The sequence below is a fragment of the Pagrus pagrus genome, assembly GCF_965226575.1.
Source record: "Pagrus pagrus genome assembly, chromosome: 12".
Classification (NCBI taxonomy): domain Eukaryota; kingdom Metazoa; phylum Chordata; class Actinopteri; order Spariformes; family Sparidae; genus Pagrus; species Pagrus pagrus.
Window position 1 is genome coordinate 17438787 of NC_140196.1, and position 144179 is coordinate 17582965.

General features: G+C 40.8%; 3 protein-coding genes across 5 annotated transcripts in view; 1 reads left to right on the forward strand and 2 right to left on the reverse strand.

The window, feature by feature from the left end:
• Positions 1 to 422: 422 nt before the first annotated feature.
• pigk (phosphatidylinositol glycan anchor biosynthesis, class K) lies at positions 423 to 33672 on the forward strand. 2 transcript variants are annotated; one of them, XM_084368339.1, is made up of 11 exons: positions 423 to 535; positions 728 to 781; positions 939 to 1030; positions 2215 to 2350; positions 3106 to 3217; positions 4595 to 4691; positions 6836 to 6953; positions 8287 to 8397; positions 10945 to 11117; positions 19782 to 19857; positions 32277 to 33672. In XM_084368339.1, exons 1-11 carry the CDS (start codon positions 470 to 472, stop codon positions 32391 to 32393), a joined length of 1152 nt encoding a protein of 383 aa, XP_084224465.1. In that variant the 5' UTR covers positions 423 to 469; the 3' UTR covers positions 32394 to 33672. The 2 variants fall into 2 exon arrangements, with proteins under 2 accessions (XP_084224465.1, XP_084224466.1); XM_084368340.1 differs by having other exon boundaries at positions 32286 to 33672.
• Positions 33673 to 36876: 3204 nt separating this feature from the next.
• st6galnac5a (ST6 (alpha-N-acetyl-neuraminyl-2,3-beta-galactosyl-1,3)-N-acetylgalactosaminide alpha-2,6-sialyltransferase 5a) lies at positions 36877 to 95068 on the reverse strand. Of its 2 annotated transcripts, XM_084370095.1 has the most exons (5): positions 94926 to 95068; positions 93926 to 94135; positions 60108 to 60520; positions 45788 to 45895; positions 36877 to 40707 (listed from the first exon to the last, which is right to left on the reverse strand). In XM_084370095.1, the coding sequence occupies exons 1-5, from the start codon at positions 94938 to 94940 to the stop codon at positions 40449 to 40451; spliced, it is 1005 nt and encodes a 334-aa protein (XP_084226221.1). In that variant the 5' UTR covers positions 94941 to 95068; the 3' UTR covers positions 36877 to 40448. The 2 variants fall into 2 exon arrangements, with proteins under 2 accessions (XP_084226221.1, XP_084226222.1); XM_084370096.1 differs by lacking the exon at positions 45788 to 45895.
• A 22126-nt stretch (positions 95069 to 117194) lies between these two features.
• Positions 117195 to 144179, reverse strand: part of st6galnac3 (ST6 (alpha-N-acetyl-neuraminyl-2,3-beta-galactosyl-1,3)-N-acetylgalactosaminide alpha-2,6-sialyltransferase 3) — an 80688-nt gene continuing 53703 nt past the window's right edge. The window contains exons 4-5 of the mRNA XM_084370079.1: positions 126333 to 126440; positions 117195 to 123529 (exon numbers count right to left, since the gene is read on the reverse strand). Of these exons, the coding sequence (XP_084226205.1) occupies positions 123340 to 123529; positions 126333 to 126440 (298 nt within the window). The 3' untranslated portion in view covers positions 117195 to 123339. The remainder of the gene's footprint in view (positions 123530 to 126332; positions 126441 to 144179) is intronic.

Consider the following 144179-nt stretch of genomic DNA (forward strand, 5'->3'; position numbering starts at 1 on the left):
TTATTATTTTGCTTTCTTTTTTTACTGGCACCTAGCATGTATGCATTGTGTTTGTGTTTGTATATACGTACGTGTATCTGTGACATGTCTGTTTTTAATACTAAAGCCATGAGTTACAGCTACACAGGCACATTATATGTATTTGGTACAATCATTTACACCAGGAGACCAAAATCAAATATTCTCTTGACCCATATTTCATGTTATTTTAAGTTGGAAAACAATGAATAATTAATCAGAAAAGGAAAAACGAACCATGTTTTATGATCAGTGACATCTGTAAATACAGATGATTTAGCTGCTTGTTTTTAAGCCATTTTAACAGTTAAAAATGTAGTTGTTTTTTTTAATTACATCAACATTTTCCTTACCGAAGCTTTTATTCTGAAATGTCTCCTAGCGGAAGCACTTGCTGGGCGGAGTCGCCGGTTTTCACTTCCTTGTTGCTGACAGCTAACAGTGCTGCACAATGAAAATACTCACGTTATGGAGCTTATTTTCAACATACCTATTAGCGAGCAGCCTTAACATCGAGGTGAGTGTACATTTTAATCCCGCACAGCCATGAATATCATACCAATTTATTTTTTATATTGAATTTTACCTGAAATGTCGTTCCCATGTTAGCCTCTGGTGCTGTCATGCTAGCTGTTTTGGTGATGGCTCGGGCTGCTTGTACGAGCCGAAACAGATTTAAAAATACATTTATTCGTTTTTCTCCACTCAGGATAATGCAGGACAGTTCTTCAGCAGTGGCCATACCAACAACTGGGCTGTTCTGGTGAGGCTTCATTGATGTTTCATTTATTCAACAGGCTAAATACATGCTAATTCATTGTCTGTATTAACTGATGGGAGCTGCAGAAACATGCTTATGGCTGACAAACCTTTCACAGACAACTTTTGTCTCATTTGCATGTTATTTATTTGATACACAGGTGTGTACATCCAGATTCTGGTTCAACTATCGTCATGTGGCCAATACTCTGTCCGTCTACAGAAGTGTTAAGAGGCTGGGCATTCCTGACAGGTAACTGATCAAATGTCAATTCAGGATTTTGATGTTTTTAACCAGTCATGGTTTCCACTACTGATATGTTGGAGGTAACTAAACATTAGAACATGCACTGTATGGCTGATTTAGACGAGTCACCTGACTTTAGCTTTATTGTATCAAGAGAGAAACCCAGTTTTTCCTCTTTTGTAATTCTGTTCGCACATTTGTACACATCGTGAGGTGCGAGCTCTTCTGCAATATGCTTCTTTAATTTGCCCAAACATTTCTGGCTGCTCTGCCTTAAACATAGTGGAGCTGCAGAGGGCAACGGGACAAATGGAGAGTGAGAGACAAGTGGATTAAAATCCCCTGAACTGGGGATGTTGAGGATACAGTACATGGGAGGCTCCTGTTGGGAGTGTCCTTAGCTAGAAGTATGTATATGCTCTTATCAGCCTCAACATTAAAACCACCTGCTTGATATTGTGTGAGTTCTCCTTGTAAAGCAAAACAGCTTTGACCTGTCAAGGCGTGGTCATAATACCTCTCGGGGTGTCCTTAGGTGTCTGGCACTGGGACGTTTGTAGTGGATTCTTTAAGTCCTGTATGTGATCAGATCTGGGGAATTAGGATGCCCGTTCAACACCTTGATCTCTTGGTCATGTCCCTCGAGCTGTTCCTGAGGAGTTTTTGTGTCATGGCAGGGTGCATTGTCCTGCTGGGCGGGTCATTTCTATTAGGGAGTGCCGGGGTGTACTTGGTTCACAACATTGGATGGGTGTCTGTGTCAAGTGGTAATCAACATAGATGCCAGGACCGAGGGTTCTCAGTGGAACGCTGCTGTAGCGAGATCATCAATGTTATTTGCGTCACATGTCAGTGGTTTTCATGTTGTGGCTTATTGTGTTTATGTTTTTGATCAAACACTTTATTATAATTTCACAAATCATTACGTCCTGAAAGACATGAAACTTGATATAAACTTGAAATGTTTAGATTTTTAAATAAAGCTAATACAGCAGAATTTAATACCATCGATAAGTAAATGTACAATGATAACTGTCAACTTTCATACCACGGTATACTCGGTAATGGTAAACTGCTGCCACCCTCGTCTGCAACAATACCGCTGGGTTACATCTTGGTGGGATCATGTTTTCTTTTTTGCTTCTAATGTCCTCATTTTAAATGTCCTCTGTCATTTTCTGTTTTTCCAGCCACATAGTGCTCATGCTGGCTGACGACATGGCTTGTAACCACAGAAACCCAAAACCTGCCACAGTGTTCAGCCACAAGAACATGGAGCTGAATGTGTACGGAGACGATGTGGAGGTGGACTACCGAGGATATGAGGTCGGTTCACTTTACACTCAGACAGTAATACTCACAACTGTAGAAATGTGTTTCTTTATTTTGACTGTGAGACTGACTTTTAGACAACTTTTTTTTAAAAGTCAGGAAAATTAGTTTCTGGGAACATCCCTATTCCCATGTAGTGTTAAACTGCTTTATAAAACCTGAGTACTATATAACATCACTTATGTAGACAGGTATTTCACAGGTGGAGTAGAGAACTGGAGGGGGCTTTGATCGTCACTGTTTTTCCAGTGTTTGCTCAGTCTATTGAGCAGGAAATATATATGCATTCTCAAATAGAGGAGCACCCAAGTGTTTTGTTTATTATGGCATGAAGAGCCCCTCTTGTGTATCCGCTCCTTATCACTGTTTGTTTAAGATTATTTACTTTGCTTTGTGCCGGCTTTCTTAATTTGAATCAACTCTGCGCTGCTAATTCATGTTTGTTGTCAAACTATAATTATGTGCAAGAATAGCTGATAAAGGTAAGGAGGAGAAATGGAAGAAAAAATACCACAAGTAATTGATTTCACTGTTTCATTAAAAGATAAGTGAGGCAGTTACCGTAATCTCCCGACACCACTTTTTGAAATGAGTCAGTGTTTTAACTGGTGAGATTATGTTCTCTTTTTTTGACAGTCCCAATCTGCTCTGTCTCTGTGCATTGAATTACAAATTGTGCATTGCATAATATCTCACTTCAAATCCATGTTAGTTTTTAATGACCTTTTCGTATTCTGTCCATGTTTCAGGTGACGGTGGAGAACTTCCTGCGTGTTTTGACTGGAAGGCTGCCACCCAGCACTCCGCGCTCCAAACGCCTCCTCTCTGATGACCGCAGCAACATCCTCATATACCTGACCGGTACAGCACGAATGCACAAACACTCCACTTAAACTCTTTCTCTCTATTTAGAGTGGAAACAGACAACTTTCCCCACCGAGTGGTTCCAAGTGGTATTATCGTTGGTGCCGTGTTTTTGCGACAGTGGCTTTCCACAGACTGCAACCACCAACAACACAGGACAAAACACGAGTTTATTCATTCATTTGGTCTATAATGGAGACGTGAAAGCAGATAGAAATGGTGCCAGGCTTCCAGTCTGACTGGAACGCCAGTCAGTCTTCATTTCCCAGGAGATTTCGTGTCCGGTGGCAGACAAAACTGCATCACTGAAGTAAGGTTTAGGGTGATGTGACGTTGATGGCATCATTTTTCTATAGGCATTACATCGTAAAATCATAATTTTCCTATTTTCTTAACTTATTTTGGTAGGAACTATTCCAATTTGAAGCATTTATTTTCTCTGTACTTATTTTTCCTACAGTGTCCACACCTCTGCTTAAGTGAAAGACTTTAATTTCAATTACCCACAGAGATGAGACTCAAGCACACTCTATCGCTTTCAATTATACATGCAGGTGAAGAGAGCAAGATCGTAGGAAGTTTCATTTTGTCTTGTCATCAATCATGTCATCAGTTCAGTTAATAGATGGTGGTCTGAACAATAGCTGCAGTCATTTCCCTAAAAGTTAATGTTTAATTAATTAAAGTTAAAGTAGAGTCAGTCTTTGTTCAAGGTGTGGTATCCCACCTCCTCCATAAGACACTACACTCAAAACTCTACAAAGTAAGAGCATGAGGTTTCCTTGTTGAGAAAATGTGACAGTTGTATGGCATTTCTCAGACAGAAGTCTGTAACTTGTTTTGCGGCAAAAAGCTGTCTTTGTCTTTGTCTTTGTCGATTTTGAAGCTGCATTGAAAATATAGTATCTTATCGTGTTTGGTTAGCCCTGTATGGGAATGAGAAACATCCGTACAGAACAATTATGTTGGTCCAGAAGTTAAGCTCATACAAAAATTGACAGAATTATTGACCGAACTGCCACAACAAGGGAGCCGTATTGATTATCTTCAACACTGTCCATTATATACCACATGTTCATTAGTATTTTACATTGTGTCTTGCAAGTTAAGTCTGTTTTTACCCTCTAGTGATGTATTTCAAAGACGTATAGTTGAAAAAGTGTGTTTTTATCAAACCTTTTCTTCATCTCATGCATCTGTGGCAGAATGTACTGTCCTCTGCTGTAACTGAGTTTCAGTCATTTCTCCCACACAGTACCCTCTGCTGCACTACCCTTTTCATGTTTTCATCTTGTTATTTTCCTTTCTATCTCATTTTTTTGCATTATGAATCAGAGAAGAATGAATTATTCATGATATGTGTTTGTTCAACAGGCCACGGTGGGAATGGCTTTCTAAAGTTCCAGGACTCTGAGGAGATTAGTAATGTGGAACTTGCCGACGCTTTTGAGCAGATGTGGCAGAAAAGGAGGTAAATAAACTGGAAATATACATAGAAGTGGGATTGAAATGGTCCTCGTGACGTAACATCAAATACTGTGTTTCTCCAACTGAAGTCCACTTCACTTCTTTCCCCTGAGGGCCAATTAGCTGTGCAGCATCATGTCAACAACAATTTGAGGGCATGAAACTTAGCAACCTATGAATATGAGCAGCTTCTCCAGAAGCTTCTGTGGAAAATGTTCATGTAATGCAGTCCTTTAGGGAATTAAGATATAGACCGTTTTGTTAGCTTGTACTGGCGTTGTGCACGACTGCACAGTGTTTGTCCATTCTCTCATTTACAACGCGTGGTTGCAACAGCGCTTTGATGCTGAAAGGTGGAGTTTCAAGAAGTAATTTAAGACTTTCTAAAAATATTGTCTTTGCTTACCTCCAGTGGTCGAAATTCTGTTATTGCTGCAGTGATGTAGAATTGTACTTACTTCACACTTTGATTTGACTTCAAGTGCAACAGAGCACACGTCATTATCACTGTTGTTTCAACCTGTATTTACACACTGAGCATCACCAAGGAGCTCTGTTGCACTTGTAACATTACCCAACATGATAGGCCTCATTTGGCCTTTGCAGTGCTTTTTTCTGGAATGTGCAAAAAGTGTTACGCATGTCCATGTGTTGAGAGCTGAAATGCTCCAAGGAGCTGAGGGAACTACAGAAACTGGGGATATTTATCTGTGGGTTCATCACCATGAAGGAGCCCTTTTTAAAATTAGCAATTCAATCCATTGCTGAAGGAAAATTTCACCCAAAAATGAAAATTCAGTCATTATCTACTCATCTCCATGCCGATGGAAACTTGGGTGAAGTTTTGTAGTCCACAAAACATTTCTGGAGCCTCTGGAGCGTTGCAGTGTTCTCCTAAACAACCAAGCAGATTGGAACGTAAATAACTTCATCCATACAGGTCATCCAGTGTAATCCAAGTCTCCAGAAGTCCAGAGATCCCAAATTGATTTGAAAAGACGTTATTTATACCATTTCTAAGGCTCAATCTTCACCGTACGTGCTAAGCTAAGTAGAGTAAGCTACTCAGTCTGGAGTAGGTGCAGAGATCGACCGCAGGTCAATGGTATATCTTTTCAAATCAATTTGGACTCTCTGGGATTGCTGAGACTTGGATTGTGCCACACGAGCTGTATGGAGCCAATTGTAAGTTTTTATTGGTTGTTTTAAAACAAGTCCCCAGCTTCTTCAGTTGTTTAGTTGTTCTGCAGTGCTGTTTTGCTGTGAAGCTCCAGAAATGTTTTGTGGACTTTCCATCGAAATGGGGGCGAGTACATGCTGAGTGAATTTTCATTTTTTGGGTAACTTTTCCTTGAATATATAAGACGCCGGTTTTATCAGCTTTTCGAAACTTTATTTGACAAAATTCTGTCGGTTGTTTAAACTACCTTGTTTCCCTTATCAAACTAATCTGACACATCTTCTACTGCCACAATAGCAAAGAAATTACAGTTATACATATATTTACACAACCTCTTGTTAAGGAGAGATGGCCTCTTTCTGTAAATGGATCGGTTGCTTTTTCAGGTGCTTCATTGTTCAATTGGTGAATAGCGAGACACCAAATGAGCAAAAAACAGCTTTAAGCTCTCAGCACCTCTATTGTCCTCCAATACCATCAATAGAGAGTGTCTGGGTTACAGTCAGTTACCCCAGGCTGCTAGATAAAAGCTTAGTGACGCCAGCTTTGATGCTGATGTGATAATTGCAGGCTTGAACTGCCAAATTACAGTCACCATAGAGACTTGGCCACCTTCCTCCATCATTCCCAAACCACCTCAGTTCAGTCAACTGGATATAAAAGTGTCATCATGCATCATGCCTAAACAAGGGGAAGAAGTTAAAGCGAAATGTCTCCTTATTAGAGGGAGAAAGGGAGGAAGGGAGGGAGAAGCTGAGTGCGTGGGTGTGTTAGAGGGACTGAATGAAGCTGTTCTTGGTCACCATGGCAACTGCAGTATGAAAAATGGTTGGAAGGTTTGTGTGACACCAGGATTTATTGGAACAAATACACGAGTGATATGCCAGCTGTGCCTTTTGTCATTAGTCTGGTTAGAAAATGTAGGTATATTATCCCGTGTGTGTTTATGTGTGTGTCTGTGTGTCCAGGTACAATGAGCTGCTCTTCATCATTGACACCTGTCAGGGCGCCTCCATGTATGAGAGGTTCTACTCTCCAAACCTCATGGCTCTGGCCAGCAGTCAAGTCGGAGAGGACTCCCTGTCGGTGAGTTACCTGCCCACAGATGAAGGAGATGCATTAAAAATCATCAATCAGTCTGTCAGGTTGTCTAATAAGCAGTGTGGTTTGATCGCACATTGCATCTGAAGACAAAGCTGTGTTCACACATACTCCCACCATAGTACACATTCTCCTACTCTAAACATTTAATCTCACATTTCTGCACTTTTCTTTTCCTGTTTAATGGATTTTGGGGAAGTTTAAACTTAAGCAACCCCAGTCAGCGTTACCTAAGATGTTTTTTTCTCATTACATTAGTTCCCTTCCTGAAATCTTCTTCTCTTGAAACAATAAACCTGAAGACATACTCACTAATGAAAGCTAAGCAACCAGGCAGCATTATGTTTGAACCAAATAACAGGGACAGTCATGTAGCTTTAGTCTCAGTGTTTTAGCTGAATATCATGGATGTAGCCACCAAGTGCTCATGAAGGATCTAGTTTATTTTCGTGTAGCTTAATTTATGTAAGAAAGTGAGCTGAACAGCTAGTTTTCATCAGCAGTACCTTCAGCTGATGTTAATGGGAATCCTAGAAAAAATACAAATAATATAACATATACAATAGTTAAAAACATACTACATTGTGATAAAAAAAACAAATGTAATACAGTTAAATAACATGAGAGGGCAGAATCGATTATCAGATACACAGGTGGATAAAAATAGCATCAGATTAACTTGCATTCCTGTATACACACACCTCAAGACTGAAACTGAAACGTGATGTGCTCTTGACATCAGGATCCTCTCCACATTACAGAATGACACCAGTGTCACTTGTCATTACACACTTTGCCACACTGATTATGTGTGAGGCAAAACTGGCATAGTTTGAAGACGAGTTGTCAAAATACTTTTTCTTCCAATGTCATTACCCAACATTTAGTGTTGGTGCTGTTGATTCCATCGGGACACAATCTCTGAATACAAAAGCAGCTCAGCTCTTCAACCCGTGTCTGCAAAGCACGAGACATTAAAACCTCTGTACAGCTTATGGTGATGGCAGTTACTCATTATGGCACCCTCACTGATTTAATTCCTCCCACACATTAAAAACAAGCGCGGTCACAATGCTTGGAATGTTTGTTTGATCGGCAGCTTGAGGTTGGCCTATGTGTATTAATTTGTGTGTCAGTCACAATGTCAGAATTCACAGGAAGTCTTCTTGAGTGATGACACACAAGAAGAAAACACAAGAAAAATAATTTGTCTAAAAAACTAGTTCTGAATGAAAAAAATACCCCAAAAGCACCTGTGAGTTCTGCTGGATATTGAATATTTGTATTCTTGTATTTCTGTCCTCTTGTGCTTTTGTAGCACCAGCCAGATTTGGCCATAGGAGTCCATTTGATGGATCGTTACACCTTCTACCTTCTGGAGTTCCTGGAGGACATCCATCCTGCAAGCAAAACCAACATGAATGACCTGGTGAGGACGTTCATGCCCTTTACCCAACATCAGAGAGTGCATGTGTATGGTAGAGCAGCACCTGACATTTATTTTCATTAGCAATATGTTTTTTTTTTCTATTGTTAAGTCTCTAAAATGTAAGAAAATGGTGAAAAATACTCACTTATTTCCCAAATCCCAAGGTGAGGTGATGTCTTCCAATTTTTTGTTATATAAACATTTTTGCTTGATAAATAACGAGTGACAGTTTGAATAGAATAATCAGCACTGGACCACACTGGCCACACTATGTGGCTTTGAGTATTTACTGCTTAATACAACGGTGGTGAAACAATTACTTGATTAAATGATTAGTGCAATGACTAAACTAAATCACAACCCTTCTGATAATAATATTACTCATTTATATATATATGTTTTACGTTTCTTTTACTTTTATTGGTTTACACAAATTATACAAATTAGTATACACAAGGAGAGGTGCAAAAAACCCGCAGAGGGGCTTGATGTGGACTCTACAATTGAAAGGCTATTTTAGTCCTTTAGTCTAAAAGAAAGAAAAAGATAAAATTATTGGATTATTAAAGATGGGAAAGAAAGAAAAACAGGGAAGAGGAAACATTAGACTCCACACACTTGCAGATATACATATATGTAAGTGCATGAAGCAATTTAAATTGTAAAATTATAATGAGTGGATGGTTTACAAAGATAATCCATGCGCATAACATTATGGAGATAAAAACAAACCTTTTACCGGTGTCTTAAATTGCACAGGTGCTAAATTTAAAAAATGAGATGGCAGAGTGTTCCCGATCCCTGACCCTCTGTAAATTAAACCCAACCGTAATCAAGATGTTCTGCAGATAGGAGGCCTGATGTTACAGTTATTTTGAGTGATTTAATTTCTTAGCAAACGTCAGATGTGTGATTCTTATGGGTTTAATTCATAGGGTTCTGAGAAATTGTTGATGGGCCTTTTTCTTGCTGAAGATTTATTAAGTAACCCAAAAAATATTGTTTGATTTATTGTTGTAAAATAGTTAAAAAAAGAGCAGATATTAATGCTGTGGCAGAGTGACTCAGTTCCTGTGAAACCTTTTGGGGTTTGGTACCTGCAGTAGTGAGATAGTATCTGTCCTACACTGTTCTCCTCTGTCTAGTGTCAAGTCTAAAGTTTCTGGCCAGATGAAAGTCACACAGGGCTCAGAGCACTTGAAGCAGAATGTCTGATACTGTGTTAAGGTTCTGGGCCTTTGACACATGACGGTGGTGAGTACATGCTGCTCCAGGCCACGGCTCGATCTCAGCAGCACCTCCTTTTTCATCTTTTACACTCCTGCAGAGATCCACTGGCCCCAGGAGAGCACTCGTCATCCCCACCACCTACCCTACCCCGCCTCACCCAGAGTTAGAATCAAAATACTTGAAATCCTGCCTGTGGCACTCAGCCTGAACTCAATCAATGCACTGTGACTAAAGCTTATTATCCTTTCCAATTTTCCTGTTTCTGAAGATGCAATCTTTGTTCTTGTACCATTTTGTGGAATTAAGGATCAATACTATGGATTCCCCTGATGAGCCCACCAAGTTTTCTTTCTTTTTTTTAAAATCCAGTCTACAAAGTCTTTCCCTTTTGTTGAAACAGAAATTGCCTCACCTCCCCAATAAAATCCCCCACCAGTCCTGTGGTTTTTTTTAAAGTCCTGTTTGGCTGATAGAGATAACGTTCTTTTCAGTTTAATGATTTTATTTTCCTTTCAAACAGAGAGCCACACTGGTGAATCACACCCTTAAGAGGATTAACCCACAAGTGGTAACACACCAGGCTCTGAAAGATTTGTAATTGACGACGACATGCACAAATGTCAGGCTCCATGCCGCTAATCTCCTCCACACACTGTCACATATTTTAACACCTCCCACTGCAGCCTGAGCGATGTTTGATTACAGCTGGCTACAAGCTGCAGTTTGCTATCTGTGGAATGGAAAGCAGGAGACACAAACTCTTAAACACTGTCTGAGTATTAACTCCTCTGTCACATGGCAAAGTGACCTACGACACGTAATTAATGCTTTAAGCATTTAATTTAATATTTTAGTTTTGTTGCTTGAGTGGCTCTAACAGGAATAGAGGTTCTTTGGCTGTGAATGGCTGCAATAATTCACCGATTTGCTGTCAACTATTAAATTAATTACTAGTTATTTTGATAATTGAATAATAGGTTTGTGCAATTTAAGAAAAAAAAACAAAGTCACAATTCTGATTAAAGCTTCTTACATGTGAGTCTTTGCTACTCTATGACAGTAAACTGGATACTGTGGTTTCCAAAACCTAAACAAGACTTTTGAGGACATCGTCTTTGGCTTTGGGAAACACTGATTGACATTTTTCACCACTTTCTGATCATTTATAGACCAAACAATTGATGAATTAATCAAGAAACTAATCAACAGATTAATTGACAATGAAAATAATTGTTAGTCGCGGCCCTAGTATGTGCTGTGTATTGCTCTGTGTCACGTGTTTCTAATACACTGCTTTTGTTTTGTCTGCTTCCGCAGTTCAAAGTATGTCCCAAGAGTCAGTGTGTGTCCACTCCAGGCCACCGTACTGACCTTTTCCTGAGGGATCCAGGAAGTGTACTCATCACAGATTTCTTTGGTAGCGTGCGCAAAGTGGAGATCACCATGGAAACCATTAACTTGACCGACCCCATTGAGCAGGTGGAGCAGAGGTAAGCTGAGTTTGTTTGTTTGTTTTCTAGCTTCTAACGTGACCGTATGGCAGCAGTTGCACATGTTGATGCAGCGGCCGGTAGCTTCTTCGATTTTCAGAGTAGCAATGACCACCAACACAGTACAAAACTTTAGTTTATTCATTCATTTAGTCTATAATGGTTGACATGAAAGCAGATATAAATGGTGCAAGGCAGCCGTCTTCATTTTCTCGGGGAGATTTTGTGAAAGGAAAGTTTATAGGAAATCCAGTTACTTCATAAGTTAAACAAAAAACTTAAACTCAAAAGCTCAAATGGTAGCTAGGATAGTTTTCAACATGAGAAATGTGGAAAAACACACTTTGATAAGCTGATTATTATATTAAACCCTGACTGAAGGTAGATCGACCTATTCATTGCAATAGTCTTCTATTCTCATCAAAACTTGACAAATCGGTGTTTACCTTGAAAGTCTTTTACAAGCCTTCTCTTTCAGTGAATGTTTTACTTGATTCCTCTTTATATCATTTAATAACTTTGTCAAAGGCCAAATACGTGATATTCTATATCAGAGAGGAACTGAAAATAACACAATGATATTATAACGCTCTCATTACAGTGCAAATAATACCAGTAATCCTGGTAATTTAGCTGTACAGTGCAGTAGTGTTTGCGGTGGATTAGTGACAACCTGGACGTAAAAGCCTTAATCAAGGTTTGTTTTAACTGAAGTGCTGTGGGCGAAACTCATCGTCTGTTTGGTTCCCAACTAACTAGACTTCGATTTCTTTTTAGAACTCGTCACATTAGTGATATTGATTTCTCCATTAATGATGTGTTGAGTGGCCTGTTTCAGGGAGAGTAGACCACACAGTGGATGTTGCTATGGCTACCCTGTAAGGCTGACCAATAAATGATTATTTAAGGTGACAATAAAGCTCATTTAGATAGTGTTCCTTGTTTTTTAATCAGTAACAGCACTCAGTGCTCAATTTCACAGCAAAATAAAGATCTTAATTGATCCTCGTCTGGCCTCAGGCTGTAATTGAGTAATTCCTCATGAGGGGCATCGAGTAAGCAGCAGTGTGTCTGATGGATTATCTGTGGCACCACCCTGTGGTAAACTAGACAAATGCATCCAAGTTATATTTAGTACATTCCTTCATTGCATCAGGTTGACACATGCTGTGATAAATACATTTGGTCACTAGATGGCTGCAGAGAGCCGTCAAACTACTACAAATCATCCGCTCCGCATCCTCTGTAACTGGGGACATATTGTTTGCTTTCTCATATTGGCCTGCTCACAGACACACTAATCCCATAATAAGGACAATCACCAGGAGTTTCAGGAAACACACAGATGAAGCGCCACAATGCAAACAGCCGTCCATATTGACTCAGATTGTGTTGCTGTACAAACAGATGTGATGGAAATTAAAACTTTATTCACGATAACGCTCCCACTACTTCTATTAATTTCATTAAGCTGGGATTTAATTGTGCCATTGGGAGGTATTATAGTTGAAGAATCTTATGTGGTTGCCTGCTAATTAGTAATTAGAGGTAATTGCCACACCGATTTTACTCTTTGGCTGTTTTGGCCTCAGGCTACTTAAGTCATTTCACACAACTTCCCCTATTACTTTATTATTGATTAGGCCCAACACATTAGGCCTACTGATCCCAAATGCAACAGAGAAACACAGCCCCGGTGATATTGAGCGGCTGCTGGCCTAAATCAGTCCTAGAGAGAGTCGTTTTATCTCCAATTCTGATGTAACAAACCAGCAACCCCCTGATTCATGTGATGTTTAATGGAGCCAAGTTTATTCCTGGAGCACAAGTGGCATCTTTTTCTTTTTAAGAATGATCAATAACGATATTGTGAATGTTCAAAGATATTAGAGAGGCTAACTACACTTTCAGTAGTTTTGTATGTTCACTACTAATATGAAAGGTAGGCTTTGTATGCAAGGACATTCTGCAGAGAAACCAAGGCTGTTGTCATGCTCTTCAAATAATTGAATTTAATATTATTATGTGGTGTCAGAAGAATGAAAGAACTGGTGTTTTCAAGGTGACTGTGTTACCAGTGTTAAATATGTGCAGTTTACTACACATAATGGTAGTTAGGCAGGGTCCGCTGTGAAGTGAAATTAAAGTAGACCATTTGATAGTCCTCCAAGATCCTCCTCTGCAGGTTCTTTTTCTCTCATCATAGAAATTGACTGAATGTTGTTGTCAACAAGCTTGCATCTGTCCTCTTCTTCAGCTGTTGCACAGAAGTGAAACTCTGTGCTGAGCTGATGAAATACAGTGACAGAAGAATCCAGTTTTATGCACAAAAATGTGTGTCTCTGTGGACTTAAACTACGCAAAGACCAGCAACCAGCTAGAAAATATGTAAGTAAATGGGGCTGCAGTTATGACTGAAATGTGGGAAGTGAGCAGTGAAAGTAGCAGTGAAATACTTAGACGATAAATCGATTCATCAATCCATAGACAATGGTCTTCCAATCGGTTAATCAGTGGGTTGCTTTTCAAGAATAAACTCTAAAACACTTCCAAAAATGGGAGGATTTGCTGCTCAGTTTGTCATAGTTAACTGAATATCTTATACGAGCAGTTTCAAATTTGACACCTCAGGCTCTAATTATAACTGGCTTTTCTCCACTTGATCTTTTTTTTGTTTTTTGCGATCAGTTAATTGGGAGAATAATCTTCCAATTATCAGTAATGAAAATAACTGTTGTTTGCATCCCACTCACAGTAATCATCCCACCTCCCTTAAAGAAATAAATGTAGGATTTTATGTGCAAATTCAGATCTAAACTTGGTTAAACCCCAGGCCAACTTATCTGGATCTTTAAAAACACAATCACTAAGAAATGACAGAAGCTGGATCTTTATGAGACCCCTGTCCGGACACCGCTGGTATAACTTTACCAGCGCTATTATTTAACTCGATAATAGCGTTTCATAAGACCTGAAAAATGGGTTGTAGTGAGCTCTGTGAGTTCCCGCAGAGAAGAGATCACAGATGTCCTCTGAAACAAGCTGTTATTTAATATAGTGCTGCTTTAATCCACTTTTGTCAGCTCGTTCGACCACTCAGACAAGTGGAGGAGGATATTTAGAGAAGATGGGGATATATGTGTTCTAGTGTGTGCCTGTCTCTTTCTCATTCTCTTTCTTGCTTTCCCCCCGTCGCTCTCGTGCCTCTCTTATTCTCTCTCCTCCTCTCACCCATTTGTAAAAGGCCGTTTTTTCCTCAGAACAGGCTCTTCCATTAAGTGAATTGCACTTGATGGAGAGGACGTTTTAATGGACCCCCTCAATCCTCTTCATTATACATAGGCTTAACAGTGTAATGACATTGTCTGGTTACTCACTTCCAGCCATAGGTGCTTGTTGACCAAGAAGGGACGTCCTGTGGGTTACAAGGCTCCCAGTATAATAACAGCTATCAAATTAAAGCTGAATTCATATCCCATCAAGTTGTGCAGTAAATTGAATCTAATTTGTGACCTGCAGCGCTGTGTAGAACCTACAAAAACTATGGGCCATTAGTAGAGCAGATGTTAAAAGGAAATTTGTTTGACCTAAAGATGGCAGCTGGAGACAGCAGTGATACCAGAGCCGGAGGTGGGGAATGTGGGGAGGGGCAGTCACATCCATTAGAATCAGCTAAGTGGATTGAAAAATCCTCTCCAAAAAAATCTCTTCATGGAAAATAAAGTGGAAAGTGGTTTGAATTGAATTAGAGCTCATCTCTTGTGCTAAGTGAAAAGAGGGGGAATCGGCGGTGAGACGTCGCTGCTCTCACTGACATGTTTCCAGCGGCAGAAAGAGCTGGGAGCACACACAGGGCTCAGCGGGAGATCGTCTCCAGGCCTGTTTTCTTCTGTCTCTGTTCCAGTCCGTCAGAGCATCTTCTGCCCTCCCGCACAGACGTGGTGAGAAGAGGGAAGGGGCAGAGAAATGGAGTTGAATGGAAAGGGATAAAGACAGGAAAATAAAGAAGGGAGGGCAAGAGAGTGAAAGCCCCGGAGAAAGATTCGATGTAGCTCAGAGAGAAGAAAGAGACAGGAAGAAAAAGGAGAACAGGTTGCTTCACACAGTGAGTGGTTGGAGGAGAGCCATGGTGGTTCACTGGAGGATATATGGCCCCAGTTTGTCAGCTGCTGTCTGACCTGAACTTTCTTTGATTAGCTGAAGACAGCCACTCAGTTGAGCCTCCTCTCAACAGTGAACTTTAGCTGAGACTCCTCAATCAGATTGTGATGTTGATGACATTCAGCCTTTCAGAAAACATTATACTGTGTGTATATATATATAGAGAGGAGCATAAAATGATTTCAAAACTACCTGTGGAAACTGTCGCGTTTAGGTGGATTCAAATAGTTGTAACAGGATTGACAGGTTTTTGAACTGGTGTCACTGCATTTTTGACAGTTTGATTTTCCTGCTTTCGTCTCTCTTTTTATTAAAGTTCTGTTAGTGTTCACAAAGTTGACACTCTTTCCCATAAGGACACAGAATGAGGGATGCAGCAATTACCTGATTTCACGATCAATAGTGGTCTAAAATGTCAGTTATATAACTGTGGCGACTTAACTACATCGAGTGTTTATGTTCTCGCTCCCAAAAAGGGACATTATGGCAGAGTACATTATTTTTCTATGAATAACTGGTGTACAGCGAGGAAAATTACACAAACCAAAGCAGCTGCCAGCCCAAATGGCCGACTGCAGGTGTAACAAAGAAACGTGGTGCAGCAGCTTATGTCACGCAGCAACAAGTTCTGGCAAATTACACATGCTGTCACAGTCTAACACCTACGCCAGAGATGTTTTCAATTTCTTTCATTTTTAGCCTACAAAAGCTGCATCTTTGATCTGAGATTAAGTGTATTTATTTTTACTGTTTCTTAGTTACGGTATTTTTGTCCCAAAAGGCAGCAACTGTTAATGACAAAAGTCAAAACATGCTCTTTGTGATAATATGCATCCATAATGTTGTGAAATACGTTAATGTATTATAATCGTGAAACCGTGATTTCTCCTTTAGAAAAAAATCTATAATTATTGCTTTCCTGGATATAATGTGATAAACCTGCAGGGACACTCAGACAAATGAAAGGAAAAGCCAACATAAAGCGTCTTACTAAGGTGTTTGGCCACCATGTCCTTCCTGTCCCACCATGTCCTGACATTTATTCTGCAAGTCTCTGGAACACTTCTGGATGAAAGATATTCCCTCATTTCTGTTTTGACGATGGTGGTGAAGATCGAATTACACAGAACCATCTGGGATGTCGCCCTGAGAAACTGTTCAGAAAACGAGCAGGTACTTTTCTAGAAAAACTTGGCAGTTGATTGGACAAACCATGTGTCTATCGCTGTCTATCACAGGCGAATGTCAATCGATCAGATCAACATTAAGAGATGCATATGCGCATAACACATATCAGTCCAAAGTGTCCCATAGGTGTTCAGTTGGGTTGAGATCTGGTGACTGCAGAGGCCATAGCTTATACAATAATTTTCATACTTCTCAAACTATTCACTGACCCCTTGTTCCCTGTGAATGAGGGCATTGCCATAGAAGAGACCAATCCCATTAGCATAGAAATGTGTCATCAGAGGATAGACGTGATCATCACTCAGAACAGCTATATATGGATTTGCAGTGACCCTTCCCTCTAAGGGGATGAGTAGACCCAAACCATGCCAGCAAAATATCCCACACAGCATAACAATGCCACTGTTTGCTATTTTTCTCCACCCATTTATTCAGGGCTTTCCTTTCATTTATCACCCGTCTTTCGGTAACATAGTTAGGAGCGTACAAGGTTGGAAAACAAAACAAAGCAAATCAAAAGAAAAACACATAAATTACATAATATCTGGACCGTTCCTCTAAGAGCTATCAGGCAGCAGAGCTATCATACACTTATCATTGTAATAGGTATGGAGTTGTTCCAGAAAAGCCATTAATTCTTTCCAAACTCCTCAAGTTTGTCTTTCAGAGCAAATTCTATTTTTCTTAGGTGGATGGTGGTCATTAAACTAATAGTGCACTGAAGGTGGCTTCTTTTGTTCTTCAGTGTTGGAGTTGTAATTCATCACTTATTTGTACTTACACTGAAGAAGAGAGTCATGCTATAATCAAGTAAATCAGCCAGTCGTAGCCAGAATGGGAGATATTTCTGGACTTTACTTCTTATGTGAAAACCCTATTTATGATTTATGCTGACGAGAGAAACCTTGACAATATAGCTTCAAAGGATACATCCGTCTATATTTGTTTTACTCCCAACATATACCAATGTACGACCAAATCAGCAATGGTCTTGTTGGCTTCTGAATACTTTCTGACTTTTAGGCTGTCTGTCGCTCTCATCCTCACGCCCATTCATTTAATTTTTAAACAGTAATTAAGGCTGAAACAGCTGAACACTGCAGTGTTTAGCAAAATAAAACTGGAATAAATTGGCTGTTTGTTTGGGATACTATTTTCAGATGCAGATTTAGTGGTCTGGTGAGTATTTACAGCAGAAGGATGGTGTTTGTGGGATAGACTCAAAATGAGCCACAGTGTGTCTCATTAATGCTTATTAGATTAGTTGTTGGATATCACTGGGAGAAGGAGAGCCCTGTGTGTTCTGTATCAGAAAGGTCACAGGTTTAATACATTCTGCCTCACATTAACTAACGTCTATCTATCAGCTGCCATGTGACGACCTTTTTCACTGTCCTTAAGCAAGACACTTAACCTCAGCGTACTCCATTAATATAAAGTTGCTGTAGCTAAGAGCATTACTTCAGTAATTCAAATCTAAATTGATTTATTCCTAACACACAACTCGCATGTTTTGTGGCCAGCTTTCCTGAAGTAATGAAAGGCCCAGAACAGTCCGTCTTTTACTTTGAAAACTAAGCAGTGTTTTTGTTACATCAGGTTATTCTTCTTTGTATACAGGCCTCAGATACAAGGATACATAAACACACACACACACACACACACACACGCACACACACACACGCACGCACGCACGCACACACACACACACACACACACACACACACACACACACACACACACACACACACACACACACACACACACACACACACACACACACACAGTTTTCCAGCTTTTTAAAGGATGCCTCTGCAGCACACAGTCTGGTGCAAAATGTTTATAAAACTTTTTGTGTCTCAAGCTTAGTGAAGTCTGATTTAAAGAAATGCCTCCTGTGATATCACTTGAGTCAGGGCTGGTTTTAAGTGTGCTGACCAGATCTCCTCCGGGGCTTGGGATGAAGGGCACCTGGTCATCCTAGAGACAATGGAACATTTGTTTTGGACAGAGATCTGAGACTAGACTGAGTCGCATTGTTTAAATTTCAATAACATCTGGGTAGAAAACCCTGGCATCATGCCTTAGTTTACATATAATTTAATAGTCTTTTTTCATTATGTTATTTCAAAGTGTATACATCTCATTCATCTAAAGTGCATGTTTGATGCTTTCATGTCTCATTAATAACAACATTTTCACTAACCAACACATTTAACTGCCAGTTTTGTATCCGGAAGTGGTTTAGACTATAGCTTACAGTTTAGAGAACTAAGAGAGCTAACAGCTAATGAAGCTAAAAACACAGCAGGATTGAGAGTTTCTGTCCAGAGGAACATGAAGACTTCTTTTAACATAACACATCAAAAGCAATCAAAAGTAGCTGCCTGTCCAAGCGTTTTTGGCTCTTTGTCATTGAGCGCCAGCGTCTGTGTAAATAGCGAGTACATTAAAGTCTCTCACTTCTCTGCATGCTTCTCTGACTGACCCTCCGTGAAAGCCTTTTCTGTAGTTTTTGTGGATTCAGCTAATTCTGTGCCTCACTGCTCATGCCACACTAAAAGCTGAACCAGAATTTTGTATTTATTTTAACTGGCAAAGAGCTGCCAACTCATAGTAAATCAGAGAAATCTTAGAGGATGAGACACCAGGGAGAACTGATGTTTGCTGTGTAGCATCAACAACAAACATTGGCTGTATTTGCTTGTTTACCTGTTCAACAGATATTACACCAACCCCGTGTGAATACTTAAGTTGACTGTGAAGCTCACTCTTGCTGCACTGGTTAGTTTTTCTAAAATCCAAATGAATGTTAAAGTGCACTGTGGGAAGTTAAGGGAGCCTGGAAGTTTAGAGGTCTACTAACACGTCTAAAATAGTAATAATCTGGTTGGTAGGTTGCCTAAAAGGTAGACTTTACGTGTAGTGTCACTCCATTTGTCTTTTCCTGAAGACTTTTGTGATATACACAATATCCATTCTGCTCACATCCATTATTGTCGAGATAATTTTGACTCTTATGGTTCCACAGATGATTATTTTTTCATTTATCAAGAGGAAAAAAGTGGATTCATTTGCATCAATTTGCGCTGCATATCATTGACTCCACTCTGAAATGTTCTGTCAATCACACACACCTCGGCTACACACTCACTGCCAACAGAAACACTGGAGTCTGTTCCTCTTCCTGACAGCTTCTCTTCATCACTGAATAATGGCGGCCCACATAACAAAAGCTCAGTGTTTCCAAAGTGCAGTTTACGTGGTACAGGTAAATGCCAATAAGTTCTGTTTTGTGTGCGATTTGTCTTTCAGTCCTGTGAATGGAGAGCTGCAGAAGGAGAAGAACTCGTATGTGGACCAGCTGCCAGTATCTGAGATCATCCATCAGGTAAGAGACAAACAGGAGGGTCTGTTGGGGATACTGGAAACACATAAACAGGCCGGTGCTGATATAACCCAGACATTCTTAGCATCCATTTTATGAGCGATTAAATGCCGAATATTCGCATTTGCCATCTTTGTACCTTTTGCGTAGGCAGCCATTTATTAGTGCTCCCGTGTTTCTGTAATTTCAAGTGTGTCCACGCTTGTCCTTAATTTGGACGCGGAACAGAAAGTTATGTGCAACATCCACCAACTGATTCTTTGTGTCGTTTCCATGGTGACCGCTCTAAGTGTGAAATGTAAGTGCCTCCTGGTCTCAGTGTGGAGGGGCCACCGTGAAATTCAGCAGAATGGATAGGCAGGATTGTGGCGAGAAATTGTGCATTCACCTCATTCCCAAATGGATTGTGGCTTTCAGCCGGGCCGACCTTCACAAATGAACACCTATTCCTCCTCATTGCACCTTTAGTACATGTGCTCTGCATTCAAAACAGACATTCTCGGGTCCTGTGTCGCTCTTGTAAGATTTTCCATTATGAACCTATTAAAAATACCATTTCTATGCTTCCTCTTCAACTTGTGAATCAGAAAAGTAAAGCAGTAACATTAATCTTTGCCACAGGCAGGAGCAGACATGAGTGTTGCTTACATTTGGGGTTCAGGGTTGAGAAAAATACTTCAAGATTAATTTAATGTGGACATGACCATTTACACAGTATTATACACTGCAATATACCTTGAATGCTGCAATGATTTAGTCAATCAATAGAAGATTAATCACCAACTATTTTGACAATCAGTTAATTGTTTCAGTCATTTTTCATGCAGAAATGTAAAGATTTGCTGCTTTTCTTTAAAACTATGACAGTAAATGAAGAGTATCAGGATGTTGGAATATAGGTTGGAAAAAAGAAACAGTTTGAAAATGTAATTTTTCATTTTTTTCGCTATTTAATAGAGTAAAACATTTAACTGTGCTAAAAATAATCAGCAGGACAAAAATGAACAAAGAAAATAATTGTTAGTTTGTGAACGTTTAAGCTGCACTTGTATTGGATCTCACTTTGACAGTTTCAACAAAAACAATCACATTTAAGGCCAAATATAGGCAGTATTTATTGCAGAGCTTTTTAATGGATTGCTTTTTATTGCATAAGCGTTTCTGTTTTTGTGTTTGGCCACTGCTTAAATTCACAGGGTACTAATCATAAATTTTGCATGTACCAAACCACAATACAAGCATCAACCAAAGTGAAAACTATTTTGTGTATTGCAAATGAAATCAACCAACATATGATCCTTATTTTTTATATACAAATCATTATTTGTATATAAAAAGTGGTCAGTCATACAGATCTACATTTCCCAAGTTGTTTTGTGTTGTAGTGTCTTTCAGCTCTTTTTTTGTTTGTTTTTTAGCAACTTTTATGTATCGATTCCCTCTCAGCGCTCTAATCAGTGTTGTTTTCAGCAGTAGCAGGCAGCTGTTCTAGTAAACCATCTGCTCAGCACAAAGCAGTAGATCAACAAAGTTAGCCACTAGCTGGTGAATATCATTAGCAGATAAAGAGCCACGTATTTCCTACAGGAGTTGTCAGAGATAAGAATCAAGCAAAGGTGGACAAAAACACAAGTCCAAATGAATGACATTGTTCCATGTCTGTTTGATGTGCTGACTGCCAACATATTAGTCATAACCACTTTATATGGATGGTAGGTGATGCAAGTTTAAGCATGGTTATTTAAGATTATGTTGTTTTTCTTGAAATGCTGTCATGCTCACAACAGATGTGAAGATGTATTCAACGTTTTACTGTTTTAAGCCCAGAAAAGGAGTATTTGTTCTACAGAGCTGATTCTTCACTTAACTCTTGGACAGCTGTGTTCCAGAGATGTTCTATCCATATTCAACGTCAGTGGGTATCTACCATTATACCTTGTAGTACAATCTGAGCACCCTGTCAGCAAATACAACCTTTTTTTTTTTTTTTTTCAGTAGTTCAGAAGTTACATCTTCCACAAAGGGAGTCTTGGCCATAAGCATGCTGTCTAAATTTCATGGCATGTCATCTTGCAATTACAGATATTCAGATTTTTTCCTTCCTGATACAGATTCTGATACCTGAACTTTGCACACCAATCTGATACCAATGGGTTAAAAATAGTATATATATTATTCTCATTTTTAAAAGCTGTATACTACAAACTGTATCAGTGTTATGTTATGGGATGGAACATAACACTGATACAGCTGCCATTTTTTTCAAATAACATGGTATCAAATTGCTGCATAGAGTCTTGAACTCGCAGATACCCAATTCAGCATTTAGGCAGTACCAGAGTCGTTTCCCGTACTGGTATCGGTATGTGAACAGCCCTACATACAGTGCTAGCAGACAATTTGATATGATGTTTTCGCTGTGGAAAACGTGACCATTGAGCTAGTTTGTCTCACTTAAAATGCTTAATCACACGTGTCAAACCAAAGTAGTTGAGCAGACATGTGGATTTCCAGTTCGATGGCCACCACTTCTCTAAAAAGAGGTAAAATAATATCTTGGCTGTTTTTGATTAGTATGCGTGAAAAGATTTTATCATTTGTTGAGGAGAGCTACATCTGAAAGACTCCTGGTTCAGATTTCCGTGACCACAGAAGAGTTTGATTTGCTGGCCTTTGATTTGACAATAATGTCCGTCTCCACTATGAAGACAGATACTCTACTATTGGTGTTGATGCCAAAGGTCAGATCCAGACCGAGCCAGCAGTAACAAAAAACAATGTGAATTCTGAAAACAAAAAAAAACACAGTCCTGCTGCTGGATGCATCACTGGCTGACATTGAAATTGGTGTGAACAAAGGAGTCACAGTCAGTTGGCCCAGAGAAATGAAGCTGACCACAGGCCCGCGCTCGGTCAGACGCTTATTGAGTATTGTGATGGGAAATGGGAGGGGTGTCCACACCCAGCGGCACTCTGGGAAATTGATCGCCGAGGACTGCCTCAAAAGCCTGGCAAACACTGGCCAGTTTTAGATCTGATGCCCGCTGTTCACATAAGAGTGCCCGTAAAGTGTGTCTGTAATTTTCAATACACTAAAGCAATCGCACTTTTGAAAGCTCACTCGCTCGCTCACATACAAACACACCCCATTAGGCCTACACCGTCTGCCACTTGGCTTCATATCTTGGCTTACTCTGTCTTTTGTCTCTTTTCCCCCTCCTGTCTATTTATCTTTCCATCTTTTTCTATTTTTCTGTCTACCCCCCTACTCTTTTTAAATGCACCCACACGTACAACACACAAACACACTCGTCAACCTGATGACCCCTGCCAGAGATTTCGATTATCGGCTCGCACTCCTGCTGGGTTGAAGATGGGAGTCCTGACAGACTGACTCATCTCTCTCCCCCTCACCATAATCCATCTGCACTGCAGCAGAATGACCAATGTCCATAAAGCCTATTGACAGCTCTCCTCTTTTTGATTAGCTGTCATATTGTGCGCACAACTCTCTGAGATATCTTCATGCCGCCGTGGCAGCGCCTTTTGTTGTTCGCTGATCAGATGCACTCATCTGAAGAACTAGATGTGATTGAATCTCATAAGATCTGATGTCTAAAATATTCCCAAGTGGTCTGTGGCTGGTTTCAGTTCTGCCACCAGCAAAAAACAAATCTTCTCTCTGTGTTTATCTTCTAAGAAAAACATTTTTCCATTTGCCAGCAGGCCAGGCGACAGCTTGTAAATAGAAAAGTCATCAGAGTGACTGACAGTGTGTATATATAAGGCTACGCTGTATGCCGTCTGTACACAAACTTCCCCTCATTGTGTACATGGGTGTGTGTATGTGAGGAGTTGATTAATGCCCTGTCTGTCACCGTTGGCAGTTGTCTTGCTAGTGGTGACAGGGTGACTCCCCTCTTCCCGCCACCTTCTCCTCCCAGCCTCACACATCTCATCACGTTGCCAACGCCTAATCACAATATGTTCAGTTCTGGAAATAACTAGAAGGAGCTCCTCTTTTCCCCGTTCTCTTGTGTATTCTGCTTTTTTTTCCTATCTCGCTGCTCTGAGTCCTAGTCTCTGGCGTCAAATTGTTATTTGTTCCTTTGCCAGCTTGACGCCACACCATATGGCTCTGGAGAATTGAAAATGGATGCACTGAAAATTAATGCTTTACCTCCTTCCCGTCACTCGCCAAATCCCCCTTTCCTCACTCAGCCTGCAACACTGACACTTTTCAAAAGTGGATGTCGGAGTTGTGAGGCCAAACCGTCTCAGACAAGCTCCTTCATTAAATCAAAAATCATTTAGATCATGCTAAGTGATTACAAATAACATCGTCTCAAAAAGCAAATCATGCTTTATGAGAGAATAATGCACCCTGAACAGTGATTGCCCCAGAGCGCTCGCCGAGGGCTTAAATGTCCAGGCAATACAGTGGAGTGTCCTGGCAGTGCACAATGGCTGCTGTTCTGTCGCGCAGCTTCGCACAACATAAATTTGCAGCAGTTTTGACCTTGGAGTGCTGGTGTTTGGCAGGGCGTCTCAGACCTCCCTCAACGACCATTAGCATCCTGCGTGGCCATATTAATTAGCTCCAATCAATCAGGTGGGTAGCCGTTAATTGATTTTACTTGTGAATTGAATTCGCAACACAAAGCGTGCGTAATGGAGGCCGGCTGCTTCAGTCCCCGTCCTTGGCAGTAGGATGTGAATGTTTCTGTCAGTGAAGGTCAGCGAACACTCGCTTCTTCCCTGCTCCTTGCTCTCGTTTCTGTGCATATATTTTTTTTTCCCTTTCCCTCCCTCGTGTCTGTTTTTCTTTTTTTTTGAAGAAGCTGCATTCTTTTCATTTTATCTAAGAAGTCAAAAACTCTGAAATTTAGATAATCAAAGTAGTTAATTAATTCATGACTGTCTCAATTAGTCCTTTTAAGCATTGAGCTAACAGATGAAAAATTAACTCTTTTGATAATGGATTATTTGTTTAAGTCATTTATCAAGCAGAAAGACCAAATGCTTCACAAATGTGAGGATTTCCTGGTTTTCTCTATTGCTTTAGTGTTTGCAAATTGAATGTATTTGGGTTTCAGTCGACTGGTCAGACAAAAGAATCAATCTGAAGGAGTCACCTTTGTCTGTGGAAACTTGTCATGGAGACTTTTCACAATCTTTCTTTCTTTTTATATTTTATATATTTCGCCTGTTCAGAATACTTTTTTAAAATGTAGTTTTATCATTATCATAAAACAAAAAGGAAACTTTGACAGAACAGCACTAGATTGTGTCTTACATAAGCAGCCAGTCTGGCAAATTCATAGATCAAGCAGACAAACTAACGTAATATTATAATTATATATACATATTATTATATGCTATAATAATATATAACAATCCCATCTGATGAAAAAGGAAAAACAAAGGAATTTCTTTCACATTTTTCACTAGAGCTAGACCAGTATATGAGCTGATTTTATCCTATTGCGAAATATGGGCATCAATGTATTTTTAGGTCTATCATTTTCAAAAGATATGTTTGATGACAGAAAAATGTGGCCTGCTCAGTACATACACTCAGTGGCCACTATATTTAATAAACCTGTAAAAACACAGCTCATCCATGAATTCTACATTTACCTTTACTTTTCATTGATTCTATCAGAGCTGTTTTATATAAACTGCGTTTATTATTGAGCTTGGAATTTGCAGTGGTGTTGAACCTCTACTGCATCATATTGAGAGCACTTTCCAATGTTTTACCCACCACATTTAAAAGCATGATGGCGTGCAGAAACACATTTCAGTATAATGCAGCCCAGTAAAACACGACCACCACTCACAACCTCAGCTCTAAGCATATTGCTGAACTTTGGGATGGCTGTGGCTCAGGAGGTGGAGAGGGCCGTCTACTAATCGTAAGGTCAAAGGTTTGATCCCTGGCTTAGGCTGCATGTCGAAGTGTCCCCGGGCAAGATATTGTAACCGAAATTGCTCCAAATGTTCCATCAGTGTGTGTGAGCAGAGAAATATTATGAGATATAAGACCGATACATATTGTTACTGTTTTATAGCCCAGGCCTTGTATGTTTTTCACAAAACTTTAACTAGAAGAGAACTTAGTAGAGGGCATACCTCCGCCAAGACTCAACTCTCCCCTTTTGTACTAGATAGCCTAGATATGTGTTTTTTCCATCAAGATCCATGCATTTATTCTGAGAAATTCACAAACATTTTGAAAAATCTCAACGTTAAAGAGTGATGAAAATAAAATTCTGGATCCGTCCCTTCATGAGCCGAGACCCATCCTCCATCCGAGTTTGGTGAAAATCTGTGCAGTGGTTATTGTGTAATCCCGCTGACAAATAAACCAACCAACCAACAAACAGACACTGACGAAAACATCACCTCCTTGTGAGAGGTAATAACGAAATTTAAGGGATCCTCATCAATAAGATGTGTTTACAAAATGTACAATCTATACAGTCAACAAATGACTATTTATAAAAAAAATACAATAACTGACGGATTACAGTATTTGATACTTATAATACTCATAAGTTGTTTAATTAACTAGGTTATCGCCCTTTTCCTCTGATTTTATGGTGCCTACTCCTATTGTCTCTCTCTCTCTTCCCCCTCTTGACATATGCTTCTCGATCTGCCGGCTGTGCTGACGTGGCTTCCTGTCACAGTCAATCCATCTCTCTCTGCTCTACCTTACCCAAGGGGTTTGCACTTTCTCACACACACAAACACACACACACACACACACACACACACACACACACACACACACACACACACACACACACACACACACACACACACACACACACACACACACACACACACACAGTTTTATACATGTGTCTGCCTACAATTGTCACAGAGGTCAACTGCCCCCAATGGCCACATGCTCCCGGTCGTCTCTTGTGAATCAGCACAGCTTCGTCCTCTAGGTGTTTAACCCTCAGCTCCTCTGCTTGTCTTCCTGTCGGCCACTTTGTCACCAAGGCTGTGGCTGAAAAGATCCCCACTTAGATTTTGTTATGCAAGACTGATCTGATGCATGTAGAGTTGTGAAAGCAGGGAATAAAACCACATTGAAGATATGATTCGGAGCACATTTGTGCTGTCTGAAATCAGTGGCTGTGTGATGGCAGTCCGAGCTGTCAGCTCAGTATTCATCTGATTATGTCAGCGTCTCAGTGGGACAGATCACTGTTGTCATGCCTCTGTGTGCGCTTGACCGGATAACATGGAGGACAGCAACTCAAGCATGCTGGCAAATTTAATTGGGATTTGGGGAGATGCCTCTGTTTTAGCTAAACTAGAACAGACGGGTCAAAATCGACCAGCGTAGCAAACTGTGACAGGATTCAGCTAACTGTGTCAGGGAAAAATTAAAGCCAATCTGCATCTGTGGCTACACAATGTGCTTCTTACAGTGAGCATAACCATGATTTGGGTAATTTATATTTTTACCATTCATCTCAGGATGGAGGACTGTGTCGGACTGGCCTGTTGAGTTATTGCGGTATTCACAGTTACAGTTCCAGCAGTTTTCACAAAGTTACTGTTGCACATATACAGAAACTAATTTAAAGGCAAAACTGTTCGCTAGCCTAACGCAGGTTATCTCAGAGCTAAGTCTTTTTTGCTTGTTGCCAACTTTGTTAAAACTTGTGTCTGCCATTTCTTTCTGAATAGACCTTTGTGATATATTTTGTTGAGTTGTGTACTTTTAGTTTTACTTTTGTTTTGATTGTTGTTGTTAAGTTTAAAAATAGTCTCTTTAGAATGCAGACCAATGCTTATTTTGCCTCTTACCTGTAGTACTGTTTATTCATGTTGGTGGTTTTGGTGTGAGTTTCAACATAAAACCGCTTACAACAAGGTCTGTAGATAACTGGGTCAAGATTTCTGGAAAGAGACATTGCTGTTGAGTTTTTCAAGTGTATTTTTTATTTTTTTTGGGCTCTTTGAGCACCACAGGCCACACAGTGTCATTTAGTTCTGTTATATTCAAGAGAAAGCAGAAGGTTATACGGCCGATATCTCCAAACACAATCTAAATGAATAAAAACACCACAGGCAAGAGGAAAATAAATGTATTTCTGATTTTGGGGGGAACTGTCCCTTTAAGCAGAAAATAGTGTGTTCATGTTGGCTTCAAACATGATAAGAAGTTGATTGTGACAATAAGCCTTTGAGCTATTTTAGGACTGAACACATGCTTTGACTTCTGTTAGTCAGATGTCAGACAAAGACGACCAAAATCGGTCCCATCTGAGATGTTTCCTGTAGTTTCTCGCACTTTGTCACAAAAGCGGCATTGAATCAGACGCTGGAAACATTCCTGTATACTCTGAGCCTTATTGTCTCTGCCGCTGACTGAATGTCTGTTGAAGCTTTTCCCACCACCTGCAGCTTGGGCTCTGTCAGACATTTTCTACTGTAGATATAGTGTCTGTGGGAAAGGTGCCTGTAACCGACTGGAGGTTTCACAACATGATTGATGTGCCACAGTTCCTCTCCAGGCCTGAATTTGGCTTCAGTCTTCTTTTTTTTCTGTTTTTATTTCAAATGTGGTTATCGCTTCACATTGTTGGCCAATAAAAAGCAGAATATAAGCAGAAAAACTAGCTCCAGTAATATCAGCAGTGTGAATGCAGCTTCATATCAGGACCCAGGATCTCCAGCCCGGACTCTGTCCAACAACACGCCGGAGCTCCGAGTGCAAACGTCTCGCTGTCTCTGCTTTAACATTCTGGATGGCAGTGGAGCTCTATTGATTTGACTTGATTGAGCTGTTAAATAAATTTAGAGTCAGACGTAATCCAATTTTTCTGTTGTCCTCAGTCTTTACATGTTAGAAATTGAAAGCGTTGTCACGTAACCTGGAATTCAGATTGAAAAGGCAGCCTTGAGAAGATGGAGGCATGAGTACACAGCCGCACACAGTTACTGAAATTGACTTTTTGCCTCACTTACCAAGAATTATTAAACTAATAGGAAATTACAATAATGTTCACTGGCAGAAGTAATTAATATTCATTATTTTCAGGAACATGTAATCATGTCTGTTCTAAATGCTATTTCATGAATAGAATCGTGTGCAGTGTGTAACAGCGTGTGTTATGCAGCGGGTCAAGTTCATCATCAGCCCTTCTCCTACGAGCTGAGATAATTCTGCATTGTGAAGCGGCAGCATTACAGTCAGCCTTTGAGAAGCCTGTTTGAGACTTTGACCACCACATACTCTGTATCTATCAGTCATTAAAATCAGAGAGGGGGAGAGTTTGACAAACAGGAAAAACTGAATATAGCTGAGGTGTTTAAATGTCAAGGTCTCAGCCGGCGTTCAGGATTTTAGCTGCCAAAGATGCATTTTACTGGCAATGTGAGCTTGTGGGTGGTAACTTCAGACTCTGCACATATTTAACACACTCTGCAGTGTGTGCCAGTCTCTTACTTGTTCTGCAAAGGAGTCCACTGGTACATATGCCCAGACAGCAGTTCTCATTAAAAAAGGAAATACAGCAAAATATGAAAAAATTATATGCCTGCTTGAGTTCTATAGCATCAATTTACATATCAATCGCAAGGCAGTTAGACAGTTTTAACACTGAATGCCACCAGTCATTAAGATTATAGTGTTAAATATATTATATTAGTTATATAGGGCCCACAGTACCAAACAGTTCCTCCCCTCTAAAGTTTTCTTCCAGCTTTCTATGATTTTCTGAAACAACTGAACTGTGCTGAAGTTTTGGATATTTTTGTCTAGTATCATAAACTGTATTAATTCATGTTTAGCCACTTCAGGGTAGAAAAACCTGTGAACAAACGTTGGCAAATTGCTTTCTAATCATACAGTCTCTGCTTCTGTCACCCAGCAGACACAGAGTTATGAATTATTCTTCACAAGTGAGGAAAGAGCTTGCCACAAACCGGAAGAAAGACAAATAAAAAAACAAAAAACGCAGAACTTCTTGACATTAAAGGTGCAACATGTAAGAGTTTTAGTTTGAAACACAACAGAATGTGAAGAAATAGCGATTTTGACATGTCAAAGATGTCTATGTACTGTGTTATAGAGATATTTATTGAAGTTAGCAAGCTAACCAGCTAGCGGCTATCCATTTTGTACCTCAAGTGTTGATAGTCTAGTCTAGTAAACAAAACCAACACACTCCACTGCTTCAAGCTTCCAGTCCGGGCAGAGTTAGCTATGACCACTAACTGCATAGTAAACTGTAATTCATAGAAAACGGCAGCTACAGTTGGCAGCAGTTAGCAGGTACTCTGGTGATATGCTGTCCCCTATTTGTATGTAGTATGAATTGCATCTTTTAATTTCCTTTTTTTTTTTAATTTTTTTTTTACTTTGCCTGCATCACCATCTGACTGAATAATACCTCTGGACAGAGGACTGCTTTTGTTTTTATCTTTTGTTTCTATTTTTAAAAATACTTTACTTTGAGGAATATGGCGTATAAGGGCCATTCCATGTAAAAAAAATAAATAATTATGCTGCCAGGGGAAAGGGGTAATATCTCTGGAAAATCATGTTTTATATTGAAGTGGTAGATTTTTAAGCAAAAGCAATTGAACATTTTCTGGCAATATTAAACATAAATTGGCAGGAAAAAAAAGATTTTTTAGATTAAAGTGGTAAATTTACCAAAGGAAAAAAAAATCAAACATCCTCTGAGATTTCTTAATAATACATTTGCAAGAAAAAACCTTAGTACATTTAACCAATGAAATGGAACCTCTTAAGTTTTACAAGTTTTGCCTGAGATTGGCAAAACTTGGATTTGAATTGAAACTGAAAGAATAAGTGAAGCACAAATGTGTCTAGACATCAGATGTCAACTTGACAGTTTTTATACCGCTACTGACACATGATTGATTGATCATTAGGATTTTCAGAGTAGCTGCTTCGAGTGTGCAAGATGCTACACTATGTCCACCAACAGTGAGACGGTATTATATAGTAAATGTGTTTAAAAGCAGAATAACAACTATAAAAAAAGCATAGAAACCTGTAGAACCAAATTTAGTGCTATGAAAAGGCAGAGTAAAACACCCAGTTTTACTAATATGTCAGCAGGTTTTGTTACCAACTGATCTTTTAGAAAGAATGAGGGCATTTTGAACGTCTCATGTCTCCATCAGCTGGGTTCTTTGAGTTTTCAGTTATTCCAGTTGTTCCACCGTTACCTGGGGTTAGCGAGTTTATAGTTGAGTTTATGGGGAACCAATCTATACACTGATAGTGTAATTTTCCTACAGCCATTAAACTGTTCAGTCAGTATTAACTGCAGAGCGATGAGTTAAAGCAAAAAAGTTGTCTATTGCCATTTAAAATGTTAATTCTCCATTAAAATAACTCTGAGCATCACATTTCACATTGTTACTGTGTTTTGTTTAGCACAGGTTTAATTGATCCACATGTTGTAAGACTGTAATTTATCTGGTCTTATGGCCATAGTCAGAGTTCAGGGACAATACTGACCCTGGACCGAGCTTTCACAGCGTCTAATCCTCCAGGATCCGTCAGTCTGCTGTCAGCCCGGCTCCAACTCCTACTGCAGTGTGTGAGTGAGTGTGTGTGTGTGTGTTAAGCCGATATGGATGTTATTCAGAAAGTGTAAATGTACATTGGCTACTGTTGCTAGAGAAACACAGATCTTGTTAGTATTTGTGTAGCTTTACTACGCTGAGCGTCATCCTTACGTTGTGTGTACAGTTTGTGAGGCAGACTCAAGTGCGCACTGTGTGTTCATCGTCTTTGCCAAGTCTTGGGGTTTGGGCTTTGGGGGACGCCTTTTCTGACTGGTGATTTCTTGACTGGATAATGGCAGCTTGTGTAGCGAGGGATAACAGAAATCTCTTAAGTGCGTCTTCACAGCCTATCTATAGCTTTGTCGCCAGCGGAGGAGTTAGGAAGATTTTTTAGAGGTTAAATCTCATCTCTCCGCAGAATATTGCCAGCGCATTAGCATATAAATGTGCTCCTTGTGAGATGCATGTTTAATATGGGAGAGATTTAAAAGTATAATCATACACAAAGTGATGATGTGGCAGTGAATGGGACAAACACAAGACAGGGGAGGTGTACTGATGAGCTTTACCACCCGCTTTTTGTGTGAACCTTTGTGTTTGTGTGTGTGAGACAGCAGATAGTGTGCATAAAGTGTGCGTAGAGATAAAGTGAGTGTATATGTGATTCTACGCTCGCCTGCTTGTGTGAATGACAGAACAATCAGCGGTGGCCTCAACAGGAGAAATATACACACTATTACTAACCTGCAATCTTCCCCCTGCTTTCCTCCCCTTCATCCCCACCTCACCTCACCTTACCTCGCATCACCCCCCCCCCCCCCCCCCCCCCCCTTTTCTCTACTTAGAAACCAAAGCAGAAAGACTGGCATCCTCCTGATGGCTTCATCCTGGGCCTGTGGACTCTAATCCTCCTGGTGTTTTTCAAGACGTACGGCATGAAGCACCTCAAACACATCTTCTGAGGCCTCACACCCTGGATGTCTGAGGACATGAAGCTGCAGACGGGGAGCTTTCACTGACGGGATATTAGAGGGAAGGTGCAGCTTGTGACAGGCTTATTTTCCTGAAAAGGGAAAGAAGATGTATGGCACCACACCTGCTGGGCCAGAAACTGTGTGATGCAATTGGTGCCTTTTAGATTCTTTTGAATGATTGTGTATTACCCCAGATGTGATGTGAGAAGGGACAAATACGCAAGTAATGCATCAGATATGTGAAGGCTGTTTTTTAAACCATTTTGTTTTTTTTGACAAGGACTTATATTTATCGCTTTTAGTGTCAAAAGTTGTGTTTTTGTCAAGCCATTCCATAATTGTGTTGATTTGGTTAAAAATGCACTGAATTGAGTCAGCAGATAAGAATTTAATTTATTTCCGAGAGCATGCCGCTCTGCATATTTTAGCAGCAGCTTTTTTTTTCTCGTTTAAGTGCTACTCAGAACGTCTGCTCGGTCACAAAGAGAAAATGTGGGACGAGGGCAGGCTGATTGTCTGTGAGTGGGCTGTAGAGAGATTACTATTTAATGTCTCCCTTGTCCATATACATTACAGCCCTTGACCGTCATATCACGCTTGTGAAGGATAACAATCACACATAATCCCATCCTGCATGATGGACCCATCCACTCTTCCCATTCACCAAATTGCCCTCCCTGTGGAAACATCCATTAGCTCTCCGGCCATGTACTCGGCTGATTGTATTCCAGGTGATGGACAGCTATTTCCCCGGCCATTCCACGTCTCGCACTACAGCGGCGATAAGTGAGTGATAACCTAGTAAGCCGCCGGCCGTCCCACATGAATCTCCTCTGTGCCGGGACGTGTTTTCTTCCTTTTTTCCGTCCCTTTCTCTCCATGTGTAAACCACTCTGCATTAGGCTCATTGTTGTGGGGGGAGTGACTGATGCTCAAAGCATATGGATTGAACCTGCGGTAGTTTATCTTTGCTCCGTGGCGCGAGGATCCGCCCATTGGGTGCCCGCTGACACACACCCTCGTGGCTGAAGGGGAAAATAGATGGAGTTGGAAATTGAACCATATGTATTGGGAAGGCAGCTGCTGCGTCAGCCACCAAGTACCTTTTCTTATACATTATTTATGCACCGCTTATTTCTTCTTCCTTTCTCCTCCCGGTGTCTTATTTCTTGTAATCTTATTCTTCTCTCAGAGAAAGCGAGCTCATTTTATTTCCTCAATTGGTCGGATTTTGATACCCTGAATAAAGATGAAACACTGGATCACAGAGGAATGTATCCGCCTGTTTTATTATCTTATATTGAGTTTCCTTAATTACTGTTTCAAACACAAGATCTCCTTTTTCTGTTACAAACCCTTGAAGATATGCCTGGCAGAGCTCAGGCTAAGCTTATTTTATTCCACAAAGACATCCTTGAAATCGGTGCAGCTTGAGTTGACTTACACATCTGCTCTGTTGTTTTCTTTCTGGAAACATTTCAAACAATCCAGGGAGGTTTTTAAATGTTGTTTTCTTTCTGTTCCAGTCTTGCTTTTCAAAAGACAGAACAGCCGTTGGATCCGAGCCTCCATATGCAGTACAATCGGCGTATACCAGGCTGGCAGCAGGTACAATAGAAATTAAAGCCACCCGATCTCAGGGGGATTTGTTTGTTCATAAACCCACTTCAAAATTGACTCTACCTCCTCCGTCCCTCTCGTTCCCACTTCAGCACTCGCAGATGGAATTGAATATACTCAGCCTTGCAGTGCGGTGATGTACTCTCCCGACTCCTCTGTCACTATGGTTTCCCTATGCTAATAAAGATCAGTGTCTGTCTTCCTTCACACCTGACTTGGTGGAGAGAAACCAGTGACAGGACAATATTAGAGCAGCCATCTCCACAGAGGCAGAGAGATTTCAGGCGGAGGAGTCGGGCAAGATGCTCTGAATGTGTCACACAGGTTGTTGAAACAACCAACAGCGACGGGATTCACCAGCGAGCGCACACATACGCTTGTTGTCTTTAGAAGTGGAACGACGTCGACGTTAGCCGCATGTGGCAGCCTGCTAAATTTAATGATTTAAGCAAAAACAAACACAAGCACACACATGCTGTTCCAGAGACCGTGTGTGTGCGCCTGACATGTTGTTCAATTTCCATGGAAACTCTAGATTTCCCACTGCTTGCCTGTCAGTGAGCCTTTGTAATGTCAATCATTCCCAGCTATGATAACAGTAATTTTAGCAGTCACAGATTTTTATTCTCATCTGGAACAAAAGCTTTGGCATAAAGCGTGCTCAGTGGTGTGCTCACTTACTGTGTTTCTACATTTCAAATGCAGCTTTTCCTTTAAGTTTGAGTAAGAAAACAAAAGACGAGGGAGACTGTCACACTCCGAGTGCTCACACAGACAGGAAGCCCTATAATATGAACAGCTTTCTCTTCCTTGTCCAGATTGCACTGTTTAAAATTCATGCACTTATGCAAAGTTATTTTAAATGAAGCATGAACTAAGAGAGCAAAGAATGTAAATGAAGTACTGCAGAAACAAATCATTTTGATATGTTGAACCACCTGATAAATATTAAAACTTAATTTTGGCCTTGGAGACAGTAGTACATCGTTTAATCAACGGCTGTTTCCAAGGTCGAGAATGGACTTTAAGGACTTCTTGTTGAGACTGAAAGTGCGTCGACAACCGGGCAATCTCAACAAAGAATCAGTTTGGACAGTAGAAGTGCAATTGTTATCATTCTATGAACAGAAAATGTGATGTTTTGCTAATGGATTTAGCAAAGTTAGTGTCAAGCAAACATTTTCTGGCTCTGTGTTAGGGTAAAATGGAAATCGTTGGGTTTTTAGACTTGATCTACCTAAACAAGATATTTTAAGACCTCACCTTGGTAAAAGGACTTTTTCACCAGTTTTCATTTTGAGTATCTGCAAAGGTAAAACAAAGCACTGATTTCAGCTTCTTTAACAAAAGTCCTTTATCTAAAAAATAAAAACTCCTGGACATGATTTACAAAAGTCTTAAAGAATAAGTTCACCCAAAAATAGAATATTTGTAGTATATATATAATAAAGATTTGTAGTCCACAAAACATTTATTGTTTATAACAATAAGATTACAGTATTCTCCTAAACGACTGAAGTAGACGGGGGACTTGTTTTGATTTGTTAGAAAACAGCCGACTAAAAACATGAAATGAAAAGACGTTATTTACACCTTCGACGTGCGGTCGAGCTTGCGCACCCGCTTCAGACAGGGTGCATAGCCAAGCAGCTAAAGTGAAGATTCCATCTTAAAAATGAACAATAAATAACATCTTTTCAAATCAAAATGACATCTCAGAGCTCCCAGAGTTGGATTATGCCTGACAAGTTTTATGGAGCCTTTTCATGTTTGTTTTTTAAAACAAGTCCCCATGTACTTCAGTTGTTAGCCACCATTCTGGTATGAATGAGAAAATTTTAAATTTTGGGTGCACTTATCCTTTAATTATTTCCATTAGCTATAAAATGTTTCTGTATCTGATTGCGAGTTGTCGGTGGACACCAATAAACTAAAGATGGGATTACTGTGACAGTGGTTTCTGCATTAAACACACAGGAGGCTGTTTAATCCTTGTGTGTGTAGTTTCAGTCAAAACCAGTGACTGTAGCAAACATTGTTACTACCAGGAAGCTCATTTGCTCATAATGGGCAAGATTTATTTTAGGATGGACTCCAATGAACTGAAAATTTTAAAAGTAGGTTAATCCATCTGTCCAGTTTTGCAGCTCTTAAAATTCAACTCGAATCAGAGACCTCGTTTCAAGACCAAATAATTCACAGATGAATAAAAAACCCTCATATTCAATAACGCTGGTTAGTTTCAGTCCTGGTATTGTGATATCTGTTGGTATTTTTGGCTTTATCAGGCGGGGGATGAAGAGAAAAACATTCAGTTGCCCTGTTCATAGTTTGACACTATAACTGACCATCAATCATCCTAAGTGCATGTTAAGTTATGCACATTTTTATTGAACTCACCTGTCTAATAATTGAAGTGTTCATGACACGCTGTGTTTTACTTGGTTTCCCCCTCATCATCCTTCAGTGTTGCCTTGATTTATGTGCTTTACCTTCAGGTGATGTAACAGTACTTCGTAGGCTCCACCACTCTGTTATGAATGCGGTCAGGGATCTGTTTTTTTGCTCTGGGGAGTAATGGCCTTGTAGCTCTGCCTGTCTTTCATGATTATTTCAGTATGACACAGCCTGTTGTCACAGCCAGACAGGAAGAAAAAGATTGAGAAGTAAAGATGGCAGCCGTCGTCAGTGGAGGGTGAAGGTGAGTCACCTGTCTCCCATCCTTCACAAAACCTGTTCCAGCTTCATTTCTAGGCGCTATATGTAGAAACTGTATTCAAAATATATTTCCTACATTTTTACCGTCTCGTTACCGTTACATACTGTACAGAAACTGCAGAATGCACAGCTACTTATAAAACGTAGTTTATTGAGTGGAATGATACATTTGCATTATGTGCAAAAGGAAAGAAAAAAAAAAATCAACATCAGAGCTGAAATGATGAGTCGATCAACGGAGAATTAAATGACAATAATTGATAGCTGATTAATCGTTTAAAGGAAAAGTTTGATAATTTTGGAAATGCATTTTTTTTTGCAGAGAATAAGATGTTCAGACTGATTCAGCTGTCATGTGGAAATTTCCTGGAATCAAGAAACAGTCCAACACACAACGCCTGTTCAAACACTGAATTTACATCTGTTTTCACATCACGCTAAGCTAACCAGATGCAGTGTAGCGTACTGTAGTGCACTGACATGATTGTGTATCTAAATATTTTGTCATCTTTTTTTCATATTTTATTCTCAATGTTCTATTTTGCTTCTCGACTTGCGGTACTTACTTTTTGTCTCTATCTTCTTTCTAATTTCTACATTAATTGTACAACAAACACCAAGGCGTATTCTTTGTATGTGAAAACCAACTTGGCAAAAGACCCGATTCTGATTCTCACCCTTCAAGAAAGGGATTAGTCACATTTCCCAAAATGTCAAACTGTTCCTTCAAGTCATTTATGAAGCAAACATTTCGAATTTCAACATTTCACCTTGTCAAATGTGATGATTTGCTGCCTTTCTCTGTTTTGTGTCACTGTAAATTGAATACCTTTAGGCTTTGGACTGTTCTTTTTACAAAATAAGCAATCTGAAAATGTCACCTTGGGCTCTGGGAAGTTGTGATTGGCAGTTCTTACTATTTTCTGACATTTTAAGGACCAAACAATTCATCAAACAAAAACGGTCTGTTCTTGCAGCCCTGAACAACATAGTATGATTCAGTTAATTAGGCAGAAAAACAAAGATATTCAAGTGCTTATCACTTTGCTAATACAGACCGTTGTGCACAACCACTGCAGATGAGTCAACATCTCAAGAAAAACAAACACACGTCTTCGTCTCTGCGTCAGTACAAAGTCAGCAGCAGGACTCGAAGCTGGACGACGGTAAAGGTTTATATGATATCGCCATGTTGGTGAATCATAAAGACCGTTGCTCCAGGACCAACAAAGTCTGCTTCAGACCACATGTTGTGACTGAATGTGTTCGGTCCAGGACTCTCAGACAAGAGACCAGGATTCGTATCACATTTGGAACATACTGTTATTCTGTTCACATTATTTTTACACTAAGTTATGTTCTTTCCAGTATTTTCTGTTGTCTGCTACTGTTTGGTTCAGGCAAAACAAAAATACTTGACTAGGTTTAAAACATGGTTTGACAGGTCTCCAGACAAACTCACTGGTTGCACTGGTGCGCCTAACTTGTAATTTAGGTGCATCCAATGATAATAATAATAGAATCTGACCTGCTAAATTTCAGGTGCACTGGTGCAGCCAATGAAAATGTTAACAGTTGCATCCTGGAGCCCTGTTTGGGATAAAATATACTCTTTTACACCATTAACCACATGTTACAAAAGGTTTTTGTTCTCCCATGTGATTATTTCTTGGTCTTTTTCCCGATTTGCAAAGCTATGCCATTAAAAGAACATCATTGGTCCTGGAGCAACATTAATTCTGATGTTCCAGGAACAACACCGACATGGTGATATCACCATCATCACGTTACAGTACAGTAGCTCCTCTCTGCAGCTGTTTGTGATGCATGAAAAGCAATCGTCTCATCTCCACTGAGGAAACATGATGTGCAACACATTCTCGAGGTTCGAGCACCTATGTATCTGACCCACAGCACCTCTCTACTCATTACTCACATTACAGAGATGAGGGCAAAATCAATAGGGACTTAGCACCAGGATGTATCATTAAGATAACCATCCGTCTCGTCGCTTTCTCCAACCTGACAACCTGATTCTTATTCATGGAGTAGGGAGAAGAGGGGAAAATAGAGGATCTGAGAGAGAGGAAGGGGCAGTCTACAAGTAGAATGTACTCTATCAATTGAGAGGAGAGTGCACATGAAACACAATCTGGAGCGAGAGAGGAGAAGAGTGACAGATCACATACTCATCAGTTCAACAAAAAAAAAGGTGCAATTCTCCCGTGAGGTGATTCAGGCTCACGGAAGCAGCGGCAGCAGCAGCAGAATATAGTAGGATGGATGCTGCTGCTGCATCCCTGCGCTCGATCTTAATCTCCCACTTGTCTTGTGTGACACAGCTGTGCATTTACATGGAAATCCAGCTTGTAGCTACATAAATCGCACTATTAACTGGTGACAGGAGCCGACAAAGCTTTATGATACATACGCACGGGGAGGTGCACACATAATGTTATACACTTGTCGTTCAGCCAGCAGGTGCTGCATTTCAAAGTTTGACACGGGTGACACTTAAGTGAGCTTATAATGCACACATCTGAAAGGCAGTGGAAACTAAAATCGGGGAAGGAATACCTGCTCTGAAGGAGTTTGAGCCTTGAGACGTGGGTCTAATGAATCTCATCCAACTTGACCTCTTCACTGAAAACAGCAGAATGATATTAAATATTTTAGCGACCTACAAGGAACTTCTAACTTTTAATCTCCATTTGCCTCTGTATGACTAGGGTGTGGTACTTGGACCTAACTATGGAACAGATACCGGTACTGAATTCAATTCTGTATTCTGTACTCTGACAAAAATGTCATTTCAGTTGTTAAAAAACAAGTCACCAGACATTGCTTCATAGTAGGAAGTTGTTTGAAGACCTAGAAGTAGCTTACGAACTGCCTGTCCTGTTGTTTCCGGTACCAACAAACATATTACAGTTATTGATCTAACACAGCCACAAATAGTTACATTGTTATCACCATGCATCCTGCAAACAGCTGTGCCTAAAAAAGAAAAAAAAAAAAAGATATGGTTTTAAAAATATCTTGCGCCTTTCTTTCATTTGCCGTCAAAACAAACGAGGTGGTGGTGATTATACCTCTTTTGTCCACAGGGGGCGCCAGAATCAACTGAAAATGAAAGTTCCTTGTAGCAGCTTTATCTCAAGCCAGAGTATTATTAGTATTCAGCGTACACCGTCTCCAGCACTACATTGTTAAAATGGGCATTGTAATGGCATTTTTCTTTCAGTGAACTGCGAGCAGCGAGTCCTGCACTGATCCATCATCCAACAGAGGCTTTGCGACGAGCCCAACCTCAAGTTTTGTATCCTCTGTGATCCCTCTGGTAAACGAATGCATACACACACTCACACACATGTTCACACAAAGACAAGGAGGATCCACAGTTAAGACACTGCATGCATGCATTGAGAGTGTGTCATGATGTCGCCCCCTTGTATGACCCTCACTTTTTAAAAACAACTTAAAAGTGGTTCACCTCCGTAAACAAAACACACTGCCAGAGCTGCAGTGGTGGAGCTGGAGAAATGTTCACCAACCCAGACTTCATCTGTGTTTACTATTTTCTGCCCTACTTCATGTTTTTTCACCTTTTTTTATAAGGGTCCAGTAGCCCTTAATGCAAATGTTCCCTATCCTCAGGCTTTCTGAGATGAATCTCTAAAGCAGTCTCTTCCCCTCGGACACCGGTCACGTCTTCTGAGGTACCAGGGGCGCCGCTGTGACCGCCCCCTCCAGCGTCCGGTTGGCTGGGAGCGGCGGGGGGCTCCAGTCCGGCTGGTAGAAGTGGATGTCAAAAGTCCGTGCCCAGTTGGCAAAGACCTTCTTCTCTGTGATGAAGCGGTGGTGGCTGCCCCGCCGCCCACGCTCGTGAGAAATGTACATGGCGCACTCGTCTGGCCCACGTGGCTCGTAGTAGTGGTAGGGGACGGAGTGGTGCTGAGGCTCCCTGCAGTGGTGGTGAGAGAGCAGACAGTTGACATTTAAAACGCTTTAATGAGTCACTTGAGTTTCATGTGACACCACAGAGAGTTTTTCCATTTTGAGGTGCAGGAGGGGGATTTGATCTGCATTCATTTATTTGCCTTTGGAGGGCTGACGGCGCTAAATTTAGCTTGTTTTAATAACATTCAAATGCCACCTGCAGCTGAACACAATGAAGAAGACAAATGAAGACGCAAAGTTTCAAAAAGTGGCTGAGTGATGTTTGAGCACGAATAATAAAAGTTCATAAAGAACTGGAGTTCAGGCAGGAATGGAAGCCATTTTATAGTTGCATGTTCCACACAATAATATACGTCCTCTCTTTCACAATGAAGGTGATCCATATTATAGCAGCATTATGTAGAAATTGGTATGTTGTGCAATGTGGCGCCCGCCTCAGTTTCTCAGTGTAACACCATTGTCGTAAATACAAATCCCAGGTCTGACGTAATGTAGGTGCTAACTACAAACAAAACTCATTACATTGAAAACTTGCATGTTGAAGTAAACATGTATGTAACGCTGTGATCCTACCCTCTCACTGAAGTTACATTATTGTAATGCTGCAGCACCAATATTACTCTAATGTCCAAGTCAAACGAATAGACTAGACTAAACTAAACTTATGCATAGAAACTGAATATGAAAAAAAACAAAACAAACTTATTGTTGCTGTGTCGCTGCTACACCACTGACTGAAAGTTGTGACATGCAGATACAGTATTACACATTATAAGAAATGTACTTAATTACCGAACACATCGCCGATCTTTCTTCTTTCCATTTGATTAAATGAAAGATTTATATGTAGTAACATTTTTTTACGGCCTCCCATAGAGTCATTCATCTTCGTATATTTTTAATTTCCCCATGTCTGTACATATTTCCACATCTGCTTTCATTAGTATAATCCTTCAGCCAGTTCTAGTTGTGTGGCCAGTCGGCAGAACCTCCAGACCTGGACTGTATGTGCTCCGGACTTAATTAAATGTTTTCCCATTATCTTACAAAATAATCCAGCTAAGAGAGTAAGTAATATTGTATTTTCTCTTCTCTTAAATTGCTTCAGAAGCAGATGAATGAATAAATGACAGTTAAATCATAGGAAAGGGGATATTTTTGTCTCAGGACAAGTGGTGTTCTCTCACATGCATGATTTTCTTTTAAATGCAGACTCGTGCCCTGTTTATTTATTGAAACCTTCAGAGACTTCATATTTCCTTGAAGACTTGGGCTCTACTTAATGTTGTGCTGCTTTTAAAATGACGAGCTCATATAGCAAGATCTTCCATTTGTCTCTTCGTCTAAACGTAATGCACGACAGCCCGAATTTTTCTGAAACTTTTGTGGTCTTAATTCCATATCAAGTCATAAAATGTCATGAAAATCTGACAGGGATTGCCTCACATCATTCCCAAGTCTCTCTGCACGTATTGGTAGTGAAATGAAGGCCAAAGAAGTGGCTAAAAATGAGCTTAAACTGGTTGAAATGATGCTTTACACCACTGTGTTCCAACATGTTCAAACTGCAGTGACTAAGGCTGTAGACACAGGGCCACTAAAAGGGAAATTACAGGTACAAAGAAGTGTCCTAGTGCCCTGTTAGAAGTCATTATGAACACAGTTTCCTTCATGAGTCGACGTGTTTTTCAAATGTGTTGCTCTGTAGAAAAAAGGGAAGGATAGTACTTTAAAAACCAGCAAGTAGCTTCACAAAATGAAGGAAGTACTGAAGGAGGTGAATTTAAAAAGAAGGAGAAAAGAGACTTCTCAGTTGGATCACATCCAGTAAAATCTACAGTCTTCACTCATCACCAGAACTAAAATGATTGCTGAGTATCGGCTCACGCCAAGTTGGTTCAAAGAGATGAAGCAGCGGTCCCTCTTCATTATCGTCAAGTTTGAATTTGTGCTTCAAACCCAAAATAAAAAAAATATTCAGTAAATCAGTCAGGACCAAGAGCAAAGATATACTGACAATTTTACAGTTTGTTCTTTTTATTGAGAAAATCTAATAAGATTTGTTCCTCGTCCAATAAACTCCTCCAATTAAAGTTCTGGCGGAGACGGATGAGACGTGCGTCGTAATTCAAATCATTAAATTCTGCTAATGAGGCCGGATGAGTTTGTTGCAAGGAAGCAAGACAGAGTCACAACTGGCTACGTAGCTCATAATTCTTTGCATTTCTGTGGCGTCTCTCTGCCATAACTCGGTGTAAAAGAATCTCAGCACCGCCGTCCACCTACAAAATGTGGATTCCTAAAGAGGGCAATGCTCAGCGAATATAGAGGGGAGAAGTCTTCAACGCAGGAACAAAAAAATCCTGTTTTCTTTTTGACTCAATTGCCATGGCAACAAGAAGTCAGTCTGACCTGGATGCTCTCTTCAGCATTTTGGTATTTCTTTTGTGGTTACACAAAGAGTTAGCGTCCCTTTGTGGGGAATTATTTGATGATTATTTGAAGTGTCATGTCAGTGTCAACCATAAAAGTCCCTGCGACTAATGAGGACTCTTGGAGAAACTTTATTTCAGTTATCACTGCTGCCAAGTAAAAAATGTATCTAAAAATTTAACAAGATCTTTTTTCCCAATAACAGAAGGATTAGATCATTAATGGGCTGAGAAAAAATGTCTTCTTGGGCTAAGAGGTAAAAATGTTGGTTCACTGTTCCTCTGTGTCATTAAATATCAGAACTAAATCGGCAACAAACGAATAAAGTTTTAACACTCATATAATCTGTGTCATCAGGTTTTTGCTGGTTTGGATTGATCAAGCAACTAGTCAACTGTATTGAGTCTGGACCATACTCTTTGATTACTTTATTTATAGAGACCCAACATTTCCCCCATGTGCAATCACTTGGCGACATTGGCGGGAAAAAAACTTAAAAGGCAGAACCGGACTCAATAGTGGGTGCTGATGGCCATCTGTCTCGACCGGAGTTAGACAGAAAGTTAGAAGTCAGACAGAAACTAGATGGAAATTAAAAAGCATCATCATCAAGCACAACCCAGTTGGGAGTTTTCTGGATATGTATTTAAAACTTGGTTGTTGGAAAATAGCAGAATATTACTATAATATTGGGGTAATTTTCAATAAATTTTGAGGTACTTATTGTGGTAATTGGAGGTAATTTCAAATAAATATGTTACTTGATAATCACCATCAACTTACCATGAAATTCGTTCATTAATATATATATATCTTTTACTTCATTCTCTGTGATTGAATGATGTTCGAGCGCTGCTTGAACAGAGACAGATGTAAAACTACTGACGTGCAAACGTCTGGGACTTGAACGTGTCGGAGCATCACGCCAGAAAGGGGATAAAAAATTAGCATCTAACATTCTTCCATCACTGCCGATCAGAGGTGGAGCTGAAAAATATCCATGACTACTGCAGATTGTACCATTTCTCACTGAAGACAAATGCCAGATGTTAGTGGGTGGTTTTTTTGTTATTTTTTATCTAGTGTGAAAGGGGTTAAAGAAAGAGTGAATCAGTCAAATATCAAATGCTGTCCTCAGCTTGGTAGAATGTATTGTGCTAATTTGGGTCCCAATCGATTGTCAAAATTTTCTCTGGGCCTTAAAAAACACTGAATTAACCGCTGAAAGCATCGTCATGCAGCTCAAAAAACAGAGCTAGATGTCTTGAAAAGTTGACATTTGAGACGCAAAGGAAAACATTTAGATTTTAGTTCCTTAGCTAATCAACATCAGTAATGTTCCCACTGCAAATATAACTAATACTGCAGCAATTAATTAGCAAAAACCATTTGTAGGGAGGAACAAACCTCTACATGTGGAACCTTTAGTATGACTACAATATAAGTTGCAATATGATGAAGTTCACTTTTACCTCCGCTTCATTTCACATCTTCATAACATTTCAGTATCTACTGTACTGTGATTTGACTGAAGACACTGATTGGTCCCTGAGCACCAACAGTGACATTCATTCCTGCAGCGAAACACACATTGTACTCTTGCAGCGATCTGACAACAGACAGATAAACTGCTTGTGATGTGATGGAACACCGACATAAAAAACAGTCAGTTAGGTGAAGGTGAAACAGACTGTCGTCTTTATCAAGTTTGTATTAGCTTTAGATTGCAAGTGTCAAGAGGAGTCGCTCCAGTAAAATAAGACCTGCCTTTGAGCTACACATGTGTTGTTATCCCTCATGTAAGTACACCTCTTTCACATAAGCTGTGTTCCAGTTCATGGGCTGGATCTTCAGAGGTCTGCATTTCCATACTGAATAATCCAGAGGGTGAACAAAGCCCGTCTTATCTGAAATTCATTCAAGAAATGCAGCTTTCTTCGGCCTGAACTTTAGAGAATAAAACTACTCAATTGTTAGATGTTGTTTGTCGGGTCTGCAGAGGATGAAGGACTGAAAAATCGGGCTGTGGGGATGCTGTAAGTGTGACAGACAAATTAATTTAATCAAACAAAAAAGGGTGGACGAGCCACGGAGAGCACGGAGGCAACTCTTAACAGTGTAGCAAGGGATCAGAGCAGGTGAGCTGATGTAAATTTGCCTCCCAGGCTCCTGCAAACAGAGGCCTTATCCAAACAGAATTTTTTTTCTCTCCATTTTAAAAAACTGGCCACACGACTTTTGTTTTGCAAAATATCTCTGTACAGATGAGAACGCATACAGGATTGAGAAGCATTTCAGGTCAGCAGGAGGCAATAAAGTCTACTTCAACGATACGTCGAACACCAGAGGTAAATAAAATGATCCAAAAAATAAGCCAAGTTAAAGGATAAGTTCACCCAAAAATTAAAATTCAGTCATTATCCTTTTACTGACTTATTTTCTTCTCATTTTCAGCCAATTTAAGCATTCCCCAAACATCTCCAGCCACACTGACATTTAATTTATCAGCTGCCTGAATATATTTACAGTTTTAATCTTTCTTATCAGGCGGCTGGGCTGCTTTTGTATACACTTGAAGCAGCTCCTCTTTCAGTGATGGTGCTTGCGGGTGAGCCAGCGATGATGTTTTACATTCAGCCTGACTGTCTCACCTGCAGAAGTCTGGGGCGACCATGCCGTAGACATTGATCCTATCGCACAGCTCCAGGGCGATGGTCATAGTGAACCAGCCGGTGCTCAGCCAGGAGTTTGAGATCCTCCTGCAGAGGAGAGAGAGAGAAGACAGCTGGGTGGATTTCATGCGTGGGAGATCATGAGGATGAAAAATGTTCCGTATTTGATTTTTCTGAATGTGATTAACTGGGAAGATAATCAGAAAATCTCACATCGGTGTATGATGGCTGAATAAAGATTTATCTTAATCCAGAGGTCGATTTTTCCTGACTGCGAGATCATTCAAGTTCCCTCACAGCTTCATTAAAATACAGATCCATCCTACGTATCGACCGATTCAAATGAACCCTGTCAAATAATCAAACCCCTAATCAGAAAGTCGCCCGGGTCTGCATGTGGTGCGGATAGTTAGAAATGACTCAAGCTTCAGCTGCTTTCGGATTGCAGTTTTTCAGTCATGCCCTCAAAGAAATGAGCACTAATCAGAGTTTTCAGAGATGCGCGGTTATGAAAGAAATATGAAATTAGATTTTCATTGCATTAGAAAATCTCTCTAAATCTAAACGTCTGTCAGCGCGCCGTCTCTCACAGGGTTTCTGTCAGATGAACAAACAGTCCAATCCAGACATCCATACATTTTTTAAAGAATTCCTTGTTGGTTTTAAATCGATTTAATGGGGCTCCAGAGTCATAAAACTTGCACCACTTCCAAAGGACCTTTAAAACTTTCAGTTTAAAGTGAAAATAGCTTTTAACTTAACAGAAATTAGTAAAGCTTTGATTCTGAGGGGTTTGACAATACAAAGAATAAATAAATTATTAAGACAGTCAACTGAAATACACCGTTCCTGGAACATATACTGTGTTTTATATCTCAAAGTCACATTGGAAGTTTTTTTTTAAATCTTCCAAAGGTTTTATGTGTTTTAGCCCTGTAGTGACAGACTTCACACGAGGAAAATTTGAGATACATGTAACTCAACAGATGCTTGTCATGGTCTTCAGATGATGACCTCTGTGACTTTGGTGATCGCTGACTTTTTCTCCAGTCACCACATGGTTCAAGTTTTGGTTTTAAAGCATCATCATAACTGTTTTACCTTAAAATAACAGCTCCAAAACCATCAGTGGTGTCCTGTCAGTCCCACCGTGCACCATGATCACTGTCATTTGGGGTCATTTGCACTAAATCACACACTACCAAGTTGGTCGGTACTTATGAACAAAATGTCCTCTGACTGCTTTGCTCAAACTCTTAGCCATTCACTGAGTTTCCCGATGGACACATAGCGTTACTTGTTGCTTAAGTAACCGTAAATTGCTGCTAACTGCAGCAGCTGTTAGCAAGTTAGTTCGTCTGAAACCTGGGATTTGCATTTACAACAATGTTGCACTTTAACTAAAGTATCTTTGCACCTATTGGATGGATTGCTGACATTGGACTATAGATATTCCCAAACTTTAAGTCCTGTAGTTTGCAGATGACATGACTGTCATTGGCTTGATCTGGGATAGTGATCATTCTGCATACAGATGTGAGGTTGAACAGCTGGCCCTCTGGTGCGATCAGAACAGCCAGGAGCTGAACGCTCTCTAAACTGTGTGGATGATAGTGGACTTGATCCTATCAACATATCCAACAGCATTGGGTCTGCTGTGGAAACCTGCAGATTTATGGTTTACGGACCTGTGAAATCCCATTCGGCACACAGACTTTACATTGTGATGACGTCAAAACCTCTATGGATCAACACTTCATAATAGAAAGAGTCATAATTGACCTTATATTGCAGTTTGAGGGGTTAACAGTCTGTCCTGTCAACAGTTTTACACACGTCTCTACGTTAAGTGTCCACTTGGGATAATTGGAAGTAAGGCTGAGCAGCGCCAAAGTATCTAGATTTAAATAAGACATTCCTGCTGTGCAATCAAAAGGCCGAACAGAGGATGTGCGTCCTGCGCCTGCTCAATAAGTTCGACCTGCCCCGGGATCTGCTGATCCAGTTCACCAGAATAATCCAGTCTGGTCTCTGCACATCCATCACTGTCCGTTTGGTTCGGCCACCGGACAGGACAATAACAGACTACAACACACAGTCAGGACTGCGGGGAAAAGCACCAGTGCCATCCTGCCCTCCGTTCAGGACTTATACATGTCCAGGATGAGCAAACAGGCAGGAAACATCAGTGCAAGACCCATCATACCCCGAACACATCCTGTTCTAACTTTCCTCCTCTGGTAGGAGCTTCAGAGCACTGTACAAACAACCAGACATAAGAAGTTTCTTCCCGCAGGCCATCACTCTGATGAACAGTCACACAGCGTGAATAACCCGCTAACACTGAAACATCCACTCACTCGCACACAGTCCACGTGGGTGGAAAGTGTTTCCGAGATGTTGAACTTTTGATGTGAATGTGCCGACCACATTATCATCACCATCTTGTTGCTGCTGTTTACAATCATCCTGACACAAATCCAAAAGACGCACTACGTGTTTATGTATGTTTGTATATAAATAACTGTATATGTATCCTTTAATTTATGCAGCATGAAGGACTCATTATGCAACCCTGTGTTGTGTAATGACGATTAAATTACCGTGTGCCTTGTATATATACTCATCTTTTTTTCATTTAGTACCATCATCAGGTCAAACTTTACTGTTAGCCAACACTTTGGTTTATGACCAGATACCTGCCAAACGTGTCCCATCAGCCTCAGCTGTACTTTGTTTGGTGGACATGTTAACTTAGATGGTTAACACTGTAAATATGAACAGCTCAACATAAACTTGATCGTCACTATGAACATGCTGTTGTTAACATTTAGCTCAAAGCACGGCTCTGCCAAAGTGCAGCCTCACAGAGCTAATGGAATGGCTGCTAGCTCTTGTTTTCACAACGCAGTAATGACAGAAAACTTCCTGATGTTGATCTCTGGCTCGTTGGCCTGTGGCCACGGCTGTAATCGCTGCCAAACACAGCCAAGCGGGAGGTTTAGCTGTTGTGGTCCAAAGCACTTTTGGAACAATCAGTATTCATCAAACCAATTTATAAATTAGTTTGAGTGAGAAAATGCATCAAAAATCCTCTTGTTCCCTCACTCAGTGTGAAAATATCCAAGTGTGAGCTGATGTAAAAAATTCAGCAGGGATAAATTTGAATCCTTCAGCTGAATCGGGCACAGCTGTGCATCTCGTCACGCTCCCCCTGGTGCACAGCTGAACCTCATCTTGACTGGGATTGTGACTGGTGACCAGTGGATGTAACCATGCATCATTTATCAGGTGTATTTTAAGATGGCCCCACTGGAAATATTTAAAACGGTGGTGAGGTTATAAGATATAAATAACCCCTGCAGACTTAATTATAATTCTTCCAACAGAGTCATTTCCCAAGTGCGACTGTAAAGTTGCAGTTCGCCAGCATCAAGCTGCTCACCATATGGGATTAAACTAAGAGTGAAGGAAGGAAACAAAATGAGTTTTACTTAAAGAACTGCGTTTACACCAAATTAACCTCTTCATTCAACAACATACAGTAGTGCCATCTCTGTCGTCAGTAAATCACTGCCGCATTAATTTTGATGCGTTAGTACAAAATTGGCCTACATGCTGCAGTTTATTTTTGGCCGATGAACAGATACATTTTGCAGAAAATGTGCTGAGACAAAAGGCACAAAGAGAATGAAGAGATTTTTGCTTTATGGAGCATAACAGTGATCCCAGTTCAGACAGAATGCGTCAAAACATTTCTGTGCTCTGTCAGTCGCTTTGACCTCAACGCCAACGCCCTCGTGACAACACGCTTACAATGCTGGTGTTGAGTAGATAGCCTAACCCAAACCCTTTTTAACATGATTGCCTTCTTAATTTAGATTTCTAACATTTGCTAATTACCAGTTAAATGTTTAATATGTTAAGTATGTGGTCACAAAAAAATATATTACATGAATCACTTTGGTAAGGCAAGGTAAGGTAAGGTAAGTCATCCTGAGGGGGTATCTGTGTGGAAAATTTGAGGATCCAACAATAGTTGAGGATTTCCCACAATATCACATATGTCACCCAAATATGTCTTGCAGACGTTGGTTAGAGTTACACTGAGAAGACGTAGTTTGGAGAGCGTTTGCTAATTGGGCAGATCTTGGAGAGACCAAATACTGACGTCTTACCCTTTGGCAAACGCTCTCCATACTACCTCTTTAGTCGTTTTGTGGTTTTTATAAAGTTTGATGTTAAAAATCCATCTTGTAAATCCACTGTTCTCACAGTGGTACGCAGAGGGACCCCAGAAATGTTTTAGCCTGCTACTGTATGTAGTCATGCTAATGCGAGTTGAACGTTAGCACGGTAAGTTACGAGCTGCATTCAAACTGTGATGGCGAGATAGAAAACACAGGTACAACTGAAGGTTAAAAAAACACTAGAAACGTGGCTCCAACAGGAACTATAAGGAAGAGAAGAGAGTAGCCCTGTTGAAACTAAGTTAACAACAGTGATCCGAGCTTTAGTAGCACCGCTGAAATGTCACCTGCTTACGTTGGCAGCAATATAGTTGAGATTTTAAATTAATATAAATGAAAAAAAATAAAATAATCTTGAAGACCTTGAGATATTTTATTGGATAAGTGAAAACTTTGGCCTGCTTGTGGCAGTTCCTCATCTTGGTACCATGAACAAAAACTTCATTGCAGTCCATCCAGTAGTTTTTGAGGTATCTCAATCTGAACCAAAGTAACAACAACTAACAGAACGACAAACCGTGTCTGTTGGCGGAAAAACAATTATTCACTTGAATTAGACTTAATAAACAACACTGAAAATGCAACAGAATAAGTCATAACCTGCGTTGGTTCTTGGGTACAACTCATCGGATCGTTAAAATGATGTGATTTGAAGAGGCAGAGGTTCAGACACTTGCTTAAGAGCAGTTTGACAGAATGAGTTCCTGATCTCTCGACCACCTCGTCACCCTGCTGCTTTCAGAAAGCTTGTTCTTGTCTGTTCCCACACATAAACACTAGCCTCCACAGCAGCTGAGGTTTTAACTCAGCAAGACAGAGAAACAAAGCCGCGGCCTGATAAGAACAGTCTTGACAAGAACAACCAGGCAGGCATCTCGACACCGTGCTCGCCTCTGGTTGATGAGGGTGACACATTTGAAGAGTGGAGGATTTACCTGGTTGTTTAGAAATGTGTTCAGAATTTCTCTCCTTTATTTTTCTCACAGAGAGAGCAGTGTAGGGGGGATACATGTCAGGCAAAAATCCTTGAATAAAAACCCTGTTTAGCATTTGTGTTTTGAACATTTCCCCTGCTATGGGATGCTGGAATAGAAGCACATCTACCTGGGAAGCTGTAGGGGAGTAAGGAAATGTTATAGACAGGACCACCAAGTGTAAAATGAGCTCTCTTGTCTTGGACTGACAAGGATTCATGTCCATGCCTCTGTTCATTTTTTAAATATGCTAGTAAAGTGCTGCAATGTTGGTTAGTCGGTCAGTCCAACACAGGCAGTCCTAGTCAGGAAACGACTACAGTTTGACTGTGAAAGCAGCTTATTACGACCCTTAGTTATGTTTCTTTCAGGGGGCGACGTCTAGTGTCCATAGTTGTCATTATTGAGGCAGCAAAGGAGGAAATTAGCCGAAGTAGTACAAAGAGCGACAAGTCTGTATAGAGAGAGGGTAGTGGACGGATGTTCGGGTAAACAAACAGGACTTGAGAGCGCTGTTCCTGTCCAATGTGAAGAGTCAGCGGTGAATTATTTTAACTTTCTGACGTTGTGAATTTACATAAATATCAGAGTTATTTCAAGCCAAACCATGATGTTTTCCTAAACCTGACCAAGTACTTTTAGTGCCTAAATCTAACCAAACTGTGACGCACGATGAAGGTCCTGTACACCTGTTGCTGGTACACTGCAAGGGTCAAGCTGTTTCAGAAACAGTGATACATGCCGTTCTGGATGTCACTGGCAATCGACCTATTCAGTCGTTCAGGTGTCAACTGTTAACCTGCTGAGTAAGCTAGGATGCTAACGTGTAGTTGGTGTAGATTGAGGCTGTGTCACTTCCTTGTTTTCTCGCACCACTTACATAATCTATGTATAATGTTTACTTTATAGCCAACAGTTATAAATCATAATTCTGTATGGGTTTAGAGTTGCACAAAATTATCACATCTATAAAAAGTGAAAAACGAGGAGTTGTTGAGGACACTAAATAGAGGACAGACTTTTCACTAAAATTCGGAGAAATAAAATGGCGGCCAGTGCAGTAGCTATAGCCACAAGTTTCCTGGGGAGGTCACTGGGGCAGTGATTGTGGATGATACATCCGGTGCTCAACAAAGTCCCTAAATCTTTCATTTCTAGCCATTCCTGTCGTGGATTAGCGTCCTGTTAGCATGGGAAATGGCAGTTCCAGTTGAGTGCCTGGACGTGCCAGAGGTTGCGGCAACAATTCGCAGAAGGTATCATGGAGGCTAGGAAAACGTTGGATCTAAAACGGAGAGTGATTTCAGACCAGGCCCTGGAGGGTGCCGCTTTCAACAAGAACTCTCCTCCTCAGTCCCTCCATTATTTCACCCCAGTCCGACCTTTAACACAACACTGTGTCGGCTGGAAAAATATGTCCACAAACAGTCATTTCCTGCTGTTTTACTGTCTGCAATAGCCGAGCGACAGCGTGACGAAGAGTGTCAAAGCACTTTCCTCCAACCATCATCTTTATCTTGGAGTCTGTCCATGCAACAAAAAAACAAAGTGATGTAATCGCAGCCGAAGCACAGACTTCTCATTTTCATTTAATTAAGACAGGACCCAGGTTGCCTGGAACATGTTGATTTGTTGTGATATGCAAACACAGCCTCTGCGCTCTTAATATGACAACAGCCTGCTACATCACACACACACAGACACACACACACACAACCACAGTCCCTTTCCAAATTAGAAAACTTTCAAAGTTCAAAGCAACAGCATTTTGTCACCGAGCAATCTGTGGTGGATGCGCGGAGGTCTTAGTCAAGAGGCATGCAACTAATCTCACTTAAGAAGTCTTGCTCATTTCCTTGTTTATGAACATGCTGATGAATAATGTGGTGTGAAATGTCAAGCTCTCAGCTTCAATGGCTGTCTTTAAAAGGACTGGAAGCAAGCTGTGAGTGGGAAGTCGGATTTATCCCTGTGAAGGAGAACACTGCCGTTCCTCATGTTTGCACAGTTTGGTGCTGCAAGCCTGGCAAAAGCACCCATGTAATGAGTGTCTTAATTGTTTGTTGATCCTTGAGTCTTAACATTTTATTTCTATTAATAAAAAAAAGTGAGATTATTTTCAAACAACTCATTTCCATAAAGGAGCCGACTGTTTTTGGATATAATGGCACTTGATACGACTGAGTTTACCTTGAAAAGGCATTATCTCACCTAGCAGGCAGAGTGCTCCAGTTTTCTTCTTTTTGATAAAAGTATCATCACAGATTCAGCGTTTGATCACACAAATCAAGACTTTACTGTAAAACAGGAGCTGATTAGAGAAGGAGAACTGTGCCGCTCAGGTTTTTGATGTTGTTTTGTATTGATTTCTAAAGAGCGGGTGTATTGACAATGAGCCTATTTTAATGACTGTTACGCGCAACTGCAGAGAGGTAAAGGCCGCAGGAGGGTCTGATGAGGAGTAATTAGTAAAAGCTCAAACACATGCTGAACGTCGTTACCAGCTCCTCTTGTGAGGACATGTCGCTGAGGCATATTAGTGAATCATTATTTGAAGTGAAGGTCCAGGTTTTTTTTTTTTCCCAAACGAGAAACACCAGCAGGCACGTACAGCGCAAGGTTATTTATAGCCGACACCTTCAACCTCAGTGACTACAGTGATTACAGGTTGTTTGATGTTAATTCCTTTTTAAAGGTATGTTACTTCCATCTGTATCTACAGCTCAGATTTCTGCCCTCCTAAGGCGTGAAAAAGGCAAAAATAAAGCCGACATTTTGTTTGCAGCCTCTTTCCATGCATGCTTTCTGCATAATTTCACCCCATTATGTCTTTTCTGATGTTCCTGTTTTCTCTTTGAGCAGCAGGGTTGGGTACCAAACTCTGTACTTTTAAGGGTACCGACTGAATTATGTCTGCTACTGAGTAGTGAGTCATAATAAGTCGATCGGCGCTAAATTACCTGAGAGCACATCTTCACAGTAACGTTACAGAGAGAAAGACAGTGCGAGACGTCTCCCCAAAAAGCAGCCACTGACTGCATCCAACATTCCTTAGCCTCATGCTGTTAAGATTAGATTAAATTATTAGATTAGATTAAATTAGTACGTTTTTTTTTTTAACAAGGAAATATTACAGCATGCTTTCTTTGATTCCCGAATCGCTTTTATATTACAAGCACCCAGCCCGCTAGCTCGATGCTAACACATAATGGGAATTCCCATTAATTAGCTTCGCTACCGTGGTAAAAGTATATTTACACGTGATACGTTTTAATTCACATACATACAATATGTGTGCTCATATTTAGAGCCATATACCGTATTGTACTGTATATGCGTTGGAAACAAAATTATAACTGCTGACTTCACATAATTGACTCAATCTGCTGCTGTAGCTTCGACACCGTGTCACTACAGCAAGCTAAAGGGATCAAAATGCAAACTCAAAATTCCCAATCAATTTAAAATACAGTTATCACTAGTGGAGACGTGGTGTGCCAGGAGAGGACAGCATCTTAAAGTTTTCTCTTATATTTATTCTTATAGCACTCGGTTGATGAGCAGGAACAGTTAATATATTTTTAATTTATATACAGTATATCAAGATGCCACTGAAATAAAATTTAGAGCGACTGACTGACATGTGTTGTGCATTGTTACTGGAAATAAGACTCACGATCAACTCTAGAAGTGAATGATTCAACTGGTTAGAACTGGAGTTACTTGTTTTGTTTTTACAGAGATTAAAGTACCGTAAAAAGGTACTGTTGGGGATCGAATTGATTCAAATGTGAGCGGTACCCAAAATTATTGAGCAGCACATTCTCTTTTCTGTCCTTTTTTCTTTTATTTGACAGTAGAAGGGCGAAGACATGCAGATATATATTTCTTACTCTGAACATGGTTGTTGACCATTTCTTACTCACTTCAAGCACGTAATCGCTGCAGGAGATACAAAAACAAGCAGGCTTTTGCTGTTGGATCCGAAAGGACAGGTGAAGCACATTTTGTTAAAAGCTCAGTTCCATCAAATGCCCCAGTAAACCTCGGCAGTGAGTCAGCATGCACAATACAAACTCGTCTACTTTTTATACAGCCAAGAGCGTCACTTTGTGTTGGAGTGCGGTGGGAATGTAAGGGCTCAAATGAAAAAACATTTTCAAATGGTCCTCAACATATGGACTATATGAAGCGTGCAAGGTCAGGGTTGATAATAAAACACTTATAATGTGCATAAAAAGAGCAGAGGCTCTACATAGTCAATATGAAAACGTTGACAATGCATTTAATTTCCGCTAAAATATCAGATCCTGCAATACAATATCCCGTCACAGTGACTGCAGCACGATGTCACTTTGTTATAGTTAATCACACCGAAGCTTTTCCTGCATTGACAAACCAAAATGTCTGCTGTGAAGGTGGTCTGTTGGCCAGTGCTATGTTTGCCCTGCACACCTCTGGTCCACCTACACAGGTGATTTCACTTTGGCTGATTGGGCCTGTTTTAAAGTCTGTGTGGGTGTTCACAGTCGAGTTTTCCGTCCACAAATTTTAACTGGATTTCTGTCAGGTGATTATGAGGAGTTGGTACAATCGAGATAAACAGCTGCCGGCATCGATTCTCCAGTCTGGTGCCATAAAGCTGTCGCAGAAATATGATGATGTACTTAAAAGAGCTCCAGTCAAACCTAAAATGATGGATAACAGGATGAAAATATGACACTTTTATTTAATTTAGTTATAAATTTGAGGAACGTTCTAGCTCCACTCAGTTCTGATGTTTGGTTTGCCACCATTTTTGTCTATTCAACGGATGCTTCATGCATGTACGTCATGATTTATTCTGTTTCCGTTGCACTTTGTCACATTTTCCTTTTTTATTTTTCCAGCTCAGCCAAAGTTTCTTAATTGTTTTTTTTTTTCAATCTGTGAAAAAGCTTGACATTTTTTTTTCTTTTCATGTGTGAAACCAAATGATTTTTTTCCCCAGGACACCATGTGTGGAACAGGATGAAAAAAAAAGTGTTTCAGGAGAGAATTTTGTGTAATCTGTCTCCCACCCAAACTTTCTTTTCCACTTTTTTCCTTCTTTCATCTCCTGAATTTTATTATTTTTTTCCCCCACCATTCTCCAAGCTCCTGTAGACTTCTCTTTGACTCTTTTTTTTTGTACCTGATAGGGCAGGAGAAAGTAAACCTCTTTGATTTTTATCAGTGTTATCAGTTGGAATTCGGTGACATCTTGTACGTCCCAGCAGAGATTTGACCTTGAAGCTGAGCAGCAGCCGAAATAACAATAACACATGCATGGGTGTGCATGGCCTTTAAAGGTTACTCTTACACTGTGCTGTAGGAATTAAGTTCTTGGTAAATGTGTCTTCACTTTTTGTGAAGTGTGTTTCTTAATTGGCCCTTCAGAGTATTCCTTTATGTCATTCTAGGAACAGATAAATAGAGGCTTGGGTCTGTATCTAATCCCTTCAGATCCATTTCAGGCTCCTGTTGTGGTCGCTCGTTCTCCGCTGCTGCAGCTGTTGCATCGCGCTCTGCTGCACAGTGGGCTTCTCTTCTCCTCATTTTGACCTTTTTCTACCCACAGAATAGTTTTCCAGACTTGAGCTGGCATTTTTCCTGCTTTTTTTTGTCAACAGCAGGTAGATTTGCTTTTAAAAAGGGATCAAACCTGTGATCTTTTGGTAACCGGATGATCTCTCACCTGCAACCCACACATTTTGTTCCAGCAAAGTACACCACTACTCAGCCCAAATGAATCCAGTATAATCCTGACAGTGCAACACAGCAGGGCTGTTAGTGGTTACAATAAAGCATTACAGGAACATAAAACACTGAATTGAAAAAAATGGTTATTTCAAAAGCTAATTTGCCTTTAATCACCGGTTGAGGCTCATTCTGGCTTAGCAATTTAACACAGAGGATGCAGAGGGACACCTGTTTTTTCATTGCTCCTCTGCTGGTGTTATTAAAATGGGTGGATGTGACAACGTCCCACACCATCTTAATTACCTTCACTGAAATGGCTTAACCCATAATCACAATTACAGGCTTGCAGGGTGGCCGATTGCACAGTTGATTACCCAGAAACTCTGCTGTTAATGGGGCTCACACAGGCTACCGATCCTCGAAGACAAGAGGATTCATTTAATAAAATAGGTACAAAATATTCACACTTTTTACATCGATCGCTCCCCTTTAAACTTTTCTTAAATATTAGATAGAACTTCCCGGCTTTCTTTCTCTTACCACGCTCCACAGGGCAGAAATGACCTCAAATAATCCTCACAGATATTAATGCCTACTGCTATAAAGGAGAACAGCATAACTCAAGCTGCTCGCTCACTGTTAACATTGACCATGATTGTCGGCACAGATCTGAAGGATGGATGTTTGACTGCAGGATACAGTAGATGTCAGGGGGGAATTGTCAACTTGAGGATTTGGTGAAAAGCTTAGTTTATACCGATGAGGGCTCAGACAAAAAGAGAGAGTGTGGTGTGTTTTCATTAAGCATTAATGGCCACAGGACTGAGAACTCAGCATGGACTCATTCAATTGGAGTCCTTTTATCACCGTTCAGCTTGAGAGAAGGCGCCGCAGAGAAAAACACTGTTTTCTAACCCATTTGCACATCACGTTTCCTTTCTGTTCGATATGTTCGCGTGGAGCTTTGACCACTTTGAAATATTTCTTTTGGTGATGCATTCAAACAGTTGCAGGAAACTGTAACATCTGGGACAGGAGTTAACTTACTGATGTCTGTCTGGCTTGATTTTCAAAGAGCAACACAGACTGTAAGAGGAACGCTGTTTTCGACAGCCAACCCTCATATCTTTGATTTTTGGGACTTCCCGAAAGCACTGAAAATACTATTTTAATAGCTGTTATGGCTGTGTTTCTGTGGAATAACATTTAACAAGAGACAAACTCCTACATGATTACAACTGCACATTGAAGTTAATTGGTTACCTTTTTTAACCTCTTTCTGCACAGCTAAGAAGTGTATTGTACAAGTAAGGATCTCAAAGTCATAAGCAACTTATCAGCTACAATTATGCAAAATTAGAAGGTTCTAAGTAGTGCTGAGCGATATATCCTTAAAATAATAGTGCAGTTTTTTTAGGCTATAAGACCGAATGCCTCAGTATTGATATTGCAACAATATTGTAGGGATGACTATTGGTACTTCACAAGATATTTATACAACAAGATGCTTGATCTTTCGTATTAGAACAAGTGGGACGGTCTGGTAAGTTAAAAAAAATTTAATCACTTTTGCTTTAATACAGCTTTTAAAGGTGCACTCTGTAGTTGAATTAGGTGGCCAATCCTCACATATTGCACCTTTAAAACCAGGAAAAGACAACAATCAAATCAAAAAGTTTAAGACGATGTTTGGTCTCATATCACGATGACAGTGTAATTTTTATATATTACCCTGCCCTTCAAGTGCTACTGTTGTTTTGTAATTAATAAAAGTACCCTCTCTCTTTTCTTAGTCAATAAAGAACAGTTAAGGGTTTTTAATCGTCTCTACGAGCTGATTTTCATAATGTTTTGAATGAGACAGCTACCTTTGTTGGTGCACTGTTGTAAAATACGGCTTTGTGTTGTCAGAGTCGGAGCTGGAATTGGATTCATAAAGCATTAGGGTGCATGAACCGTGCACAAGAATAATAATTTGAGGTGCAAATGGCTTATTTGTAGCACAAAACACCATTGTTTGGTTTACTGAATGCACTTTGAATATTGATGAATTGCATGTTGTTGTTCATGTTGAAGAAGCCATGAAGCTTTAACGAAAGAACGTATCGCCCGTGTTTCCCTGAAGGTCAGATGATGTCGACACAAACAACTGGCAGGAAATCTTTCTTCCCTTTCACAGTTCTGTGTTAGATGACCTGTTGCGCTTGTGTTTTCCATGTCCTTGAGCGCAAATAAAATGAATACACTGGAGATTGACCAGACAGCGTTTCATTCTATTTGCACAAATTCTCAAAAAGACCACTTAAAGAAATAGATTTTTGGAGCCCCAAGAAGAAATCTAAGCTCTTATCCACCAGGCCGAGCAAAGCTTCAATTGTTCCTCACGATTGCAGCTCATTTTTACTTCCTGTCTGAGCTTGTTTGGGACCAGGTGCATAGTTTGTCCAATCCTTAAAATAACTACATGTATGATTAAGTAAAGGTACTCACCAAAACAAAGCACGACTATAATATAATAACATCACCAGGGTAATTAAATACCAACTCACCTCGAACATCCCAGTTCATGTCATGGATTTTATTGAAAAAAATCATCTAAATTCATGGGACCTTGCTAAAGCCTTTATACTTTTCTTCAGTTATGAAGATTAAGTTTGGCCTTCAGAGCTAAATTTGATCATCTTTGAGATTCACTGTGTGGATTTTGTACACTTCACCAATTGCTTATTTTTGAGCAGCACAAATTCCAGCCCACATCAATGAAAAATAAGCCATTAGTGAGGCTTAGTGACACACAAAGAACTTAAAATATCATGAAATTCAGATCTGAGGGCCAAACTTAAAAAAAAAAACCCATAACTAAACCAGAATGACACTCAGAAGGCCTCATACCTCCACCTCAGCCCAACAGTCCTCTCTTGCACTCACTCATAGACACCAGCCAAAAACGCCTGATGGTTTTCATCAACATCCATGCATTATTCTGAGAAATTAACAAAGATGTTGAAAAACACCCTATTTCGCAATATTAAAAGAGACATATTATTCTCATTTCAAGGTTCATAATTTGATTTTGGTTATGACTAGAACAGGTTTACATGCTTTAATGGTTTAATGGCAGCTGTGCTTAATCAATTCCTACATGCCAAACTAGCCACAAGGCATAGATTATGCAAATGTGTGACTCACATAATGTGTTGACAATGATGTAAAACTGAATAAAAGCAGTAAATTCTCACATTTGAGATGTTTGGATTATATTACATATGAGTGCTGCTGGCCAAATATGCTGTCCTCACGTGACTTTGTATTCCTGTACATTGTGATCGTGACACCCTGCCATCATTCCCTCACCTGTCCTTTCCCGTCTCCTTCTTGAAGAGCTCGTCGAACTGCAGCATCTTCTGCCAGGAGATGATGTAGACTTTGAGTTTGGGCAGCACCTGATTCATCAGCCTCAGGTTGTTGTACACCAGGCCCTTCCCGTCGCGTCTCATGTAGCTGCTGGGGCCCCAGAAGATGAACACGGTGTCCTGGCTGGCGTTGAGCAGCTCGTGGCGACTCCGCAGGACCCTCTGCATGCTCGAGTGAGCGATGACGCGCAGGGAGGTGCGGCGGCCGACGTCGCGGGCGTAACCCCTGGCGGTCGGGGCATCGTTCATGCGGATGACGCACTCGGCCCGGTCGATCTCTTCACCCCGAGCGCCTCCGATGAGGTGACCCGAGCTGGTCACCAGGGCGCAGGTCTGGCAGTGCATCCTGAGAGGCTGATTGATGGAAGCAAAACAGAAAAAAAATATGAAGTAAACAGAGAAAAATAAACATTCTTGTACAAATATATGCTGTGCATCAAAACATTTGGCCTCCTCGCTCCCTGTGGAAGCACCTGCAGCACTGCGAGCAGAATTTTTATGGCATGTTGGTTTTGCAGCATATTTGTTATAAACTCTACAAAGTCTGCTTTTTAGAAGTCAGAGATGCTCTGAAAGTTCTGTTTAGCCCGGGTTTATACAGAAATATGCAGAGCAGACAGAAATGCACACCTAGGGGAACTTTGGTATAAAGCTTCACTGTGTGTTTGAGGCAGAAAATGCTTTGTTGACAAATGGGTAGCGACAGAGCCTCCTGGGGATATGTAGCTTGTCATATTGCTTTGCGATTGGTAGAAACCCCGGGGTCTTACAAAGGATTCACCTTAAATCTGTCTCCCACTCGCACTCAACAAAGGAACGTGTGTTTACCTCCAAAACAACAGTTCAGATGCAAAATATTCATATTGAATTCTAATCAAGTACGATTCTATAAAGTGTTTAGCACGTCATATATTTATTCTAGGAAAGATGCTACTGATAACTACATAATACACACGATGAAACCAATCTGTTGAGTGCTTTATCTTAACTTCATGAGAGCAAGCAAAGATGTTGTTGTTGTCGTTAGTTAGTTAGCTAGTTAGTTAGTGCATAAAAACACTAAAAAATCTTTGCCATATATTGTGTGATAAAACCCAGAAGAGATGTTAAAGTAAGTCAATCAAAGTTGAGCTAATATATTCTTTGTCAAATTTTAAGCAAAAATATACAAATTAAAACAAATAAAAATGTCTTGTTCCAAAGGTAGCTACAGAGGCAAATTAAATAAGGCCTACATTTATTTTCTATGTTATCATTTGTTGCATTTAATCGCATATTAACTTAACTAATTAACTCATTTATTTATGATTTTGGTAGTTTCAGTCGTCCACAGTAACCTTGAGTAAAATGACAGATTTCTCTGGCTTGAACATTGTTGAATACACTCTGGATAATGTAAGTAGATAACTCACAAAGGTCTCGTCCTTTTTAACATCTTAATGCGGAAATGTGACACATTATATCTTTAATCGAAAAAATAACTGACAGATTCATCAAATACTAAAACAGTAGTTGCAGCCTCAGACCTGTTCTGCCGCATACAACAAGCATTTTGTTTATTTTTTACTTCAATTACATATAGGCTGTAATTATAAAAAAATATATGAATTTTTACATAATTTTAATCCTGCTGTGTTTTTCTGAACATCGCTCAGGCGTCTCCTGTGGTTCTTAGAGATGCAGCCACTGTTTGAGACCCCGGTGTACATTCGAACATGTATAGTTCATTAAGTGTGAGGCCTCCTCCTCTGAACAACATGCTCATTTGAGGGTGTGCATGCACATAAATCATTGACATTGGACCTCTTTGTGTATGTTAGCCTGCTCTATATGTTGCTGGTGTGTGTGTCTGCCACACGTCTTCTTATGCATGCATGTGGGTTTGTCTTGGATTTTTCCTCGCTGCCACAGAGACCCCTGCACTGAAAATCAATGATATGCAAACCAGGCCTGCAGAGCCCTCTAATGTGCCCTGAAATATCTCCCCAGCAGAAATATGTTGGTTATTTACATTCTTATAGCCGTGACAAATTTGCATTTTCGTGGCATTAACGAGAACAAATGATTATAGCGGGATGTGTGTGTGTGTTTGTGGGGGGAGGAGATGTGTCATCATCATCCTCATCTGCTGACTTTGACTTAGCGGCAGATTACCGGCAGAGGAGACTCATCTAGTTAATGAGACCTCAAGGAGCAGTGGGAGACAGACAGAGAAGGAGAAAGAGGAGGAGACGGAGAGAAGAAAGTGTGAGAAAGTGGTTACAACAAGGGAGGAAGAAAAATGGTGAAAGAGAAAGAGATATATGGAGGCGGGGAGAGCCACCCCGGTGCCAAAGTGTTTGATGAAATGTAGAGCTAATGAGGTCCTGGCGGTCTACGCCATCAACAGCAACAGCATCCATTCCTCCCTTCTCCCCCTGCCCGACCCTCTCCCACCTGGCAGCGTCTTGACAGCCAATCTGGCAGTCGAGCTGCGGCACCAGTGGAGCAGGTCAGAAATCCCATTTTCACCCAGGGGCTTTTAAGTGGCTCCACAGACCCTATTCTCTCTCTTCCTCTGTCTCACGGAGAATTTAAGTGGGCCTTGCTGGCCAGAATTGGCCTCTTCAGGGAGCACGGTCAGGCTATTACCAAGAAATAGGCTGGATGGCCTGGACAAGGCTCTCCATTTCATCCGGAATTACGCGACCCATCCGACGTGGTGGTCGGGGCGATGAAGTCGAGGTAGTTTAGTCTCCCGCCTCCCAAAAAAACTGAACAATTCATTTAAAAATTGAATTTATCCCCCACAAAACTCCAGTGGAAATTGTGCTCCGCTCAATGATTCATAGAAATAAATGCTTCATAATTCAAAACACATCTATTTCTAATGTATTTGAAATCGCTGGCTTTGTTCTTTCTAACACAACAAAACATCTTTGATCATAATTAAAGGATTTACTGTGTCGTAACAGCGGGTGTTACGGTTCTTTAAAAGTGTATTCCATCAGTGTCCCTTTACGTCACCTGATCAAAGCTGCAGTCACTGATGTAACCCAAGTGAATATACAAACTAAATAATGCATTGTGATTACCATTAGGGCTTTTTTAGTCTTACTTGAGGCATAAAAAGAGACAAGAAAGGGGGAAAGTAACACATTTTAGGAAATGTTTTTTCAGTTTTTCACTGAAAAAAAACACCAATTTCTCTGCAGAGACACATTTTACTGTCACTATCAGGTGGCGCTTCACTACTTAAAAACACAGACTTTTCTGAGAAGCCACCCTGAGAAGACACTTTGAGAATACAAAACTATTCCTGGAATCTGTTCCATTGTTAAATTCACAATGAGGCAACGCGAGTCCCTGATTCTGTGAAGTCTGGTTACACATGAATTTGGAGCCATGTGCCGACTTTGGCAGGAGTCTGGTCCATTCTGCCAATTAAATAAGATACCACACTGAACAATGTGTGTGCGTGGTGTGCGTGCGTGTGCGTGCGTGTGTGTTGTACTGTGAAATGTGCAAGGTATTTGTCTGACACTTAAGTATTCAAATTTCATGCTACGTTGAACTTCTACAAGCTACTTTTCAAATGAGAGTTTATCAAAAAAAATATATAATGAGGTGTTAAAACAGAAAGTTTGTGTGGTTCCCTGCTTTCCCCCAGGCTTACTAGTGTTTATCTGATGTCAAACTTTTAATATGAAGTTGCTGCTGATGATTATCATCACCACCTTGTTGCTACCGTTTACATTCAGACGCAAAAAATGCCTTTACATATATGGATGCATAAAAATAACTGAATATGTTTGTGTAGCGTTGTGTATGCAACCCTGTGTTGTATAATGACAAATACATTACCTTGTCACTTTAAAAAGAAGCAAAGTCTAGTCGGGGCCCTGGACACATTTACATGTCTGCGAGAGCATTAAATTATCCAATATTTCACCGAAAAGTAAGGATAAGAGAAAAGTCCAAAAAATAAACACAAACAGAACTTTTTTTTCCTATTTCCTCTTCCATTAATCTTCAGGAAGACCCCTGTAGATTTATCATCTGATGGGAGAGGCCCGACACCTGGGTCAGGAACCACCAGACCAAAGAAACTGACTGTATATTATTATAATTAGTTAAACTCGTCCAGCTCAACCAGCTACAACAGTAAAATTCTGCTACATTAATGCATCAACACACTCCAACAGTGTCATATATAATCATATGTCAATTAGTGTAACATATATACACAACATATTTCTCATGCAAGACATGAACATGTGCACGCTTTGGAAACTATTTTCCCTCCATGGACAATAAAGACCAATCAATCTTTTATTTGACTATTATTGTAAATGAATCTGCCAGTTGTTTTCAAGGTTAGGTATGTGATATGATAAAAACAGAAGAGGTTTAGAAAACAGACAAAAGACATAAAAACATGTAATAAAACACAAGCAGAGTAAAACTGACTAAAATGATAGAAACACATTCAGTCACCAAAAACACATGTAGAATCGTTCGATCCATACACTGCTCCCTCAGAAATGAATGAAAATGTAGAAATAAGCCTGATCTCACAATGTTAAAGAAAGTGAAAAAAATCCTGGATCCATCCCTTTATCCGGATCAGAACCAAAGCTAAGACCCAACCCCTTGGGAGGTTCATGTAAATCTATTCAGTAGTTTTTGTGTAATCCTGCTGACAAACCAACCAACAAACAAACACGGGTGACAACATAACCTCGTTGATGGAGGTAAAAAAAAAATCCAAAGAGAAGAAAATTAACTAAAAGCCGTAAAAAACAAACACATAAAAAAACACAAGTAGCGTAAATGGACTAAAAATGCCATAAAAACAGATTTAATCACCAAAAAGCAATTTTAAAAAGTGGGTTTTAATGGAGATGACGGAGTTTGCAGCCCTGATCTCCTCAGGCGACTGTATTTTATGTATTAATCTGGACATTAAAAGAAGCAGTTGATTAATCTTTTGCTCTCTAAATATCTAAAAATAATGAAAATGCCCATCACAGTTTCTCAGAAAAAAAAAGCCCTTAAGCCAAAGAAATTCAATTCAATATCGAGAAAAGCAGCAAATCCTCACATCTGAGCGGCTGGACGCAGTAAGCTGACTATTTACTTACTTATTATCTCAAACGAAAAATCATTTTCTATTTCACAGTGTGATTTCCAGGGATGAAGGGTAACCTTGTCCCACTTGTGGAGCACACCTGGAGCCTGCCCTGCTTTCATTAAGCCCATCCATCCATCCACGGTGGCCTAGTAAAACTCCAAAAAACACCGACCTGCTGACAGACAACAGCCAGTCACATCTCTGCTGCGCCCGCAGGAGCCACAACCTAGACAGCGAGGGCCGCCCTCCTCTGTTTCCTCATTCTGTCAGCATCCGAACCATCCTCTGCTTCCAGCGAGCCCGTCCTTCACAGGGCTCTGTGAACCGTCACTGTCTGCCCAAACGCTCACCCTGCCTGACATCCTAACCCCTGGAAAACACGGCTGTCAGCGCTGCAGGGATTAACCTTGAGAGACCACTGGGGGAAGCGGTGAGTGAGTGTTTGGGTGAGGCATTGCTAGAGAGTGTCTGGGTGTTGATTCGAGCGTTATTCTCGACACTTAGAATATGTTTCCGGTGTTATTAAGGCTGATTTGGGCATCATGTGTGAGTCTGCAGTTATCGAGTGGCATTTTGAAGACAGAGTACAAGAGGGTGTGATTAGGGAACAGAGAGGAATGAAAGGCTCATTGAATCACACATTATTACTTTGCGATTGTAGCTGGAAAAGATGGTGCAGTTCGTCTGGCCTGATTGGCTTTGCAGTCGGCGCTCAGAGCCCTTCGCTGCCCATGGGTAACACAGGAAATAATTGGTGGTTAAAACTCACATGGGTCTTAAGGGGGCATGAAATCAGCTTTAATTTCTCACCCGACTCCCCCTCCTCCTCCCCGGTCCCTTGAGGAAAAGGCATACTTACACTGCAGCGAACCATTACGCTTGACGTATGCCATGCCCCCTCGGAGCGGAGAAATAGCATTCGAGTGTTGTTATTGATTTTATGAGGCTGAATGCAGGAGTGGAAGGGGGATCGAGCGAGGGGCTTAGCGAGGATGCCGGATCTTCAAGGATGCGAAGGATATGGCCGGTAAATGTGAGCGCTGAGAAGCGGCAATCATCCAACCCAGCAGGATGCTGTCTGGCTGTCTGGTATCGCCCGGAAATACCACAACGAAACGGAGCATTTTCAACCTCCTCCGGGCTGACCTTTAGGCTCGTCAAAGACGCCTTTGTTTTCTGTAGCGTCCTCAGGGAGAGGACTTCTACACACAGGCAGGCATTAATGGTGGCTCGAGGCAAATGTGCTCTTGAAAGTTCTCAGAAAATAAAAGAAGGGGGAATTCTGACCTTAATGTACACATAAATATCTTTGACTGCATGTCAGCACGATCACGTGTTGCTCACAGGGTCTGAATGCAGCGCTTGTCCTCCATATAACTTATGGTCACACAGTCCAGCATCATATGGGTGAGGGAAAACAAAGCAGCAAAGCACGTTTTGAACAGATAATAACCAAAGGCACTCCCTGCAGCAGCACAACATGTTCGCAACACACCACCAAAGAGCAGAAGCAAGATTAAAGCTGGATTTATGCTCGGGGAGGGGAAGTTAAAGCACACGATTTGATTTGATTCTGAGGGCGACGAGATTATAAAATGATTACTGATTACTTTCTATACATATTTTACAAACTCAGATTGTTATTACGTCCAGCAAGATTGTAGGTCAACAACAACACAGTGTGTGACTGTTTTGTGAGACTCGAGGACGGGCAATCCTCCAAGACGCATCGCACCATCTCTATGGTGAATATGAGTTGCTACCATCAGGACATTACCACCTTTGACAACTTCATGTGGCCAGAGATCCTTTACACCTTCCAGTACATCTCTGTGAAACAACCTGTGATATGAGGTGTGTCACTTGCATTGTGGTGCATTTATATTCCTTATTGTTGGTGACTTTGTGGTCAAACGTCTTTGACTGTAATTGTTGTAAAAGACACTAACTATTTCTTCTCACTGTGATAATTTGCTACTTTAAATGCATACAATACTCACACTGATCCATAATTAACATAAAGAACATTTACTTCCATTATTTAACATTTTCATGGTCAAATTTAAGGATTTTAAAGCTTTTTCAGCAGCATAATACAGGCGTAATACAACACTCTGCAATGTAAACCTGCATTTATTACAGAAATGAATGGCAGCGTGGGGCGGGGCCAGTCTGTCAGTTGCTTTTATTCACATTTTTATTTCTTTATCTAAAACTTGAACTACTCACTGACCTTGAACTACTACTTGCGATTTAATACAATTACAATTTCAAACAGTTTCAAGTACTTCATCAAAAATCCAAGCACTTTTCAGACCTTGAAAACACCACAGTGAGTGAGCCAGGATGGTGTCTGTGTAACACGCCTGTTGTGTTCCTGATGGAGAATCAGCTTCAAGCTATTTAAGAAACAGGCGCACAAAGCCTAGCGTAGAACATAAACATGAAACACGTTGCATGTTGGTTCAGCCCGGTCTTAAAAAATTGTTACGGGCATTAACAATGTCAAGAACTGAGTTTTAAAAATGATTGATAATTGACTTCTCTGCACCTTTACAGAGAGATCCGTGATGCGTCTGAGAATCAATTTTCCCACCCACTATTAATTTAGACTTGATGTGAGTGTTTAACAGGAGTCCCACCGTAGATACCAACAGCACAGTGTAGGTTTCCATTCATACATCACGACAGTGTGTATGTATTGTATGTAATCTGGCTCTATCCTGCTTTAATCACACTCCCACAGTAACTGTGTTGACATTTCAATTTACACAGGGATATGAGGGAGGGTGGAAAGGTCTGCCTTGTTTCATTACTGAATACGAGAATAATTCGAGTGGTCACTGTATTTACTATGAGCCATTCAAGGTTGGGGTTGTGGAGAGAAGAAAGTGAGCAGGAAATGGCTTTGAAAATGAGTGAATACCAGCCACACATTGTCATACTGTACAACTGTGATGGGCTCAGAGTAACCCCTTAAAGGGGAGTTCAGGTATATTTTCACATGGAGGTTATGTTTACAAATTTTCAAAGCTTCTGTCAAGTTTGAAGTGTGTTTTACAATGATACAATGATTGTTTCTTTATGAAGTTTGGTAGGTTTGGCGTGACAAAAAGGTCAGTCTCTGTAGAGATCCGTTCTGTGATGTTGTTTTCAGTGAGTTGCAAGTGAAGAAATTCTTTTTTCTTGTGATCAATTTTCTAAGCGTGACCTAAACCATCTTCTCTCATGTGTTTATGACTTGAGAACTGGTGAAAACAGTTTTGGCAAAATAGTCTTTAATATTTAATTAGTTCCTTAAATGTTTTTTTTTTTCATCTGCTGGATTTTCACAGATGAAAAAAACAACATTTCAGAATTGACATGATTTTTTTTTTCTCCTGAAAAATGTTTCCCCCCCCCCCCCCCCCCCCCCATCTGTGAAAACGTTAAAAGCAGTTATCAGGAGTAAAAAAAAAATTTAAACTGAATAAAAAGATTCATGTGTGAAATGGAGTGAAAAACAGTTTTGGCAGGAAAAAAAGAAAATGTTGTGTCACACGCATAAAAATTATTTTGAAAATGTTTGAATTGTGAAAACGCATGAAAAACAACTTTTTGGTAGAAAAGAAAATCATGTGTGAAGAAAAGGAAATCTTGTGAAAATCTTTTATTACCACTTGGTTTCACACATTACATTGTCTTTTTCTCCTGAAAAAGTTTTTGTCATGTGTTTTCACAAATGGAAAAAGTAATTAAGAAACTAAGATTAAGACTAAGACTAAGATTATCCTTCACTTTTAAATTACCTTTTTTTCCCATCAGTTCTCAAGTCATAAACACAAGCGAGAAAACAATTTAGATCACAAATGGATCAGCAGAAAATAAACATCTTCATTTGCCCCTCAGGGCTTCTGAGGCAGCTCTGTGAGACGATGTTTTGATCTAATAGTCAAAACCACAAATACCAACCTTATGGTGCGACTACATGGAAAAAGGAGGGGATCACCATCAATAAATCAGTTTCCTCTGGGAACCATGAACCATCAATAAAACATAACGGCTATCACTCTGTTAGATTCTGTGATTTTCCACAGGATAAATGTGTTGAACTGAACAAATGACCAACATTAGACTGAAAAGGACGCAGCACCAACAATTAAAAACAACCACTATCATCCAAAACCCTCAAACAGAATCAACATCAACAAAGCGAAGTGGAGGACAGACTTGTTTGGGGGAAAGTGGCACCAGAGGCTTGTGTAAAGTTAGAACAAATCTCACTGGGCAGAGTTGAGTGGATATTTGCAATGCTAATGGCTTTTTTCATCATTTAGCAAAATTGCCTGTGAAAAAGGGCACCAAAAATGCTCCAAAATCAGATAAAAAGGGACAAAAATGCCCTAAAAAAAAAGTTAATTTCTTATGCTGGTTCCTGCTGTGAGAGCCAAAATGTGCAATTTACGATATGAGATGATGAAAAGGAAAAGAGGAAGAAGAGAGGGGGCTGGAAGGAGAAATGCAGTGATAAAGAAATGAAATGGACGGGCCTCTCCTCCTCTCTCTCTCTCTGGGTTTCTTTTCTTCCATCTGTGCAAATGGTTTGGTTTGCTTCAGCTTTGCCTCTTACGTATATGACGAGATCGTGTGACTCAGGTCTGTGCGACCCCTGAAGCTGCTCGATGCCCTCCTGGACTCGTATTCTTCATCTGCTGTATATTTACAATCTATACATTTGTCCACCTGATTGTTTGTATCGGATTCTGCACACACAACATCTGTTACCTTTCTAACAGTATCACGTGCAATATAAGCTCCAGGTCTCGTGTACAAAAGCACCATAATGATGCTTTTTATAGATTGAATTTAATCACATTTTCACAGACTGATGGTTGACATATCGGTCTGTCCTGGTAGAAGGATTCCTCCTCTGCTCTCCTGAGGTTTCTCCTATTTTTCCCATGTTTCTACCTTATCTGAATCAAGGGTATAAGAATAGCGGGCGTACTAGATGAAAGGCCCCTTGAGTCAAATTTGTGATTTGTGCTATCGGGCTGTGCAAACAAAATCTACAGGGATATAAAGAGTGAAGGAAAGGAGACACAAAACGCCATTTAGAGTCAATGGCAGCGAGGAGGGAGGGTCGGTACGAACGTAGTCACCAATTAGAGTAAAATCTCAACAGCTGGAGGCGACGGCAGAGAGAAGAGAAGTGAATTCAGTTATGGCGGTTAAGGCGCTCTACTTCTATTGTGCTGATGAGTGCCAGTACACACACGCAGACACACAAATGGACACACACACGGACACACTCTGGCAGGTTGAGTGCTGCAGGGCAGAGTCGATGGAGGAGGGCTTATTTGGAGCGGTTTGTCCAGCATGCACGTTTGACCAGTCATTAGGGAGAGCTGAGGTGAGGAGCGAGCGCTGCTGAGAACTAATGAAGACGAGGAAGAGGAGGAGGGACGAGGAGTAGAGACTGGGTATCGAAATAGAGGCAATTAGGAATTCCAGCGGTCAGCAGTCGAACTCCAGGTTGACAGCTCCTGCTGCTCCGACGCCCCGGTCTTAATTAGGCCGGAGTTTTCTGAGAGCACCTTGAAAAGAAGACATGTTTGATGGAGGGCAATTATCTACTTCAGAAAGAAAACTAGCATCTGGCCTAAAAAGAGACTAATGAAAATTCATCGACGGAGGTTGAGAGTGTTTTTCGGAGAAGTGACACGGCTGATGATGTTGTTGGGGGGAGGGCTGGGGGGGGCTGATATCATCCGGAGCATCTCGGTGACTGAGCTCTGATCTTCAAAGCAAGCAGGAGTGTAAAGAGGGCTCTTCACTGCATGTGTGTATGTGTGTGTGTGAAGGTGTCTGTGTGTTTGTGTGTGTGAGAGAGAGAAAGCGAGAGAGAGAAATTCGGCACAGGCAGCGCTACAGAGTGAGGATTTAATGTGTGCATGTTTGTGATCAAAGTAAAAAGTGTACGGCCGTTGGAGAGGGATTCAACAGTTTAGAGGACATCAAAACGAGCCAATCTCTCACACACACACACACACACACACACACAAGACAAAAACACACACCGCACCAACACACATCTAACGCTTCCACAAAGACTGTGTCCCACGTTGAGCTCACAATTCAGACTCCCATATTTGAGCAACATCTCAGCAGCCTGACAAGAGCAAACCAGAACCTCATGCTGTTTTTGTTCGTTTTTAAAAAGGGCAGATAACAGAGGACTGTTGTAGCCTGAGTGGGAGACAAAAACATTAATTAGGATAAAGTATAATTATTATAATGCGAAAAACAAAACAGTTCTGATGCAGCTCTCAATGGCTGCTCAGACTTGATGGATAAATTGATGGTTACCTGCCGTCAAATAATCAGTCGCATTAAAGTGAAATCACACAAAGGATTCACATCACTTTGGTTTAAAGCTCTCTTCAGAGAAGAAATGTTTGTTATCCATGGTTTTATCACAGTGGAGCTCTGAGTCCGTCCTCATCGGCAGAGCTCAACCATTTGTTGTTTGCTAAAATATTCAAAACAAGCTGTGGTTATGTTTTCCCACTTGTGCTTAGTCAACCTATGACTGTCCTCAGGAGGGAAAACAACAGCTTTGATTCATTTGCTCAAATTTAACATGTTTTATGTTCAGTAGCAAAAGTAGCAAGAAGCGTTCATCCAGCAACAAGATCTCTCCAGGTACGGTGATATCCAACCTCGCGAATATCCGCCCTGTCTTTTATTCGTTCTCCACTGAAGCCCACACAACGCACACATTCAACCTCCAGGGTCCTGTTTCTGTGTGATCTCCAGAAGGCTCCAGCAGACTTACAGCAGAGTTCAGCTTTGTTCCACTTGCACTGTGCAAATGTGCAGTAAAAAAAACGGATGCACTGTGCTTGGGAGAGGGTATTGTACAAAACTCTGTTGTTACAATAATGACTTCTCCATTTCCACCTGCAGATCATTTCTAGTCACCATTTACAGTCTTTGGTCACGGTGCTCATTATTAGTTCATTAACCAAATCAGAACTGTGACATACGTCCTTTGTTGGAGCTGAGTTTAAGCAATTTTGTTGGACAGAAAGGACCAACGGTCCATATTGGTTTATTTCGACTTCAAGAATTAAAATGTTTGATCTTCCAATGTCAAAAAATCACGACGTCTTCAAGTTGCTTCTCCACACATTTAAGAAGCTGGAACCAGTAAATGTTTGACATTTTTGCTTGAAAAATGACAAATAGTTGGCCGTTCATTTCCTTTCGATCCACTTATTGTAGCAGCACTAATGAAGATAATCTTTCCCTGACTAAACTACAAGGAGTCATGAGATGGTTCATTTTTCAGTCATTTCACTAATCTTTGCATCTGTTCTTGCTTAATAATTTACCCAAAATGTCACTCATTACAGTATCTACTCACCCCCATGCAGACAAAAAGTCAGGTGAAGTTTCGTAGTCCACAAAACATTACTGGGGTTTCACAGAGGGGGTTTTCACACACACACACACACACACACACACACACACATATATATATATATATAATCTAATAAAATCCTAAAACACCAAAATTCCCCTGCTCAAAATGGACCACAATGTCATCATCTCTGACTCACCGTCTCAACACACCTGACTACAGTGCTACAGTCCATTTTATTAGACAGGATCTGGGATTATTGTGTCGACTCACACCGAGTCCACAGCTTCATTTCTGCCTCACAGTCCTCCGCTCTCACACTGCTTCCCCAATCAAAAATGCCCTTGTATCCCAAACACCAAACACCTCTGCAGCCCGACTCTGCCCTGAAGGCACGACTCCGTGTCATTAAACCTTAACTCTCCTCACCACCTGCACGGAAAAGGTGAGAAGAGCCCTGCACCTTGTTTCTTTCTCCCAGATAAAACATGAACCTCCTCCTCGTCTTCTTCCTCACCCCGTCCGGTGTGGATAAACCGGAGAGGAGAACACTTGCCGAAGGGCTTCTATTAGTATGAGCTGCTGGAAAGGCCGGACCCAGGCATGTCAAGCCAGTGGGAGTGTGGAGAGAATCGGGTTGCGCCGCGTTACAACACACACTCCTTTGCCTTAATTGGCTCCATATCAGCCTGCTAGCCGCTGGTGCAGACTGTACAATGATGCAGCCATTGCTTGTCCCTATAACCTCCACCCAGATAGAGGAGGAGAGAGCTACTGCTGCGAGGACCACACAGACACATCCCTGTAGGAATGATTGCCTTGGCATGAATACAAAAGATGAGGTGCAATTTACCAGGTCAAAGAATCTCTCTCCCCCTCCCCTCTCTTTTTGCTCTAAAATTGCAGCAGGAGGTGGCGAGCGGAGAAGACGGAGGAGGAAAAAGCAGGGAGGAAATGACAGAGGGACATTAGGAAGAGAGACGGAGGCAGAAAGACGGAGAGAGAGAGAAGGTTGGGGGGTGGGGGGGCGTGACAGACAGAGGCGGGCCGAGGAGGGGAGGAAAATGAAAGGCAATCTGATAGATGAAAAAGAGGAGCAAGAAAAAGGAGTGGCTGTCAGAGAAAGAAGCACTTTGGAGACCAAGAAATGTAGGGCAAGGCCTTCAGAGAGACACGCAGAGATTTCAGGGGCATCCTTTGATGAGGGAAAGTTAGTAATCACACTCGCTCGCTTCACAGGCGCCTAAGTTATGACATCTGATGAGGTCATTATGCGAGCGAGAAGTGGCAGCCTTTCAAACATCATTAAAACATCTGCAGGATTCAACCAGACACCTGAAGTCAATCCTGTGCGAGGAGATTTCACATTTGCAGTTGAGCTCACGGCCTCCATCATCATCGCACCGTTTATTGATGTGTTGGTCTCATATGTTCCCACAATCCTCTAAGATCAGTTTTCGGGGCTGATAGCGATGGTTATCACCGAGCGCGGCGCATAAACAATGGGCCGAATCGATGACGAGAAGATGATCTTGTTAAGAGAAGTTAAGCGAGCGTAATGACTCGGAGGAGACGTCTGAGCACGAGGTGTGTGCCGCTACTTCACGTTCACGTGCCGTTCTGCCCCGCACTGCAAAAGTCCCCTTTCTACACAAGATACAGCGAGTTGAAATAAAACCGAAAGATAAAAGGTGCAGCATAATCCTAGCGTGAAGCCGAATATATGCATGGGTAGGGACGGCGGGAGGAAATTTGAATATGGCACTCAGGCGAACTGTTAACCGTCAAACTGGAGATGACAAGTTTGTTGTGAACAAGGGCAAACAGGCAATTTTCACACCAACGCAAAAACTTCTTCCAGTCTGGAGACTGGCTGTTACATCTTGGAGTGCAATAAATCCCGTCGAGCTCGATCCCAAAGGAGCAATTACTGTTGTGTTCTTGCGATATAACAACAAGCCCAAGAAAGCAAAAAGAAGACATCAATGATACATCGCCAATACTACAGTCCCAAAGTGGGGGAGAGCTCCCTCAGAAAACACTTCCAATACTAAATATTCTAGTTGGAGTCTGTCCATTATGTGCTGGAACAGAGGATAATGAGAGACAGTGACTAAAAAGGGTGTGCGTGGGTATGTGTGTGTGTGTGTGAGCGTATAAAACACCAGCTGCCAGTGACAACACTCGTCAAGCAGGAAGGATCTCCTGGGAGGCGACAGATTTCATATTGGCAAGCAGGACACGTGAATGTGTCTCTCACTCTCTGCTTGTGTGCATGTATGGGTCTCCAGTATGTCTGTGGTGGAAAGTAACTAATAAGTACTTAATGCAATAATGTACTTCTACTCTATTACATTTTAAAAGGGAGATATATTTACAGTTAATATTTGCTTTAATGGTGATTTTGGAGATTTTACAAAAACACACATGACAAGCTTGTTACATTACATTGTTATTGTGCAGTCTCTCATTAACCCAATCTCCAGAATTCATCTTGGCAATGTACTGTATTTCTGCAAACCACAGATATGTTGGAGCTTTACACTTCTTTATTTTCGGCCACTTTAGGTTCAATTTTCAATTTTGTGTTGTGACAACGCTGTATTTATCGTCTGGTTATGTTTAGGCACAAAAAACACTTAGTCAGAGATTGGAAAAGATCACGTTTTGCCTTGGCATGGCCGGAAATTGTCTCAAGGCTCGAATTGCAGTCACTGGCTTGGCAGCGTTCTCTCCTCCACCACCATCCCCTTCACCTTCAAATGTCAATATGGTACGTATCAGTGGTTTGCAGAAACGTTAACTGCCAACATCGTAAGAAAAGCTGAAGGGAAGCTCCGGACAAAAAAAAAAAAAGAGCAAAATTGGCACAAAAAAATATATTTTTCCTCAGATTTTCTAGACATTTGGTTCGGCAACAAAATCAAAATCAAATATCCGGATATTTTTGACCAGATACCTCCGAAATACTGTGACAGTATTGTTGGAAGACTATTGATACTTTCACAAAATATCAACACAACAAGTTTTTGATAAATAAGTGGGTTAAGAAGTATTAGAACAAGTAGAACAGTCTGGCTAATTCAAAAGAAAATGTCACTTACTACTGTAATGCAGCTTTTAAAACCAGGAAATGACAAACTTATATGCCATATCACAATATAACAATCTAATAATTTCATACCCGATAATACATCCGTTACAGTCGCCATTCATGTTGCATATCAAATAGTTTGACTTTTTGATAGTTGAAGTATTTTTTACTGCTAATAACGCAGAACTTTTACTTGCATTGCTTTATTAGTTCCACTCCTGAGTGTGCAAACTCAAATGACTCACATTAATAATAATAACGATGAGCCACTCTGCATGAAAAAGCTCAACTTCCCAGTGTGGTGGAGTGGAACTTAGGGAAGAGCTTGTTTATGAGACGCAGACTTTTAATAGGAAAACGCTGATGAAATGAATCACAACACTAATGTTTATTGCCAAGGTAATGCCTATTCATTTACTTAATGGACACACACCTGAGATGCAATAATAGCCAAACTGGTGATTAGGAACTAGCGAATGAGTGAGGTTTACATTCACACAGGTTGATTTTCACAGTGAGAGAAATAATTCCTTGCAGCAGCTCCGGAGCCGAGTCACATCAGTAAATGGCTGTTTGGAGGGTTTTATTTGTCCCTGTTTTTCACCAAGGTGATGAGCCTCATTAGTTTAATCCTCAGAGTATTGTGCCTACCAGGAATTCACAAAAACACAAACAATGCACGCATGCATGCAAACAGCCTTCTGTTGGGGGGACAGTGTTTTATCCCTTAATGAGCGCTGATCAGTGATTTTCCCATTATAGCTGCTGAAACAAAGAAAGAAGGAGCATCACATAGATACGGTGAAGGAAAAAGAAGGTACTCAGAAGCTATATTTAGTACTTTATTTTGAAAATATCAACACTGACACATCGACGTGTAAGCAGCATTTAGCAGCATTAGGGGGTTTGAATCTAGTGGTTTCCAACATGGAGTCTGGCCCCCTCCAATGGGTAAATGTGGCAGGCTGTGAGACAATTAAAGGAACAGTTCACGCCATAACAATAATTAAAAAAAACAACATTTCTCCTCTTACAGTATATGTAGTGCTAATTATCTGAGATGCTGAGTTTGGAGAAATTGGCTGTAGAAATGTCTGCTTGGCTGGAATGTAATTGAACTAGATGGTACTCAGCTTGTGGAGCTCAAATCGACCAAAAAAAAAAAAAAAGGTTTCAAAACCTTCAAAAGGTGGTCTTTAGATCAAGACCGGTCTCTGGTAGTACAACACTAATGCAGTGGAATAAAAAGTACTCTCCCATTCATAAGGGTGTCAATCGAAATCGACCTAAATGAAGTCACAATCTCGAACTTCGAATGATTTCCTCCAGGGCTGAAGTTTATGTTTTCCTTCGGGGTGAACCCCCTTTCACGTGTTAAGCTGATCGGGAAATGATACCAGGGAGCTTTGCTGTATCTTGAGGAGCCGTCGCCTTTATTCACAGCCAAACTGCAGCCTATATTGTACACTTTATTGCTGTCGCTACTTTGGATTTCCAGTGAGTTATGTGGACAACGTTCGCGTTGTCGACAAAAAAGCCACAGTTTGAAGCTCTGCTATGTGCGTGCACCATATTCTTCCACTGGCAGCTTACTTGAACTTAATTGTTCAGAGAAGACTGTGGACATGGCTGTTTTATTTTTTCGTTTGTTTTGTTGTGAACTTCTGTGAAGAAGAAGAGAAACTAGATGGCAGGTTATTTTGTTTAAGTTTCCAATTGACTGAGGATGTAAGTTATTGTTACATTATGTTGTTAATAAATGTTTTAAATTTGACAATGTAGTGTGGTACATTGCGAACAAAGGTCGAAAATTATATTGCATAAAAGTCTAGTCTAAAAATGGCATAGCAACCTGTGCTTTAAAAGAAATAAATGTAAAAATCGAGAATCGAATCGAACCGTGACCTTCGAAATCGAAAATTGAATCAAATCGAGGCCATTCATTCCTTGTTACTTCACTACATTTCCCTCTGAAACGTGTAGGAGGTGTTAAGCAGCATCAAATACCTCAGAATACTGTCTCACTTTTGTGAGGATACTTTCTTGCTTTCCTGCACTACAGTTTGTAAGTGTCAGAAGCATTATAACTGATATTAATGCCTGTGCAGTCCATACTGTTCCTCTCGGTTATTAGTGAGCATCTGATGCTATCATCATCATCAAGGCTTTCGTTGCATTATTAATGAGATGATGATGGAGGGCGGAATTAACACTGATTACGAGTCGAGGATATGGAGTCATCTTCAGCTCATAAATAGACAGACAGTCTTTTGCATCGCCGAAATGAGTCTCTGCATCTGTTAAATTCATTAGCTGTGGCCAGCTGTCTTTATATCCTTCTTCTTCAGTGTAAAATGATGATTAAGGGTGTTATCTAGTGTTATAAAGTTGTTTTTTTTCCGTTCCAAAACTTTCTTCCCTGCTCTGTGTCGATGTTTTGACACCGAACTTTGTCGAGTTTCAAAGCATCAGCACTGATCTTGGAGGAAATTTGGGTATTTGGGGACCACTTCTGAACTTCTATTAACCAAAGCAGGGCTCTTTGATTTGAAGATCTAAAGTATAACAAGTGCTGAACTTCACTCGTGGTTCGATTTATTTATCCTGACTGCAAATAAGACGAGTCAGAGGTTTCAAAAGATTACTTCACTTGAAACAAGTCGAGTTCCTTCATAAATGAAAGGTTAATCCCTGCTGACATGATCAGAAAGACACACAAGTGCTGTTCCAAATGTTCAATTTCATTTTTTATAAGATTGTTTTTGTACCGCGGGCAAACAATGCATTTCATTTATTTAATTACAAAAGTAAGAGGAACCTTTTTTTAAGAGTAACCTGCCTGCTGGCTCGTAATGAACACGAATCCCACTTGATTTTGAGCTTATTATCTCAAAGAACGAGCATCCATTGATTCTACAAAATAGCTGTCAGGCTATAATTTGGTCTATTTGTTATTTGTTCAGCACAGGTTAATTTTGCTGTGCAGTAGCACAGAGGAAAGACTAATAAAGACTCGACAACAATAGCAAGGCTGATTTAAAAACTTTCTGCAGCTCTGAATCACCTGTTAAAAGCCGACAGAGTTAAAGTAGATAATGAAAAGCACCAGAACTGTTCAGAAGTGGGTTTTTTTAGTTACTGTGTGTGTCCTCTGACAGTGTAAAATATTAATATTCATAATCTTTGTATAGCACATCATCTAAGAAGTGTGTTTTGTGGGCTTTTCAGTGCAACCTGACCTAACCTGACGCTTTCCTCACCCTAAAAGTGTTTTTTGTGCGTAAACATTAACAGAGCATATGCACTGCAGCATTGTGACAAGAGAGAAAGCCTAAACAAACATAAAGTTGCAGCACAAAGAAATGGTCTTGCAGAAACTTAGCTAACATTAATTCTGGCCATTAGATCAATGTCACACCAATCTTGATGTCTCTACACTGGCTTCCCATCAAATTCAGAGTCCAGTTCAAGAGCCTTGCATGGTCAGACATCCGCCTACATTCAAGAGCTACTGCTGCCATGTAATACAAGTTCTCTGAGATCATGTGTTGAGGGTTTGACATCTGCTCCCAAAAGCTGCTATATAAATACACTTTGCATACGTACTTACTCTTGTATGGCTTGCATCATCATTAAACTGTCTTGTGTGGATCATTTGTCCAAAAGCTAAACAGATGCATATTAGAATATCTGGCTCTATGATATGAAAAGTAATTAGGCGCATTTCACTATGAAACGCCCAATCACAGAGCTTACAACTGTGTGACAATAGCAACTATAGCCGCATTTTGTTCACAAATGTGAACTTGTTACAGCTCCGACTCACATCTCTGGTTTCCTCTTCATGCCAATAGTGGCTGAGGCCTATTGGTATTAAAGTATTTAAACCCATTCGCGATAACTAAACGAGAGCCAAAGTTTCAAAGTTGTGTTCATAAAGCCTCTGTGGTTGTTATATTATCTGGGACCACATTTCAATGCAAAGTAACATTGAGGACATTGTTAAAACAGAAACACATAATGGGGAAAAACACTTCTGCATCCAGCGTCTCGCCCCGCTTCACATGTCTATACTGTTTGTTTAACTGCAGGAAATTGAGTCTTTTGATGAGATTGTGTTGAGCCTGTGAGGGTTGGACCACATCAACACCCTCTGCCTCCCCGCCTAAAATCAATTTAGCCGTCCTGACAATCATGGAAACTTCCACTGTTGACCTAAATGTCAGTATGACCCACTTGTGACTGCTGAGGCTTGTCCAAGATCTCAACAGAGTTAAAATCTGAGGTGAACACTGCAGTATACAAACTTCCCTCAATCCTCGAGGATTGGCGGGGGGGTGAGAGGTTCTGTGTCTACGGGCTAGAAATATGTTTTTCTCAGGTGCTGTCTGGACGGTCATAAAGCGGTGAAATGCTCCAATTTTTATGACTTTCTGGAACAAACAAACCAACAGTCACACCTGCTCTCCGCAACGCCTGACACGGCGTGAACAAGTGTGAAAACAACAGAGCTGTGAGGACAAATTCTGACCTCCACACTTTTTAAGCGACTCCTTTCTCTGCCGGCCGTTTCCACTGCAGAAACACACCAACACCTCTGCTTCTGCATCTGTGCAGCACGACAGCACTTCATTATAATGCAGTTCTTTCACAGATTTTACCTTTATCAAATAATTGCAGCTTCAAGTGATTTGGATATTGCACTCAGGCATATTACAATTTTGATTATATTTTAATTGATTTTGCAGCCCTAATCTTCCCCTAACCTTTACCGAGCGCTGACAGAGCCTAAATGTAACCATAAAAAGTGGAATAATGCTGTAGTCACAGTGAGTGGACAGTGTATTGCAAGAATGCTTATTTTGGGGGGTTAATTAACAACATTTCCTTATTATGTAAATAGAAAACAAATGACACATTTTTTGTCGCAAATTATGTGTGTGGTTATTAATAATTTCTAGGAGACAGCACTGAATACAGAGAGTGTGTTATGTTGCCTTCATGTAAGCCAAAAGTAATCTGGATGCCTCACATCAGCCAAAGTCCACTGCTCGATGATAATAAACCCACACTTAATGGATATTGTCACTGCACAGCATTTTAATCCTCCCACAACTAAGACTGTAATTATAAAACCATGAAGGCTCGAAAGTCGTTAACATGGGAATCTTTCCCATCTCTGCCACATTTCCACTGTTCATTTAAGCTACATATATACATACATACATACATACTGTATGTCTCTGTAAGCTAGATCCCAAACCAAGTGTTTCCCACACATATATTTTACTTGGGCAGGCCGCCCAGGTATATTTGGCAACACATTTTAGCACTTTTCATTTTTTTATCCATCCGAGAGAACGATGCCATCAGCGATCGATAAAATTAGTGACAATCGGCGGTCACTCTTCCCCTCCCGTCGACTGTCAATCACACTTGCTCTGCAGATAGAAAGAGAGACTCTGGTATCACATCCCTCCTGTAAATGCACCGATTCGGATGCAACCTCTGCATCTTAATGTAGGCCTACAGATGCCGGTGTTTTCTACGAACTTGTAAGTGCACCTAGTAGTTGCATTGTCATTGGGGGACATGTTTTGAATGGATACATAATTAACAACAAGCTTCCTCCACAGGTGGCTCACCTGCTGTTATGACAACGGAATGAAAAAACCCTAATCGCAAGGTTTGTTTTTTGGGCGACTTTATAGAAAAACTTAGTGCTGATGAAAAAAAGCAGATAACGATGTAGAGAGAAAAAGAAAAGACAGAATAGAAGGATAGTTGATGTTTGAGTCTCGTTCTCAGGTCGTCAAATACTGATCCCCGCACGCCGCAAGTACACAGCCATTCTGTGGGAAAACAATGAAATCTGATTGCAATCTGTCTCGGTTTTCCCGGGCTACATGCAAATAAGGGTCAGCTCTACTCCAACGCTGTTTGGCAGCTGACAAAAAGGCCAGAAAAAGACAGTCTTCTGGAGCTGAGCAGTTCAGGTTCAACAACAGAGACACACAGATTTTTTTGCTTTTACAGACTCTCACTCGCTTCACTTTGACATCCATACATATCGGTTAGAGGTCAGACTGATCAGGGATCAAATATACAACAACATGGTTCACATTATATATATATATATATATGTGATATATTGCGATTAGGGTTTTTTCATTCCGTTGTCATAACAGCAGGTGAGCCACCTGTGGAGGAAGCTTGTTGTTAATTATGTATCCATTCAAAACATGTCCACCAATGACAATGCAACTACTAGGTGCACTTACAAGTTCGTAGAAAACACCGGCATCTGTAGGCCTACATTAAGATGCAGAGGTTGCATCCGAAAAACCATCTGTCTTTAAGTTTCTGGAGGATAAAGATGGCTTGTTTCAGTGTGACTTCAGCTGATATAATAACAGGCTTCTTCTACAGTGTCGTGAGTAATGACTGTGGAGCCATCTCGAAGGGACATATGCATTTACATCTTACATTTGCAGCCCATCGCCTACAGAGGTGGTTTGAACCATCAGATTTCAGTCCATCGCAAATTTTGGATGCATTTACACTTTTTGAACCTCCAGAGCAGCTGATATGCTCCTGTTCCCTCGCCTGGTGTTGCGATGATGCTGGGCAGAGAGCTGTCACACTAAAATGTCTCATAAGTGTACAACTGGGCTGAGATCTGGTGACTTAGAAGGACATAGCATATGACTCACATGATTTTGTCATAAACCTGTTCTCATTCCTGGAAATTGATCATCTTGAAACGCCTATTGCAGTCTTGTTTAACCATTTTGAGTACGGATGTGGTCTTGGGCTCTTTTGAAAGGTTATAATCTGATAATAAATACGAGGATCTAAGCTCTCTAACGATGTGGTGGTTCAGCGAGTCCTCATTTCCTCTATGGAAGCATCTGCACTTGTTTCTACACACATCTATCCAGATCTCTGCTTCAATTCATTACAAGTTTTGTACGTCAAATTTGACTTTGTCAGTGTAGGGGACGATGCACCATCGAGAGTTTGGACTATCTATGGAATCTGTTTTACACTACAGAGAATTGGGGTCCCATGAAAGACCCTGCTGTTGGTTTAACCTGAATTAATGAAGAGTCCCTCCAGCAGAGAGGAAGGAAGACGGAGGCGGAAGCAGCTCTGTTCGAGCCCAGGAAAAATGCTTACTCCTCAACAGCACTGAAGGTGCAATCAGTAGGCTCATGGAGTGAGAGCGTGACACCAAAGAACCTTCGAATGAACAACCATGACACCGTCTCCTCAATGAGGGTTATGATGGGATATACATCAAAGTCCGCTCTGTAATTGGGACCGTCTCCACTAAAAGGCAGAGTTTGCAGATTTTATGTCACATCAGCGAAACACTACAAGGCTACAGGGGGTTGCTTCTTTCTTCATTCAAGGTTTCCTCTACAACTTCTGCTTTGTCATATCTTGGTGTATAAAAAAACTTCCCCAACTTTAATAAAGTCCTGCACCTTTACTCTATTTTTAGCCAAGAAGTTCACCTTTTTGGCAAACCCCAGGTCTCCATAATTAATAACCTCGCTATCCAATATGTTTCTAATCCGGGAGGGGTAATGCTCAAGGCATACAGAAAGAGATTACGCCAAAATACAAGTAACAGTTTCATCATTCCTCTCTCCCACCATGGAGGACATGCTCATTAATCACGCCTAAAGAGCTGAGTAATGTAGCCGGCCTCATGCGTCTGTGGAGCCAGAGGAAGGAAAAGCAAAGAAATTAGGTTTTATTGCAATTCTTCCTGCCAGCCGTCTCTTTGCATTCGCTCTCAACGACGGTGGAAGGCGGCGGCAGCCTATCATCCATCTCCTGATGTTGTGCCAAAAGGTATCATCCATTTATCACAATTTAACCTTTTCAGATCCTTCACAGGTCTCTCAGGGGCCAAACAAGGAGAGTGCTCCACGGGCTACAGCTTACCGAGCAGCAAAGGTTAAAACACGGAGATGCATGAAATCATCATTCTGCTCATGACTCGTGCCTCAAGAAATTTACCTCCACTTCCTTTATGTTAAAAAAATATGACTTCACCGGTGATTCCCTAACCATCGAATGCCAAAAGGCACCGAGTGTGAGATTACTGCGTCGAGGGAATGCTTATCGAGAGGCAGCGCCCCCTCCCCCTTCCCACTCTTCATCCATAATTGCTTTCCAGGCCTGCATTGGAAAGAGCCTGGAGCTGTGTTATGTTTGGCGGGAGCAGAATGCACTGGAGATAAGTTGAAATCCAAGACTATACCCCAATTGGGACCACTGTGGCATAACGAAACCACTATTCTCTTCTTTTCAGTTGAAACGGAGCATTTTTAGTATTCCAACAAGGTTTGTGCATAAAAATAGTGGTTATCTGTTGCTAATGTTTCGAGCAGTTTGCATTGTAATTTAAAACTCAAAATGGGACAAAACACTGAGACCACACATGCACAAGTTTATGCACATACACATTCACAGACCTGCAGACTTCACAAACACTGTTAGTTTGCATAAAATGACTACAGAGTCCTTGGCCATAACGGCCTAATTGGGGAGTTTTCTGTCTCGCTATCCAGCTGGCTGATTGCATCGCAAAATCCTAATGAACGGTGAAAAATGGCTTTGTTGCTCAGAGAAAACTATCGAAGATGTGACTGCCTGAGATGAAATATTAAACATCTCACTTCTCCAGCTGTCACTAAAGCTGTGGTTGCGAGAGGGATGCCTTGTCATGTCTCCTTGGCACAGATGGCTCCGTTCTCCTTGGCTCATGCCTTAAGGCACAGTGTACCTACACAGTCAGTGTTTCCAGCTCAGAGATGTCTAAAACCGACTCTGTCCAAAGTTTGTGCTTTGTAGATTTCTTGTTTCTGGTTTGTCTCTTTTTTTTCTTTCCTCTTGTTTTGCAGTGCAAGCAGTGAAGCTGTAGGGATGGGAATGTGGGTCTATTGTTTGGGCCAGTCAGTCAGCTCAAAACTTTTGTGCAAACTGAAATATCTCGACAACGATGCGTTGCTTTGCAATAAAATTTGGGTCAAACATTCACTGTTCCTAGAGGATGAATCATGCAAACTTTGGTGAACTTTATCTACCACCATCAGCAAGTCAAGGTTTTCACTTATTCAGTGAAATATCTCAACATCCACTCAATAGTTTGGCACAAAATGTAGTTCAGACATTCAGACTCCCCAGAAGATGAATTCTAATGACTCTGGTGATCCCCTTCTTTTCCTCTAGCGCCACCACAAGATCGACATTTGTCTTTTGTGTGAATTGTCTCAACAACTATTGGATGGATAACCATGAAATTTGGCACAGACTGTGTTCCCTTCAGGATGAACTGTAGGGCCACACAATGTATCGCTTCAGCATTGACATTGTGATGCATTTATGCCCAACAGTCACATCGCAGGCAGTGCAGTTTGAAGTAAGGCAGTCTTGGCCTTTTAACAATATGAGTTACAACAAAGTAAAGGCAAATACAGCAAGCAGCTAGTAGGGTTGCTGTGGTCATACCATGGTTAACACCACTATTATCTGGTACACCGGCTTTTTACAAGAAAATATGCTGGCTATCTCTAGAGCGCTCTGTTAATTTACTCCTAATGCAAACCGAATATTTCCTTCTGCTGCAGCTTCACATTAAAAGCATTTAACTGGTGAAATATGTGTTGACTTTTATTATGAAGGAGGCTAGTCACAGGAAATGCAATGTTTTCAGTGAATTAAGTCTACAGAGCAAAAAAAAAACAGTCATTTTTGACAGCAGATCAGATTTATACTATAAGTAAAGGAGTAGTTTTATACAGTCTGTGGGGTTATGAACTGAAACTTGACTCCTGCTACTCTATGCTGCAAATCTGCTGCTGTTGCTGCTGTACCGAGTAGACGCCTTCAGCTTATAATGTAGTATGTATAGATTTTTAAAAAAGCAAAACTACAGTGGGGGCGGTGGGCAAGATGCGTAATCGATGTTCACCCAAACACTGTGTACCAACAGTAACACCAACTATCGCAGCAAGCCTTGCGGAGAAACAAGGATACCCTAGTCTGTTGCATGCCACATTTTGGGTGTTGTCATGGCTTAAAAACTAACATCGTTAGAAAGATATGATCTCATCTTAAAGTCAAGAGTCTGCAGATTGACTCCATACCTGATGTGTTATGATCCACTAGTTATATTTGAGCCGAGATTAATTAATCCCCCGTTTACGTCTGGTGGGAGTTGGGAGTGTAGTCGAGTGCCATTCAAGTGAGTTACAAAGGTTCTGACCGATCAGTAAACTCTCAATGTTTACACCAATCTAAAATTAAAATATGTAACTTTTTAAATTTTTAACTAGCACTGGGATTACAGGAATAAACACTCTGAGGCAAAACAGAGTTATTTGATTCATCCGGTGAACTTATATTGCATATATTATATATATGCAATATATTGCAGGATATGTCAGTTTTTTCCAATACCATGCGTACCTCAAAACTAATGACATTCCCATGACCCTCACGCTGTAGCTTCACTTTGTGTTTAGTGCTGATTAGCAAATGTTAAACAAAACATGCCAAACCAAAATGGCGAACATGGTTAATACTACTAATACCCAATATCAGCATGTTAGCATTGTTACAGTGTGCATCATCAGTGTTGATCCTTTTTTCTAAACTGTCCATCGTGAGTCCAACAATGTTTCAGGAGTGCAATGCTAAATCTGTGAAGTGCAGTCTCACAGAGCTGTTGGCGTGGCTGTATGCCCTACGCCTTGTCTGCTAAGAAGCAAAAGGTTTGACTTTTAATCATATGAAAACATCTTTTGTCTTGTTAGAGAGGAAGAGTCAGCCCCGTTCATCCCTTTCCAGCGTGACATCAGGGTGCCCCTCATCTTTGATAAGACTCCTTGCTCTCGTCTGCGAAATCTCCTCCGTTACTTCTCCTCCACCTGTCTTGCAGGACATTAGTTAGAAATCCTCCTGATGCTGGTGTCAGAGAGGCAATCAGAGGGAGATTGTTATGCAGTCTCGTTCTCCCATCTCCACGGAGAGACAGGCAGGAGTGGTTTCCTGTCCTCTTCCTCCTCTTACTTCTTCTCCTCACTCACAAAATAAAACGGAGCACACTTCCATAAGAAAGGAAACCCCTTGGGATTTCACTCTCTATCTTTCACTTATGTGTCGGTTTCTGCCTCCTTCTTCACTCCCTCGTCTCATTCTCTCGGGCTGAACCTTTCCCGGGTCCTATATTCTCTTTTATCACACTCTCCGTCCTCACCCTTTCCTAGTTTTGTCCTCTTCTCTCATTCTCTTTGCCCTTACTCTGCAAGAGTTTCTCTCCCTTTTCATCTCCTTCCCAAGTTTCTTTCTTTGCTTCCTTATCTTGTCTCTCTCCTCCACACTCTTCACAGCACATGTACAGGCCAACCAATGCTGCTGCATTGCTAGAAATAAATGACCCTTCTTTCTGACCTAAATCAAACATGTTGCATTGAAAGGGTTAAATGGATTTCAGATGCATAAATACTGACTGTAAAATACAAAGAAATATCCTCATATTTTAGTTCATAACCCAGTTAGACGGAAAACAAATTCAATGTTGGCAAATGTTTTGGCATCTTGGCCAAAAGTCTGCAGAAAAAAATACAAGCTTCAAAATCTTTTCTGGGATGTGATGAGTTTGTGGAAAATAGAGTGAACCGGTCAAAGGCTGACTGGCACTGCACTCTCCATGCCATCTAGCTGATATCTTGGAAAGATCAATATAGCAGAGAGGTCAGCAAGCAAAGATGAAGACAAATGTTCACGTCGGGGTCTTTTTTTCCCAAACATAGATCATTCAGCGCTGCAGGAGAACAAATGTGACGGCCAAAAACATTTTCAGTTCTTGATACGTACAGAGGAAGCTCCTCCGCGTTGTCAAACCACAGGCAGGTCGCAATGGTTCTGAAAACTGAATGCAAAGCATGTGAAGGTTGCTCTGCATTATGCACTACCACATGCTGTAGTAGCAAAGTGCATTCAAATCATCAAGTATTGATCACAGCTTGCAGTCGGGGAATGTGAAGGGTGACATAATAGCAGGTCTGAAGAAGTATAAATGATGTTCAGTGGAGCCATGGCCCTAATTGATGTCCCTTGTCACCAAAACGTCAATAAGTTTATTGCAGAGAGAAAAAAATAAATTGGTGGTTTACTTATGATGCTCGGCTGCCTCCGTCAGTGGGGGAAAATCAATTCTCATCCATAGCTGGGCTTACTGACGCATTACAGACAAATCCTCATCAAATCAAAACATACACGGTCACTGAATATTGGCATTTCAGGCAGTGAGAAAAAAGATGCTGATGCGTGTCCCATCAGCTGTCTTAAAATTTGACATACTCGTTTAATATGAGCTTCACTTCTGAGAGAACTGCGTGACTTAGCTGTGAAATTATTCTGGTTTGAAGACCACAAGTAAAAAAGCCTCGGGCATATTGACCACAACTCTGTACAAATATTAACTGGATTTTAAAGTTTGGTGCCACACAAGATCATCAGACCATCATCCACATCCCAATTATAAAGACAGTTAAAAAGGTTAGGGAAAGGTTAAGAAACAGCCAAAATTCTAAAGGTGGCTACAAAACTACAGGGGGCAGCATAGCTGTTAACTGCTGCTCACTATACTCTTTGCAGTAGCTGCAGGTACCTCAGTTAGCTGTGGAGCTAAGTGGCCAACAACCTCACATGATGAGGGGGAGTGGCCACCAGCGACGGGGCTCAGTCAACCAGCTTCCCAGTGAACATGGCCACCAGCCTATGGGCATGACAGAGGTCAGTTTAAAGACAAGGGATACAGTATGGAGGCGATTTACGGAGGAGGCTATCAGACTATCGCATTTGGCTGTTAGGACACAAGACAGCCTGAGGCTAGCCGGTTAGCATGCTAATTCCAGCAAACATTACAGGAACACAGCACACAGACGTCTTTGAAATTTCATCAACACTGTTAGTTCTTCACATTCTGTTGGTAATGTTAGTGCATTTTTTTAACGTTTTAAGCTAAAACTCCAGCCATACATTACAAAAAAAAGTTGAAATTATCTGATTTGAATTATCCAGCTTCTTAAATGTGAATATTTTACTCCTCTATCACAGTGAATTGAATATATTTGGATTGTGGACAAAACCAAACATTTAGTGACGTCATCTTGGGTTTTAGGAAAGACAAATCGACATTTTACAGACCATAAAACTAATAGATAAACTGAGAAAATAATCTATGAATGAATCACCAATGAGATTTAGCTGCAGCCAGAACAGAGTAGCATTTAAAGTTTACGCGCTTCCCTGAAAAATTCCGTTTTTCGACATGGCTCTTTTTGGTTTTGATAAAAATCTTACCAACTAAATTACTGAAATCTGGGAACAGAAAACAACACTGCACACAGCTCTAAAACAGAGTCCATTAATGCAACTCAAGTGACAAACAGGCTGTGCAAAAACCTCATCATAAACCAATTATCTAAACCAGATTATCCAGAAGCAAAAACAAAGATGAAGGCACGTGAAATGTTTGTAGTAGTTCTCAGGACCATTAAGGGCCGGATGTACCTCAGAATGGATGCAGACATCATGAGCTTGTTCATGCATTTTCTGTTTATGCTGCATTGGGAGTCTGAATAAGGAGACGTGCTCACACATAGTTGTCATTGGCACAGACTGGTGATTCATTTCAAAGAGCGTACGAGAGATGCGCATGTCGTGTGGCCGTGCAGGCACATAAAGTATCATTTGCACTTAAACAAGAACTTTGTCGATTTTCCACCAGCTTTGTATCACTATAATGTTGTTAGTATATGAAGAATGGTAGACTTCTTTCTATTTTGCCTGATCCCAGAGTCTCCGACTTTGTATTTCCACATTTTTGAGTGCGAGCATCCACATATACAAAGAGTTTAGTCGGATCAAGAGAGGGAGCCGCCCCTCTCTCGCTCTCTTAGATACCGCCAAACTCCATCAAACTGTGTAAACTAGGCAGTGCTGATACTATAAACCACGACTACACTGACTTTTTCTCACGTAAAATGTTCTCACAAACCTATTTTAGTGAAGTGTTTAGCTATAATACGATATTGTTGTTCTCAGCTGGCTGTCTTACTTTTTCCTGTTTCAAAACGGACTCCTAGCCAAAACTATCCCTGCCCGACTTGCAGTACATTCTCCATTAGTAGGAGTCTTAATCGGTCCCATGCAGCTCAATGCATTGTGGTTGTTGTAGGTTTTTTATCTTTTGAGCAAAAGCAAATAACACACCCCTTTTTCTCTGTTTTCTAAACAATTTCAAGAAATAGAATAGTCTCTCTACTGCATGGACAGCCCTGCAGCCTTTTATGCAACAGCTTTTCCAGCAGTGAAATACCTCTTTAATTTAAACCTTATCCTTCACAGGGACATGCTTCACCTAAACCAAACTCCAAATTCAACCCAAAAACCTAAGCCTCAAACACAATTGAAGAACTGAGGACTATATACCCTCCATCCTTGGGGGGTTATGCCAGCAGACTAGTGACCTTTGTTGCATGTCATTCCCCATCTATCTCTCTCTGTCCTCATTTTCTTCCATCTATCTGCCTTCATTTCCAAAAACATCTTCAATCTCAAGGTCTAAAACCCAACTTACAGAAAGATAAAGGTACAAGAGCGTCTAGTCAACCTTGACTCGAAGAAGTTCTGCAAAATCTAATTAATGTTTGAGAGTTTAAGAGTTTCAGTAATATTTCTTCACTTTTGTTTCACAGCCATTTGGATAATAGGGGAAAAATGTGGATTTGACTACAATGTGTTTAACTGTCTGACTGCTCTCCGTTAAAGTGACATCACCAAATCCCCCGAGTGCAGCTTAAAAACTAATTCTTAAATTTGTGATTAAATCAGAGCTAAAACTACAAAAATAAAATAAAATGTAACATACAGTTCGGATATTTCCCCCTTGCGGTTCCTGAACAAATACAGTGCATAATGTAAAGAGAAGTGTGAGTTCACTGTGTGCATATAAAAAGCCTCTAACATACATTTCCTGCAGAGCGGAGTGGAAACTGAAGTGGACAGACAAACAGTATTTCTCTGGAGTAAACTCTGCCAGCTGAACTTTCCACAGTCATCAACATTAAAGGTTTCCACACTTGTTGGTTTCTGCCCCAATGAGATTTCTCTTAATGAATAATACTTCCACCGTCTGTTGCCAACCTGCATTACTTTCTCACAAGATTAAGAGACTCTTCAGAGCCCCCGGTGTTTAATTTAGAAAAAGTTAATTTACCAGCCAGGCTGCTTCTTCTGACGTTCAGCAACAATGTGTTGACTTTAAAATCTGTTCAGCGGATACATGTTCATGCTGCTCATGCCTCTCGTGCACACAGCAGCAGCCTTCTCTAAGTGCAGGCCATACTTTGAAACCAAAGTGGAGGTCTGAGGGTCCTCCCCACCCAACAATTTGAGTTTCAGAGATTTTCCTTCATCCTGGTGACTTTAAAAGAATGAAATAATAATAATAACTCCACTGCAGCTGTTTTTTTAATGTTAAGTGCTTAGTAATTTTACTTTTAATTCGCAGGAAAGAAAGCAGATTATTCCACCCCTCTGGCATGAATTAATATTCGTCAGTTTTTTATTCATTCATCCATTTTTTGCCCCTGCCACTTGGAGAGTATTTGCACACCGCTGCCCTGAGTTTGTCAGCCTCTGGATGGTGATCAACACGGTGCGACCCCTGCGATCGACAGAAAAATCAATGCGGCAGAATGCAAAATGCATGCCCCTTTCCTCTAAAACATTCCTTCAGAAAGGAATTCTTCTTTCCAAGACGTCTGAAATTTGTTTCTTTCTGTCTGTTCTCCATTTCTCAGTCCTTCTCTCACACACTGAGGAGGACAAGGCTCAACAGTACAGCACACTACGTGCTGTAAAGTGTGAGAAACAGGTTGTTATAAAGGGGGAAGGTGTGAAATTTTGTCATAAATTGGGAGGAATACAGGAGAATTGCGACCACAGGAGGAAACCGAGAGAAGGCAGTGAATAATGGGTTCCCCAGGAGAATCGGGAGGGTTGGCAAGTGGGAGGAGGCAGCCAAATTACTCATATGCAAATCAACCTGTGACATAATCTGATGATACAAAACATGTTCCCCGCTTTCAACAGATAATTTCCAAGAAAGAGACACACAGCAGCACTGATGAGCCTGGCCATTCAATTCAGTGCAGACTCTGACACAAGTCGCTGTTTACATTTTCAGTCAGAAAGTCAATCAAATGAGGACAAAGAGAAAAGACAAAGAGACAAAACTCTTTCAAAGACAAGCAAAACTACTACAAAGAGACACAAAACAACTATGAAGTGACACAAAATACAGAGAAACACAAAACGACTTCAAAGAGTAAGAAATGGCTACAAAGAGACACAAAATAACTACAAGGAGACGCAAAATGCGTACAAAAGAGACACAAAATCCCGAAACAGAGACACAAAACCCCTAAAAAGAGACAAAACATGGCCGCAGAGAAACCCAAATCACTACAAGGAGACATAAAATGCCTAAAAAAAGAGACAGAAAACAACTACAAAGAAACAGAAAACAACTGCAAAGGGACAGAAAACCCACACAGTGACACAAAATGCCTTCAAAGAGACACAATAATTCTACAGAGACAGAAAACAGACAGAATGACACAATAGGCCTACAAAGAGAACCCAAATGTCTAGAAAGACACAGAAAACAACTACAAAGAGACACAAAATGACTACAGAGAAAGACAAAATGCCTTCAAGGAGAAGCAAACGACTACAAAGAGACACGAAAAACAAATAAAAACTATGAGACAGAAAACATAGACACAAAATGCCTTCAGAGAGAAGCATAACGACTAACAAGAGATGCAAAACAACACAGAGACACAAAAATAACTACAGAGAAACAAAAAAGACTGCAAGAAGACGCAAAACACTCAGAGGGACTCAAAATGGTAACATTGAGAAGCAAAATGCCAACAAAGAAATGCAAAAACAACTCCAGAAATACATAAAATGGCAGCAGAGACACAAAGCGTCTGCTGAGAAATGCAATGTGGTAAATAAGAGCCACAAAATGTTAGTTACAAACTGATTATATGAAACCTAGTTCTTCGCACATCTTCCAGCATCATGCAGCTGAATGAGGTGCTTCTCAGTTCAGGGACAGCACATAATAAAGGAAGAAAAGGGGCCGGAGCACACTGTTGGATGAGGAGCCTTAAATTCTGCTAACAGACTAATATTTTGACACCAGTGCGTCTCCATCAGACTCACAGGGAGAAAAGTTACTCTGAAGGCTGCCAATCAATCGGCACGCTCCGTTCCCCCTTTCCCTCTGGAGTACAAACACATATCGTTCCCGTTCCAGTCTGCTTGTCTTGCAGGAGGGTTGGGGAGCCGTTTAACAAGGGGCCCATTGTCTTATAATCTACAATCTGGCCAAAACCATTTCTCTAAACTGTAAGCATCTTAAATCCAACAGTTGCAGAACTGTTGCATCCATCATTTGGCTCAGTGGTGCAGACCGCTTCACACACCGCCCAACAGCCCATCAACCAGATTGCCTGCAGAAGAAGCAGCGCCGTCTTGTATGTTGCCTAAAAAAAAAAGCCTTTACGAGGTGATTAGGTCTGCTTTACTTGCAGCGCCTCTCGCTCCCCGGTACTCACATTGATTGTTTTCTCCTGGCTTGGTAAATAGATGGAAGTCAATACACCCCCACAGTGACGTCAGGGTTCACCTAGCTTTAGGTCTCCAGGGCTCATCAATTCGAGCGTAAGAATGCAGCCAAGGATTTCATTTGTAGCCTAAGCTGTTATTAGTAACGACAGGTGGGTATTGAGTGTGGTGCAACACTGTGCTGGAGAAAATTGTGATAAATGACAGGTGGGAGGCACCCCCCCCCTCTCTCTCTCTCTCTCTAAAGAGCTGTGTGGATAGATGACTGCTGGTCATTAGACAGGAGGGAAGGTGTGTGTGGGTAAAGATGCAGTGCAGAAATGCAAAAAAAGCACACCTGGCTTCACCTTCAAAGGCTTTGGTGAGCCACATATGAACACATCCTCCTCTTCCCCGCATTAAGCCACATCTGTTTACCTTATGGTCGATGATGCCGCTGTATCCCTGAAGGGCCGGCGGGTGAGGCTTGGCCACCCTGACGGAGGCTTCAGTGGGCCGCCGCAGCTGTTCATGCTGCCGGATGCGCGTGTCGTTAGCGTCCCTGGAAGCGCCGGTGAAGCTGCCGTTGTACACGAGGAACAAGCTGGCGCACAGCAGGAGCACGAGAAGCACCGCAACCCCATGACGCTACAAAAACAAAGACACAAGCAGATGCTGACAAATGAGCCCTGTTGCACTGGAGTTCAGGCTGCGCCTTTGGGCGCAGTGGCAGGTGAGAGCGCAGCCATCATCATCCTCATCCTCATCCCAACTTTCTGTGATTCATGTCACGTGCGACCAAAACTTAAAAAAACCCCAGCTCTTATCGATTTCACTTAAGGGCACAGGCCTGATCATGACATTGACAAGATGTCACGCTGTTAATGATGATCTTGAATTAGTTTGCATGCATGCATTTTAAGCACGTCTGCAGCAGGGCGCCAGTCACAGTTATACAGCTGTAAAGTGAGAGTTCGTATTGAGATCCTGACCTTGTGAGTGAGAAGGTGCCTCAGTATAAATCAATATTAAATTACAGATAAGCAGCACGAGACACTTTTGATGTGTTTACTTCCTGCTGGATGTGTGGATCTTGTTTTATTTCACTAAAGTAAAACAAATAAACCAAATTCTCATGCACTTTTTTTTTTTCAAATGCATGCATCTGCATTTAACGCAAGGAAAACAAACAGCCAGCTCCGTGCTCCATGCTGTCTGTAGTATTTATTGTAAGACTGAGCCGGAGCTTAGTTGCCAAACAGCTGGATGCCCATTGTTCACATCCTAATCTTTTGATCCGGCGGAGTACACACAGCGGCGGCGTTACGGCGATTGGAGCGCACTTCACAGAACAATGCTGGATTAATAAGAAAAAAAAAAAAGAAAAAAAAGGGAGCACAAACAGTTTCCTACAGGGCTACAAGGCAGAGACCTTTACCATAGGTGTCTTCATTTTGCAGCGCGCTGTCTTCTCACTGCGGCTCAGTGCGTCTGGCTCCACTTTCTCTCATGGTCCAGCGGCATCTGTCCGCGTCCCGGATCCACTCCAGTCCGTCCGCACTGTGCCAGCCTGCCTGCCTGCCTGCCTGCCGCTGCCTGTGTGTCTTCAGACCGGAGTCCAGGCGCAATTCATACTGTGGAGACCGAGGCGACAGATGTTCACTATCGTACCTCTGCTGGGTCTTAAAACCCCCCGAGTTCATGGGCTGAAGAGCGGAGGAAGCGCAGCGCAGTTAATTAAAGACACTACCTGCAAGAGGGCGATAAGGCCGTTTTGTTTAATGGTTATTTCCCGCTGAGCAATATTTGATGGGAATCTGTGCTCGGATCACTCTGGAGTACCGTGGATACACGCCATGTCACCTTCTGACGTCGGCTGCATGAAATATGAGGTGGTGGATTATGAATGCACGAGAAGTTAGTGATTGGATCCCTGGACACACACACACACACACACACACAGTTAATCAGTGGTGAAATGTATGGTCTAAGTACTCTAATGCAGTAAAAGTTTGAGGTACTTGAACTTCAGCTGAGTGGATCAATTTCATGCCACTCTATCGATGATGGAATGTAACTAAGTACATTTACTACATAAGGACCGTAAAAAGTACCCAAAAATACTTATATAGTAAAGGTGAAATATCGTGTTATAGTGTAAAAGTGAAAGTCACTCCCTGTGAATACTGTGCTGTAAGGATGACGTGTTTTTGTTTTTAGGCCGAACCGGAAGTTAGCATGGCCCTGGTTCCCTGTCAAAAAGCCAATGAGATTTTTGAATTGGTTTTTTTGATTATCGCAGGAAATAATCTCTGTGGCAAACACAAGTTTATGATGCTCACACGTTTTGTTCAGCAAGATAGTCCTCACAGATGAACACCACTTTTGAGATTTTCGAAGCGTAAGTTAAATCGCTAGGAGTAAAAAGCTAACGTCAGGCTAAACACAGGCTACATTGCAGTTGGATGACTTAAACGTCACCACCACTTAGCGTCTTACTACACAATTACTATACGTTTTCTGTATACTGATAAATGTTGTAAAGTAACTAATAGTCGGCCGGTAAAGACGGACTAGTGAGTAGTTGAGTCTCTGTGTTCACTGTGGTGAAGTTCAATGTGTCACAGTCATGGCATCTTCTGTAGTCTCATTTAGCAACTTGTTAGCAACCGCGGTTTTTAAGACACATAAGCATTTTATAATTCAATTGTGGGACATTTAATGATGTATTTTATGTGTTAGAACAAAACTTGTGAATATCTTAAGTCTGTGGTAACCACAGACCTTATTTCGGGCATTTAACCAAAAACCCATTCAAAAAACCCATTGACTTTGAGACAAGGAAACTGGAAATGCAAAAATGCTGACAGGGTTTTAGGACTCATTACTACAGCACTATATAGCAGTTGAAGTCTTAAAATATCCAATATCAGATGTACTTAAGTATCAAAAGAACAAGTACAAGTAACCTAAACATATATTTACATGTAAGTATATACTGTATAGTTCGGGTCGAACCATTGTGTCTGATTTCACATGCATTTTTGCATTTTTCTTGCAAATGAAATGAATTCATTTAAAGATTCTCCTCTTTGGCCTTGATGCATCATGCGGTTTGCAATGCACTACAAACTAAAGTTATCAAATAACTGTAGTGGATTAAAAAGTACAATATTTGTCAAAAAAACAAAAAAACAAAATGTACATAAAAATTGTACTTGAGTAAAGTACTTGAGTAAATGTACTCAGTTACATTCCATCACTGGCAGATTGAATGCTGCATCATTGCCAGAGAAGAGAATTTTTAAATTAATTCATTTCATCAGCAATCAGATAATAAAAAGATTTTGATAATCAGAAAAAGGCTGAATATGGTATCCAGTAATCAGTTGACCCGTAGTATGCAGTACATACAGTACATGCAGTACATGCAAATACTTGTACTTTTGATGCTTGAGTACATTTAATATCAAATACTTCAAGACTTTAACTCAAGTTCTATTCATAGTCACCGATGAGTTACTGTTGCTAAAGTAATATTTCACCACGATATGTTTACTTTTACTCAAGTATGACTCTTATGTACTTTTTACAACACTTTATACTTTCAGGGAAATATTGCACTTTTGTATCACTGCATTTAGTAGACAGCCTTGCATTGCATTGTCCTTCAAAAGTAGACCTAGATACCCTGTAGTTTAATGAACAACACACAAAATGTACAACATAATAGTATAATACTCACAGGGGATGGTTTTATATACAAAGTATGTTTTAAATAGTGGTAATTTTAAATGCAGTTAATGCATCAGAACACGTCAGTTCAACATCTTTTTATCCACTTAAAATTTTATTTCAAGGTTCGCTCGCTCACAGTACTGAAACCACTCGACCATAAAACCCATTGAGGTAAATTGCTGATACTTTCATAATTCTTCCTCTTCACATAAGAAGCCTTCTTAAGATTGAGTTCATCCAAAATGAAAATTCAGTCATTATCTTCTCACCTTCATGCCACGTTGGAGTGTTGCATCATGTTCCTAAACAACTGAAGCAGAAGAGGACTTGTTTTAAAACGAAAACACAACCAGAAAAGAAACATAAAATGGCAAACTGATCTTCAGGATGAATCTTTACCCCGTCTGACGTGGGTGCACAAGCTTGACCAGCCATCAAAGGCTTAAATAACATCTTTTACTAAATCAATGTAGGATCTCGGAGGCTTCCAGAGACCTGGATAATGCAGGACAAGCTGTGTGGAGCCATTTAATGTTTGTTTAGGAAAATGCTGCAGCACCGCTCTGCTGTGAAGTTCCCGAACTGTTTTGTGGACTGCAAAACTTCACCCGACTTTCCATTAGCATGTGGGTAAGTATAATGACTACATTTTCATCTTTGGGTGAACTTTTCCTCTCATAGCTAAGCTGAAAATGTCCTTTTTTAAGCTTAGCTGGCAGCAGCAGCCCCATTAGCCTTTAAATGAGACGATACAGTACATTATCTAAACAAACATAATGGACCTCAGCTTTAAAACTAAATCATTTGCAGTGTTCGGATGATGCAGCCTGCAGCTCTGGAGCTGAATCTGTGCTACACCTCCTTTATTGTTTTATTTGCATGCTCGTCCATGCTGTGTGTCTGTGTGTTAAAGTCCTCTACAACACAACATATTCACAGCATTTCAATAAATAACCATTTGTTTTGTACACGACTTAAAAGCTTTTTGCAGCTCTAAACTTGGTCTGATGTCCTGAAGTGATGCCTTTTATGTTTCACACCATAGGAACAGCAGTTTAGCATTAATGTGAATAATCTTTACTCAGAGTACTTTCCAAAACAAAGTCCAAAGGGCTTCAGAGAGCAGCAGAGAGAAACAGCAGCGCCACAAAATCACACATTTGGACTGTTTGTTTTTGTTTTTCAGATATACCTTATTTTCATTACTTAACTACATTCATCACACTGCAGCAGGTTTCATTAAACATGGCTGATGGGTCACGGTTTATTTCTACAATCGCATCGCCATTTTCAGTGGTATATTGCTGATTTGGTAAGAGGTACAAAATGGTCACATGTCCTTTGATAGCTAATATAAGTATACTTGTGTGTATTTTTGTCTTTGTATTGCTACTCTCGGTGATATATTGTTGTTATTGTGTGTGCTATAAAGCAGTAGATCTTCTAATAGGTAATTAGTATATTTCTTTGTATATATTTGCATTCTTGTATTACTGCTCTTTGTGACATAATGTTGATTTTGCAAATGAAAGTGGTCGAATTAACACATCGTGTGACTTTGTCCTGGGAAGTTGTCACGTTTCAATTTGGTGAACTCAAAGCACCTGATTTCATTGCATGTTTAATGCCCTGATGAAGACTTTTCATATTTCAAATGTACAGGCGTATCCATGAATTGTATTAAATTAACCTAGCTGAGTTTAACGCTTTCAAGTTGCTTGAAAGAACTGCTCCAGTGAAACCCGAGCAAGTAAGAATGAATTATTCATTCATGTATTATTGTACATTTTCATACATGTGGAAATGTATGCGTGCCTGTAGACAAATAGACATTTTTGCATGTGCAAAGCATTTTGCATACCTGCTGGGTGCTGGCTGAACAATTCATTAATGTTAATATGTGAACATAATAAGTGCCAAATCGTTCTTTTCAGGATACTTAATTGGAAATTATGATTAATTTATGTGCTAGCTAAATTAACTGTAAAGAAATTGATAATTTAATTAAAATGAGATTTTACAAAAAAAAAGGTGATGTAGTTCCTCCAGTTAACATTTCAGTAATATTTTATAATAACCAGCATTAACAAATGGTAAATGCATAGTTGATTAAACTTCAGTCAATAGTTATTCACAGTTAATGATTTATAAACCATTTATTAAGCAATTTTAAAGTTTATAAACATCAGTTGCAGCTTTATAATGGGCATCCAAATAGTGCTTATAGATGAACTACACAGTATTTATTGAATATTTACAAAGTCTTATAAAGATCAAGTGCAAGTTCACAATAAACAATTACTCAATAAATGTTTTATAAAGCATTTTATTATATGTTAATAGAGAAATAACGATTAACTTAAGTTTAATTAACTATAAATTAATTTATGATGGAAAATTAATGATAGTTTATATTAAGCGTTATCAGCGTTTTTACATTTTTACATTTTTACATTAACACAATTTGTAATCAAGAGAAATAAACACTATATTCATATACATAAACTCAGCTATACATGCATGAATAGACACACGTGTGGACATTCGTACATATGGTACAAATACACACAACCAGTATACAAAAACATGCGTACATAAGCATAAATATAAAGTATATACATGATTTTAATAACGTAGAAAAATATCTTCAGCTAAAATCAATCTGGTGGGAATAAAGTAACAAATAAGATAAAGTGAGAAGAACAATGAAGAAGTTAAAGAGAGATTTTAAACAAGACAGTGATGGAGCTGGCCTCTCAGCTCCATCCATACTGCTGCTGTACAGAGGAGGTCAGATGCCTTCATTTACAGCCGGGCTGTGGATGAAGTAAAAGCACCCTGCACTGCCCGAGGGTCTCCCTTTGGGATCTGACTCATAAGTTATTAACAGGTCAGAGATGTTTTCACAAGATGTCCAGCACAAGACTTGAAAGGTGATCAATAAAATGTTAAAGATGATGATTCTCACATTTACAGTCGACCAGCGTAGCGCGGCCAAAAACAGAGGCAACACAGTCACGTCTTATAGATTTAGGCTGAAGTCTTGCTGCTGCAGTCTGGATAGGGAGTTCTGACTCAGACAGTACAGATGGAGAGCTAAATTTCTTTTTTAAAACAGATGATAAAAATCATGTTTAACCTTTCCCATGTGAGTGAAGGATGGAAAAAAGTACTTTGGAAATAGTTTTTTTGGGTCATAGACGAAGAAATGAATATGAAAGAAATAAGTTAACGTGAGCAGCTCTGACACAAGTAAAAAGAACCTCAAACTTAAGTGAGAACATCGAGGAGAAAAGGATGTAAAAATACTTTTCTCAGGATTTAGTCGAATATTGGATTTAAATTTATCAGTGGCCTGAAAATGACTCCAAATGAAGGATAGTGTCGCTCCTTCCTGTGGGATGTGTCAACTGTTTCATATTCTAAGTCCTATTTATAAGACTGCAACTGATGATTAAGGGTAAATCTGCTGATTAATTAATCATCAGAAAATAATGAGAAATGCCATCATAACTGCTCAGAGCCCAAAGTGACACCTTCACAAAAATGGTTTTGTCCAACTAATAGTGCAAACCAAAAATTATTCAAAATGATTCAAGATTATTAAACTAATCAAAAGGAAAAGCAGCAAATTTGCATGTTTGAGAGGACTAATTGTTTCAACAGTTTGATTTATGACAAAACAGCATATCTTATAAGCTCTTCACGTTTTGTATGCAAACATCTTCATTTGTAAAGTAATTAGTAACCTAAGCAGTCAGATGTAAAACGGGGTAAAACGTATAATATGTCCCCCTCAAATGTCGTGGAGTAGAAGTATAAAGTGGCATGAAAACATAAGAAAGTAGGCTGTATGAGACAACAATATACTATATCAGTAAAGAATATCTACACACTTACCCTTTAAAAGGTTTGTATAATGACATCATTTCCAGGTATCTCCTCTGGTCACCATCACTGCAACTTCCGCATGTTAATCCACCACACAATGGACTGTTACACCACGTATAACAATGCATTAAATCCGGAGGCGAGCTGCTGCGCGTTTCACCCCCATTTGTCAGTGATTGTGTATAATCTGCTTATAAAAAGAAAAAAAGAAAAAACCAGGTCCTCATGGGAGATGCAAGAGAGACTTCCCAGAAGCAATAATCCACATCAGTGTCGCCATCAGAGTCACAGGGGAATAATGTGTGATAACACAGCATAAAGGTTGGAGGGCTCAGCAGCAGCAGCAACGACAACAACAACAACAACACATGAGAAAAACAGTTTAAAGGAAAGGACGTCTTTGAAGTGTGCAGTTACTGAAGGGCAGTGAAAGGGCATGAGGATCTCTGAGCTTTAAAGGTCCAGTGTGCAGGATCGAAGGGGATTAGGTTGCAGATATGGAATATAGTATTCATAATGTTATGTGTGTGTGTGTGATGTGATGTGTGTGTATAATCACCTGAAATGAAGAACTGTGTTTTTGTTACCAATGAGCCTTTTATATCTGCAGAGGGAGTGGGACCTCTTTCATCCACCATGATCCACCGCCAGGTTTCTACAGTAGCCCAAAAGGGACACACCAAACGCTGGCTCCAGAGAGGGCCTTTTGTGTTTTTCGTAGCAACTGATGGGGAGGGTGAGATGAGGGGTATTCAGTTGGTTGCAATCTGCGACTTCACTGCCAAATGCCACTCATGTCTACAGGGGATTCTCCACACATGTGTGCTGGCTCGGCTTGACTTGGTTTGACGCGGCAAGTCAGCCCAGTGCGGCAGGGATTTGCATTTCCATTACAACAGGGCTACCTGTCTGAAGGTCATTGGCGGAGTTTGACATTTGGGTTGGGGGCGGGCAAACATTTTTTAACCAACTTGAGTAACCTATGTTTACGTTTACCAACAGTAAAAAAAAATTGAATATCAGAATGTATAAACGGGGACGCAGGAGAGAAACTAAACGTCATAACCACAGAGCTTCAGTAAGAAGTTACAAAAGTGCTGAAAGCTGAACACAGACACTTCTACGAACATCTCGCAGATCTCTCCTGCGTTTGAGGCAAAGAAGAGGGCTTGCAAGACGCCATCACAGCCGGCTTTGAGGCTCCACTCCGGACTAGGTCCATCCCACGCATGGTTCGCTGTGGCTCGGCTCAACTCTGTGCTATTTAATGCGTCGAACCATAAATCAGCCAAAAGTGGCCAGAAGTGCCAATGGAAAAGCCCCATGACAGGCATTTTCAGGAAAATATGGGAAAATAATTTGTGGTAACTGTTGCGTCGTCTTCATGTGTTTGTGCGTTGAGCTGCAGTAGTGTTGAATTTTACACTGAAGAGTAAAACCCACATTATAATGGTAACATAAAACTGCAAAGACCAGACCTCTCAGTGTAACTTCTAAGAGCTTAAAAGGGAACACAGCCTGCTTTAATGTCCATATGGCTCTCTCTTGGGAAACAGAACTACAGTTTACTAAAAGTTCAACAAGCACTTATCAGGAAACAGGACTTCTACATGGCAACACCTGCACTCTAATTCCCCCAGAGTTAGTAAACTGCTGGGTTTTATCTACAGCCCCTCGAGAGGAGTAAAGAATGAAATGGGAAACTGGAAATGAATCCAAATATTCAATTTAATATGAAAATGAGGGAGCTGTGCATCCTCATGGAGAATGAGTTTATATTTTCATGATTAGCGTGGTTTATTGTGCTATTTATTACTTCAAAAAGGATTTTTTTTTCACTGTAGTGTCAGCGTGAAAAGGCTCCGATTACAGCTGGAATGTTATGCTGGTGTTTATACATTATCCATGACTCTGTTGTAAGATAAAAGGATCAAACCTCCAGTGTGAGTTTGTGTAAAGCCACAGACAGAGAAGTCAGCGGCTGCAGTTGCATCCAGTTAAAGCACGAACTCTGCTTCTTTTTTTCTTCTCTATGAGCTATTAAAAGTCTGGGCTTGTAATTCTGCTGGAGTAATCTCTCTTTTTACCACTGCTTTTCTAATACCCAACACCCGAGGGGAAACATTCGGAAAATGTGCACAAAATAACTCCAGTTTTAGTGAACTTTAACTCAAGTCATTTTCAAAACTATTCTCACTCTGAGTATTCATGAGGGGCCAGTTGCAGATCGCTGCTGCGTGGGCGGCTGGGCGGCTCAGCGCTCCATACTCTTCCCGTGATCATCAGGTCGTGAGCAGTCATACAGATTTGAAATTTAATCACCATGCGAGCGACCTGACATGCGACAGCGCCGTCAGCATGTTGATCGATGTTAATGGTCCTGTAACACTGAGGTAAAGGCGGCGTCTGATCGTCAGGGCCAGCTCGATGGCGACGATAATGTTGAGGTTACTGTGAAAGATGGCCGCCGCCACAGCCGCTGAGCGCGCGGACAGTGGCGGTTGCTGATCAGCAGGTGTTTACGATGCCTATAACACGCAGGAGAGCTCAGGCACATACTTATTGCCTGTCGTGGCCATTACATGGCTGATTGTCAAGGGTCCGCACGGTGCTATATTTCTCCCTTTTATGTGCTCTCTAATCCGCTGCAGATCTGTTTCCCGCCTCTGATTTATGACTGAAAGCTGCTCCCTGTGGTGCTGCAGGACGGGGACCTTGACAAGGGAATCTGACTGGCTTTTTGTCCTTTCCATAATTAGAGAGTAGTATCCAATTCACCCCGTTCATTACCCCTGGGCCCGGAGACAAATGATGAGGAGGCCTGCGTTAATGCAGGCTCACTGGCTGGCCCGTTTGGGGTGAATGAGCAACAGTGCATGCATGAGGATAGGCGCCACATTCACAAGGTAGTTCAGCTATTATGTGATATAAAATATAAGTGGGAATTATTTTCTTTTTTTCATTCGCACAGTCCTCTCTGAAAATATCTGCATGATTCACCAGAGGACTGAACACACAGTGAGACTTAAAGGACCGCAGGAGTGACATTGAATGTTTTAGCACTGTGGTAGAAAAAATTAATCAGGTGCAGAGAAATGCATGCGACTTTGTATTGTTGTGGTTGGCCTTCACACTTTGCCAACTGTGTAAGGAGGCTCGAGCCTTAAAGATTAAAAGGACCTTGAAGATGTTACATCCTCCCTGGAAATGCAGAGGAAGAGAACTGGTTTTGGCCGGTGACTGTGGACATTGTGACTGCCTCTCCCTGGGATGTGATTTTACATTATAAGCCTTTTTTTCTTTCAGTATTTGGTGAGAGAACGCATCCCTGTGAGCACTTATCTAACTTTTATTCATCAAACTGAAGACTGAGCTGAAAAGGACAAGGTTTTTTGACAAGAACATTTATTACTGACAGCTAATTTGCAAATAATTTTGTTTAAAAAAAGGTATTTCTTCCTTCCAGGCAGCCACTGCTCTCCAACACAATCGCCACATTACTTTAAATATTAACCAAGTTGTTTCTGTAAAACCACATATAAGTTAAAACAGGACGTTTCTTTATGTTGCAACTTTCCGTGTGTTTTCTATTTCTGTCTTGTCACAACGCTGTGCCAACCAACAGTCAGTTAAAGTTAGGAAGGCATCACAGTTTGACTAAAAATACCTGTTGTGGTCACAACGCTCGTGGTCCAAATAGCAGATTTTGTCGGCACTAATGCAGCTGGAACTGTCTCCCGGTGTCCTTAAAAATATCTAGTGGTGTGACTCAAACTCAAACCTGTTCAGCAGCTGTAAATGTGCGGAGGTATTCTTAAAAACACCTAGTTTGTTGCCACAAACACAGCTGGAGATGGCCCGACATCATGTGAAAAATATCCCATTTCAGTTACCACAAACATGGCTGGCAATTTCCCAAGGTCTCCTTAAAAATATCTAGTGGTGTTACACTTCTAAATGCAGAAAATCAGACTTGGACTGCAGTCGCCCGTTTGGCAGCATTTGTCGCATGAAGCTTTGCTCTAACACTGTCTGACTCACGATAGTCGATAAAAAAAAAGTGGATAAGAATCACTGCAGGAGAACCAAATATATTGCCTTTTTTTAAACACACAGTCGTCGTCATTGTCAGCAAAAGTCAACCACCAAAGGTCAAAGATTTGTGATGAAGCCTCGAGCCCTGATAGTCTCAAGAAGAGAAGAGGAGCCACAGAGGTCTGGTAAACTCACTTCTTCCTACCTCCACACCAGTTTTCATTTCCAATGCCTGTTGCAGACGTTGCCTTGAGTTATGCCTCTTATACCCTTTTTTCACATACGCACTTGTACTCTCCAAGACCAGTTGTGTAAAATTAGTATAGTTCGTCTTATCTTTCAGGAACTAAAACATGCAAAAACTCCATTGGACTCTTACTAGGTTGGACACAGTGTCTACTGCAGTAGATAAAACTGAGACATAGTTTGACCTTTTTTAATATCAGCTAGAATATGGGGTCAGCTCCTTGCGTGATAAACACATTGTTAAACATTGTATGAACACCTGACAGGTCATTATGGTGGAAATGAATGGATTGCATTATGAGATGAGCCAAAAAATGAAGCTCATTCAGGTTGCACTGCAAGTCAATTAAAAAACAGATTTCCCAGACCAGATTCAATTATATAACATCAATCATCAGGCCCATTCTCATTAAGATAACTCAAAGCCCAAACAATATTAAATCCTGCCCCTTTGCAAGATACATAACGCCATATTATGCTCGCTTGTTGTGTATTGTGACTGTAGCAGGGCCGGGACAATGTCCACTAGAGGATTTATTTGCTCTCCATGTTTGTTGACTGTGGATCGTCAAGAATAGGGTGATGGGCGTCCATTGCTCTGAGCTGGCCTTTAATTAAATTGTTCCCTGAGGCATGATGGAAGAGAGAATCTAGTTTCAGGGGTGACTGGGCCTCGAGTACAGTGGGAGACCTGGCACTTTGTGAGGGCCCCGCTTTGTTGTGTGTCTCTGCTCGAGGTGAAGCAAACACTCAGGGTCTGACTTCGCCAAACATGAAAACAGCCTTGTGGTGATGCATCAGTGTCCCCTCCACCACTCATGCAACCAACCGACCTGGAGGCACACACACATGGTTTAGATGCTGCTCTGTATGAGAGCTACCGACCCGAGAACAAGCAAGATATGCAGTATTTCTGTACGTTTATCATCTACTTTATCTGTAAAGAGAAATTTGGTTTACAGCAAGGAAGTTAATTGTGTTTATTATGTTTCTTTCCCCCACAGTTTTAGTTCAGCCTTTCCTTGTGATACTTCAGCTCCTCAGGCTTAAAAAATCATTAACAATGAGATATCATCTTTCTTTGGGCATAAAACAGGAGTTCCTCTGGGGTTTGTCCTTGCCCCACTCTCCTTCTGTGCATGTACAGATGTAGATTGACTGTCATTATCTGCAGCAGTTTATTTATAATCTTTTTACATTTAAGTTATTGTGCAGCTTCTTGGTAAAAAGCAGTTTCTACAGTAATCAAATCTACTTGAGCAGAACGTGATTTCATATTGCACTTCCATTAAGTTGAAGGACTCGCAAGAGACAGATTAAAAAATAATGGAAGCAGTAGTTGCCAAGATATCCTGACTTTTAGTTCCTTGCGTTGGTCTAGCTCCAAAAACATAAAGCTCAAACAAAGCTTCTTTCATTAGACCCATGACTTCATCATAAATGGCCACTGCTCCACTGCTATGGTGCCAAATAAGGGTCAATAATATGTCATAAAATTATATTTCATACATTTTAAAATAAAATAAAAATCTTAAATAGTGATATATCGGCCAATATGCACACATTTTTTTTGCAATGATCCCTCAAATGTGGTTATCAAACAGTTTGATTTGACCATGTGGGACATTTAACAGTTAAACAATGACTGTTACTGTCTATAAATGTCTAACACTGGCTTTCTGTTAGGAATCTTTCACCATGAGTCTGATCCGAGATGAAGTGAAGACGCTGAAAAGAGGATATTATACAACTGTTCAAAGGCTGAGTAGTAATAGCCATGATGAGTGAACCGACCTCGTCAACTCAGTGGAGTGTTTAGCTGAATGATATAAATATATGTTCATTGTACTACACTATAACTACAGTGTAGATAATATTGTGTAATATTAAAATAGGAGTTCACAGAAAAAAAGTCATGTTGAATTTATATAATTTTTTATGTTTAATTTTCTAATTTTTTGTAATGGTTTAAATTGGCACTGCATAACAAAGCTAGTTGTCTTCCAAAGTTGATAATTACCTTGATCTACAGCGTACCGATATGACTTTGTTACGTCAACTTCATCACAGCAATTATCAGCTTATTGATGAAGCTATGTTTTCGAACAATGACAGTGTGAGGGGGTAGAAGCCCCAGCCTGTGATGAGTGGTCACAAGCCCGACATGTCGGGAGCCGCTGCTCTATATTATCGACATTTCTTTTCTTTTCTGCTTTGGAATGGATTTTCCTGCATTTTGCTGTTTGAGCACCGTTGTGAGGTGTATTAAACACTTACGGTGCTCCTTTTATTGCTTATTTCATCTGTAGCGTACAATACATTTTTAACCCAAGTCGGCTAAAGAACTGCATTTTTCCTCCTTTCTGTTACATCAAATGTCATGTAATGCAACCCTTCCCACAATGTTGCTGAGTTTGCTGCCATTAATATGTCCATGTTAAAGTGTCCTCCGTTCCCACTAATGGAAATTCACATTTGGTGTACCTAAGTGCCTCTCTCCAAGTGCCGCTCTAATGTCCCATTCTCAGCCCCCTCCATTTGAATCTCTGTTGAAAGTCATGCTGGAATCTAAAGAAAATTCCCTCTTGATGGTCAGTGGTTTGGAGGCAGATTACATTTTGTGTCCAAGGTAATTTCCCTCCACCCTAATTTCCCCATGAATGTAACAACCTGGTGTCCTCACCGTCCGAGCCAAGAGATCCGAGGCCAGAGTCCCTTTAATGAAGCCGTCCCCTCTCCTCTCTAATTCCTTCCCTAGCTAGAGCCGACTGAGGTACAGGCCAGGACTCTGCCTCCCTCTTTGGCTGACAAATGGCTTGGCTGAATGAGTAATGGCTAATTAACGTTCTGAATATGACTGTTTATCTGACTTTATGATCTGACTGTGTGCCAGTTTGTTGCCTGCCTGTGCGTCGTCGGTGAGTCTGTGTGAAGGCAGACCGAGCTGCTACTGACGTTAGCGAAAAAACCCACCAGATGCTCAGGCTGCACACTCTGCGCTCCGGTGCTGGCAGCGTGCCACTGCTCCTGCTTCACTAGGCTAATGTAAATGCACTGTCTCATCATCCAGGCCCAGAGGGAGGCACACTCGTCTGCCCCGACATGCTCGCTCTCGCGGGGGGAGCAAGCGGGCCAGATGCTGGGGAAAGCTTCCTTGGTGACGAGGGAGCTATCGGAGGTCAGGAGTGAAGGACTGCGAAACAGGGAGTCTGAAATCATTTGTTAAGCTGTCTGAGACTGCAGAAGCAAATGTAGTGCTGCTGTTAAAACTGCACTTATTCTTTCAGGAAGGTACGATGCTCCAGTGTCGTTCAACATTTCCAAAATGTTAAATCTCCTTTGTAAATAAGTTTCATAGAAAGAAGGTTTGTGTTCGATTGTGAAGGCTTTCACCACACAAAAATCCTGCAATTTCAATTTGTAGTTAAGTTCAAGGCTAATTTCTTTCTTCCTCGTGGCAACCTTTCCGGGATAGAGTCCTCACTAGCCGATGCTTAGGACACTGTTTTCTATTTGTTGGCAGTGATCAAGCAGGGGAGAAAGCAATTTGATTTGTCCCTGATTTTTCACATTAAAATCAAGGTTGGTTCAACCAAATTACATAAAAACCTATTTCCTAACATATCACCAGTGTAGACCTTCTGAATGTGGCCCTTTAACAACCTCATTCCAGCCCTTTGATCATTTCGTTAATAAGCTAGCCCATTTATTAGTTATATCTGTTGTTAAGACAGAAACATTCTTATTTCATTATAAAGTTTTAACCCAGGCTGTTTAAGCAGTTACAATCTACGAGAATCAAATTGACAACCTACCTACTAAGATTAAAAAGTCCATTGTTTTTTTTCCCTGTACTTTTTTATATACAGTATGTTTCTCTTTTAATCGTGAAAACTACTAAACAGCAGAGAAAGAAATAAAAAGTGCATTTCTGAGCTGGTCAGACACAGGAAATAGTCCTGCCCCTTCTAATCTGGCCCTCAGAGGTGGGAAGTAACATGTACGAATATTTTGTTACTGTACTTGTACTGTAGTAAATTTTTCAGGTATTTGTACTTGACAACATTTTCAAAACAGGTGTGACTTTAGCTTTACTGCATTTGAGGCGAATTATGGTTTATTTTTATTTTGCGTCATTGCAGACATGGTGAGTTGAAACGACGTAACAAGACAGAAACAGACAGAGAGGGAGACTGGAATGGGGAGAAAAGTTGTGTTATACTGCGTGATTTTAAAAAAAAAAAGGTTTATGTTCGCATCATTACGTGAATTAAACCAGGATATCTAAACTTCAGACTGTTCAAGCATTAAAACAAAAAAAACAGATCAGTTGTTTCAGCAAATTCCCCTAAATGACAAATGTTTAGATCAGAAAAACGCAGTGTCATTCTAGAGGGAAGTTGAAAACGATGTATTCTTACGTTTAATTAGGAGGCCTTGTTGGGTAATTGTTGGTCCTTGCAGTCAGGGAACGAGAGAGGAAATTGAAATGTCGATCAAGCCTGCCAACGTAAGACCTTATTCTTGTTTAGATCTACTCAATGGCAGGAGAGTCCTGTCTGTTAATGAAACTCAGCTGTGGAGTTTCTGGCAGGGATTTATGTTCAGAATAGTTTCACGGCAGTTTGTGAAAGTGCCACAAAATATAATCCACAGGATTTGCATATATGGACACAAATTTTAAATTGTTTTCCTGACTCTCAGCACGACTATCTTTCGAGCCTGCGCCATATTTGTTTGACTGAATTAAACACTTCATTTATGATTCAAACATGAGCTGCAGGGAGCTGGTCAGGCTGGATGGCAGGCGTTAAAAGTCCAGGACTACTCACCAGAATCCAGGGCTCGCATCAACCCTGGCTCGGTTTAGGCAACAAAAGCACTTTGGTGAAGGTTTTAGGTTTCAGTGGAGATGACCCAAATGCCAGACGGTGGGTGAAAAACAAAAAGGAGCTCTAATAATGTACAGCTGGAGTCAAGACAACAAAAAGCAGCAGGCAATGAAACCAGAAAAAGGAGGCTGGAGCAAATTCAAAAAGAAATACAAAAACTAAACTGAGAACAAACCGGAAAGGCACAGCGAAGAAAAGCTCTGACATGAGGCGTAAACACAGGACTGGGGGAGGAGAGGGAACAACACACAGACAACTACACGAGGGAGGGAAGACTAATGAGGGACAGGTGAAAGTAATTGGTGCAATCAAAAAAGGCAGAAGACACAACACAAAGAACATCACACGAGGACAAACCCGACTAAATAAAACAGGAAACAGCTCAACTGAAACCCAAACCCACGACGTAAAGTTAGGTAGAGATCATCATTTGTGTTAAATGTTAGTAAAACTCTATTAGTTAGGATTCGTAATGCAACCACTGTACTTCTAATTAGTCAAAAGACAGTCTGTCTGTAAATGTACCCCTGCATTTAAAAACCTGTCCTGGTCTGTGTTGTGCAGGATCACAGTTCAGATTAACCACAGGCTTCTCGTGAATGTTCCCGTGTCTGCACAGAGCAGCGAGACAGATAGACAGTTGAAGGGCCCTGAATCCTTTCATCAAGTTTTTTTTTTTTTTTTTTTTGTTGGAAGTAGTCTTGTGCGATGTGTGATTGGTTTGGACAGATCTAATTTTCAGGAGGCTTTTGAACGCTCCCCTGTCTCTGTAGTGTGAGAATCCCCAGAGAGCGCAGCACTGCCTCAGAGGATTGGACCGACAAGCAAACTGCTCGACATAGACGCTGGGTATCTGAGGCAGGAATGATAACTGTGCTCATATAATGTTTGGTTAGAAGGGAGAACAACGGCTGTGCGATGCTGTACTGCAATTTTACTTTGCTCCGGGGCTAAAAAGCTGCTGTAGTTGGTAGTGTATCACCAGCAGAGTGAGGATTAATCAACCTGTCAGTGAATTTAGAAAAATCTCACCAAGTTGGCGAGCACAGCCAGTGAAATCTTTCATGTCTTCAGCTGCCCGGCATGGCTGCAAATGTACAATGAACATCTCCTCTCGCTGCCTGTAAAATACTACTTATCACTCAGATGATTGGAGACAGTTCTTTGTCGATTTCAGACTGACCATAGCTGGCTTGAGCATAGCTGCTCTGTAAGGTTGGAGCATCGCCAGTTAATAAACTATGAGAAACTGTCTTCACCGCCTCAAAATGGCATCTGAGGTGCCCAAGACGAGAGCAACCGATGACTAGGCACTGGTGAGAAACATATTTAGATCCTCAACATATATAACTGCCAAAATGTCAAAGTTAACCATTAAAAATAAAAGTTTTTCATGAAAGAAAGAGACACATTGAACTCAACTAAACATCAAAAACAGAGCTGGGGCAGCCCTCCACTAATCGAAGGTCGCTGGTTTAATGCCCTTATCCACCAGTCAAAGTGTCCTTGAGCAAAATACTGAATTGCTCACGATGACTGTGAGTGTGTGTGAATGGCTGAGCTTAGATTGGTAGGGTTCTTTGAATAGGAAGTGCTGTCTCACTGCTGATGAGCAAGCCTTTCAGTGAATTACTGTATGAATGTGGAAAGTGTTGTAAAGTGCTTTGAAGGGCCCGTAGACTAGAAAAGTGCTACTGTATATAAATGCAGGTCCATTCATCTTTGTATGTACTGTATTCAGAGTCAAGACTCTTCACCAAGGCCAAGCAGTCCCCTCTTACACAATCAAGCCTCATCCAGTATCAGTTACCAGCCACTTAAATACACCCTATTTGTTTTTATCCAGATCCATGCATTCATTATACCCTGAGAAATGTATGAAAATGTCAGAAAGAACACCCTCACATCTCGCCATGTTAAAGAAAATGAGAAAAAATGATGGATCCGCTTGAAACGTTCAAGGGATCTATTCTGGGCTGTGACTCATCCTCCATCCCAGTTTTGTGGAAATCTGTTGAGTAGTTTTTGTGTAAGCCTGCTGACAAACCAACAAACAAACTGACTGACATAAGCGAAAACACAATTATTGATTATATTCAGCCCAGGCAACTAAAATGCTGAATATAAAAAGATTTTCAGCTATATGCCTTTTTCAATGTCATTCAGCTTCAGATTTCGTCTTTTGAACTTGCTACTAATAATAAGTGTCAATCAGTTCTTCTTTATATTACCTCTGTTGGGGGAACATTTTACAGTAAGGTTACATAATCTGTATGTGTAATAGTTTTGTGAATGTGTGTACTCTTATCTAATTCATGCACTTCTTGCATTCAATATTCAGTGTAAAATATGTTTTGTATTATCCCAGTTAGACCCACAAGTGAATGACAGATCCCAGTCACCAGGATATAATGTTAGCAATAAACGTTCCTGCAAACTACAGACACACCCAAGTTTATAAGTGGCAGAGGCTACAGTATCTACCATATTGACATTTGTACAATAATGTGCCGCATCACGTTCACATCACATGTTTAGTGCCTGACTTTCACACTGGGCGGTGAAGGTGACACTGGTGCACTTACAGGCGAAGAGGCTGCCGAACAGGTGACAGTAGTTTGAGTCCGCGTGTCAACATTTGTAAGTGTGGAACTGCTGGATTTCTTGAAGGAAAACTTGCCTTGTTTGTTGGGACCAAGACTAGATATTTTTCATGGGAATTTGGGCCGTCTCCAGCATTGTGTGGCAACAAAACCGGGTGTTTGGAAACATTTGGGATAGTGTAGCACACAACTTGACAAATATACAACAATGTTAGAGCTGTTTTTAGACATTTTAATGCAGAAATGTTACACATTATATCTTTAAGTGAATAAAAAATGCCTTCCCAGCATGTATCACTCTAACATTTTCTGTTTCTGACTCTGTCTGTAACTGTGAATTTAAAGCAGCGTTTTTCTCAGGAAACTTTTCCAAGTCGCTGAGAGCTTCTCCTTGATCCTCATGGACCTTGAATGTAGCTGACACCTCCCAGACAGGTTTCTGACAGAGCAGTCAATCATTTCTGTCTGCTGCCACACAAACCAGGACGTCATCTGCATAAAAGTGGAAAATGCATCGAACATGAATAAAGAAAACCTGTGGCTAATGTACTTGAAGGAATATAAATAGACATCAGAGGGGGTGATTGATTGTGATGAGCAGCGGGAGGCTTTCCAGGGATGAGACCTTTTAGAGCAATTCAATTACCTTCAGGCGCACAGGAAATGTTGGATGTTATAAAGTTTGATTACATCAAGGTTGATGAAAGGATGGGAGGAGACGGTTGTAAACAGGAACATTAACTGAGGCATTATTTAGATTGTGGCTATATATTTCAAAATTCCAGCTCGAGTTAGTGCAAAACATATTTCTGCTTGAATTATTGTAGAAAATATCCAAGAGAATATACCGTAGCTTCATCTGTCCCTGACAGTGAAGAGATATTTTTGTGTCGGGGCTACAGCTGCAATTAGTCACGGTTGAATGTTTTCTGTTGCCTCAGATAATCTGAAAATTGTTGACATTTAGTGCCAGCCCCTTCGACCACTCTTGATTCCTGACAAGCTCGATATATTCATGGCAAGTGAAGATGGGAGGATGAGCGACTACTGCAGGAGGGGGGGTGTAATCAATACAAACATGAGGCAATTAGTGTAGCACTCATATTTCTTCAGGGAGGTGGGTGTAAAAAAACGTGGCGATCAAAGTGATGTCTGCTCCATGCAAGTCATTAATGAGGCACCAGAGCGACTACAGGGATATATTGTTAAAGAGCCTTTAAGAAACCTGCATGGAATTAATTAAAACACAATACACCCCTCCGTCTGTCACACGGCGTTATAGATCATTTAAAAAGTGAGCAGACAGGGAGGAAAACTAGGCCTGGCAGCTCACTCCCACATGAATCCTCTGATTTTATTTCTGCTACAAACTGAGAGCGGACACCATGTCTGGACTGGGCGGCCACTTTGAAACCGGCGAAATACGCCAATTAACAGGATCTGGCAGGAGGCACAAGTGCCGCGCCAAGTGGACAGGACCGAGTCCAGGAAGCGTGATGTCAGCACTCATTTTGTCCACAGTCCTTGTGAAACATGCAAATGAGAGGAAACAGGGACGCAAACATTCAAAGGCGCAAGTAAACAAACACAAACACAGTGTTTGAGCCTCGTACACAGCTGGAAATCATTGCTCGGGGGAAGGTGATATGATGTGTTTGGACTTGATCTATCCGACACACACACACACACATGGAGACACACACACCTGACTAATAGGCTGCAGCTGTCAACAAATGAAAAAGTGGTCATTAGTGCAACAGATCAGTAAGACATGTAGGAGACATGAGAGGAGCCCTCATTTAAGAGCGAGGACTTGGACCGGATCAGAAAATGTCAGACACGGGGGTAATTAGGCTCAATCATTTATTAAAACAACTTTCTGATTCAGGGTACGAAGCCATGTGATGCAAATGGGGATCTGTGCAGGTGTGACTGGGCAACCTGTGGGCTGGAAAATGATCTGAATGATAAAACTTCACAGAAAGCAGCGCACTGAGGAAGCAAACTAGTGTACAACAACAGCCAACTACAAGCACATGAACACAAGGGAGTCCTAAAACCCGGAAATAAATCAGCATTTTTGTACGTCTGGTTCCCCCGTCTCGAAGTCAATAGGTCTTTTTTAATGGGTTTTCGGTTAAATGTCTGAAATAAGGTCTGTGGTCAACACAAGAGATTCCCACGTTTTCTTCTATGTCATGAAATACATCAGTGAATACCCCATGTTTGAATTAAAAAGCATAGAGTACTGCTAAAATCGTTATATTCTTAAGGCTAACCGTGAAGTTAGCATCCCCCTGGTTCCCTCTACAAAAAGCCTATACGATATTTGAATTGGATTTTGGATTATTGTCGAAAATAATCTCTGTGGCAAACACATGTTTATGATACTTACACGTTTTGTGCAGCAAGATATTCGTCACAGATGAACACCACTTTTGTGATTTTCGTGCCGTAAATTAAATCCCTAGAAGTAAAAAGCTAACGTCAGGCTATAAACAGACTGAACAACAACACCACTAAGCGTCTTATTATACAATTACAATACATGTTTTCTGTAAGTGGATAAATCTACAGGAGAGAGATTTTAATCTTAATGTGACTTCCTAGTTAAATAAAGTTTATTCAATTTAGTAACTATTTCAGTGTTAACTGTTTAGATAGTGTGTGGAATTGGCACACAGCTAGTGTGCTTTTAAAAAACACCATGAAAGGCACTTTCATCTAGTCACTTTTGTCTTCCCTTCTTTCATCTCTTATATTTTATAATTACCTACGCAAGTGTCCCTGAGCTACGATAATACCACATACTGTAGCACCATCTGGCCCCAGAGAGCACAACCTCCTGCAAATGTTTTCCAGAGGTCAAACACTGTACAAGAGCATATTTGCAAAAACTGAATAGAAAATATTCCAGTTGTCTCATTGACCTTCCTCAGTTCAGCTGTGCACATAACAGAAAACACTGTCGTGCGCCAACAGTCGGCAAAACAAGAAAAAGGAAGGAAAATAAAATCAAATAAATATGGGCTCAATCAGGCTGGGATTCAATTGAGGTCTGACACAGTGAAGGAAACAGAAGTGAACATGGGAGAATGTTTTTCTCTCTCTTCAGGTAACGTCGACGGGAAAAGTCCTTTTTTTTTTTTTTCTCCATTTACCCAACGGCTCATTAGTTTCTCTGTTGTTGTAAGATTGTGCAAATTACATCATGTCCATTACTCTCATTGATCAAACTGCGAGCTCGCTGTATGGCTCCATCCAGCGCTTCTGAGAAATGAATGGGCTAAGAGCTATTTTATTTATTATGAAGTACATAGTATATAGATGCCCGACACCTCGGTTTATGATCTCATGAGAAATTCTGAGACTGAGATGGATGAAGCAGAAGTACACGGACTGACTCAAACTGTCAATTAATCAAACTAAAGCCAAAGGGGAGTTATAACAACATTATCCAAATTACTTTGCAGTGCTGGGGAACATTTTAATAAATACCATAACAGCCACGACTTGGCATCACCCTGGGAAGTACATGACAGTTAGAGATTAGTATTTATCTAAATGAGCTATCGAAATAAAGCCCTGTCCACCCACTTCTACAAGCCCTGAAACTGGAAATGTCCAGCATCCGTGCTCAGCTACCCACATTTAAAGGGGAACGCCACTGTTTTGCACATAAAATTCAGTTTACTAATCATGACGAGTACTTTTTAACCTTTGAAAACTGTTTTTAAAATGTCTTCTGCAGCTCTGGAGGAGCTTTGTGAAATCAAGTATGTGTGCTTGGAGACTACCAACCCAGTCCTCCCTACTCCTAGTCCCCATCTACTTTAGGTGTTAGGTGTTTGGGTGCAACACTGTTTTGCTGGATGGGGGCGAGTAGATAACGACCAGATTTTAATTTTTTGGGTGAACTGGTCCTTTAATCAGTCTCTGTCTCAATCAGTGCGTTCTCCATTAAAACGCCACTACTTAACTGCTGGAGTGCCCCTTTCATTTTCTACCCTGATACTTTATTTATTACTGTAGCATAAAAAACAGGGATGTGAGCATTATTATTTCACGCTGCTGATCATTTATGCAGAGGTTCCATAAAAAAAACCCTCTTGCTCACCGAAACTCCCGAGAACTGTCTGAACTCAGCACATCTTTGCTCCTTCGCCGCTTTTTCAAGATTCTCATGAGACGCCGGATTTAAGATGACAGCTCCATTCATATAACATGAACACATTTCACCAGGTTTCTTACATTGTGATGCTGCTTACTGTGTGTGGTTTAGAAAGGAATTCAATCATATAACACGGTTTTAGGTTTTTTCTTTAATCCCCACAGAGAATAAAAGACACAGAGGACAGAAACGTTGGTAAAAAATAAGAACATTCACAATATATATAATTTTAGCTAATACGTAGACGGCAAATGACAGAATAATACATATAACCACTACTTACTTTATAACAAAATGTACATTTCAATAACCTGCAATAATCCATGCAGCATTTGGATGTTATTCACCATCAATAAAAGGAGTGTGTTAGCTTTGTTAGCAAAAAAAAAACCCTCTCAGTATAACAACCTTAGTGTTATATTACATTCTATGTATGTCACTCAACATACACAAAGTTACACATTTCACAAGGACACTTGACCTGAAAACAAAAAAAGGAAAGTGCTTTACAACACAGAAATAATAGTAAGACATGCACACTGGGAAAGAAAGAAATAAGATGAATTGTTCAATGTAAGAAAGCACTTGAGGCATTTGAGAAAATGGCAACAAGTACAACAGTCAGGAGAGAACCAGTAAAATGCTACAACTAGTGAACTGAAGAGTTTCGACGTGGAGTCAGACAATCAAAAGTTCTTTAAAATCTGAACTCTGGACTCCAAAACTGACAGTAATTACCTCGACTGATCGCAGCAAAAAAAAAATAAAATAATGAGAGCATTTTAAACGGAATAATGAAATTCACATCTTTGTTCAGCGGACATCAACGCTGAGACGCTTTAATCAGGACTGTTTGTTAAATCCTGCTCCGTTCTGACGGAAGTGACCTTCAATTTTGCTTTTTGCCTTTGTGCTATACAATGACGAACAATCGGACCTCACTCCAATGCCACTTCTGTTTCAGAGCAGCTGAGGACAAGCAATGCTTCCACTGTGTGTGTGTGTGTGTTTTTGCATATATACAGCGAGGTACAAAGACAAAAGTCTGCTTCAGGATTTAAGGATAGAGAAAAACATTTCCAAGCAAACGTCTCTGCTCAGCTCATGAAATTAGGCCAGTTTAAATTATCCGTTCAAGCTGTGGATTAAAACACAGGAGCTAGAATCAGAAATTAATGAGAATTATTAGAGGAACAGGTCAACAATTTGGGAAGTGGGCTTAGCTGCTTTTTTGGCTGAAAGTTAGATATTTACGCTACAGCAAGCTGCTGGTGAGCTTACCTGAGCACAAAGACTGGAAACAGAGGGAAACAGCGAACCTGGCTCCGTCTAAACTAGGCTCACTAACTGACGTGTTATTTCTCTTTGTTCATTCAGCATGGAAGCAAAAATGACAATTCAAAGTCAAGTAAAATCACAACCTTCTGCTTCTGTTAGAGAAAGAAAGCCTGATTCAAAATCCCGCTGACATTTGTTATACCAATACTAAAAATCTAGCCTTGGAACAGACACTCAACAGTATTTTGTGAGGTTTTAGATCTTGACTTCGATTCTTTATGGACCAAACTCTTTCTTGGCCTGTAACAGTAAGGGGAGGAAAAGGGCGACTGGTGTTTTTCACCACTACATCAGATTACGTCTGAATGAGGTCGAGCTTCCTGGAGTCTCGGTTGTTTACCAATCGTTGCTTTTAAAATTCGGTAAGCAAAAAAGATACTTAGTGTTAATTAGGCTCAATCCCATTTCCAATTTTTACCCCGACTCATCTTTTTCAAGTGGCCCTTTGCCACTCAGAGCAGAGTTATAAGAGGTAGAAAACACCTTATGACCCTCATACAACAGCTGAAGTTGATAACGTTTATGTAAACCGTCACAACCAGACAGCTGTAACCGACTTATCATATATTACTTCAGCTGATGGAGACAGAAAAGCATGGACGCTCGCAATTTGTTCACAACTAGCGGTGCTTTATAGGCCAACATGAACAACCCACGCTCCTACCCTGCCAGTCTGCACTGATATTAGAGGAGCAGGACTGTAGTTCAGTTTTTGTCGGCATATGGCACCAAAGAGGGGGAAAGAAAATATGTCAAAATGTGGGACTGTAATGCACGAAAGCAAAAGAGGGCATGGCAAGGGGTGTATTGGGATTGTGCGTTTAAGAGGTACGTGTGGATTAATTTTGTTCCCCTCGGTCGGAGCTGCTTCTGCTGTTTCCAGTCTCTGCGCTGATCTAACCAGCCTCTGGCTGTAGCATCATGTGTACCAGACAGATATTAAAGTGTTATCCAACTTCCCATCGAACCTCTGGCAAGAAAAACAAATAAGCATTTTTCCCAAAGTCAAAAGTTAAACAAAACTCCTTCTAAATAAAAACATTTTAAAGTATCCAGTATTTTGCCTCCCACTCTGCTCACACATTCACTCTTGGTGTTACTAATTCACAGCGAATGTGTCCACAGTCGCCTTCCTGTGAGCCACAGATGATTCATGGGGGCCTATAAAAAGGGCGTATTCTCCGTAATATACTGTATAATACATCCTTGGGTATTCTTCCAGTGTGTTCTAGCGCAGAACAATGGAGTGTTTGTTGAGAGCACAGCCTGAAGCAGCAGAATTTGTTGGCAACATGCAACCTGCAGGCGAAATGCTGCAGTCAAACCAACCACTGCATCAACAAAACGATAAAACATTTAAATAACACAAAGGGGGATGGAAGATGAACACAAGGAACACGGTGCTGTTCTTCCGGTTGTGAGCGATTAAACAAATCTTCAAATAATGCACCGCAACACACCTCAAACATGTCTCCCAGCACAGAAACGTACTGTAATTCATTATCTTGGTGTGAAGCGCTTTACAATTTATGGTGGATTTACCGTACAGCAGAGGTAAAGCCGATTGGTGGAGAGCTGCCAGATGACGGCACAATCACAGGCTGAATACCAACCTATAAAAGATGTACTGTACGTTAATCATGTAACATGCGTGGCATACAGTATGAATTCACGCCTCAGTATCAAGGACACGTTTCTCCAAGGGAAAGAAGGAAATGTAGTTTTTAACTCTTCCTGAAGCCCAGAATTTATCTCCAGGCTTTCTGAACAGGACAAATAATACTGTAAGATGTTTCTGCTTTACATATATCGTGTGGTGGATACTTTGATCCGCAGCTGCTCGCAGTGCCGGGCTGCAGCGTACCTCTCGAGCACATGTTGTCCCAGAGGAAATCGGAGCCATGACCCTGCCTGTGTTATGGCCGCCTCCTATCTGCTGAGCTATACTGGGAGGAATTTAAAGCAGGGCTTTTTTACATTTCGATGATGCTCTTGTCAGCTAGGTTGACTTACAATGAGTTTTGAGTTGCAGCAAAGTCTTTGTAAGTGCTGAGGGGTACACTTTTCAGATCAGATTTCCCTGTTCCTCACGCAATCTAAGCTACAAGTTTCCAGTAGTTTCCCAGAGTGCAGAGTTTGGGATATTTGCAGGTCAAACTGACAACAGACTAAAACTGGGATCGATCTGAAAACATTCCACTCCATATATTTGCTATTTCTTGAGCTTTCAACCATCTCACAGAATCTTCATCAGGGAGAAGAGTTTGAGTTATAATAGAGATCAATCAGTTGACATGCTAGCTCAGGAGCTGTCCTGATTTAATCTATAGCATCATAAGACTTCTCGTCAGTGTGCATGAAAGATCGACACAGAAATCATCAACTGAATTTGCTTGAAATGTTAATTAGCCATTTTTTTTAACTAAATAGTAAACAACTCAACTCAGGAACAAACTAAAAAGCTTAATTTGTTCTTGATTTGAAGCGCCCCCTGTGGACAAAACCAGTATGAACACCAACCTGTTAAAAAGATCTTGACCTGTCTAGCCTTTACATTCATTGTGGAAGCAGGTAAAAAAAAAAGAAGAAGCAATTTTTAAAACTATTTGCTTTTTCAACAGCTGTTTGCAGGATGCTAACCAAATGGTGATCTTATGACGAAGGTCAGGTTGTTGTTTTTGGAGCGGTAATATGTGTTGTTTAGGAGGGCGACTGGCAATCGACCTATTCAGTTGCTTAGATATGACGTTGTGTTGAGAAACAATGTAAACTTTGTTTCTGTGCCAGAACAAACACCTAGGTTAACAAATTATGTTGCTCAAAACGTTAATGTTATCAACATTCCCTAGTAATGTTATGATTTTGCTATAATAACTATACAGAAAAAGGCAATCTTATGTAAGTCATATGGACGCATCAGTATTAAATTGAGACTGTTAAAAACTCCTTGTGGTACATTTAACTATTCAGTTATACTTTCTGCAAAGTTTACATCTTAAAATGAAGATCTAAATGTCACTGCACAGCCTTCGCCACACTGCCATGAACTGCGACTCCGGGGGACGAATGCTGAATATTCGCCTTGACATAGTGAAATTCAAATGTTCTCAAATGTTGTATCCTCACCACACTATAATATGAAAACTCCCACGCAGCTAAAATACACAGGACAGGACCTCAGAGTCCTCAGTGGGACACTAGTTACAGCCAAGACATCCAACACCCAGCCAGTTTTAACCTTTTGTGTCGTTTGACCCGTAAATCACCAATTCACTGCCCACTGAGAAATAGCCCCAAATGTAGTGTGATAGTAAACATCATTCTGCAGGAGGAGTGAGACTGTGCAGCTTAGCTGCAGTACATTACAGTCGTCAGGGACCCTGTGCATCAAGGCGCCTAAATTAGAAGTCTTTGAATCCTTCCAGTCCTCCCCTCTGGGCCGCCGCTCTGACCAGGACACTAATCACAGCCTGGGGAGGGGAGTCACGGTCACAGTCAGAGTGTCTCAGCCCTCCGCAGCAACCAGCCAACCTCCACACCTCAGCACTTCGCTGATTATTCTTCACTGTCCTGGAACAGATGCATTCAAATGTAATGGCCCAAACCAGGAGACACGCACGCTGCGCTCAAAGACAAATGGGAAGATGTGTTCACACAGTGATACTGTACACAAAGAGGCACAAAGCTGGATGAGAGCATGAGCGAGGGAGACGGAGCATCTTCCTCCGTCTCCATACAATGAACTGCAGAGTATATCGCAGGCACAAAATGATAATAGAATACAATTAACTTCAAATGGTTTCACTGCACACATAAATCTCTCCCTCTGCGGGGTCACAAATGATTTAACTCCTTCCGTAAGGATGGAGTTTATAATTGCACATTGCTCTATGTGCTGTGATGCTCACATTGTCAATGGCACACTGTTCAAGAGCGTTAGGAACTTCTCTGCAGAATAAATTAGCAATCCACCCGGACATCGCGCCAATGGCAAAACATGTCTCCTAAAATTCAATTTCACAGCATTAGAAAAGGAAAAAAAAAAGCTGACATCTTTCAGTTGTGTGAGTTAACACACACAACCAAGCATGACGTTAAAAAATCTGATTCACATCGACACATCTGGTTCACCTTCCAGTTTGACTGAAATCTGTTTTATACTCGCCCGTAACATTTTGTTTTTTAAAAGACCTTGTTTGTTGCAGCTTCATTAGTCGGACCGGAGTGAATTGAAAGCTGCCTTCAGTACTCCCCCTGTTTGAGATGAAGGCTTAGTGATACTTGTTATAGATTAATTACAGCCTGACAGAAGAAGACAGACACCCAGAGGAAACAGAGTAGGCGAGCTCATCAGATGTCCATGGCAACGTGACTCGTCTCCTCAATCCTGAAAAAAAAAAAAACTGAATGCAGCCTTTGCGATGTACGGCGCCTGCGGAAACATGAGCTGCTGAGGTCACTGCAAGTTGATGGATGCTTTTTCTTCTTCATGTTGTTTTCTCCTGTTATTTTATTTTGTCAGTTTGTCTTCGAGGCATCCTTTGCTAAACTCACAGAGCAGCAAATGGATCGAATAGTCAATGAAGAGTGGCGTGCCGTGCACTTTCTTCAGCTCTCAGATTCAGGAGAAGAGACTTAATTTTCACAAAGCAGGAGATATGTTTTCGCTGTACGGTTCGCTCAAACCTTAACTGGAAGTCAGCCTGACTGAGTGGCAAATGTCAGAAAACTGGATATGAGTCATCCAGGATGTGCCGAGCGACCCCCAACTACACTTTTCTTATTGATATGGAGTGAAACTTGTGCCAAAATGGATGTTCACGTACTTCAGGGAACACGCTTTCTGTCTATGTTGAGATTCAGCTGTTTCCCAGATGATGATGATGATGATGATGATGATGATGACGGCGTAGTATTTCCACGTTGGTTCAGCCAGGGTCACGACAGCTGCCAGGACGGGTTGAAGAACTTGATGGTGTGAGATTTGGCCCACTTGGCGAACACAGACTTCTCCGTGATGAAGCGGTGCCCACCATAGGGGGCGCTCTCGTGGAGCAGGTACTCTGCGCACTCGTCCCGGCTGCCCGCCTCGTAGTAGTGGTAGGGAACCTTTCTGTAACCCTCCGTCCTGAAGGGCAGAGGAAAGACAGAAAAGATTTGATTTTAATGGCCAATTTAGTTAAAACCAGGACATCATTTCATTTCTTTCAGGTCCCATTTTGTATAACCCTGATTTTTAAAAAAAGCTGGGACTTGTAAATAAAACAGACTGTGCTGCACATAATTGAAAACATTACAAAACCAATATATTTAATGTTTTCGTAGACTTCTGTAAATATGTGCACTTTTTAGTTTTTTCTTGGCCCAGTACGTTTCTGCAAAACAGTTCAAGCTGGACGTTTCTTTATGTTGTGACTTTACGTTTGTTCAGGTTGAATTTTCTCTTTCTCTCTTGGCACAACGCTGTGCTTTTGGTCTGTTTAGGTTTACGCACAAAACCCACTTTGTAAGGGTTAGAAAAACATCATTGTTTGGTGTAAAATATCTGCTTTGGTTGCTACAAAAACAGATGGAGATGTCTCCACGGCTCCTTGAAAAAACACCTGGTTTTGTAGGCATGAAACCCGCTACGAAATGTCTCTAGGTGTCCTTAAAAATATCCAGCTGCGTGACTCAGCTTTGTTGGCTTGTAGTAACGCCACCACCTCCCCCTCTGCCTCCTGCTGGTGGCTAATAAGCACATAATGTGACTGCGATATGCCACGTTTGGTACACGTGCACCCCCCCCCCCCCAAACTCTGGTTTGCAGAAACGTTAACTGCTAACATTATTTCCTGACGACTGAGCTGGAGGTACATACCAAACTGTGAATTTTGTGGACACCCCTGGTGTTTTGTGGCTTCCTGCCCCGAATGAAATTAAGAGCACCTCCATTAACGTCAGAATTTAATAATATCACACAAACGAGTGAAGTGAATTGATGAAATTGAATGAGATGCGACAGGATCTATTTGATTCAGCTCGGCAGGTGATGGATTGATCAGTGCATTACAACATCACAGTCAGTTATACATTTCAAACCAGGCATAGAATAGATAACGTAGGTCCTGAAAATTGCTGTTACTCTGACTGTGCGATACGAGTTTCAAGCGCATCTCCAGCTGCAGTAACTTTTGTTGTGTACATGAACAATAGATATAATAGTACATTGTTTTAATATCGCTTTGCTTGCTAGACACAATTTAGAGCCAATGTATTTCTGCACCCGTTGGGACAAATTCCAGTCAGCAAGAGTCCTTGGATTTAATTGGTTCAGCCTTTAAAACTATTATCTGAAATAATAATCAAACTAAATTATTTAAGCTACTAAACTGAAGATCCTTCAGGACTGTGTTCAGCAGTTTGAACTGATGTCGCCTCGGGCAAAATTTTCCACTCAGCAGGTTTACCTCATCCAGTACAGGAGCTGCTGTTTGGCGGCCTAATGCTTTTCAATAAATACTCCTCTAACTAAGCTGCATTTATCTGGAAAACGTCGCGATAAGATTCATTCCCTCTCAATCTGAAAACATCTCATATAAATAGGTGACGTACGGTGGGAGAGTTTAGCCATTCTGACCTGAATTCCACGATGAGTCACTCTGTTTACAGTTTGCATCTTCAAATGATTGAAACGAGCGAGGAATCGATGAAAGCAGAAGCGAGCACGGAGCGGTGGAACAGAATCATTGTGCAATCTGCAGTTGATTTCTAATGGAAAGTGACGGCTTTATGAGAGGACGACTTGTCTAACAATTTCATTCGGGGAAGGAACACAGACGGAAGAGAAACAGCCACTGGGTCCACGGCGAAAAAAATCTGTGGCCGTCTGCCAGCGTACAGTTACAAACAGCCCAATCGCTGCCTCTCCTCTCTCTGTGTCACACCAGAGTTAACACATAAAATCAATTTCACTCTCTCTGCAGCACCTGTTGAGGCTCCATTACCGCACAACTGGTGAGGTCAGTTTTGACTAAAAGCTTTGAACGTCGTCACACAAAACATCACTTCTTCTTTTTGCACCGGATCGGTCGGCTGCCAACTGTACTTTGTGTGACACTAAATTCTCCATTTGGAAAGTCAGTGGAACACAATATCCTCCTGTCTCACGCAGGAAGGGAAGGAAATAAGTGAGAGACAGGCAAGGGGAGGGAGGGAGAGAGAGAGAGAGCAACCCCTTAACTGCCTCACTGAATCATAAAATCCTCCGTGCTGGTTGAATTATCACTCCTCTCCGCCGTGTGTCTGGGGCTGTTTATATTCCAACTCCTGCTGTGCGCAGGGAACACGGAGAGGATAAAAGGCAGGATTTTCACCGCGCATTAGGTAAAAGTGTTTGATTTGAGGGGGATAGAGAGAGCTCAGGTTGAGCTGGGAGAGAGTGGAAGGGAGACGTAAGGAAAGAGGTGGCGAGCTCATCGAGGCTGACATGAGTTGAGACTGAGCAGTCACGCCCGGAGCAACTGCATCTAGTTTGTCATCCCTCCTATGGCCCCGCAGTCAGACAGTAATCACTCACCCTAGAGTCAGAGAGGAGCTGACAGGCCTGTATACAAATAAAACCTTAAGCAGAGGAGGAACCGGGTGCTGCAGCCCAGCCGTCCGCCTCCGTGGAGACTCTGCAGCCTGCTGGGTATTCTCGGCAGGAAAACATAATGGTATTCACGGCACAGAGAGCCCAATATGGATTTCAGCATAGAAATTCAGCCATTAAATCCAAACTGAGGCATTGGAAATGAATTCCAACAGGCAGTCCGCAGTTATGGGAGGCTGCGATTGGCCGGCGCCGCTGTGAATGTGAATCTAGTTTTCAAAGTTTTTGTAGGGACGTGGGCATTTTTCATCCCAGCATGGAGGAGGGTGAGAGGGGGGGCTGATAGTTGGTGTCTTACTTGCAGTAGGTGTCATTTATCATGCCGTAGATATGGATCTCTTTGCACATGTCCATGGCGAGGATGAGCGTGAACCAGCCGGTGCTGAGGTAGGAGCCGGACTGGATCCTGCAAACACACAAAGACAGCTCTTTAACTCTAACAATTATTGGGATAAAACAAAAATTAAAAACCATTTGTATTAAGATAAAAACATCTATAGCGTGTGCAGGATTTGTCTGACCTTTGTACTCTTTGCTCTTTTGTGCTTGTAATGCAGTTGATCTGAGAGTTACAATTATTCAAACAGCTGTTCTTATCGTAGGTTGCTCTGGATACAAATCTCAGCTTGGGATCAAAAATGCAAATTTAAATGTAAATGCATCGCCAGCACAGCGAGACAGCCCTCAGGTATGAACCATTTGTCTGTCTTACTGTAAGATTCACATGAGTTGTTTCTCTGATTTTAAAAACCCACTTGCGGCCTTAAAGGATAAGTTCACCCAAAAATTAAAATTTTTGTCATTATCTCCCCAGCCCCATGCTGAAAGTTGGGTCAAGTTTCACAAAACATTACTGGAGCTTCAAAGCAAAACAGCGTTGCAGCATTCTCCTAAACAACTGAAGTAGCTGCAGACTTGGGTCACTGGGAAACGATCCAAAATTTGACTTCACAATATTTTCCCGCCCAATTATCACGATAGACGATATTATTGTCACTCTAGCCGAGCGGACCTAGAATTTGTGGTGTTGCCCTGTTTACAGTAGTTAACACCAGCTTACGACAAAGACGACATGCAGCCTCATTCAAATCACTCGCCTCGCCATTTCCTCCCACTGTAAACAAAAAATGCTGCCACATTGTCAAGCTGGTGTTTGTATGTTAAAGTGCTGCGTACGTACCGCTTCATTGGGCCGATTAGGCTGCCTCCGACAGCTCTGACATGACAGCCCTGCGTGTATTTTCTTTTCTGTCAGCAATTCAATATTCAATACTGTGGAAAATATTATATATATATATATATATATATTGATATACATATATATATCAATAATATTGAATATCAGCCCGTGCCCATTTAAAACTTTTTAAAAACAACCCAGAAGAAACCTAAAATGGCTCCATACAGCTTGTCCAGCATGACTGAATTCTCTGGAAGCCTCGAGATCCCAAATTGATTTGAAAATAAGTTATTTACACCCTTTAAAAAGCCAAAATCTTCACTGTAGCTGCTAAATTAAAAATGGGTGGGTGAGTCGAGGATGTAGATAACCTCTTTTCAAATCAATTTGGGATCTCAAGGCTTCCAGAGACTTTGATTACAATTTCACATTATTTTAGCTCTTTTTTTGGGGCTTTTTCTTTTTTTTTTTATTTTAAAACAAGTCTGTAACTTCAGAGAATGCTGCAACCTTGTTTTGTTGTGAAGCTCCAGAAATGTTTTGTGGACTTCAAAACTAACTTTCCACCAGCATGAAAGTGAGTAGATAATGACTGAACTTTCATTTCTGGGTAAACTTGTTGAACAGGTTGTTAAATCCAGTTTACGAAAAGGTTCAAAGGCCGAGTAAAGAAACACACTTCATTGGGTTGTTGAACACCTCACAACAACAAGCCAGCAGCAGTACACATGTCGTCCTCTGTGAGCGATGCAGGAACCCCGTGGGCTAATCAATAACAACCTGCATAATCCTTTCATCAGCGTCAGACCTGTGGTGTATGAGTGATGATCTATCAAAGTTTAAAAAGCTTTGATCATTTCCAAACACAGAGCACACTGTTGAGATGCATCTTCACTCGAGGTTTTGTCGAAACCAGAATAGTAAACTCAGAAGTGGGTCATGAAATGTAGACCTGCAGCCCCCGCAGGGCAGGTGGCCCCGCACTCCCGGAGGGCCCCCTGCCTTTCAGCAATGCATAATACTACAAGGAGTCTTAGACCTTGAATAAATTAAGCAGAGTGCACAGTGTGATACTGATAATGAGGAAAAAATAGTCGCATCACCACAGCGTGAAACAGTATCAGCATAGAGATTATGGAGGGCCACAGGTGTCGAGTCTATTTACTGAACTACACTGGACAACAAACAGCAATTAATAAATCATTTAAAAAATTCTTTTTTTAAAACGAATGAACCAATAAATTGATTAAACTGTCAAGTATTTCATTATTTTATCCTAAAATGGACGATAAGGAGGAGGATAATTAAAAGAAAGTTCATTATAAAATGGGTCAAATAAAAAGGGATTTATAAAGAGAATGACATCAATCAATAAAGATATATAAATGAATACCCCGAAGAAAAAATGTCTCAATTAATTTGAAAATAAACTGTTTAATCCAGAAATCGGTCAACTAATCCATTTTTACCAGCTGCTTTTCCATTTCCTATTCCTATTTTTACTGTCCAGTTACAAATCAGTTACTGTAATGCTTTTAACCAATTGTAATACTCTGGCTCCCATAAGAGAGATGGAAATAACACAAAGTGGTCCCCAGAAACAGCAAATTACAGAAAAAACCCATCAGAATTCACTGGCACACAAATAACAAATGTTTGGAAAAGCAAACCCTGCGAGCTGATACGCATCCAGTCATTGTTCTCAGCAGGCAGCCTGCCCATCACTGATGAGGTACCTTGGACAGCTCCTGCATCACTGGCTGTTCCAGGATCAGGACCCTGGACAGCGCTCAACACAGAAACTGGTTCACAATGTTCTAAATCTGTTTCACAACATTTTGGACTCATGATGCCTTAAAAACAGAAGGAACATCTACTTGTTACTCCTCATCACCTAATGCATGTCTTCTGAGTAGAACGGCACTCAGTAGAGTACATACAGTCTCCTTCAGTTCAATCAAGCCTCATCCAATATCAAATAAAACATTTCTAAAGGTTATATTGAAACATTTTCATGTAGACAAATCATTTTTAAGGATAATACAGCTACAGAGTTTGTAGAAAAATATCTCTCTGGACTAAAATGGTTGTTTTGTTTATGTTTGTGGAAGAATCAAGACAGTTCCAGCTTCTCACATGGTTTATGAGCCAACAGTAAAACACCACTGGGATCACATGGTATCTGTGTTTTGTCAGTAACGAGGAGTCTTGGTAGTTGCCAGTTTGTGGAAAAAAACTGAAAACTGGCCCAGCATACTGGTATGCATTTGGTATGTAGCGTTTGAAACATTACAGCTGGCGTTAGAAACATTAGCTCGTGCAACAAACTGGCAACCTTCTGAGGGGGCAGATGATGAACAGCGGTGTTGTGACTAAAATGTGAAATCAAATGGAAGGTGGAGAAGCCAGATTGCATCAAATTGTACTCACACAGAGAGATCCATGCACTATGCGCTGAGAAATTAACGAAAATGTCACAAAACAAAAAATCTCGCCATATGTTAAAGCATCAAAAGTAAACGGGGTCTATTCTGGACCCATCATCCGTATAAGTTTCGTGAAAATCCGATCAGTACTTTTTGTGTAATTCTGCTCACAAACCAACAAAACAACCAAACAACAAACAAATGGACGCAAGCAAAAACCTTAACTGCAATGCAACAATTACAGGAAAGTCTGGAAAAAATCTGTTTTCTCTGCTGTCCTATCCTGTTATTCATCTCTTGACCCATGAAATTTGTTTTGCGACTCCTATTTTGGGAGCCACTGTTCTGAATAACCTCTACAGGAAAGCATGAGGATGCTTTAGGCTGTTGCTGATCTACTTATAGTCATGAAGCCTTGGAACAGCTAAACAGGTTATTTCAAACGAGTACATTTCAGTTCTCCAAACCTTATTGTGATCCAAACAGGAAAAGAAAAACACAACTGGAACCATATCACCGACAAAAACCCACACAAAGCTCTTCAACAGCTCGAAGTCAGCTCATTGAAATCATTCACACATTTTATTTTGTTGTGAATCAGAAATAATTAGAAATAAAAAACTCCTTTCTCTCATATTGTTGCACAGTGAACGCAGCTGGGATACAACTGATGCAGGTCTGAATGATAACTAGAGGATTATTTTCCAAACAATTCACTGAGCGGAAACGTAATTTCTTGCCTCTTTTCAAATGTCCGTTGAAAAGAGGCAGAGAACGCGGTTTTCAAATTACAGAAAATAATGAATTATGATTACGAGCTAATATTAACATCGACCTTATTAAAGCGGAAAAGGGGACACGGCAGGGGTGGGTGACGGCACTGAGACGGGTCAGGATAAAAAAAGAAAGAGATTTGCATTACAGAGCAGAGAAAATGTTGCATTTGAGTTTAAAACCTTGACCTTTAATTTAAGTGACCTCATAAGACCAGTGGCTGTAATCTGTCAGGGTTGTGTAGCAGCTTCTGAGTCAAACTGACAGCCTGAACCAGGCGACGATTTGTTCATTTTTAACAGGTTGGATGGCTCAAATCAATGATCAAGGATCCAATGAGACAAATGCAAAAAGGGAAAACATCGATCCACATCATCATTTTCAAGATGCACCTTTATTTTGAAATGGCCCGTCTGTGTCACCTTGTCTGTTCAGGCTCACCTCCTTCCTAAACATTTAAACAGTACCAGCACCAGGTAGGTAGAAGCAAGAACAAGACGATAGGATATTTACTCCCTTCTCAGGAATAAATCAGCAGTGTGGAAATATTTTGGATTTTGGAGAAAAGATGGGTCAATACATAAACAAGCTGTTCTCAGAGGAAAATAACATCTACGATCACAGTTTGAAGCTAGAAAGGTGGCAGGGTCCGCCAAATATAAACAAACAGTGAAACAGTTAAATTGTATTGTTCTTGAAGGTCAGTTTGTTTATTCAGTCATGAAAACGAAGAGTTTGTTTGTTTAGTTTGTCAGTCAATGAAGCGCTTTCACTTCTGATTAAAATTATTATTATGTCCAAAACTACATAGTGCACCTTTAATGAGTTGTTTTTTTTCTTTTATGGCCAAAAGCATAAAGGAAAAGGCAGCTTTTTTTGTCAATGTACTGTAACTGCTCATGATGTCGTCTCATATCAACTGCAGGCCCATAATTTGAATAAAATCGTAACCTGGCAGATTTTGATATCTGCAAATATTGCATAGTGTCCAAAGAATTGATGTAATACTAGTAGTATGAGTCATTTACACAAAACATGCAAATAAAGGGACTAGGCTTAAAAATACCGTTATTCACCTCAAACCACCTCTCTGTGCCTGCACTACTTCTGCCACAGTGGGCTGGGGGGGATGGCAGGTTAACTTGGGGATGTATTTTGGTCATTTTGCCAACAAGGGGAAGGCATTCCTCCTCATACTGCCTGCTGATGTAACCTGATAATATACATTTTGACATAATAATATTTTTTATTTGGTTTGATTTATTGTTGGCAGCTCTACAGTGAAGACAGAACAGATCCCAGGATGTTCAAAACCACGACAGACGTATAAACAAATAACATGACGTCTTTAAAACCAAATATAAATCATACTATGACTCACACAAGGCCAGAGTAAATACAATACAACAATACAACTAATACAACAATACAGTCTAGACAGGATTCAAATAAAGCAGAGCAGAGCCATTCTTTCAATATATTCCACAGTTGCTGCGAGATATTATGCAAACACATGCATCATTAAATGCTGAAGGGGTCAAATAATAACACGGGAGAAAAAACACAAGATGTAGACTGCATGAGTGCTGCTGGTGAACAGCGAGCAGGTGGATGCTGCAGCTTCTTATTCAAGGACAGTTGGACATGAAGTGGCGCTGCTGAGGGACAAATCTGTTGTGTGGACTGAACCTATGAACCTTACAGATAACAAACCGTCTCAGTCTCAGAGCCACATGACCACCCTGCTTACAAAACTGCTGCTTTCCTCGCAAGCTACGTATGAGTTTATCTTTGGTGCTCAGTCATAACTGCTGTTATCAGCTTCGCACTCTTTAGAGATCAGTCACAAAATGTGAGAGGAGCCCGATCGATACATTGGTCGGCAGAGTCTACTTATTGTTGATCCTTCTCCCACTGCTGAGCCGATCGTCACTGATTGGTCATTTTTCCTGTTAATCTTGCAATTTCATAGCGATAAAAATCAAATGTGAGTGTTTCAGTTCCTGGTGGGATGCGTGGCACGGTACCAACCCCACCCAAAGCCAAAGGTCAGCTATCCTGCATGATGAGTATCACTGGACCTGCGCTCACTCCAGCCTTCCACTCAGTTTGCTGCTAAAAGCAGGTCCCAAGAAGAAGAAATATCCCTCCAAGTTTCCCTCTACTTGGTGCGAGTTTTCTTCTTTTAGAAGGTCGCTCAAGATCATTTTTGTGATGTAAATTTGAGATGTTTTGATCGTGTTTTTGTTCATCTTTTACATTTAAAAAAGGATTTAACTGTCAGTTACAGATAAATCCTTTTTTAAACTGTCAGATACAGATTAAAACTTATATGAAATCTCACATCCATGTATCTGTCCCAGTAATCTGTGATGTAGGGTTATACGCTGCATATATCATATTGCCGTTTATGTTTTCAAACAGCACTAATATGAAAACTTGCTTGGGGTAAATTATAATTATTACAATTCCCATTGAGCTGGACTGTATCAGTGTGCTGATGAGCTGCTAAAATATCCTGCTTTTTGTATATATTGGCCAACATATCAATTGGAGTTTCTTTTACTATAATAGTAAAAGAATACTATACTATAATATTGACAGTTCAGCTGTGTTTTTCCTCCTTTCAATTCAAATTAACCTCTGTTGCTGCTGATTAACAAGTAAAATGTGTCATACCCTCCTGTGCTTTCATGAGCTAGATCATGGTTCAATAACCACATGGCCAGAACCAGGAATTTAGAAAGTATGCTCCTCTACCAGTTAACAAAACACTGTCAGATCTTTTTTATTTAGTTGGAATGTTAGCCTTGCTGGTGGCACAGCTCTGGGGATTGAAGTGTTCATATCTGAAATATCTCAGCAACTATTGGAAGGAGTGCCATTAAACTTTGTCCAGACATTCATGGTCCCCAGAGGATGAATCCTACTTTGATAAGTTTTCCTCCAGCACCACCATGAGTTTTCTTCGTTTGAGTGAAATACCTTCACAATTATTTGATGGACTGCCATGAACTTACATACGCACACTCATGCCCCCGTCAGAATGAATTATAATAATAATTATAATAACTCCTGAACTTTTCACCTTGAGTCATCATCAGGTAGAAATTCTCATTTGTCTGAAAAGTGACCGTCTCCACTCTGAGATATATTCACAGGACCTGTTCCTGCTATCTGTCCCAGAAGTCCATCCTGGATTAGTGAAAAGGTTTGTATGCTGCTCCTGCGGCTTGGAATTAGTTGCAGGATGATTTGGTTCTGAGGCAGCTGGCCACTTCAGGTGTTTTTAAAAATAATTGACATAAATGGAGGAAGGAACCCGAGGCTGCAAATGCTTTCACTGATTGCCCCTGGTTGATCCAGGACACTATGACCCTGAGTCTTTATTTGTACAATCTATATGCTGTAATCTGAAACCTTAGCCAAGGAAACAGGATAAAATGTTGGCACTTTATGTTCCTGCAATCCACCGATGTGTTCACAGTTGTACATGTCAGGCTACGAACCAAATTACCATTTCCGCACATCGTGTTATATCATTATTAAGACTCATTTCATGTCATTGCTCCGTGATAAACAACCCAATTGGCAGAATAAATGTTGGGAATGTGCCTTTCTGCAAACCAAGGATATGTTGAAACCCTACCTTTCTTTGTGTTGCAAGTTCTTTACTGTATGTCCCATTTTGAATTTTATGTTGAGACAACACTGTGTTTATGCTCTGGTGAGGTTTCGGCACAGAAACCACTTGGTAATGGTTGGGAAAAGATCATGTTTTGGCTTAAAATACCTGTTTTGGTCGCCACAAATATGGCAGGAAATTGTCCTGAGGTCTCCTTGAAAATATCAGGTTGTGCCACACTTACATAATTAAAACGTTGTCACTGGCTTGGCTGCTGTCTTGCCAGTGGCTCCACCACTATTCCCTTCACCTCCTGATACGAGAGTCAGGTCACAAGCGTGCAATGTGAACGTGATATGACACGTTCTGCAGAAATGTTAAGCGCCTTCATTTTATCTGGCGACTGGGCTGTAATATAGTGTTTCTTGGCTTAAAGATAGTCATTTAAAAACATTAAAGGAACCTTAAAAACTCAGAATATTAACCTGACAATTATAGAAAAGTAAACTGCAATTCAGCGACTAAAACAAAAGTGCAGAGAGCACCAGCAGCTGCAACCCTGATCGGCTGTCGAGGAGCAGGACGACTCACATTTGTTTATCTTTGGTTTTAGAACGATCACTTTATTGGATAAGTAAATACGGCTATTCTGTGCGACCACACCAAAGCCAAACCACTTACAATAATTTTCAAACATCCATACTGTTAAAATGAGCGTTTACGGCCCCGAGTGCACAATGTAGTTGGGCTTTTAGTTTTGATAGCCCAACAAACTCTCTCTCACACACAGACACTGGGGTTGTGGGGAGGTGAAATTAAAAAAAAACACAACAATTTGTCGTAATAAGGGAGTGGAGGAGCACAGAAGGGAAATGGCACATTATCACTGATACACAGCTCTGCAGCTCTCAGCCGTCAGAGCTGTCAACACATCACTATTAGCCTGCATTATTCATTAGCCATTTGCCACTCTAGTAGTAGACACACAGACTCTCACACGCATATACATATATTCGCACACATACACCGCATCCCCATCCGAGTGCTGAATGTCCTGGAGCAAAAAAGCTTGCTGGAATAGATAAAAGGGGGTGGGATCTGCTGACCTGATAACTAACGTTTCAAAGCAGATGTCTGGGAGTGGAGACGTAGAGCGAGCGGCTGATAGAATTCAAGGTCTACAACAGTCAATGTGTTTACCTACGGCAATTATAATGGGACAACTTTGCAGAGAGGATGCTCTTATTGTGTGGCCAATTTAAAAAAAGAGATAAGACACAGAGTGTCGCTGCTTTGGCAGGCGACAAATAACATACAGAGCCGGAGGACAGAGAGAATGCAATTTGCTTGCTGTTTTTTTAAAAAGCACAAAAACACAGCCTTTAAGTCCAAGATGGAAAACAAAGGTGTCATGAGGTCTGACTCAACGCTGTCTGGCTTTATACCGAGTCTCTTTCAGTCCCCACTGCTGCGCCGTTCCTGAATGAAACATAATAAATTGTGTTTGGGCACGAACAGAGGTGGGTAAAGAAAGACAAAAATGAGAAAGCTCAGTTTAATCTGTCTTTCTTGCTCTCTCCCACACAAAGCTGAGACAAGCGAGGCGGGAGTGATTGGGGCTGACGTGCTAGGACGCTGCAGCGCTACCGGCACTTGGAAATGAAGGGTGTTTGAGAAATGAAGTCAGACACCCTGAGCAGGGTCTAAGTAAATAATCCCCCAAGTCGGACTGAGCTGGAGCTTATTGTGCTTTACCTGCCGAGCGCCAGAGGCTAAGAGCGGTGGAGAACTGCCCAGGATCAGTAAGAGTCTCCTCTACCTCCGACTCTGTTCAATAACTCGCACTTGACATTCACAGCAGGGGAGCTGTCCATGTGTGCGAGAAAATCCGCACTGATGACCGGCTGAATCGAACCGTGCCTTATAATACCTCTGCAGCTGCACAAATATGATATGACACCTGTCAAAAAGACTTAGTGGAATATAACTCAACTCTTTTGTGAGAAGTTGATCCTTAATCCGGAAGGAGCTAACTCTGACTTTAAAAGCTGTTGCACATCAAACAAAAAATCAATTATGAAACGATATTAGACAAATAGTCACGTAATCAGGCAGCTGCTAGAGGAGCACTTGTTTTTATATGGACAGTTCAGCTTGAACTTTGATGTAAAGGATTAAAAACTACACCACACGGGCACAGTTTGACTGCTTTCTTACTGAGGAGTAGATGAGAAGACCGACACCACTCTTATGTCTGTATTAGAAATATGAAGGCACCGCCAACAGCTGGTTAGCTTAGCTTAGCACAAAGACTGGAAACAGTTGGAAACAGCTAGCTTCGTCCAACAGTAATAAAAAAGAAAGAAATGTCAAATACATTATCTGATAATAACGACATACATACAGTACAATAACAGTTTTGGGACCTGTGAATGAAGTGTTAGTAAAACAGCACCTACCACCTGGACTTATTTAACATGTATTTGATGACATAAAAATGCTGTCTTCACATTAGCATCCAAATGATGATGCCTACAGGCCAGAAGCTTTATGCAAAGCACCATTCAACCTGTTTTTTTCATAAGATACTGAGAAGATAAATGTTTTTTTAATGTAATCTGAAGACAAAAAAGACTAAAATGATTGAAAAGAACTAAAAGTTTTCGTTAATTAAAACTAGACTAAAATAGTTAGTTTTCTTTGACTAAGTCTTTCCAGACTTTTACTCGACTAAAACTTGACTAAATAAAAAAACAGAAAGACTAAATGACAAAGTTAACACCACTACCAGCACCTCTAAAAGGTCACAAATTAACACATGCCTTGTTTTTACAAAAACCAAAAGTGCAAAACAAGAATTTGTAGCACTGTGCTGCACTTTTCCTTGGCCAGACGCTGTGGCTTCCTGTTTGAAACTTCATAGATATAATGTGTTAATTAGTGAGCTTTAGAGGGGGCTGGCAGGCGGATTTTGTTACCGCTAAATGAATGCTAATGTAGCTCTGTGTCTGCTGGATATGTTAATAAGCCACTGTTTGCTAGCACATTCACCGTATCAACATTTACCAGCTGATAATATGTTAATGTTGTGTTCACAGCTTATTGCACTGGCCCCAAGTGACTCCAAAAGGTCAATTAATACTCATTTTTTATTTTCTACACTCTTACTCTTATACTTCATGGGGCCTTGTCACTTTTCACAGTTCGTATTCACTGGCTGATTTGTGAGTGAGAGACTCCCTTCAGTTTTACTTTCATTACATTTAATTGAATTTAATCAGAAAGTCTCTTGGGATACATTCTCCTTTACAATAGAGTTACAACAAATTCATTCATTAATTCAAATTAAATAACTTCTAGACCTCTTTAATTTCAGCTAATTAATATGTATTTAGGATCTGCCTGTTAAAGAAAGTCACTACATTTTTAAACCTGAGCTCTGTATTTATATGATTTGATGCGTGAATGATGGATGATGATGGATACGTTTATCTATATATATTATTTATTTATTTATATTTATTATAGAGACTTCTGCCAACCTTCCCGTTTAGCCCCCAGCTAACATGAATAGAGATTATATGATTTAATCTTGAAACTAATCATTCATAAAATATATTCACTGTTTTACAGCTTCATCATTCTGCATTCTATTGTCTCTGTGTTAATGTTTTATGTCTTTATGTCTTATGTTATGTGTTAAGAAGTGTCTGTACACAACAAATTTGAAACTGTAATTACCTTACAGTTTGTAAATTTGAATTTTAAACATTTACATTTTTAAAAAGTTAATCAAATGCGGTTGGCATCGTTCTCGTGGACAGAATAAAAAAATTAAAGTAGCTTCTAAAATGCTTAAATGGGCTGCCAAATGGGCAGTTGTTAATATACCTGGTGGCCTGCCCAAGTACACTGTATGCGTGGGAAACACTACAGGGCCACGTGAAAATGTTGACTAGTTTTAACTTGGCCGTCTAAGTTGAAAATCAGCAAAGGATGCTCACTCTGTTCCTTTAACCTCACAACGGTCTCTATGGAGCAGAATAACAGTTTCTACCCTTTAATGTCTGATTTTCTTTGACTGCAGATCACTTTGTAACACAGTTTTTGAAAGCGTTGTGTAAATAAAGTTTATTTTTAACACCGTGCCAAGAAGCTGTGTCCCCGCTGTTCTTTTCAGCCAGGTCACTTTGTGCTTGAGGTGCAGAGACCCGGGCCCTCCCACACGTCCAACCTTTTATCGTGTTACTTCAGACACCTGTTGAGAACATTTCATTGTACCAAACCAAGTCTACCCTCGTCTCTCGCAGGAGCAGGTTGAGCATTACTTCATTTATTTCTCTCTTAATCTCTTTATCTATCTCCTCTGTTCTGCCTCAAAAGAAATTGCCACTCGAGCAGAGCATTAGTTCTCGAGGTTTCTTGTACCATCTAACCATGAAAATCAGACTCGCCTACATCACCTCTGCTCCTCCTTCTCCCTTTCTTCATCCAGATATGCGAGTCTCTTCTCCCGGCAGGATGTAGCCTGATGCAAATGACTGTTTGTTATTAATTGATTACTTCATACAACAATAGGCTGCGAGAGCTGTTGTGTTTGCCCATGGGCGAGCTCCGTATAGAGGAACAACATACCGTGACTTCCTGTGTCTCTGAAGCAGCTGAGGAGCCCCTGGGACAACAGAGTGACAAAATCCTGAGCAGAGCCGCGGGGTGAAAACGGGACTTTTTTGTAACATTTTTCTTTTACAGACCACGGAGCACAGCAATTTATTTTAATGATGTGAATGAGCAATGCAGCCGTGTTGGCTTGCTGAGGCGTTACTTAATTCTGCCGGGAGGCAATATGAGGCATCGGGGGTGACCTCCACAACCTGCATTATGAAAAAGACAATTTGCTTTCTTCAAGTCTAGTTTTATTTACTTTTGTACCAGTATGTGATGCTATTAATAACCAAGAGGAGCGCGTTACCCCTTGAAGAAGAGACGCCTGTTGATGAGGAGATGCTCTGTATGGATGATGTAAGGTCAGAAAGAGAGACAGAAAGTTTTCCCTCCAGTGACTCGCTTGAAAATCATCTCTTAAGTTTGAAGCTACATTTCTGGCCCAACATGTTTTTGTTTTGCTTTGTTTTTGTTTTTTTTAGCAGGTGATGCAACACAAGACAAGTGAGAGACATGATAGGAAAGACACTGTGTGACATAAAAAAAAAAATGGGTACATTGCGTTGTATGTTGAGGGTGTTGAAAGGCCGTTTGCGTGCGTGTGTGTGTGTAGGAATTAACTGGGATGGTTGAAAGGGAAAGTGCAAAAATAATAAAGAGATTAAGCTAAAAAGAGAATCCATTCTTCCTCCTACCTCTCCTCCCTTCCTTTGGCACGGACATTCAAGATGGCCAAAGACGGAAATGAGATGACTTCTTTTTTTAAAGCTTTGCTTTAATCCTTCATCTAGTGGCACCACCATTAATTTGTTCAATACTTTATCAGCCTTGGCTGTAAAGAGATATGTAGCAGCTGTTGCATGCTTGAGCTCAGATCAGACTAAATATTCGTGATGAAACTAAAACGTTTGAGGATGTTGCAGGTAAAAGTTGCAGTGGTGTAACTTTTAAATATTTCCATTCACGGACATTGTTGTTGAAAAAACTGACGGAAAATGTACCCACATTGCAGTTTAATGAATAAGATGAAAAATTGTTGAAGTAACAACAACTAACAACATCTAACCAAAGGTTCAGACCACCAATCAGTCAGCAGTCCGGCCCAAAACTTACATTCAAGTGGACAAACCAATAGGAAATGAGGAAACATGAGGACAGAAGTATGACAGTTGACTGTGTTATAGAAAGATACAAGATTGTAGAAATGTACCTCGATGAGAGGTCTTACTGCATTTGTTGTAAAGTTACAGTTGAACATAACATCGTGGCAGATAATGTACGTGTTTCTCCTCTTTCTTCAGACCCTGGCAGGGTCGTGAGTCCTTGAATACATCTAATCAAAGCTTTGGAAACATTTTGCTATCATGGTCTTGAATCCAGCACAGAAAATATTATTTCTGCTTAGTGTAAAATGCAGCACTGGTTATATACACAAGGTTATCCGTTTGTTGTCTTCATTATAAAATAGTGTTCCCTTGATCTCAAGTTCAGGGTCGTTTATACTGTAGATTCTGCGTTTTGTATAGATTCAATTATGTGTTTTTAATTCTGGAGGTATTTTTTAAGTCACATCTCTGGCAAAGAAAATAGCATGCAGGTTAACTGTAGGTTCAGTTTGAAGTGCCCACATTGTTCCTACTGTAGCAACTTCAATGTACCGATGCGGGTCTTTGCACATAAAAGAATCTGATTCTGCCCGATTTAGCTTCTGATGAAATAACCTCCAAGGATGATCCAAGACAAGTTAACTGGACTAAAATTTAACTTCCGTTTTTTTTAAATCTGTTTTCAGCCCAGATGCCAGGATGAAATGTTGGCAGTTACATTTCTGCAAACCAGGTTCACATTTGTAAGTGTCACGGGCTACGTGCCATGTTGACATTTCCATAAAACATGTCGGGTTCACATGTCATGTTTAAGACCTGATTGTCACATTGGGAGGGGGAGGTGATGGTGGTGGAGAGACCGGTGAAAAGGCTGCAAAGCCACTGTTTAAGATTGCATTTCAACATTTGTGAGCATGACATCACAGGACTGAGTGATGAAGTTACATATTGGTCCTGGCAGGAGTCGTAGCATTCCCCCGTCGGTTGTTGCACTCTCAGAATTAACAGCGTAAGTTATTGCACGCTGACAAAGAAATACTCTGCCCTTCTTGGATACTGCTGACAATTAAATGGTTTGACCAGACCTTTTATATCTATCTGTCCACAGTAAGTTAAATGTTTTGTTTGAATTACTGTGCTTTAGTTTAACGTTAAAGTGTTGCCGCATTGATGTTGACAAAACTTCGACATGTCCGCGATATAACCTTTGCTGCCTAACACACTCATACACTCTACCACTGACCACCCCAGTAACGAATTGACCACATTGTGAAGAAGTTATAGTGAATGAAATGTGTTTGTAACTGAATTAATTAATGGCATTTGTGCCTAAACCTAACCAGATCATAAGCACAGCGCTGTCACAGCATCATATATAAAAAAATACATTTGCAACATAAAGAAATGTAAACTTGCAACATTTCCATGGTTTGCAGATCAGTACATTTCCAACATTTATTCGGGAGATCGGGTCGTTATTTTTTCCTTTTCCCATTCAGGGAGTATTTTATCCTCATTCTCACATTGTTAAATCATTCCCCTCATTTCACTTTCTTCCACAGAGTGTAATTATGCATCCACTTCACAAAAACAGATGATGGTTTTAAGTGGTTTAAAATTATCTGAGGAATTAAATGACAGGAAAAGCAGAAATAAAACTACCATCTTCCAACTTTCAAACTTTTCTCTACACAGGAGTACAACAATCAGCAGACACAATCTTAAAGTGAAGGATCGAGCACCTTCCAGCCAAACACACCTACTATTTATAGAGAGAACAACATTGTTCCAATCAACACAAGTGTGAGTCCTTAAACTAATGAAATCAGACTGAACAAAGGATGAAGCTGCAGTAAAGAACCAAGAAGTCACAGAAAAGAAGAGACCTGAGCTCTAACCGTTACAAAAACAAGTGTGTCAGATAAATAGTTTTTTTAGCCGAATGATTGCAGGAGCAGCTGTTGCCCAAATTTACATGATATTCTACCCAAAGTTCTCCTAATGTTTTCTTCCCTTCAGGGTCTACTGTATTTATGTACTGTTTACTGTAATAAATCTCATTGCACCCCCAAAATAAAACAGACCTGGTGTTTCTCACAGTAAAGACACATACAGTATTACTGCTTCTATCTTCCTGGGATCAGATTTCCTCTGGAACGCTATAAAACTGTCACTGCCCATTTGTCTCCGACTGTACTGCTCAATGACTTTGAAAGATAAAGCTCGCCACATTCTAGATTTTCTTATTGTCCACAAATCCCATGAAAAGACCGAAACCGACTATGATTCGAAGTATTGTCCGTATAGTCAAGATAAACAAAGTACAGCCAGATATATATGTTTCCTCTCTGCTACACGCCTACAATGTTAAATTGTTAAAAACACAGATGTACCTCCCATTGTAATGAACACAGGCACTGTGTTTATTATTTTGGGTCAATCCTACATACATTGTCCTGCTTGGTAAAAACCACCAAGCTACACTGGAAATAGACAACTGTTTGCCTTAACTTGTCATTCTGAAATAAATACTGATCGCACAGTGTAATGGCTACAAAGAATGACATCATTCACGCATAGACTGGTTCCCTTTACTTTCAGGTGCTATTCAGTTCGCCACCGTGCAGTATCAGGAACAATTAAGGTCTAATCTCAACATCAAGTGGCATTTTTCCATTCCATCTGCCTGCCGGGCTCCATTCGGTTTGAATCAGTCCAGCGCAGCAGGGATTTGCATTTCCATTACAGGAGAGCTACCTGCTTGAAGGTGTGTCTTTAACTAGTGACACACTTGTCTTGTCTCCCCGCAGTATTGTAGAAAAGTGTACTAAGAAAGCTCTAAGTCGGTGGCAAACAGGTTAATTTTCTATAAATTCTTCACAATAAAAAACCTCCATTATTTAGTTATTTAAAAGCTTTAATTATGAAGCAACAAAATCAGGAAATGTCTGGTTTCCACCTGCAGTACCTTAACTCAACAGGTAAGGTTTGAAAGGTAGAGCAAAAGCGAGTGTGTGACATTTTACAGCTTTCTTACAGCTGGAGAAAGAGGGCATTTAGCGGTAAGTGTGCAGTTTAGCAGCAACATAATTGTACAGTAAAGGCCACAGTTGTCCGTGAATAAAGGCTGCAGCTTGTCAAGACCGAGCTGAGGTCTCCGTAGAGTTGTTTCATTACTGGTGGTAAAGTGAAGGGGTTAAGCACAAACAACTTCTGCCCAGGAGGCAAACACACATCTCCTCTGTTCCCCGACTACGGCCTGGACACAGAGCAGAAGGCTGACACACAAAGACTCAGTGAGTCAACTACTGAGAGCTGAGCATAGGGCCTTTTCAAACTGCTCTTCTCTCAGGTGTCCCGCGCAGACATTTGTTGCATCACCCAACACACGCTTGTTTGAGGGAGAGACAGGGGTTTGCAGGGTCGGCTGCGGTTGCGTGAATACGCCGCGGCCCGCTTGGAGGAGGGGCGGGTGCACTCTTGCCAAACTCCAGAGAGGGTCCGTCCTGGGCACGGCTCGGTGCAGCCAAAAGCGCCAGTGGAAAAACCAGAGAGGTAGGGTAACTGCCATTGCATAACCAAAACAGGAAAAGGATCGTTTCCCCAGTCACCATCCCCAGGTTATGGTGGAACAACTGGATTAACTGTTGACTCTCTATTGCAACAAGAGTGAACAGATGGGCATTTACTCATGGAGAGCGCTCCGCTGTGTGAAACTCTGCTCCCTTGCTGATATGTGTTTCGTGTGACCAGTGGGACTTTTGACGGACCGACGTTCTTTCTACTAGATCCGTAGCAATAACACAACTGAATGTTTTACTTTGCCTTTTCATGGCACTGAGATCAGGGTTTCTCAGTCAAACTGGGATTCTTAGGGTTGTTTGTTTGCTTTGGACAGTAGCCAGGCTGCTACCTGTTGCCATGTTGCTAACAATGTCTTTGTGACAGCAGCACTAACAGAAATACCACAGGGAGACTCTAGAAGGGGGGTCCGTGTGCTATCACTCCTCCTGCAGTGCATGTCGTGCTACATTGTGAATGGCTCTCTTTCTCTCAGTTTATCTTATATTGCCTTTATTCAAAACAAATCCCAAAAGACAGTTTGTACAATTGCTTTGTCTATATCTTCTGATATGTAAAACTCTCTTTTCTTGGGAATAAGTCATTTGTACTGTAGTCCTTCAGGGCCTGATGATATTGGATTTTAGTCCCTTGTGGATCTCTTTGTTTCTGCTTCAGTAGCTGTTTGTGAATTTTCTCTCTCTCTGTCCGATGACCCCTTTTCCTTATTTCCTGTTCACGCTCGATCTCTGCTCCTCTGCGTTTTTATCACCTCTATCCACAATTTCTCTCTCTGACCCTTTCAACT

Excerpts from the sequence above, each read along its gene's own strand:
- pigk (XM_084368339.1), top strand. The coding sequence starts at position 470 with ATGAAAATACTCACGTTATGGAGCTTATTTTCAACATACCTATTAGCG. Across the intron at positions 3,218-4,594 it reads CATCCTCATATACCTGACCG|GCCACGGTGGGAATGGCTTT; the intron begins GTACAGCACGAA and ends TTTGTTCAACAG. Across the intron at positions 4,692-6,835 it reads CAGATGTGGCAGAAAAGGAG|GTACAATGAGCTGCTCTTCA; the intron begins GTAAATAAACTG and ends CTGTGTGTCCAG.
- st6galnac5a (XM_084370095.1), bottom strand. Across the intron at positions 60,521-93,925 it reads GCGGCATCATCGACCATAAG|CCTCTCAGGATGCACTGCCA; the intron begins GTAAACAGATGT and ends TCCATCAATCAG. Across the intron at positions 45,896-60,107 it reads AAGGAGACGGGAAAGGACAG|GAGGATCTCAAACTCCTGGC; the intron begins GTGAGGGAATGA and ends TCTCCTCTGCAG.